The following is a 144,179-nucleotide window of genomic DNA, read 5'->3' as shown; positions in this document are numbered from 1 at the left end:
TTTTGAAACGGAAATTTGTGAGTTGATCCTAAAATTAATAAAAAAAATGCTAGAGAATCAGCAAAATCTTGAGTATAACATAAAATAAAGTTGGAGAAGTTTTTGATTTCATAGCTCATCATAAGTTATAGTAATCAAAACAGTGTGGAACTAGAGAAAAATTGACATCTAAGTTAATAGAATACAATTAAAAGTCCATGAATGTACTTATATTTATTACTATTTTTTTGTTGTTGTTTGTAGACAAAACATTTACATGCAGGAAAGAATTTTTTTTTTTTTTTCAGAAAGTCATACTGAGACCAATGACTATCTAGATTCAAATAATGAAGTAGAGTGTCCTCATCACATCCTGCAGAAAAATTAGCTCAAAGCAAATCAACATCCTAAATATTAATGTTAAAATACAAAATTATTAGAAAAAGACATAGATGTAAATCTATCTGACATTGGATTAGTTCATAGTTTCTTAGGTATCGTTTCTGAGATATGACATCAGTAGCACAGGAAAAAAATAAAAGATAAATTGAACTGAATAAACATTTTTAAAATGTAATTCCTTAAAGAACTAACAGTAGACCTACCACTTGATGCAACAATTGCACTACTGAGCAGCTACCCAAAGGAATGTAAGTTATTTTATCAAAAAGTTACCTGCGTTATAGCTTTCATGCGAGAGCCCTAAATTAGTTTCATAGTAGGGATGAGTACATTGGGTACTTTTTTTTCCATTCTTGAGATACTTTACTAAGAAGAATATTTTCCAGTTCCATCCATGTAAACATAAAAGAGGTAAAGTCTCCATCTTTCTTTAAGGCTGCATAATATTCCATGGTGTACATATACCACAATTTATTAATCCATTCGTGGATCGATGGGCACTTGGGCTTTTTCCATGACTTAGCAATTATTAATTGGGCTGCAATAAACAACCTAAGAATAGGGGGAAGGGGGAAAGGGAGAGGAGGAAGGGGGACGGGGTAGAGGGAGGGGGACCTGTGGGATCATACCTGCGGTGCATCTTACAAGGATATATGTGAAACTTAGTAAATGTAGAATGTAAGTGTCTTAGCCCAATAACTGAAAAACGCCAGGAAGGCTATGTCAACTAGTGTGATGAAAATGTGTCAAACGGTTTATGAAGCTAGTGTGTGATGCCCCATGATCATATCAAAGAAAAAAAATAAATAAAAAGTTACCTGCACTTGAATGTTTATCACAGTACAGTTCACAATCACAAAGATGTGGAATCAACCCAAGTGCCCATCAGTTCACTAGTGGATTAACAAAACATTGTATTATGTACCATGGAGTACTACGTATCCATGATAATAAATGAATTATGTCGTTTTTAGCAATTTGCATAGAACTGGAGAACATTATTCTAACCAAAGTATCTCAAGAATGGTAAAACAAATACATGTACTTTCTAATAACTTGAAGTGAATCAATGGGCACTCATAGTGACAGAGAGAAGTAAAAGTCATTGGAAATAAATATGAAGAAGAGACAGGAGGGGAAGGGTTAAACCCTACTTAACAGGTATAGTGAGAACTGCTAATGTGATGGGCACACTAATAAGTCTGACTTAACCATCATAAAACTATCCACATAACAGAAGTATTTGTAACCCCTTTATATTTTTGAAATTACAAAAAGTGAAACATACAACACAGAATGTGAGAAAATATTGCCAGTGATATATATTGCAAGGGACTTGCTTCCAGAATCAACTTTATTAATTATTTTTTGGCAGGGGCTGGGTTTGAACCCGCCACCTCTGGCATATGGGACCGGCACCCTACTCCTTGAGCCACAGGCGCCGCCCAACTTTATTAATTTTTTTATAGATTAAAATGTGTCCACTTAAGCATACATTTCAAAAAGTTTTAACCAATTTATATATCCATATAACCACCACCTAAATCAAAATATAGAACTTTTGTTTCACCATATGAAGTTCCTTTGTGTTTCTGCTTATACAAATATCTCCACTCCCCCATTTCATTTTGTGCCTAGGAAATTAAAGCTCTCCTTTTGGTCATTATAGTTTAGACATGTCTTTTCTAAATTTTCATATAAATAGAATTCTGCATTCTAACACTTTTTGTTCAAGATATGATTTTGAGATTTATTTATGTGGTTGTGAATATCTGCAGCCCATTGCTTTTTACTGGAGTAAAATTGCATTGTACAAATATACTACAATGCGTTGTCTTTTCCTCTGTTAATGAATACTTAAGTTGTTTCCCATTTCTGGTCTTATGAATAAAGCTTCTATGAGCAGCCATGTACATGCCTTGGGATAAGCAAATGTTTTCATTTCTCTTTTGTGTATTTGTGCAAGTTAAATTACAAAGTTATATGATACAGGCATAGTTTACTTTTGATAAAGTCCATTTCCTATTATTTATTTATGTTTTTTAGTCCCAAACAAATTTTGTGTATAACCAAGATTACAAAAAGTTTTATGTGTACTCTAAAAGGTTTATAAACTTAGCTCTTTTATTTTAGTCTACAATGTATTTTTATTTACACTTTTTATATATGATATATAGCAAGAGTTAAACTTTAGTGTTTTAAATGTGAATAACTAATTCTTCCAACAATATTTGTTGAAAGTATTACTCTTTCCTAGTGGTACATTTATTGAAAAACAATTGTTGACACGTGTGGTTCTATTTTTTAAACTCTTTTATGCTTTACTCATCTATATGTACATCCTTGCAACAATTAAGCTATTATAGTGATATGCAATAGATTTATGTTCATCTGTTATAAAATCTACCCCTAAATATTTCTTTTTTTCTTTTCTTTCTTTTTTTTTTTTTTGCAGTTTTTTGCCGGGTCTGGGTTTGAACCTGCCACCTCCGACATATGGGGCTGGCGCCCTACTCCTTTGTGCCACAGGTGCCACCCATATTTCATGTTTTTAATGCTTATTAAATGTTTTTTTGTTTGTTTGTTTTTTTAAGTCTGAGCAACATAGTGAGACAGTGAGACCTGTCTCTACAAAAAATAAAAAAAATTATCCAGGTATAATTGCACATGCTTGTAGTCCCAGCTACCTGAGAGGCTTAAGCAAGAGGATTGCTCGAGCTCAGGAATGGAAGTCAGAGTCAGTATGATGATGCCCCTGCTCTCAAGCCCAAGAAATAGAATGAGACTCTATCTCAAAAATAAGTAAATGTCTTTTTACATTTCCAATGTTTCAATGCTTTTGTATAAAATCACAACTGCTTTTTTGTATTTTGATATCGTATCCTGTGCTCTCATCAGTTCCAGTATCTTTTTTTGTAGAATTATCAGGATTTTCTACATCTTGTTATCTCTAAAAAAAAGAATTTTTATTTCATGATTTCCTATCTGATAACTTCCATCTATTTTTCTTGTCTTATTGTACTAGTTAGGATCTCCAGTATTATGTGGTATAAAATGATAAGATGACACCTTTGATTTTTGTCAGTGTTAGAGGAAAATATTATTAGATTTTAGCACTAGATTGTTCTTAAGAACATGATACAAAGTGAGGAATTTCTAATGCTAGAATGTTATATCATAATTATATGCTGAATTTGTTCAAGTGATTTTCTACATCTATTCATATTTAAGAAAGTTTTCTTCTAGTATTCTGTTTATATTACATGGTGATTCAAATTATTTGATTTTCAAACATTAAACTAACTTTGTACTCCAGGAATAAGCATTAATGAATAGTGCATTATCATTTTTTATGCATTGCTGGATTCAGTATGCTAAAACTGTTGACTATTTTGCATATACATTCACAGTGGATATCGTGTTCTTAGCATCAGGGTAAAGCCATGTTTCCATCCACTGTTTAGTCCTATGCATTTCACTAACAGAAATTCCTTGGTGGTATCCCCCAAACCATTTGCTGTTTCTCATTGCTTTCCCCAATACTGTGCAATTCTTTGGCTGAAATGGCCTCATTTGTGCTCCTTGACTTACTTCTACATTATTAGACTTCCATAAATGTTTCCCAGACTAGACCATCCAATAACCTGTACATGTTTTTATATATCATTATTGTTATTCACTTGACTCTGTAAGTCCCATTTTTAATCACTAGGCTTTGAGATCACTGACAGCCCTGAATCTAATCACTGTTGTTCAAGCAGCAGGGAAAGGGGACAGTGTTAGTTAAAAATAGATGAATGAATAAATGACCTGAATTTGCTATTCTATGAGAAATGGAAAAGTTTAATTTGATGCAAATTTAAAAAAAATTTAAGATTAGTTTAAATTATAAGGAATATTAAGGTTTATCTTCTAGATGAGGAGTTCGCAATAATACAGCTCTAAGATGCTTCATGTTTTCAATATAAATTATTTTTTATTTCACATAAAAGTAAAATGAAATATTAACATCATCTGATCTTTCACTTGTAAGTGAAATTTTTGTTAGAATAAAAATGTTTCTAGAGAGATTGAAAATCTAAAATAATTTTCTGTTATTTTTAACTATAGGCTCCACATTTGGTCATTTTCATGAAGTTTTAAGAATCAAATTACTTTTAAAGATATGAGGTCTGACAATTAAATTCATGAACTCATCCAGAAAAAGTGTTCCCTACCTCATTGCTGAATATTATTCCTATCACCATTGAAGTATTCTCAATTGAGACCCACTGAAGTTGGAACCTAGTCCACCCTTTAAAGCAATTTTGGAACTCATAATTTGAAATGATCATTAGATCTGTCTTCTTATGAGGTCTGACAATTAACTTTGTGGACTTGCCTTTGTGTGCTTACTTTGTAAGTAAAAACGTACAAAAACTGAACAAAATTGTACAAAAACTTGGTAAGGTTTCTCAACTTTGCTATCTCAGTGTCTCACAGCTATGTTGGTGTTGAGTGTGGCAGTGTCTTGAGGAGAGTTCATTATTGTTGTTGCATGTTTTTGTATACTATGTGATGACAGCTCTGATGGTCAACCAGAAAATAAGAATGTCAAAATTGCTTTAAAGGGTGGACTGGGTGCTAGTGTCAGTGCAAGGATCCCAAAAAGAATAACATGAAGGTGACCATAATGATATTCTACAATGAAGTTTGTAGCTCCTTTTCTAAGCTGAGTTCACAAATTTGATCTTCAGATCTCATTCATCTGTAATGTGTTATTGTTTTTAATTATACATTTTTCTCCTTTTAAAAATCTTAATCTAATTTTAACTCTGCTGGTAATTTGATTATTCAAAAAAGTGAGTGGATGATTCAAACCTCACACAGTGTTATCTGAAAATATTGACCATTATTCTTTCAGTTGCAATTATAACATTGTCCCATTAGTCACATTAATGTATTGTCCACCTATCTTCTTAAAACAACAGTAAACTTAACTTTAAAATACTTTAAAAAATTTTTTTTCATTTCTCCTCACAGTGCCTTTCAACTTGTTTTTCATTTGCTATATGTTTCACAAAATACACTCTGATCCGCGTGCATGTAACAAAATGTGACTTACTGATTGCCAACCCCAGAGTTTTCTATCAGTCTTGATTCTGCTCAATTTAACAGTGGCCTTGCACACAATCAATCACAATGTTCTTGATACTTGACTTCACGGGGTAGCAGTGCTTTCTCATCTTGCATCTTATCATTCCAATCATCCTCTTTTGGCCTGTGCAGCAGACACTTCCTAAGATTCCTAATACACCACTTAGAGTGTACAATTAATGGCCGGTGTTGGTTGAAGAACAGTGGGGGCTCCTTACTCTCTGCTGTGTCTCCTGCACTCATAGTCTACACAGGACTTAATAGTAATAGATGAACAGGGAGCATTATACAGAGAAATCACAATGTGTTTCTTCATAAATGTTCCATGATCAGAATTCTGGATGTAAGTTTCTAAAGCAGACAGCAGTTTCCATTGCGGAACACATTTTATATATTTTTTAAAAGACTAGACTTTTTCTTTAGTTGCCATATCCTTTAGAATAAACTAATGCCAGTTATTAACCAGTTTAATATAATTAGTACATTCATCCTATATAAGACAAGGCAACAAGTTATTATACACTAAGGGTAGATGTGAACAAAAAGAGAGTACAGAGAGACTTTCAAAGTACACCGGATCAAAAAAGAAAAAAAAAATTCAATTGTAGGATTCTTGAGTAATAAAATATACTATATATACTAACATAATCTTCTATTGTCAAGTTCAGCTCTCAACTGAAATGTACTGTGTAAGCCAACATCCATAGTTTAGTTTATTCATCGAATTCCTTACACTTTGCCCAGGCACTTTATATCTGTTTAAGGCAGTGATTTTCAACCAGTATGCCATGAGAGAATCTTAGGTGTGCCACAAAAATTTATAAAAATAATTAATTAAATTATTTTCAAAAGAGGTTCAAAACACAGTAAGTATATTCATATTTTTACATTTTAAAAATTTTATTTGAAACACCCAATATGTCTTTGACCGGCTTATTTTTAAAATTTTGTCTGATGAATTTGATATACACAAATTATTTTGGAAATAATAGCACTTATGAAGAAAAAAGTGCAGAGCATAGGTATTAGAAGAATCAGTTTTGAATAATCGGTCTTCCCTATATCAGCTGTGCTGTGAACCCAAACTTTTAAATCAATGTGCTCTGAGTTGAGAAATGCCCAATAAATATAATAATAATTGAGCTACATAATGGATTTATATAAAGACTACATGAGATCTGTTATAGTTCTCTGGAGCACTCATGATAGAGCAGAAAGACTCAGGAATTCTCCCATTCCACAACAGACCTGAGTTGAACACAATTTTGAGGGGATGACGAAGGTGTGAATGTTCTTAAAAGACTGTTATACAAAATAAAAAAGAAGCAAACATGAGAAATGTCCTGGGGGTTGAGGTCCAGACCTTCGTGGTCCCAGCCTTGCAAAGACTGAGGAGCAGGAAGCAGAGGCAAGAGCAAGCAGGGGAGGATACCAGAACGGTCAGAAACTGGGGCTGGAGAAAATGGGAGAAGAGACGGAGGCAGTATGGAGATGTAACAGCTGAGGACCAGGACAAAGGAGAGAGTCCTGGAACACGAGGAATCCAAAGGGGCTGTTTTATTTATTTATTTATTTATTTATTTATTTTTTATTTTTATTTTTTCCTGAGGCATAGGACATTACTGCAAGATTTTAAAGTGTGAACAACAATGCTTATTCTCTGCTGTGTCTCCTGCACTCATAGTCTACCCAGGACTTAATAGAGCCACAGGAAGCATGTTGAGAATCTGAGCCTGAGACTCAATCGAGGCCTGCAAGGCTCCTGTTTGGAGCACACTCTGGATGAAGCAAACCTTTCAGGAGGAAAGAATCGCATGAGATCCCACAAGGTAAACCTTACATATAGGAATAATTCTTGCCCATGTGCATCCACAAGAGTGTTTACAATAACATTTTGTAATAATAAAAATAAATAAATAAATAATAAAAATAAATTTAAAAAATGCTGTTTCTTGGGACTACAGTAGAAATATATATAACAGTGAAAACTACTTATCTCCACCTATGATCATTGTAATGGGTAAATCTTACCAATACAATATTGCAAGTCATGAAGGACTTCCTTTAGCAAGAAGAGACTAAGTAATAAAGACCAATGCTCCTATTGAGAACAATTAGAAAAGCTATAAAACTGGTAATAATCATCTACTTAAAGACATCTGAGAGTGAACAGAACAGTAACATTTATAGGAACGGCATCCACCAAATGCAATGATAGCAAGAGAGGTGAGTCTAGCGTTTGGGATCTACCTACCCCACCCCACAACCCCTGGAGGAGTATTTGTGAGTTCTGGAATAAAAGGCTGACAGGCTAAGAAACTACTCAGAAATGTTATATCCTTTAAATTCTTGAGTTTAAAAAACAGGTATTCCAAAGTCAGCCACAAGAGGAGAGAGAGGGAGACAGGGAGGAAGAATGTGGAGAAAGAGAAGAAGTATAAGAAAGAAAGCAAAAGAAAGAAACTAATAGATGAGAGGGAGAGAGAGAGAAGAGACAGAGTATAGTGGTGAAGTCAGGGATTGTAGTGTACATGAGGTTGATCCTGTGCCTATCAACCCCGAAGGAATAAAGAAAATGCACTATGCAAAGACACCACAGAATATTTCAGCCATTAAAAAGACTGAAGTAATGTATTTTGCAGCAACTTGGATGGATCTGGAGGCCATTGTCGTAAGGGAAGTATCTCCAGAATGGAAAACCAAATATTGCCTGTACTCATTTATAAGTGGGAGCTAAATGATGTGTATAGGAGGTGCAAAGAGTAGTATAATAGATATCGGAGACTCAGAAGAAGGAGTGAGGCATCAAAAATTACATATTGGGTATAATGTACACCATTCAGATGACAGGTACACTACAAGCCCTGACTTCCCCACTACGGAAATCATTCACGTAACAGAGAATCACTTGTTCCCCCTAAATCTTTTGAAATAATAAAAAAAGTGAGGTGAAAGCTATGTTAACCAGTTTGATGTAAACATTCCAAATTGTATATAAAATCAGCACATTGTACCCCATAAACACAGTAATGTAAACAGTAATGATCTAACAAAAAATGTGGTAGTTAAAAAAATTTATAAATATTCTTAATATTATAATTTTAATTATTAAATTTATTTCTTGTTCAGTGTCAAAGTTACTTTTTAAAGTAAATAATGACATAATTTTGCCAAAATTATGTGTAAAATAATAAATATTATTCTGAATATAGGTAAATCATCCAAAATATGATATAAACAGATTAAGAATGTGACAGAAGTTAAACTAATTCTACCATATAAAAGATATTTTACCTTTTGGAGATTACCTTTGCATTTTTTTCTAAATACATAGCAACACTCCATATATTTACCATTATGCCTGTGCTATTGTTTGATATACTGTTTTCCCTTTGATGTTATTTTATATAATTTTTACTATTTAATATATTGACAATATTATTTTAAAAAATCTTTTAGAAAATATTTTAATTTGATATATAGTAACTTTTTGGAAACTCCTATTTTTGAGAATTGAAATATATTTATAAATAATGTTTTAAAAATGATTATTCATAATTTTTGAAATTGTACTTACTTTATTCCCATGGAAAATTCTTAAGACCAAGATATTTGTTTTATAGAGTAAATATAAACATGATTCCTATTATTGTATATCTTTTCTAAAAAATGTTAATCATAACCATAATCAAACTGGTTACAAGATGATGCAAGAATATATTGTCTTAAAAACCTTCTTATTCTGAAAAATCATACACTAATGATTATCAAGCTACGATAACAATAGATTTGGTGACAGTCACTCAAAACTGAAGGACTGCAATCAGACCCCTAAAAAAAGCAATAACAATCCCAATAAAAATATTAGTACAGTCATAGCTCTCTTAGAATTTGTACCTGGAATGATAGTCAATATTTTGTAGCTTTAAACCATAGAACTTTTGCTTTCTATGAAATGAAGATTTCCAAAAGATTGATTTTTGTACTTAAATAGGGAACAATTTTACCAAAGTTAGTAAATATAATGCAGAAGGAGCTATCTTCATTAATAACCTTTTTAAGCAAAGGAGAATATGCCCTCACAGTTTCCCACTTGAACATTCCAGAGATGGCTAAATAAACTGGAAAGTTTAGCAATTAAAGTCATGTGAACTAATGAATCTTAACACCAAATGACCGTAAATCAATGGGGTTTTCTGTATTTTAAACATCACTTTAAAACATTAACATGCTGGGAACAAATGTAGGTAAATAAACATGTTCTTTCTGATATCATTCTCCTATTTATCCAACATACATAATTGAATACATATTTACAAACCAAATATATTACAAAAAAAAATACGAAAAAATTATTCTTTTATTGCTTTTCCACAGTAGGGTTTAATCACACTTTTTTTTTTCTTTTGTATACTTTTGCAAAGTCATTTGTATTTGGAAGTTTTAAGCTGATAAATCTCTTATTTTGAGAGTTTTAAGCCTCTTTCTAACATATATTTACATTCTAATATTCAAAATTAATGTTTGCTTATATTGAATCATTTTCTTATTTTCATAGTTGATTGTTTAAACTTCACTTTTAATAATGACTCTATAATGAATTAATGCCTTCACTACCCATTTGTGTATAGCTATTTAGTTAAGCCTTCTAACTCATATGCAAAATAAATACATCAAATTTGATTTGATTTCCCCTTGAATGACATCATAATAGTTTGCTTTCATATTTGTGTGGAAATCTATATACTTTAGTGAAAAAATGTTAATAATATTCTGCAAGAACCACAGTGCCTAAAATAAAATGCTAATAAATATTTGTGGACAATATATTTCACATTATTAATAGAATATTTTGAGGTCTTACATTTATATATATTCTACTATTTCAGATGTAGACATATTGTGAGATGAAGTGGATAACAGCGTGTTTCGTACCTACTCTATGTACTTGCATGATTATAGAGTTTATCCCATAGTTCAAGAGCAGAATGTCAGTTTTCAGATTATAAAATAATTTCACCTCTGCATAATTAAATACATGGCTTCTTGTCTCTCTTTCACTCTCTCTCAATTCCTAGCTCTTCACTTTGATTTTTTTTTCTGCTTTCTATTCTCCTTTTCATTGTACTATAAATTAAATAAGACAGAATTCAGATAGACTATGCCTAGAAACCAGTGGCTTTATTTAATCACAGTAAAAGGAACTTTAATAATGCAGGGATGTTGAAAGAATTCAAACCATTTCAGACCACTTTATAATTAAGTTTCTAGTAACAAAGCTCAAAATTAAAGAAAGTATTGTAGGGAAAAATCTCTTTCAGTTTACATTAATCCTTTTGCCTCTAATTTTGAGTGAATTCAACATTAAGAATACTAATTGCTTATGTTGGAGAAATTGATTTATAAACTTGTTTATAACTGTAAATATTCCTAAATGGTATTCCACAAAGGCAAATGTTTCGAATTATTTATTCAGAACTTATATGTTGACTTTCTGTTCGGTGTTACTAGGACAAGGAACAAAAGAGGACCAAAGATAACATAAGCTGGAGAGAAATCCTGACATTCCAAGAGGAAAGTAAGAATACCGTAGAAAATTATACACAAGAACGACTGAAAGAGAAGAGCAGTATCTCTGAACTAAGGTAAGGTAGATCAAAAGAAGGAAGTTGTGATATAGGCTAGTCTCATTGGAGTTAGATGATATCTCAAAGTAGTTTTGATTTGCATTTCTCTGATGATTAAAGATGATGAGCATTTTTTCATATGTCTGAAGGCCTTGCGCCTGTCTTCTTCAGAGAAGTTTCTCTTCAAATCCCTTGCCCAGCCTGCGATGGGATCCCTTGTTTTTTTCTTGCTGATGTGTTTGAGTTCTCTGTGGATTCTGGTTATTAAACCTTTGTCAGAGTTATACCCTGCAAATATCTTCTCCCATTCTGAGGGCTGTCTGCTTGCTCTGCTTACTGTGTTCTTATATCACAAAATCTCAAGACCAGAGATGCTGGCGTGGATGCGGAGAAAAGGGAACACTTCTGCACTGCTGGTGGGAATGCAAATTAATACATTCCTTTTGGAAAGATATATGGAGAACACTCAGAGATCTAAAAATAGATCTGCCATTCAATCCTGTAATTCCTCTCCTGGGCATATACCCAGAAGACCAAAAATCACAACATAACAAAGATATTTGTACCAGAATGTTTATTGCAGCCCAATTCATAATAGCTAAGTCATGGAAAAAGCCCAAGTGTCCATCGATCCACGAATGGATTAATAAATTGTGGTATATGTATACCATGGAATACTATGCAGCCTTAAAGAAAGATGGAGACTTTACCTCTTTCATGTTTACATGGATGGAGCTGGAACATATTCTTCTTAGTAAAGTATCCCAAGAATGGAAGAAAAAATACCCAATGTACACAGCCCTACTATGAAACTAATTTGGGACTCTCACATGAAAGCTATAACCCAGCTACAACTTAACAATAGGGGGAAGTGGGAAAGGGGGGGTGGGTAAAGGGAGGGGAATCGGTGGGATCACACCTGTGGTGCATATTATAGGGGTATTTGCGAAACTTGGTAAATGTAGAATGTAAATGTTTTGGCACAGTAACTGAGATAACGCCGGAAAGGCTATGTTAACCACTGTGATAAAAATGTGTCAAATGGTTTATGAAGTGAGTGTATGATGCCCCATAATCATATCATTGTATACAGTTATGATTTAATAAAAAAAATTAAAAAATAAAAAAATAAAATAGTAAAAAAAAAAAAAAGAAGGAAGTTATCAACAATGTCTAGTAGTGCATAAATATACCAAACAATGTTATACAAACATCAAATTGTACAGCATTTGTCCATTGCATTTACCTCTATCCAGGCAAGCTAGGGTTGACAACCTCTGAAGGAATTAGATTGCATGTAATAACAGAAGTCAGACTGCTATTGAGTGAAAAAGTTAATGTGAACAATGGATCACATAATAATTGTGAATCCTGAACATTATCTGTTGTGTAGTTAACAGTGTTGCACCAACATGGATTTTTGGTTGTGGTGTTATGCCATAGTTAGTTAGATGTTACTTTGGAGAGAAGGTACGTGAAGGATATAGACAGGAATCTCGGTATTATCTTTTGTAACTTTTTGTATGTTAATAATTATTTAAAAATAAAATGTTCAAAAATGTGAATGTTTAATTCAATGAAATTTGAAGCCAAAATAATAGTATGTAATCTTGAATTTTATTTCATAGTTTTGTATTGTATAGTATTTTGGTATATAACTTCGGTGACCATTTGGGCAATGCAATAGAATTGAGCAAATGAGTATAAATGGTGTTAGATTGCAATCAGAAATATCACTGTAGATTTTTAATGTCAAGTATATTAAATATATATTTAATATTACATAAAAATTAAATGTTTATATATTTTACATATCATTATTAAATATATATAGTTCACTATATGGCATAAATATATAGTTAAGTGCATGTTGTATGTGAAAACAGAAAGATAAAAATATGGATTAACAAACCGTAGTATATGTATACAATGGAATACTATTCAGCCATCAAAAAGGATGGAGACTTTACAACTTTTGTATTAAACCTGGATTGAGATGGAACACATTCTTCTTAGTAAAGCATAACAAGAATGGAGAAGCAAGAATCCAATGTATTTTATTCTAATATGAAAGCAGTAGATGAGCAAATAAAAGAGGGGTTAAAAATGAGGGAGTGGGGAGAGGAGAGGAGGGAGGAGGATGGGGCCATGGTGGTCAGCACACCTCTTGAGGACAGGACGCAATTATAACAGAGACTTTCTCTAACAAATGCAATCAGTGTAACCTAATTCCTTGTACCCTCATGAATCCCAAACAACAAAAAATAATAAAAATAATGTGGAGTGGGGTAAGCCATGGGAAATTCTTAAAGTTATGATTTCATAGGGGACTAAACGTGCTCACTAATACTGAGAAATTTTTTCTTCCAGGCTCATTCATTGGGAAGAGCCAGAAAAATGAATTTTGTCTTATCCAACCCAACTAGAAGAAAATTTTGTGATGACATAACATGACAGTTGGTCAAAAGTGTTCTGGATCATGTATGTGCATGTGCTGGAGAGAAGGAGAATGAATGTTAAAGCAAACATGGTAAAACATTAACACCCGTCAACCTGAGTGAAACATTCATGAATGCTCTTAGTAATATTCTTTCCATTCTTCTCTGAGTTTGAGAATTAGTACAAAAGAAAAAGTAATGAAGAGTAAATTTAAGAAAAACAGGTAGAGATGGTAAACCTAATTGATATTTTAAAAAGCTTCTTTTCTTTTTCTTTTTTTTTTTTTAATAGAGACAAGAGTCTCATTTTATGGCCCTCGGTAGAGTGCCGTGGCCTCACACAGCTCACAGCAACCTCCAACTCCTGGGCTTAAGCGATTCTCTTGCCTCAGCCTCCAGAGTAGCCAGGACTACAGGCGCCCGCCACAACGCCCAGCTATTTTTTTTGGTTGCAGTTCAGCCGGGGCCGGGCTTGAACCCGCCACCCTCGGTATATGGGGCTGGTGCCTTACTGACTGAGCCACAGGCGCCACCCTAAAAAGCTTATTTTTGAAAGAAAGAGAATGACAATTAAAGAAACAGAAATAAGATTATCCTCAAAGGAGTAATAATAATAACAACATTCAATCCTTTTTTTTGAATGTTTGTCATCTGTCATCCATTTTCCAAATGATTTCCATAGGGTAATTCATTAAATCCACACAAAATCCTGTGGGGTTAAGTACTGTTTTCCCAATTTTTTGGAGAAGGAAACTGAGGCATAGGACCTCTTAAATAGCCTAGTTAGGGTGTCACAGACACCAGTTAGACAAACTGAATCTGGAAGAGGCAGTGCAATTTTATAGTCAGTGAGATCAGCCATCACAACTGATGAAGTGAAAACACTTTCACGCTATTGATCAGATAAAACCAGTGTATATTAAGATGTTGAAACGACAAAGAAAATTCCCCACCATAAATGGGACTGCATTTGAAACAGTACATAGAAATGTTGGCCTCCTACAAGATAAGGAATACCTCTTCCCATCACATGTGGGATTTATTTCAGTAAATGAATAGGGTGATTGAGATAATTATTGATATAATTTATGTAAAAACTATATACTTAAATGTAATCATATTATATATAAACTTCATAAGGTGTATTATTGGTGATCACTAGAAATTTTAGCCTACTTAATAGTCATGGACCAAAAGTGGAGATCCTTTTTGTAAATAACTTGTTGCATTTCATGTTTACTAAATAATCTTTTGAGCTGAAATATTGCACCTAGAATAAAATAATCTGAATGGAAATATATTATTAGTGTAAGGAAATACGGCACTTCACTGCTTTCAAATTGACAGTAGAAATAGTTTGGTAAAAGTCTAATAATACATATACCCCAATAATCCAATTCAATTAGTTACACATATTTTGGATAACTGCTGAGAGGTGACACTACTATTCTTATAAAAGATATGAGATATGTGTCTGTAATATTTATATGTTCATGATGTATTCTTGTGAGATAACCAAATTGTTTTTGCCCAGAGTGTATATATAAATACGTGTGATAGAGAATATATTACCCATTACCAAAACTCAGTGAAAAATTCAAATTATTTCCACTGAGTGCCAACTTCCCTGCCTACAAAAACTGGGACACACTTTTGACTATTATTCTGGCTTCATGTTCCCTGTTTCTGCACATTTCTAAACCTGTTTCAGTAAAGCATTTGCAGTTTTTATTTTTAGCCACCTACATGGCAATATGATTATGCCGTCTCTTTCCTTCGATCCTTTTTAATAATTCAATTTATCTATAGAATGTTATGTGAAGTTCTTAAGTATTCTCACAGTGTTATTTTTATTCTACACTTCAACTCCACAATGCAGAGTCTTATATTCAGTCAATATTAGTTACCATTTTATTTGATCACCTGTGTTTTATGAAAACTCTAGAGCATATGTGTTGCACATATGATAATGCAGTAATGACTAATAATTCCCTTTCCTATACGGTGTTGTGTGATAGGAGAAGCCCTGAACAGATTACCGAAAAGTGTGGATCCTAGTTTTCCATATATTTGAGTGTTGCCTAGAACAAAGAATTTCCTTTAGGAATATTAAAGATGCATTTTCCTAATATGCTATAAGTTTTTCTATAAGAATGGCCACATGGAGTGTTTTGAGAAAACAAGCTAGTGTGGAAGAGTTTAGCCTTTATTATTCAAATCCACACATGGGGCCAAAAGCTAGAAAAGACAAGGGTGGATGGAAAGGAAGTAAGAGATGTGCTGAGGAGAGCTGTAGTGTGAGGCTCGGCAGGTCAGGGGTTGGTGAATCAGGGCTCTGGGAATCCTCTGTAGGTGGTGGACAGTCAAGAGTATGCACTGTGGACCCACTTGGTTGGAAAGGACAACCAAGATTGAAAGAGGAAAAATCTCAAAGAAAAAATTTGTCTCTCCCAGGGCATAGGGAATTCTCCATAGGGAGTAAGTTATTCAGATTTAAACTTAGAGATTGCTTCCCATTCCAAGTGTTCAAATTCTAATTTTTATCAATGACTCCCTTCTACAACTATAGTGAGAGACTAACTTTATATTGTATTTGGAAAACAAATTTCTTCTGCAATTTATACACTGTGGGATTAAATCCAGGTTATTACTCTGGTCTTTTGACTCCTACCACAAAAAAAGAAAAGAAAAATCTATAGAGTTTAATAACACCTGCACAAATTTACAAATAAAAGGCATGTATACATTTTTGTAATTAAATACAATATTTGTAGCTCAATTTCAACACCACACTTTAAGTGACATTTCTCAAATCCATAATAGAATTATCGTTTCATGAATAGCTATTAAATTGGACTGAAGACATTTTTTCAGCCCCAAAAGATACAGAGACAATGATTGAACCAGTTGTGGAAATGTTCGTCTTTGACCACCCAATTGTGTGCTTTGGGACAAGTGACTGAAAAAGAGAGTTGTTAGAATTCACAGATTCCCTTCCATATGTCCCCTGTCCCCATTGTTGCCATTGCCTGTTTGCACTGCCATTGCACAGACATGTTGGTACCTAGACTTTGGCATCCATGTTCCCAAGGTGTCGCATATCCACATGACTACTCATACATAAGAACAAACATATCCAGAGTGCTGAACTGATGAGGTTGCGGGCATTTGTTAGCTGCTAAGAGTTTCTGGAATTAGACCCTTTCTGGACAGGAGAACCTCTTTGCTTCTCTATTTTCTCTAAGTCATTTTAATACAGAACTGTAGAAATCTTAGGTATTGTTTCAAAAATAAAAAAGAGAGAGAGAGAAAACACAAAAGCAACCCTTGTTTCTTCAGCTCTTTGAAATATGCTGTAGGTTTGAACAAGATGAATAAGTACAGGCACCTGATTTAGATTCAAGGTTCACACAAGAATGTGAAAATTGTGGCCTGGTCTTCCTAAATTGAGTGGTTTTTTTCCAACCTTCTCATTCTTCTATAATAATGTGCAAGACTGCCTAACTAAAGATCATTAAAAAAAATTGGCCTGGCCATTTTGGTCACATATAGTTTGAAATCTATAGAAATAATGAGGGTTTGAACCAGTGCTTAGAAAAAAAAAAAAAAAAAAAGCACAAATTGCGAGATATAGAAGCTAGCTCACATGCTGTTTCTAAGTGGTTAGTTTTTCATTCCTCTTGGAAAACTCAGCAAAAATAACCCAATTTTATTTCCTTTTTCATACATTTTAGAGTTATTTTGATACAAAGAAATTGGAGTGTAAAAAAATGGATTATTACAAATGCCATAGCAGTACTTTGGTGCCTGGTAGAGGCTTAAATATTACACTTACACATATTCGATAATAGTGCACAACTGGGTAGATCATTGGAAAGTCTAAGTACAAGTGAGTTTAGATTAACATAGTAGATCTTTATTAGAGTAAAATGCAGCTGATTATATTTTAAATAACAGATGGGAAATTATGACAACAGCAGACTATGTAACAAACAGAAGAACAAAATACACAAGAGTAAGCAAACTGAGTGAAGGTGATAAGCATCACTTAAAATGACTGGCTGCAGTAAAACATGAAACTTTACCTTCTATGTCTAGGTAGTATTGCATAGACATGGAAAAAATGCAAAAGCCAAAAGAAACTATTGCTTTGTTCCTATTAATTTCTACAAGGCTTGTTAACGACTCTACTTTGTTATTCTAGGTGAATCATTAATGGATTAATATACATGAATTTGCACATATATACATATATGTTATGAATTTCCATATATACGGATATGTTATTAATTTGCATATACATGCATATATGTTGTGAATTTGCATAACTATACAAATCTTAATATAAATCCTTGGGTTGTTAGACTAGTTTGGAATACTAAGTGTCGTGCTGTTTTAGTTTTGCAATATCGCATTCTTTCGTTTTCCACGTGCTAACGTTTCATTGTGATTCTTCCTGTTCCTCAGGTTAGTGATGACTGAAAGTCAACATAAGTGTACATGAGTTAAGGTTGTCTTGTGACCATGACCAAAACTCTAGGGCCCTTTTCATTTTTTCAAGTTCTGAATAGAGCTGTTCTGCCATATCTAGTTCTTTTTTATTTTCCCCCAAATTCCTTACCAATTTTATCAAAGTTTTTCTTCTATAGAAGTTTTGGTAGAATTGTGAAATAAAGTATAGTAAATATTTCAGAATTACAAATTAAGATGCCTTAAAAAAACATAAACATTATTTTCCGTAATTAGATTCATTTTGTACTTATACACATGATTCTGTCTGATGCACAGAGACAAAAAAGCTTGGCATTGCTCGTTAATTTATGTTATTTTCCTTGTGTCTCAGTCATATCAGATTAAAACCATAAATATATTCAAAAATACATAATTTCATTTTTATTCTTCTAGCTCTTCTGAATTACTTGCTAAACATCTAGTGGCTTATGAAAATACAAGCCACATTTGCGGGAAGGGGAATATAAAGGACTCATTATTGATTTTTCTTGATGTTATGTTAATAGCATTTTAGATATAATCTATTTTGTCTGATCCTTGGATACTTATCGGTCTTCACTGTAATATTCTAGGGTGCAGCTTTGTTTTCTTCAAATCCAGCTGGATAATTCACATTGTATTTTTTGCTGAAAAAAAATGGATACCTTTTCCTAACTGCAAATGTTACCCCTGGTCTACTGGCTTCCACTGTGATACCTTTAAGGCTTTGTTAAAAATCCTTAGATTGGAATGTTCTCAAGCATGTTTTAACCTCTATTGGAAATTTGCTCCAAATATGCTCCTTATTCTGTATCCTGTTCTTAATGTCTTCACAACTTCTCCTCTTAATGAAGGGGTGGAAATTATTTATTACATGATGTAGGTCCTATAACTCTGATCTGGCTTTGTGACTTTCTATGGGATACAGGATGTAGCAGACGTAAATATATTTTGGGTTTGAGTCTGGGAAAGGGTTTTCTGTGGTTATGCTTTTCTTTCAGTTTCTAATAACCACCAGATGAACAAACCCAGGTGAGTCTGCTGGAGGATAAGCCATCAGCTGGTTTGTAGTTTATCACCTTAGCCAAGGAAGAACATCCTAACTCAAGCATGCTACAGTTGATTTCAAACTATGAGGAACTCAGCCAATCTGAGTGCAGTCACCTATTCATGCTGCAGAGGCCTACAGATGCAAGAGTGAGCCCAGGATTGACCAGAAGAAACACCCAATCAATCTGGGGTGGTATGAGCAATAATCTGTGCTTATGGTCTCAAAACACTGAGTTTTGGGGTGGTTTTCTGTGAGGAGTAGTGAATTGATAAAGCCCTTTATAGGTCTGAGATGGCTCAAGGAACACTGGAAAACTGCCCACTACCAGACTTAAAGTGAGAAGTGATGGGCACAAATCTGTTTACACAAAAATAGTGAAACCTATCTGTGGATTTTATTGCTGCCTCCATCCTCTCAAACTCCTAATTACATGTTATAAATATTTAAAATCAAATTATTTAAGGGGATATTGTCTAGCAATTATGATTTCCTTGTCAACATTGACAATATGGAGCTAGATAGCCAGAAAAGTCAATCAGGCAGAAACAGAACTAATTACCTGATTCTTCATATTTTAAAATCAGAGCTCAGTGTATTTTAAAATAAATAAAGTTCTTATTCTTATAACCCCCCCACCCCCCGCTTTATTGCTATATTTTAAAAGTCATCTGTATTTAGCTGTTGTTGAGAGGTTTTAACTTTCCTTGGTGTCACATTTGGGGCAAAGATAATTGAACTTTCCTTGAATTTCATACCTGCAAAACACACACACACACACACACACACACACAGAATTGTTTAGCATTATTTGAGACCAACCATACTTTCTTTTTTTTTGAGACAGAGCCTCAAGCTGTCACCCTGGGTAGAGTGGCGAGGCTTCACAGCTCACTAAAACCTTCAACTCCTGGGCTCAAGTGATTCTCCTTACCTCAGCCTCCCAAGTAGCTGGGACTAACAGAGAGAAAAAGTGCTCCCTTAATTTCCTGGTTTTGACTAAAAGGGAGCAGTCTTCAAAGATACTGTTTTACTTCCTGTTTATCTCTTATAACCTTCCCCCACACTAAAAACTCCAGATACTGTGGGGTTCAGAGATATAATCAGTATCCCTATAGCCTTCAGCCCTCCTTTGAAAATAAATGTGCTTCTCTGAGACCTACAACCAGAACAGAAATGTACCTATCATTCTTTGACATTTTCCTGATTTCTTCACTTCAATAACTCTTAAAGACACTGTTGTTAATATGTCCTTCTAATAATATACCAGTTCCTATACTTAAGGACCCTAGGCTCAGTTTTCTGGTCTTCCCTCCAAAGTGACTTTCTTTCCATTATTGGGAACCATAACAACATTATTTTAACTCTCTTGGTCTTTGATAAATTTTTGAAAAGTATTCTATACTTGCTGTGTCTACCTCTTGACCTATAATTCATTCTTCAGTCAACTTCATTTTTTTTTCTTTTCGATACCATAACCAGTCTATTTTATCCTCACTTGCTTGTTCCAAAACAGAGCCTTTACTAATAAAGTCAACTATTTTTAGTTTAAAAATCTCTTTATAGATGTTTTAGTATATTGAGCTTTGTAATAAACTACGATAGACTACCCTGTTTCCCTGAAAATAAGACAGTGTTTTATATTAAGGTGTGCTCCCAAAGTTGTGCTAGGTCTTATTTTCAGGGGACGTCTTATCTTTCCTGTGAGTAGGTCTTATTTTCAGAGAATGTCTTATTTTTGGGGAAACAGGGTAGATGGGGTGGCTTAAACAAGAAACATTTATGTCTCCTAGGTTTTGAGGCTGGAGTTTAAGATCATGGTTTCAACACTATTGGATTATGATGAGGGTCTTCTTTTGGAGACTGCCAAGATCTCATAGCATTGTCAATGATAGAAAAGAAGGTGAGAAAGTCCTCCTGTGTCCCTTTTACAAGGACTCTAATTCTTTCCAGGGAGGTCCCATTCTCAATCTGGTTTATACCCACAAGATCCATCTCCTAATACTATCAGATGTAATTTGTTCATTTTCACCCAAACAAATCTAACGTTGAAAGGTAATCCCTAGCTTGGCAGTGTGGAGAGCTGGGGCCTAGTGGAAGGTATTCGGATCATAGGAATGAATCCTTCATGAGTAGATTACTATCCTCCCTTAACATGGAATAAATTCTCACTCTGTGAGTTTCCTGGAGAGCTCATTTTTAAAAAGAGCCTGGCACTGACCCATCCCCCACCTTGTTTCCTCTCTTACCATATTATCTCTGCACAAGCCAACTCTTTTTCACTTTCTGCCACAAATGTAAGCAACCTGAGACCCTCGCTAAAGTCATTTGGCCACTGTGAGCCTTCCACTCTTCAGAATCATGTGTCAGATAAAACTTCTTCCTCCTTATAAATTACTGAGCCTCAGGTATTACTTTGAAGTAACATGAAGCAGACTAAGGTGCCATCTTATTAGAGTTTAGTGTTTCACATATAGATTTTGGGGCAACATAAATATTTAGTGCAATGCATACATCATGTGGCTAGACTTTTATGCACCATTAGATACTGTTGATCATTATCCACTTCTTCAAATTACTTTCCTTTCTTGCTCTTTGTAGCACCTATTTTATCCTAGTGACCCTTAATTCCCAGCATCCTTCATGGGCATTTCTATTATTGCTTCTTAAGTGTTGAAGTTTTTCACACTCTTTTTTTATTCAAAGCATACTTAAGTGAAGTTTTAGTAAATTTTTAATACCCTGATTCCACACACTAAACACCTCTCTAGGCTGTCTTGCTCTCTCATTTCATTTAAAAGCTAAAATTAAAATATAACTAAAGGCTTATCAAATTCTATAAAGGCCTATTGCAACCATCTCCTAAATAATATGTCTTTTTATTGTTTGCAAGTATTTGTAATGTACATCCTAATAGCAGCATCCAAATATTTTCTAATTTTATATGCTAGTCACTTTTGCTTTCCATTATATAAATTGGACAATCAATAGCCATAAAAGTTTCAATTAGCATAAAAACAGATGTGCATTCTTGCATCCTACTTTATATGCCATTGTAGATGTAGACTCTATTAAGAGATACTGTCTTTATAAAAGACTAGGCAAAATATTATTCACTGCCAATGTCAAAGTAAAGTATATTATAGCCCAAATGTATTAATATAGTTCTATAAACTTCACTAAACAAATCCGGTTGTGCAGCAGGATGAAAGAAGAAATGGCATATGCTGATAAGCAAATATTCCTTTAATAGATACATACATATGTATGTATAGATATAAAATTACAATATATATACAACTTTAGTATATTTACAAATTAAATGTGTGAAAAAATTGTTATTAGTTGACCAAAATGGGGAAATATTGAAAAGATCATTAATACCTATATCTCTTCTTCAGTAATATTTTTTATAAAAAACTTGGGGGCTCAAACAAAAATATTAGAATAAGCCATTTATTCATCTCTGTAAAATGGAAGATAAATTAAGGGGATAGTGGAAAAGTAGGTTTTATGTAGCACAGAATATTAAATCTTTGTGATCTTTGGAGAGAAAGAAAATACTGTCAAAGTATGTATCTTCAATCTGGATTTATTTTTGACATTTATTTAATTTTTATCTCACCTGATATAAGTGGATTATAATTTGACTCCATTTTTTTATCATATACCATAAAAGATGTCTGAATATTTTTTAGATTATTATTTTACTTTTTTTATAGTATTTCTCCAAATTTTGTTCAGTCTCTTGTCATTAACGTAGATGCTAAAATATTGTTTAAACTCATCATCTAAGAAACAATGACTGAAATGGAATGAGGATATATATTTTAGTAAATAAATGAATGAAGGGGGGAAGCTATTTGGAGATGGTTATTAAGAGTGGAGACAGAATTTCTGTTTTAAAGATCTTACCTAAAATATCTGTATAGTAATGTAATCAACTCATGCATTATCTTATTAGGTGCTAGCTCTAAAATTCACAGATTTCCTTGCAAATTCTTTGAAATGTTCTGATTACGCTTTCATAGGCATTATGCTAAAGCAACATTTATTAGATAAAATGAGTTAATCACTGGAGAAATAATTTAGGGTACTTGAGATCTGATTGAATAATTTTCTAGGGAGATATTGGATTGAGTGAAATATAGTAAAATAACTTCTTGTTACTTAGTGAGACAATTTCAGAGGAAACTATTTTAAGCCCAGTCTGAGGAAGATCTGAAGCTATTTTCAGTGGCTTGATGATTTGGAATGTTGATTGCTAGCCAAGTAATAGATTAAGTCCTTTAGGAACAGAAATGAGTCCATGGTGAAGTAATAAGCATAATAATACTTAGCACTTTTAATCTTCAAAACATTTTATAAACATTATCTAATTAATTCTTGTATCAATCCCATGAGACAGATGAATATCATCCTATTTTATTCATGGTAGAACAGAGAACACATGTGCAATTGCCAAGTCACAGAACACAAGACATTAGTTTTGTATCACTGATTTCAGTAACTTCAGACATGTACACTAAACTGCAAATTCAGATTTCTAAACATGAATTGTGTTATTTTTAGTGATCAAGTATATGATTCCTAAAAGTTAGTAAACTATAATTAACATTATATAAAAACCTAAAATGCAAACCTAATTGTTTAGCTTTCATGTGTAAACATCACTTACTTGTACTGTATTATTCTTTCAGATGACAGCCAAGACTCTGAATTAATTACCCTTTTCATATTTTACGCTTTGCTGTATTTCTTACTTAACAATATTTGCAGCATAAAATACTTAAATCTTCTTCACAATCATCCTATTCGATGATTTAAAATTTTTTTAAAAAATGATACTGTGTAAAGTACTTGCAAAGTATTTTGTCCCTATACCACCACCTTCATAGACCTGTTCATAAAATATTAACATCATGTTCTCTTGGGAAATATTGTCATATGTTCTTCCACATGTTTCCCCTCACTCAGACAAAGGTACATGTTTAGAGGAATTGTTTGTTTTCTCTTGGGCATTTTTGTATGGAGATAGGAACAGAGTTCACACTGCTTTTTTTTTTTTTTTTTTGTAGAGACAGAGTTTCACTTTATTGCCCTCGGTAGAGTGCCGTGGCCTCACACAGCTCACAGCAACCTCCAACTCCTGGGCTTAAGCGATTCTCCTGCCTCAGCCTCCCGAGTAGCTGGGACTACAGGCACCCGCCACAACGCCCGGCTATTTTTTGATTGCAGTTTAGCCCGGGCTGGGTTTGAACCCGCCACCCTCGGTATATGGGGCCGGCGCCCTACTCACTGAGCCACAGGCGCCGCTCCGCTTTTTTTTTTTTTATTTGCTTTTTTTCACATAACAATAAATCCATGCTGCGCTTTACCTTCTTTTGCTTAAAAATATCCAAGGGCTTAAATTTAAAGGTATTTACATGGTCTACAAGGCCCACATGAGTCTGCCTGCATCTCCTCTAACCCGGATCACCTTTTTCTCAGTCTTCCTGAGATTCATCAAGCTTGCCGATGCTTCAGGGCCTTCAATTATTCCATTTATAGCTCTCTGGAGGCTTCGCCCTTAAGTATCTACCTGATGCACTGTTTTCCTCTATTCAGATGGCTGATAAAATTTTACCTCCTTGAAGAACCTTTTTCTGACCACTTTACTTAAAACAAAACAAAACAAACCACTCTTCTATTTTATTCAATGGTCTTTACTATGACTTATTTCTTGATTTAGAACTTACAAAAACTGATAGATAACATTTTTTGATTTGTATTTTTGGTTTGCCATAGTTATCTTAATAGTGAACAATTAATTAGTATAGATTTCTTTTGGAAAGTGCATTTCATAGGCTGCAGTGTTTCTTTTCTGTTTTTTTTTTTTTCTTTGCAGTTTTTGGCCCGGGCCAGGTTTGAACCCACTGCCTCCAGTATATGGGACTGGCGCCCTACTTCTTTGAGCCACAGGCACTGCCCTAGTGCTTCTTTCACACGTGTACAATCATGTCCCACATAACAATGTTTTGAGAAATGTTGGACCTCATATACCATGGTGGTCCCATAAGACTAGAATGGAGCTGAAAAATTCCTGTCTTGGGACATAATAGTCATTTTCACATGCTAGAGAGAGCAACATATTGATCACATGTTTGTAATGACATTGCTGTAAATAAATCTACTGTGCCACAGTCTTACAAAAGTATTTTGTAATAATTATACTGTACACAATACTTGATAATGATAATGAAATGCCTATTTACTTGTTTATGCATTTAATATACTATACTTTCTATTGTTGTTTCACAATATACTATTTGTACTTATTTAAAAAAGTGAATTGAAAAACAGCCTCAGTAAGGTCCTCCAGGAGATACTTCAGAAGAAGGTATTATTATCATAGGAAACGACGGTTCCCTGCATAATATGCCTCCTGAAGACTGTTCCGTGGGACAAGAAGTGGAGGTGGAAGTTGGTAATCCCAGTCTGGCCTTAACACTATTTTTCAGTCTTTACTACCACCACAATTTGCATGATGAACCCATTCATATTTGCATAATTTCTCACCTTTCTCAATGCCTGGCAAACTCTTTTAATTATATTTTTTAAAATGTCACCAACATATAGACTATTTTCTATGACTTCAGCTATCGTTCTAATTCAAGCCATTATTTCCCCTTAGAAAATTTTAAATAGGTTGATATTTGCCTTTCGAGCTCAATTTGCTCCTTACTTTTTCCTACCATAGCGATCTGTTTCTGTTAACAGTATGGAACAGTGATGTTCGTATTATAAGTACAGACCTAGCGATTTTTCCCCCAGTAACTTTGAATTACTTCTGCTTTTGTATTATATATGTATTTCATGAGCATTTGAATCTGTAATGGCTGAAGATTCTAATGGAACTGGACTAAGATATGTTGACTGTGAACTTTCCCCCACTTGAAACTTCCTATACTATCTTAGGACTCCATTTCCATTTACCACAGCTTTTTCCGCCACCAGGCTAAAGTTTTGGTTTTTTGTTTCTGTTTTCTTTTTTTTCTTTCATGAAGAACACTGTTGGCACTTTTCAATTTTTTCTATAAAAGTCAATATTACAATTAAGGCATAATAAGAAGTATGGTAATTTTTTAAAAATCTCATTGATAAATGAAATCTACCTACAGGTATTATAACGTCTTGAGAGTAAGAGTTTTATTGACCATATTTTCTATCTTACGGTCTTTAAGTCAATAATCAGGAAATATTTGTTGTAGTGCTCTTTTAATTCCATTTTTTTTTAAGTTACTCACCTTACCAAGTTAAAAGACATAGAATGAAGGCCTCTACAGAATGTATTTACAATATTTCAACATTTATACGATGATAGGAATGCATGGGCATTTCCTGTCATAGATAGATGGATGGATGCACACAAAACATCACAAAACTTACTGCTCCTGATCAGCTGGACTACAATCTGTTTCATGGGTTTTAATTTTAATCTCATTTGTAGTATTTAAATAGTTTTGATTTTAATAGTATAAGAATTTCTAGGATAAGTGATTTTCATTTTTGCATTAAGTCATTCATTGAGAAATTCATTATGTATATATTTATAAGGAATGGAAATCAATAGAAACTAAAGGTCAGAAATGGAACATTCATATCTTTATTGATGATATGCGATGCAGTCTGTAGTTCAAAAATTATTTCAAATTGATTTTCATATTCCAGTCTATTTGGCAACTTAGCTAAGCACGAGAGCCAGATATTTCTCTCATATTTCCTTTCTGGAAGTTTAAGAGACTAACCATTAACTTTTAAGTTATACTTTTCTAAAATGTAGTCTTCTTATAAAGCTCTTATTAGTAAGAGGTAAAAATTAGGAAGTGCATTTTAACCTTCATATATGTGTGTGTATTTGCATGTATATGCATGTGTGTGTACGTGTGTGTGTATGGATTGGAGTATATGATGGACAAAGTAATGAGACAGGTGAATTCTGAAACCTAATTTAGTTTCTCTTACATTTATATATTTATATAAATATATATATTTATCTTAGTGTCTTTAAGTCAATAATCAGGAAATATTTGATGTATATCAAATATTTGTATATCAAAAATATATATATTTATATATATATTTATATTTTTCTCTTATAGTTCTCTTATCTAATATTTACTTTCCTTGGAAAACTGTTCAAATATTTATATAAAAATTACAGTACCTGTTTCATAAAAGCAATCTTAAAAGTGATCTAGATTATCTGAAAAAAAAGTGTTTAAAAAGTTTTTTAATTAGAGCTATCTAAATTTTAAATAGGCTTCTAAGTGAAAAAGCTTATAACTATAACTTTGGAAACTATGCAAATTTGTCTTACATTTCTAAAATATCTGTATCCATCATTATTACATGGACATTTATTATTTTATAAATTATTTCAATGATACTGTTTTAAGAACATTGTAAGCTACATCAAATAAGCATTAAATTATTTAGACTACATAAATATACATGTAAATAAACCTGTCAGGATTTATAGTTCTCTTCTAGCAAAAAGAACAAAAGAAATCTTTAAATATATAGAGGGAGCCAAACAAAATATGCAATTTAGGAAAGGAAAAATTGTGCTAAATGTATAATGCTCAAATCACATTTGACTTCTGCAATTATGAGAGATGCTCATGTGACTTGTAGTCAGTTTTGGTAATCAGTATATGTTGAATATTATCATTTTGATGCTTCTTTCTTAAAATGTGTATACATTTTTCCTTTCTGAAAATGTGTATAAGGTTTTTGGCACCCTTTCTATATGTCTAATTTTTGAACTTTGTCTCATAAATTTTTTATTCTTGATTTTTTTTCTTTCAGCATCTTATCTCCAGAGCCCCCTTTCTCTTAAATTATATATTTGAGGCAATTCTATAAACGTGTTTTGAAGCCTCAAATATTTCACTCTCAGCTCATTCCTGACTAGTCAAATCACAGTGAATATGAAGACATATTTTGATTTCTGATCATCTTGAACATGGTATTATAAACCAATATCAATGTTTATTTTATTAATAAGCATTTTTATTCTTTGCCATGTGTGGTGAGTTTAATTGAGGAGAAGGCTGTAGTGGTAAAACATCAAATGACAGAATAAAAGGAAAGAGTTAAATAATAAGCCAGGTTGAAAATGATCTTACAGCTATGGAAGTTAATTCAGAACTTGAACATCTCGTCTCATAGTTAACAAACAGACTAGGAGAGTAGAATTTTATAGAATTATCCTAAGTATATAAAATGAAGTTGAATGTAACTGCATTAAATTTTTAAGGCAAACCTAGGATTATGATCACTTTTCTATATAGACTAAACAGACTTTGTTCCAAAAAGGAATTAAGTTGCACAACAAAATTAACTCTGGTTATTGTAATTAAATAAGGGTTTTCAATAATGTTATGATGGTCCAAAAGTATAACGTTACTGTAGTATCAGCTATTGAACATGATGTGGTCAGCAATAAATGTTCATTAGCAGAGAAAATTTAAGGGCGTTATGGGAGAAGTGATACGTTTCCAAAATGCAAGGAGAATCCCTTTTTTGCCATTACTAAATTCAAGTAAAGAGTTCATTAAAAAAGAGATTTATAGCTCCAATTCACTGTTGAAGAGACAGCTTGGCAAATAAGTAAAGACCTGGAATGCTATGGCTAAAGCTAGAAAAAGTGGTGTGACAGTCATCCTGCAATTCTTAAGAAACCTTCAAGCATTTTGTGTAACATAGCGGGGAAAAGAAAGCATTGCATAAAACAAACCCAGATTCTACACTCAAAGACAACACTGTACTTAAGGACAATTCTTATCTTTAAGTATCATTGACAAATGATGAAATAATAAACATACCTGAAAGGAGAATAGACACTCAGCATAGTGTACAAAGGAAAAGTCAGATACAGGGAAAGGAAAAGTTTCTGTAAAAGTTCTACACTGTGCGCTCTTAATGTCCCTGGTTGTGGGCGATTGCAGATTCTGGGTGAGGTTGTATTGCAGTTTATACAACATACCAGTGAATATACATATTAGTTTCCTGAAATGCAAATTCAGGAGAGAATATGACTGCTCCTATGACTTACAAGGAACTGAATCTATTAAAAATTGGTGAGAAAGTTGGAAAAACATGGCTGGAAAGTAGTTGTGCAAGTGTCTGATTTCAAGCTAAGCCTTTTTATCTGCTGGAGAACTCTGAAATGTAAAGGAGTCTTGGTTAAAGGATACCCAGAAGGAACTGAAACTCACAGATACTTTGGAGCCAAAGGAAGGTCCCTGAAGATGCACAGATGCTCATCAAAGCAGAGACTGAAATACGCTGAAATATAAAGGAGTTTGGAGAACATTTGGGTGGGGCACTGACAATGTTAGCTATACTCATGTATAGATATTCACATAGTTGATGTAATAATAATAATATTCCATGTTATAATGAATACTATTGCTGAAAATAAAAATGGCTTTTTCAGATTATAGGGTTAGCAGATTTTAAAAAATTATTTTTCACAGAGTTCTGAGTTAATGGATCCTAAAAGGTTGTGAATTACAGCTTTTTAACTACATGGAGATCATGCTCTTCAGAGAGAGAATACAGGTAAGCATCTTAATAACTGGACTTAACCAGCAATGCAATGTAGCAATAATGACGCTCTCTGAGTACATTCCAAGCTGTACTATATAAATTTGGTAGAGATTGATTATTTACATTTCACTGACTCTTATTTTAGAGTATACTAGAAGGTAGGAGCTAAATTATGATGACCATTTTGGTTGTTTGTAATTATAATTATAAAGCTTAACCCTGGTCTGTACTTCCTTCCACTTTTGCATGTAGAGACAGCTCACGAATGATAGCAGCAGTAAAGTATTGCTATTAATGTAATTTATCTGAGGGGATCATGAAAAACATGATAATTCCTCTGTGGGAATAAGCATGAATAATAGTATGATATGGCAGTGTTGGATAGATTTTTATTGGCATCAGACTAATTAGGCTACAATTTACTAAAAGGCTTGCCCTCTTTGGTAGGATTTCCTTGATATAAAGCCCGTGATACCCAATTGCACTAACATTAAAAACAAACATAAGGATTTGGAGAACTTCATTTTTTTTGGTGGGGGTGGTTGGTTCAATCTCATTTCTCCTTCTTTATCTCTCATGTATGTTTTATTTTTTTAAATGTAGAATATTAGTTATGATAGTACATGTATTAGTTACTTTTTTTTGTATATTTTAAGTCAAACTTATGGATATCTGCCCATCACCCAGCAAGTGTGCAGTGTTCCTGAGCACTGTAACTATTAGGTGGGAATTTGCTCATCTGCCCCTCCCCCTCTCCCTCCCACTTGTGTTTTGTTGAGTTTTGCTTTTATGTGAGCATATATGTGGCCAGGCTCAGTGGCTAATGCCTATATTCTTAGCACTCTGGGAGGTCAAACTGGGAGGATCTCTTGAGCTCAGTTCACGACAAGCCTGGAAAAATTAGCTGGGAGTTGTGGCAGGCACCTGTAGTTCGAATTACTCAGGAGGCTGAGGCAGGAGGATCATTTAGAGCCTTAGGCAGGAGGATCATTTGAACCTAGGAGTTTGAGCTGATGCCACGGCACTCTGGTACTCTAGTCTGGAGTAACAGAGATTTTTGTCTCAAAAAAAAAAAAAAGAAAAGAAAAGAAGATCATATATGCATTGGCCAACTAAGTCTAATTTAGTATTAAGTACATGTGGTGTTTGTTTTTCTATTTTTGCAATACTTCACTTTGGAGAATAGTCTCTAATTCCATCCAACTTGTTACTAAAGATACTAGATCACCATCATTTTATGGTTGAATAATATTCCATGGTATATGTACACCTCATTTATTAATCAGCTCATGTATTGATGTATTAATGGGCACTTGGGTTGTTTCCACATCTTTGTAATTGTGAATTATGCTACCATCAACATTTGAATGCATGTGTTTTTATTATAAAATATTGTTCTTTTTTCCCCTTGGGTAAATAGTGGGATTGTAGCATCAAATGGTTCAAAATCAATGTAACTTCAACTCTTTTACATGGTTGCTAGGCTCATTGATGAGAGCTCTGTTTTTGCGACTTAATCACTTCTTAACAGTCCTACCTCTTCATACTAGCATGTTTGTTTAAGTTCCAAGCATGAATTGGGGGGCACATTCGGACCATAGCTTTATATAATACCATAATTAATATAATGACAAATAAGCAAAACTAAACAGTATCATTGATAATTTTATTTTGTATCATACAAATTAGATCGTACTGTATTTAATATTTGTGGCCTGCTACTTCAGGGAATCATAATTGTGAGATTTATTTGTGCATATATATCCATACATTCATATAATACATTTGTGCCACATAGCATTCCATTTTATTAATATACCACATTTATCTATCAACCCTGTCATAAATAAACATTTGCATTATTTTAGCATTTTGCTATTATAAGTCAAGTTGTTATCAATTTTCTTGTACAAATGTTTCCGTAGGGTATACGTCTAAGAATCTGAAGTTGGCATTGTCAGAATATAGAACATATTCATCTACAATACTCATTGTTATAAGACAATGGTGAATCAAGCAGTAAGGTTATACTATAAGTAAGGTTACTTCCAACTTAACTACATATTTGTTATTGTAAAAAAAAAAAAAAATATATATATATATATATATATATAGTACACCTCTTTCAGTTCACCACCCAGAGGACAATAGCAAGCTGATCAACATACAGAGGTGGTTAACATAAGGAACTTTCATTGAGTACATGTCGTGCATATCTGGTGTATGAAAATAAAGTCAACTTAAGGAGGTGGTGAATGTAGAGCGTGGTCAACTATGAAGGTTCTACTATATTTAGATATATACATACATACTTATGTGTATACATACATATGTGTCCATGCACATGTATGTACATATATAGGTGTACATTATTATGCATACACATCCCACACAGACATTTATTGGCAGATGTCTGATGATATTTTCCTGATTACTAAAGTGGTAAGTGTGCTTCCCCAGGGATAAATTGTTCATTTTTGCTTTTGCTTCTCTGAGATAGTTGTTCATATCCTTTGTTGATTTTTATATGAAGTTGTTTGGGTTTTTTATGTTGGCTTTCAGTCCATGTAACAGCTTTATACCAGCAACTCTGTTGTGACCAAGTCATGGGATTCCCCACATAAATCACCCGGAGACCAAGTCCGATGCAAAAGCAAGAGGTTGTTTATTTACAAGCTCGAGCCTAGGCTCCCTGGTCCTGTCACAGCAGGAGAGCAGAGAAGCCCCAATCTCGAAAAAGAGGGAGGTTTTTAAGGGTACAGAAAGGAAAAAATGGGAGGGGGTGAGGTGAGCCACTAGGGCGAGTAGATAGGGGGATCTAGGGGACTGAGCACTTGTCCTTGGCTGTCTGGGAGAGTGTTGTTATCTCTCAGAGAAGATGTTGTGCAAGGGCACGGATCATGGGGCAAGGACAGGGGGTGGGGGAGGGAGCAGGTTGCCTAACGCCTTTGGTATGCAGGTGCAAAATGAAGACTGAGGGACAAGATGAAGTTAGTTTTAACAAAATGGAGTTTATTTGGTCCTTACATTCCCCCCTTTTCTTGTGCCTAGAATATCCAATCATGGGTCTTCAGTGCATTTTACAAGCTCTAGCTCTATGCCATTGCTGGTGCATTCAGTGCTGAGGGGGGTATACTGTGCCCGTAAGACCATTAACAGTATTAATTGTAGCTCGGATGAAAGCCAGTAATTTATTAATTATGCAGGGGTAGAAATTTATTAGTAGTAATAGGATTACAAGTGGGCCCGCTATGGTTAAAATTAAAGTTGTGAGCCCGGGTGGCTTGCTGAACAAAGATTCATACCTGCTCTGAAACTATTCCTACTCGAGTTTTCTTTTGCGGAGATCTTCTCTCACTAACTCCACGGACTGTTTGATTACTCCTGAATGGTCAGTATAAAAAAAGCATTCTTCTCCTAGGGCTATGCATAATCCACCTTACTGAAGGAACAGTAAGTCTAGCCCCCGCCTATTTTGGAATACTACTTCAGAGAGGGAAGTTAGGGACTCTTGAAGGTGGGAAATGGAGTTTTCTATTCTTTCTATGTCTAAGTCTATTGCAGCACACAGAGCTCCATAGTTCTTGTCTTGTAGGACTAAGGAGGAGATTCCTGTGCCTGCTCCTGCTATACTTAGTCCCATGAGCATGGCTAGAGTTATTGCTGTGACTGGTTCTCTCTTGGTTCTTGTAAGTGTGCCTGCAGCTGACTCGTATGCCTGATACAAGTCCTCCTCTGAGTGATAGATCAGCTTGGGGATGAGCTGCACTAAGACACAAAAGCCCCGGGTTAAATCAAGGACTGCCCCATGTAGACACGGGGTGAGCCCTGTTGAGCAAGCCCACCAGGAATTGTTGGTGGGAATTATATATCCAGTCCTATCCCAGGTGAGAGTTTGATTACATAGATGTTGGTATTGGGGAGGGGGGGTGTCTGACCTATACAGGTTCCTTGTCCTATAATGGACTGTAGGGTGACTTGGGGCTTAGACTGTTGCCAATGGCAGTCGCTAGCCTGGGAGCTGATCTTAGGTTTGCTTATTAGGGCAATTCCCTCATAGTATGGGGGTCTGGCTTCTATACATAACCAAAAGGACTTAGTAAGGTCTGGTCTAGAAGTATTTAAGACTTGGTATGTAGCAATGACCAATTTCCAAAGTGGATCGGGATCTGTGGTGGGCACAGGTGTTTAGAGTCAGACTTTAGGTACTGAATGCTTGGTCCGGGGAGTCAGGGGAGTCACGGAGCTTAGGGGTGACTACAGGGGGATTAGGGCCCAGGCTTATTATTAATAGGGGTGTATAAGACTTTGAATTGGAAAACATTACCTGGGTTTTCACTGTGCACGTTGTACTGTCTCACGCCCCACCATTTGCTGAGGTCCCAATCTAGCATTCGCTTTCCTTTCTCCGTAAAGATGATACTGACTGTGTGAGGTTTGGGGCCTCCTGCACAGGAGTGCCCTCTCCAAACATGCTTCCTCTTTACTTGGATCAAGTCTCCTTGTCTTGGGGGGTTCCACCATAATTGCCCCGTGGAAACACAGTTCCATGAGTTACAGAAATATGAACTTGCTCCTCCACACTTATTAGGAAGGTGACCGGGGCAGACATAAAAGTACTTGGTTAGAGTATTTCTGGACCAATATGACTGCCACCCTGAAGGGCAGGGTCTAATCCCTACTAGATTATATAGGTCGACGAAGAGCTCTGGGAACCAAGAACCCATAGGATGAACTCCAGAGGTCTGGTTGAGCATCGTCCCTGTGCTAGCATCAGTGACTAGCCATGTTATCTTAATGGGGCAATGAAGGTTAGCGGTGAGGGGTATAATCAGCAAGGCAGAATAGGTCAGTAAGTGGTACACGTACGGTGGCATCAGGGATCCTGGCATTTCTGCAGTTTGAGCCTCAGTGGGTTATCAGGGTCCCGTCGGAGTTTCCACTGGTGGGTGGAGTCTTCTTTGATGGAGAATGGGTCAGCAAGGCAAATGTGCATGTGATGTATCCAGGAGGTAATGCCGTCAACCTTGAGTGCGGTGGGACGAGGACCAAGGTGTATGGGCCCTTCCACCGGGGCTCCAGCGTTTCTTGTCAGTGATGTGACATTTCACATACACCCAGTCTCCAGGCCGAAAGCTTGTGGTTCAGGGACAGGTCCTGAGCTGTAGAGGGCTATAAGTTTTTCCCAATCGGCTCTTTGTGCCTTTTGATAGAAATGTAAAGTTACTGAATAACCTTTCCAAGCTCTAAGATCTGGGCCCTTTGAAGTGAGGGCATTGTAATGCAACTTAGGGACTATAGGGGGTTGCCTTCCAAAGAGAATTTCATAGGGAGTTTTTCCTAAAGGTACAGGGCAAAGGGGAGGAGAGACACCCAGTCACCACCAGTCTCCATGATTAAATTAGTTAGGGTCTGTTTTAGGGTGCAGTTCATCCACTCTACCTGCCCTGAACTTTGGGGTCGACAGGCATAATGCAATTTCCAGTTAGTCCCCAAGGCTTCCGCTAGACTCTGCACTACCTGAGAAGTAAAGGCTGGGACATTATCTGATCCTATCTGATTAGGAATTCCAAACCTAGGCATTATATCTTACAGTATTTTCTTTGCTACTACCTGCGCAGTCTCATTTCTGGTCAGAAATGCTTCTACCCATCCTGAGAATGTATTTACAAAAACAAGGAGATATTTGTACCCATATTTACCTGGCTTAACTTTAGTAAAGTCCACTTCCCAGTACATACCTGGCTCCATCCCACACTCTCTGGACCCTGGATTGTGGGAGCTAGATACACTGTTAGTCACAATACATACTTTGCATGAAGCTACAACTTCATCAGTTTTAGTATTCTGTTTTTGTATTTTGATGTTGGCGTGGCACAGCAAGTCTTTCATTTTGAGTGACCCTAGGTGAGTGGATGAATGAATCCTATGTAGGATTTCCTGTCCTAGTTTTGCTGGCACAAGCGCTTTGCCATCACAGGTGACATACCATCCCTTGTACTTCTCAGGGGAGTGGACTTGTGGGATCTGCTTTATCCATTTCAGTTCCTCCAGAGTATACTCTAGGGATTTTAGAATTGTTGGGGGTCCAGGGTCTGGCAATGTAGTAATAAGAAGCTCTTAGACAGCCAAAGTGACTATAGTTCTGGGGACCTGGTCGGCCCGCAGGTTGCCTCTGGCTACAGGGGAGTCGCCCCGCTGATGGCCAGAGCAATGAATGATGGTAGTTTCTAGGGAAGCCATAAGGCCTTTAGGAGGTCGAGTATTTCATTTTTATTTTTGGTAGTTTTTCCCTCCACCATAAAGAGTCCTCTCTCCTGGTAAATTGCCCTGTGTATGTGGGCAGTGGCGAAAGCATATGGCTATGGGTATAGATATTAATTTTTAGGCCTTTCCCCAGGGTCATGGCTTGTGTTAGAGCTATGAGCTCAGCCTTTTGAGCTGAAGTCCCAGCTGGGAGGGGCTCTGCCCATACAGTCTGGGTCTCAGACACCACTGCCGCTCCTGCATACCTGCATCCATCTTGTATGAAGTTGCTCCCATCTGTGTACCAGGTGGCCTCTGCGTCAGGGAGGGGCTGGTCCATAAGGTCCTGGCATATGCTGTGAACCTGGGCTGGGATGTCAACACAGTCATGGAAGGGGGCGTTTAGGTTCAGATTCGGCAGTAGGGTTGCCTGATTGAGAGAGGTCTTTGGTAGAAATCGGATTCGTGGGGGGTTCAGCAGAATTCCCTGGTAGTGGGCGAGTTGGGCATTGCTAACCCACCAATTTGGTGGCTGTTTGAGGACTCCCTCAATGGCGTGAGGGGTCATGATCAACAGTTCTTGCCCTAAAGTTAATTTATCTGCGTCTTTAACCAGCAATGCAGTAGCTGCAATGATGCGTAGGCATGGGGGCCAGCCTACTGCTACAGGGTCTAGTTTCTTTGACAGGTAGGTGACCAGCAGGGATCAGGGACCAAGCGATTGAGCAAGCACCCCTTTTGCTATGCCTTTGTGCTCATCTACATACAGGTGAAAGGACTTGGTAATATCTGGGAGTCCTAGGGCTGGGGCCAAGAGCAAAGCTCGTTTCAGGGCCTGGAAGGCTCTTTCTTATTCTGCACTCCACTGGAGAGGTAGGCTGTCCAGGGTGGCTTCATAGAGGGGATTTGCTATCTCTGCAAACCCCGGAATCCACAGACAGCAGAACCCAGCTGACGCAAGGAACTCCTGCACTCCTCACTGTGTGGTGTTTCGGGGGGTGGATTTTCAGAACTGTTTCTTTTCTTGCCTGGGCCAACCACCACTGCCCATCTTTAAGGATGTATTCCAGATAACTCACAGTTTGTTGACAAATCTGAGCCTTTTTGGCAGAGGTCCCGTACCCCAGAGCTCCTAGTGCAGTCAGCAAGTCCTGGGTGCCTTGCTGGCATTCTGCTTCTGTCTCGGCTGCGATAAGAATGTCATCTACATACTGTAAAAGAGTCAGGTGAGGGTGCTGCTGCCGGTACTCACTCAGGTCCTCGTGTAGGGCTTTCAAAGATGGTGGGGAATTTCTTAAACCCTTGCAGCAGCCGGTCCAGGTAAGTTGACCATGGACCCCTTGTTCTTCATCGTTCCACTCAAAGGTGAACATTGCCTGGCTCTCAGGGGATGGCAGGAGGCTGAAGAAGGCATCTTTTAAGTCGAGAACAGTGCACCATACTTGACTGGGGTGAGAGCACTTAATAGTGTATAAGGGTTTGAGACAGTGGGGTGGATGTCTAGTACCTGCTTGTTGACCTCTTTAGGTCCTGGACTGGTCTATAGTCATTAGTCAGTGGCTTTTTTACAGGCAACAAGGGAGTGTTCCATGCAGATTGACAGGGCACTAGCATCCTGCTCTTAAAAAGCCTCTGGATGTGAGGCGTGATGCCCCGCTGGGCCTCTTGAAACATGGGATACTGCCTTACTCACAGGTTCAACCATTGGCTTGAGTTCTATGATGACAGGTGGTCCGTGGGCAGCTAGCCCCATTCCTCCAGTCTCAGTCCAGGCAAGTGGGTAGGTTTTCAGCCATACAGTGACATCTTGTTGGCTGATGGCCCTCAGGCTACTGCTGGTGCAGTGTGTACTCATCTCCAAGTTGTAGGGTAAGTATTTGCATTGGACTTCCATACTGATCTGTGACAAGGGGTCCTTCATCTTTGAAAATGATATGAGCCCCTACTTTAGTTAGGAGGTCTTGCCCAAGAAGAGATTAGGGGCAGTCTGGGGTAACCATGAATGCATGGGATACCCAGCCCATGCCTAAGTCCACGGTTCTTTGGGTAGTCCATGAATATTGTTTGATGCCCGTGGCCCCCTGGATGATTTCCTGCATCCATAGGGCTGTGGTCCTGTGTCAGGACTGAATGCTGAGCTCCAGTATCTACCAGGAAATTAATTGTGGTTCCCTCCACTCTGAGAGTTACCTGGGGCTCCGGGAGGGGTGGCAAGCCCTGACCCCCCTAACCTTCGAGCCCGCTCAGTTCCAAGACTGGCACTGAGGGGGGGGGATGAAGGTCTGGGAGGTGGTTTCTTGGAACACTCTCAGGACCAGTGTCAATGTTCCTTACAATAGGCACACTGGTCTTTCTGGAGATGGAGCCTTTCCCCGCCTGGGGAGCTCTCCTTACCTCCTGCCGCCAGTCAGTGCAGCCACCTTTTTCTTGCGTCCAAGGTCACAGCCATGGAGGCCAGGAGGATCCTGGCTAATTCCTGGGTCTGTCTTTTAGCTGCCTTCGTTCGCTTTTCATCGGGGGTCTCACAGTTGTTGTAGACTCTTTCAGCAACTTCTAGGAGATCCTGCAAAGACTTCTCGCCCACTCTATCTGTTCTCTGCAGCTTGCACTTAATGTCTGGAAAGCTGACCAATTAACAAAGAACATGACAGCTGCTGCTATATTCTCCTCAGCTTCAGGGTCTAGGGGTGTGTGCATGCAGAATGACTTCATAATTCTTTCTAAGAAAGCTGCTGGGAATTCTGTCTTTTCCTGCTGTACATTACCTACCTTAGCCAAATTAGTTGGCTTTCTAGCCACTTTATGGAGACCCCTCATTAGAGGGTGGCGGTAGACTTGGAGTCTTACCTGACTTGTTCCCGTATTAAAGTCCCAATCGGGGCAAGTAAGAGGAAAAGTGGCATCGATGAGAGCCTGGTTGGTGGTGGGGCTTCCGTCTGTGTCCTTGACAGCCTTCCTGGCCTCAGCCAAGATGCAGTTCTGTTCCTAAGTGGTGAAAAGAACCTGTAACAGTTGGTGACAATCATCCCAGGTAGGCTGGTGGGTAAAAATAATTGAGTCTAATAGGTCAATCAAGGCAGTAGGTTTTTCGGAGAACTTAGGGTTCTGCATTTTCCAGTTATAGAGATCACTTGTGGTGAAGGGCTAATAGTGGTACGGCTGATTCAGGGGGTTCGCTCCATCAGGGGGGCCTGCTGTGTGGAGAGGCAACACTGTGGAGTCTGCTGTCAAATCACGCAGGACTCTACGGTGGGTGTGAGGTGGGCTCCAGTGGCTACCCTCTGGACCTGGGGCTGGAGTGGCCTTGCTGCCTGGTGGACTCTGAGGACTCTGAGGAACAGGTGCCTCCCAAGGTGAGGGTTGATAGGGAGGGGAGAAGAGCACTTCTGGATCAGTTCCTCCTTGGAGGACAGGGGAAGGGGCAGTGGGTTCAGGGGACTTCTTTTTCTCCTTCAAGGCTAGGAGTTTAGCTACTTCCTTGCCTGATGGAGGAAGGAGGGGTTTTAACCACAATGGCGGGTTCTCCACAAGGTCCTGTCAAGCAGTTATATATGGGATCTGGTCTGGGTGCCCGGTCCCAGATCGATAGATTATATCTTTGACCTGAAAGATAATTGGGAGATGAAAAGTGCCCTCTGGTGGCCATCTGATGTGGTATGCCAGCCATTCATTCCTGCAAAAAACACAAGTTTACCTCTGGACACATTAAAGCCATACTCTTGGGCTTTGTCTTTGAAGTCCTGTAAATGAGTCAAAGTTAGGAAGAGGGGGATTGTCTGCATCTGTCCCATGTCGCCCTCCAAATATAATAAAACACAGACAAAACAAATAACACCCAAGATTCCTCCGGAAGACAGAAGCCTGCCCTTGCGGGTTTTCAGGCAAAACTGAAAATGAGATGATGGTGTAACCCTGTCTGGCGGTCATGACCTGCCTTGTCTCTCAACCAGAAGGATCACCTCTCCGTGGCCTTCTTGACCAGGAACTGGGGAATCCACGTCCCAGTCCCCCATCCATGGGGCATCCCCTTTTCTACTCTGTCGGGGATTCCACATCCTGACTACAGATTCAACAAATGGAACCAACATGGAACAGGACAATACAAATGCCGCACACACACACTCACCTCCAGAGCAGGTACTCGGTGATGTTGGGGGGTTATTGGCCTCATGCCAATTCTACAATAGTTTTACAAGTTAAGAATTTCTTTCTTGTCTTTAAAATATCCTCAGCAAAGGAAATAGTGTCCTCCTTTCCTCCCAGTCAGCTTGAGAGGTTAGAATCCTGACATCCACATGGGCAATTAACAAACAGAGATGACCTGATCACATTGTCTAACTTCCTCCTAATGTCCTCCAGTACTTTTCACTAGCTCTCATCAGTGCTTTGAAACTCTACTACCTTTTAGCAGAGTTTTGGGGAAGTTGTATATTGTCCCCTATTGCTATAGTCTTGAATAAAGCCCTCTACACCTGTGTAATTTGTCACTAGTTATCTTTGGTGTGTTCAAAATTACTATTGAGTTTCATATTATAGAACCTTGATTTTACATAATTTTAATATTTTAATAAATGCTATTAATTAACTTGGTAAATATATAACATTACATTTTAAAATTAAAACCCGAGGGGATGAAGCATTAAACTCATGTAAACATATGTAGGGTTATTGCTGTGGAAGAAGAGCAGGCTCTCAGGATTTAGGTAAGTTTCACCATTGATAACTAGCAACCATATATATTTGGATTTTGGAGCCAGTCATTGCAGATAGTCTGGAATAGCAAAAATAATATGAACATTGAAATCATGCTCCATCAGCATTATTAATTCAGGAATGTAATTTAATATTTTAAAACCCAGTGTTGTTCATTTGTAAGCAGAACTCATCATGCCTATGTTGTACATATCATTTGAGAATTAAACTGTTTAAATAAAGTAAACACAGAACAAGGATAGTTATGTATTAAACATTTCAATTAATGATCCTACTCTGTTCCTCACTAAAACTACTAGGGGAAAATAAGAAACTTAGTAAATACCCTTTAAGAATTGCTATTCCCTCTTTTTTTTTTTTTTTTGTAGAGACAGAGTCTCACTTTATGGCCCTCGGTAGAGTGCCGTGGCCTCACACAGCTCACAGCAACCTCCAACTCCTGGGCTTAAGCGATTCTCTTGCCTCAGCCTCCCAAGTAGCTGGGACTACAGGCGCCCGCCACAACGCCCGGCTATTTTTTGGTTGCAGTTTGGCCGGGGCCGGGTTTGAACCCGCCACCCTCGGTATATGGGGCCGGCGCCCTACCGACTGAGCCACAGGCGCCGCCCTGCTATTCCCTCTTTTTAAAAATGTTTTTATGAGGTATCATTAGGTTGGAACTAAATAAATTATACCTTTGAAAGAAAAATAGAATAAATTATCCTGCTGCCATGAAAATCTAATAAATGACATTTATTGGCAAATATCAAATTAAATGATACAATTAATAATTAAACTTTTAGGAAAACAACACATAAAACAGGAGCAAAAGAAATAATAGCTGCTTCAGTTGTAAAATATTTGTTTTCAATATTACCATTTTTTAAATAGGTGTTTCATTAAAAACTTCCACAATTAAGAAATGTTTCTATAGTCATATTAAAATCTTTCGAAGCTGATTCTAGCAGTAGTTACTTATGTGGTAAATTTGTGATTAACTTTGTTTTGCAGTAACTGATGCTTCAGAGAACAAATATGACAAGAAAGGGATAAAGTAGGTCATGTTGATCTTCTTACATGCTTATGGTTGTTAGAAGTAAGAAAGATACTATTAAGTTAAATTAATATGACCAAATAATATAAATGTGCTTGTGTGTTGGATTAAGAAAATTTGTTTTTATTTCTACAGTATCATCACAGATTTCCTGCTTTAATTATATATGTGTAATCTTTTCGTATAGCATTTGTGTCTAGTTAGATACTGGTTCATTCAAAGAAAATAAATCACGTAATTCCTAAGGATATGTTTCTAAAAGTGAACTTTATAAACTAAGCACATCAAACCTACAAAGTTGAGCAGAAAGAACATTTCTCTGTGTGTACCAGTAACACCCATGGGTCTGTGGTCAGAGTAGTTTCATTCTTGAATATTGGAAAGCTTCAACATTGAAAGTTTTGCTCAAATATGAACAAAGTTCCAATTTTTATGTTCTTAGTACAGCTGTGACTGATGGAAATTTCAAAAATCTTTTCAACAAAACTGAAATGAAAGTAGAATACAAAGAACGTAAGTAGTTTGGCTTAAAAAGAAAGGTGTTCCAACTGAGACAGGGAAGAGTGGCTTCTCAGGATTTCTGGATCATTTTGTGTCAGAGCCATGCAGTGGGGAAGTGGATGTACATAATTCAGCGGTGATCCTTTACGTCCCAGTTTTCAGCTACACTCCTCATAATGAATACCAACTTTATTCTGGAATGTCCCTCTTTATTCCTTGGTCTGTCCATCATGGGAAAAAAATTATCTCATCAACTTACAACCTTCATCCCCTTTCTCTCAAACATATTCTTCATAAATGTCATCATTTCTCTCCAGATATATGGCTCCAGCAATTATAAAGCCTCATCTTTATAAGTTGAGTGGGCTAGCATTATACGAGGGATACAACTAAAGTTCTGAGATACACAATAGTTAAGAAATGTAAAATCATTTTGATTACTATATTTCCTCAAAATAATCACCAGGACATTCTGTGCACTTTTTCATTCTTGTAAATTAACTTTGAAAATACTCTTTCCATTCATTTTCTTTAAGTGTTGTAAGCTCATTTTACAGGCCTGACCATCTTCTTCAGGGCTGGAGGACCTTCTTCCACACATGTGATTTTTTTTTACTGTAGAGAATGGGAGACAATCTCATGGGACCAGGTCAGGACTGTAGGGTGGATGAGTCATTAGTTTCACCTTTGTGGATCTCAGAAACTGAATGGCTAGGTTGCCTATGAGAATGAAAACATCATTATGGTCTGAGACCCTTTCCCAAAGACCACTGAGCAGTTACTGCCATTTGTTCCTCCAGCGAAACAATTTCAGCATCAATGCTTTTGGAGAAGAAAGTTGCCACCATTTTTTTTTTCTGACACTTCAGGGCCACACCACTTTTGTGGGAGAATTTTCATTAGAAAAGTAAATCCATACTGTCAGCTGACATTCTTTGAATCAAACTGGTAATTTCAGATTTCATCACCAGTAACAAGGTCAGAAACAGGTGCAGACGTGGCCCCATGGAATGTGTTTTGCATTTTTTCACATCATTCAACATGGATGTGATTTTGCTCATCTGTTAAAATCTGAGGCTCCCATTAGGATGAAACTTTCCTGACTAGAAGATGATCGATCATGCAGGATTTTAGACACTCCAGGAATCCAATCTGTAGTGCCTCTTCAATGTCCTCAAATATCATTCCTTTGTTTTTGCAAATCGTTTTTTCCACAGAGGCGATGTTTTCCTGAGTCCTTGCCATCCCTGGACTCCTACCCCTCTCCTCATCTTTCAGGAAAGTTTGGCTTCTTCTAAATTGTTGAAACCACTGAAAAATTATCACACAAGAAGGAATGTGGTCCCTGGAAGCCTGTTGCAAACACTAAAGGTTTGAGACTCATTTAACCTACTTTTAAATTCATAGGGAATCATCATGCAAAAGTGCTGTCTTCCTAGCTCCATAGCTGATGCCAAGTGAGTGCCAGACAGAGGGAAACAAATAAAGCCCTCCTAGCCACGTTTATAAGCTGACCAAGTTGAAACTTGCGTGGGCGAATCAGAAAGAATGCCACTGTGGGCTGCATTTCTTAGAAGTGAAATAATGGATCATAATTCAGTCTGTCTCAGACTTTTATAGTGACCTTTATTCTAAAACAACATTAAAATTGTGCAATATTCCTGTAACAAGATATGTGTGCCTAAAGTAATGTTGGAAGAGTCAGGGATTCCTAGACATTATCTCTACCATTTAACTAGTACTAAAATATTCTGTGCACTTATATTTATTATTGGAATATATTTATGAATTTAATGAAATGCCATATTCAAATATTATTATTTATAAAAATAAAGAATTGATTAAGCGCTAGCCATTTGTTGAAGGTTTAACATTTGCCTTCCAAAGTGATGAATATATTAATGCAATGTCAGTGTAGAAATATTTCAGTGGTGATAGAAATATACTCTATAAGGATTGTCCAACATGGAGCTACTTTCCACATATGGCTACAAAGCACTTAAAATTTGTGTAGTGCAACTGAGGACCTTAACTTTTTTATTTAAATTTAATTACATAATTTAAGTTTAAACAGCCACATATGGCTAGGTGCTATAATATTGTACAGCATAGACAACAATATCTTGTGGAGCTTTCTTATAATTCTCATTTTTGAATTTCTGCCATAGTTTTCCATACACTTTTCTACTTATGACAAGACATTCTGTATCCTAACTGTGAAAGAAAATAGTCAATAGAAGTTTGACTTTAATATCAACAGCTAAGCAAATAACTATAAACGAATATTCAAACTAATTGTGCTTTTTACCTACAGATGTATATAGAATGAATTTTCTGTCCTGGACTATTTATGTAAAGAAATGAAAAGTGACCTACTTTTGGGTTACATGTCATATTGGGGAAAGTTGCAGATGATTCTACTATGACTAGAACTTTTCATACGATTGATGATGACATCCATAATGTCTCAATTTGTTACTAATTCAAATTTCTCCACTTTAATTATATTTTGGAGTATTTTGAAGTCTGTTGCTGAATAGTTTTTGTTTTTGAAATCAATGTTCAAAGAATTTACAAATATCTAAAACTCAATTATTTATAGGGTATTTAAAAATAATAATGTCAAAAACCTTTAAGTATGAAAAAAATATTCTGAATAGGAGACTATGTCCTGTATAGTTAACGTCTTGATTAAAATTAATTACTGATGTAGGAAAGTAAAATATGTAGAAGTTGTGTTTTTTTAATAGACCTTGTTCTCATTCTTTTTAAAAGTATTGTTTTTTTTAATTTCAGAATGCTACAGGAGTACACACATTTTGGTTACATAGTTCGTTTTGTACATTTCAGGGCAGTTGTAAGTATACCCTTCACCCAGAACGTTTGCATTATACCTGTTAGGTGTGAAATAACGCATTCCCTCCTCCGCCCTCCAACTTACTTGATTCTTGTTGAGTTTTACAACCCTACATGCACATAAGTGTTAATTTTGACTAGTTCCACTTTAGTATTGAGTACATAGGGTATTTGTTATTCATTCCATCCTTGACATACTTCACTTTGAAGAATGGTCACCAGGTCCATCCCAGTTGTTAAAAAGGTAATGGATTATCATTTTTAATGGCAGAGTAATATTCCATTGTTTACATATTCACATTTTGTTAATCAATTCAGGTGTTGATAGTCATTTGTGTTAGTCCACATTCTTGCAAAAGTAAAATATATATATTTTTTCTTTGGGTCAATACCTAGTAGTAGAATTGCGGGATGAAATGGTAGGTTTACTTTTATTTTTGGAGGGTATCTCCATATATTTTCCATAGAAATTGTACCAGTTTGCCATCCCACCAGTAGTATACAAGTGTTCCTTTCTCTCTACATCCAAGCCTATACTTCTTATTTTGGGAATTTGATAGGAACCATTCTCACTGTAGTTAGGTGATATCTCATTGTCGTTTTGATTTACATTTCTTTAATGATTAGCGATATTGAGCATTTCTTCATGTGTTTTTTACCATTAGTGGATCTTTCTTCGAAAAGTTTCTGTTAATGACTTTTGCTCATTTTTAATGGGGTTGTTTGATTTTTTTCTTTGCTTATGTGCTTGAGTTTTTGTAGATTCTGGTTATCAGAACTTTATTAGATAAAGTATGATAATATTTTCTCTCATTAGGTAAGTTGTCTATTACACTATTGATTTTGTTTTGAACTAGACACAGAAAAGCATTGGACAATATTCTGCACCATTTTATGATAAGAATCCTCAACAAAATAGGCATATATTGGAGTTACCTCAAAATTATAAAGGCCATGTATGATAAACCCACAGCCAACGTGATATTGAATGGAGGAAAAGTTGATAACACTCCTGCTTAGAACTGGAGCCACACAAGGTTGCCTACATTCTGCACTTCTGTTCAACATAGTGCTAGAAGCCCTAGCCAGAGAAGTTGGACAAGAGAAGGAAAACCAGAGAACCCAAATGAGGAGAGAAGAGGTTGAATTATTGCACTTTGTTGATAATGCTATACCTAGAAAACCCCAAAGATTCAACCAAGAGACTATAATAGATAAACAAATTTAGTAAATCTCAAGCTACAAAATAAATGTACTCAAATCAGTAGCTTTCATATATGCTAACATCAGTCAAGCTGAGAATCAAATAAAAGATGTAATACCTTTCTTGGTGGCACCAAAATAAAATAAAATAAAATATCTGGTAATATATTTAACAAATAGGAAACTATCTCTAAATGGAGGATTGTAAAATATTGCGAAAGAAATTTGCAGAAGCTAGGTGGAAAAACACAGCATGCTTGCATCAGCAGAATCAACATTGTTAAAATGGCTGTACACCCAAAGTGATTTATAGATTCACTGTAATTCCCATTAAAATACTAAATCCATTTATCATAGATCTAGAAAAATAGTTCTACACTTCATGTGAAACCAGAAAAGACCCAAAATAGCCAATACAATCTTATGTAATAAGGACCAAGTGGGAGACATTACCTTACCAGATTTCAAGCTATGCTCCGAAGCGATAGTAACCAAAACACCATAGTACTGGTACAAAAACAGAGAGATAGGCCTAGGGGCAGAACAGAGAACTCAGAGATGAAGCCATCTTCATATTCCCATCTGACTTTTGGCAGAGCAGATAAAAACAAACACAGTGTAAAAGAACTATTCAATAAATAGTGCTGAGAAAACCTGATAGCCTCCTATATAAGACTGAAACAGGATCCTCACCTCTAACCACTCACAAATAATAGTTGTATTGGATGGGCTTGGTGGCTCATGGCTGTAATCCAAGCATTCTGGGATGCCCAGGCGGGTGGGCTGCCTGAACTCAGGAGTTTGAGACCAGCCTGAGCAAGAGACGCCATCTCTAAAAACTAGCCAGGTGTTGTGCTGGGCGCCTGTAATCCCAACTATTCGGGAGGCTAAGGCCGGAGGATTTCTTGAGCTCAGGAATTTGAGGTTGCTGTAAACTATGACGACACGGCATTCTAAGAAGGGTGACAAAGTGAGACTCTGTCTCAACAACAACAACAACAAAGGAAAATAGTTGTGTTTAAATGCATGCTAATGAAATGAAATTTTAATTCAACAGAATTGTTCTTAAAATCTTGAGCTCAAGTACTCTACATTTCAGTTGTTTTCAACCAGAAACTTAAAAAAATAATTATTTACCCTTCAAAAATAAAATAAAACAATGCATTCTACCACAACTGTCTCTGAAATGTTCACATTTATACAATTCAAAGCAATAGTAAAAGGTAAAAGTCCTCTTTTGTGGCCAACCTACTTCACTGGTTAATACAGTAGTTTACGTCATTCTTCCGGACTTTTTTCTTTGTTTAATTGAATTATATTCTCTATAAATCTCAATCCAAATATAATTCGTATTATTTTTCCACAATTAAATAATGTATGTCACAAACCCTACTTCTGCTGGGCGAATGAAACTTTAGTGTTAACTAGTCTGTTATACTGGGTTGAATTTTAGTCTACCCAGTGTCAAAGTTCTGTCAAGGTATATCATCCTCTCCTTGTTCTCCTTCCCATTAGACCCCTAAGTTCTTCTGTTTCTCTGCCTTTGGTTTCATGACGCCATGGGCATCACCCTGTTGCCCCATGCCAAGCTGGGCCATGGAACCCTGTGAGTCATCTGAACATCCGTGGTGTCTGTTACATGATTCACACATCACATGCAGTTCTTGAGCCTTTGGAAATGTGCAGAGTGGAAGTGAGCTTTGTCCTAAGTGTAAAAAACACACCAGGTTTTAAAAAAATCTGTTCTCAGAATCTTTTTTTTTTTTTCCCAGTGTTCTGATGTTTATTTCTGGTATTTTCAGATTCTGTGGATCAGGCAGGAGCAGAGATACACATATCTGTGCACATCCAGTTTTTTTTGTTTTTTTAATGTAATATATATACACTGATTATAATCTAGTGTGGTTGGGTAAGGAACATAAGAAGTTTCTTTGTTTCTCTTTTTGTATTTTTTTCACATATTTTCTCTGTGCTAGATTTCTTTCCATTACCAAAATAGCCTTGGATTTTGAAATAATAAACACATACATATACACATATGGATTTTTTTTCCCAGTGTGAGAATGGTCATACTGAATGAACAGGGAAAGGTGTAATGGGAGACAGAAGCAATATACCAAGAAAATGCAACAGTTATTTTTCAAAAAACACTAAACAGATGAACATAAACAAAACTGGCTGCATAGTAAGGGAAAATTAGGGGATTTTTACATTAAGCAATATATGTGTGCATATATATAAATATATGTATGAAAAAATACAAAACTCCCACAAATACTTATATACATTTTATTTTCCCCAAATGACATTGTTTCTTCTACTTTCTCATGAAGCCAACATGTGTTTACTTATTTTTATGTACTACTGACATCTTTCTAAAGTCAACACCATAGTTCCATCTTTATTCTTTTCAACTACTATTTTCTCTATAATGTATAATTATCATCATGTATATTAATATTGTTTTTGGAAGAAAAACATTGTTTTCATTTTATTACAATCAATATAATACATTTATACATTTACTGCATAAATAGTTCTGTATGTATATTTCAGTAGAGAAAAGAAAAACCAGTCACTTGCTATCCTAAACAATGAAAATTTGAATGCAATGGGTTGGAAAATGACGTTCAAACCTTTTCTTGTACTGGGCTACATTCCCAATATTCCTTTGGGCTAAATATTTTATGTGAAATAGATTGGTAAAATCAGTGTTAACAACATGAAAGGTTCTTGCCACTACTGTTACCTTTTGGAATTCATAGCCAACCACAGGTCCCAGAAATTCTCCCATCAATATTTAAGCCACTAGTGACAACTACTACCAGATAGCACAAGCCAGATAGTAGGAAGGACTTAGATAGATTTGGATTGGAAAACTGGATCACTAAAACTACTGAACTGTTAGGTATGTTCCCCCTGATTGTTTCATTAATCACACAGTTAAGTCACTTCCTTGCCAATTACAAATGCAGATATCACTTACTGTGTTAGAATGGAGTTTCACATTATTTCTGTTAGACATATTTGTGGAAATAGGATTTTAGGGTAAAGTGGTGACTTCAAAATAAATTTTGATAGATGATAAACAATTCTCTAAAAGGCGTTTTTATAGAATATATTTACACACCAAGCTTAATGCCTCCTTCTGTTGTGAACATAATTGTATTTTTCAGTTTCCTTTGAATTGATGAAGTCGTACCATGGGTTCTGGATTAAGGGAGTGTGTATAAAAGAATATGCATCACTTCCACAGAAGATCCTCCCTTCTCTTTCTGACTGGAAAGAATTCCAAGGTCTTAAGAAGTGTGGAACTATAAAGTGGGAGGACCCTGGACCTGAATAACCCCTAGAGAAGGCCACTGCTGATTGGATTTTGTTTAAATAAAAATAAATTCCTATTTTGTTAAACTATTGAGATTTTTGAATTGTTATAAAAGCCTTTTAAAACAATAAAATGAATTTTCCATGATATGTCATCGGCTTACCTTATATCAGGTGAATCACTGGAAATGTAGCTAGTAAAGCAAAGATCTCCTCTTCTTAGCTTTTTTAGTGGAGATTAAACTGCTGTGTCCCCCACTGAGACTTACGGCAAAAGATTCCAACAATTTATCCTGAGTGTGAGAGAGATGGAGAGACTTAGCTTTGTTAATGTCCTAAACAGGTCCATTTTCTTCACATACTTGACAGTATTCAATATTACCAATTAGAAAGTACTTTTAAATGCTGATCATATTTTTTTTTAATGTTTCAACTAGAAACCTTTGTTTTACTACTAAGTTTAAGCATTTTGTCATATGTTATTTAATTTATTCTAGCAGATTTTTATTTATTAATCTGTACAATTATTTAATTTTACTAAGCTTCATTTATCTTTTCAACTGAGATGTAAGAAGTGCTGAATTTTTTTCCAGGTAATTTGCGAGGCTCTGGAGATATAGGGAACAACAGCTACAGATATTTTCTTTATTCACAGGGAGTTCACTGTCACATCAAGGAATAGGAAGAAAGGCTTAATAATTGTATTTCTATAACAAATATTTATTGTGTACTAATTCATGAGCTAATCATTATTCTTTGTGTTGGAGATGTAGTAGTGATCAAAACAAACAAGGCTTCTGGTTTTACAGATCTTTTATTCTAGTCAGTGTAGAAAGATGAATGAGTAGGCAAATAAGTGATAAGATTATTTCAGATTAATAATTCCTATGAAGAAAACAAAAGCAAATAAAGAACAGAAATATGTCATTCTTTTGTGCTTTCCTTTATGGCACTTTGCTGATGTTTCAGTTTTTACAAATTGAATGTTTGTGGCGATACTATGTTGAGCAAGTCTATTAGCACTATTTTTCCAGCATATGCTCATTCTGTGTCCCTCTTTCATATTTGATGATTCTTTCAATATTTCAAGCTTTTTCATTATAATTGTATATGTTGGTGATCACTGGTCTTTGATGTTAGTATTATAATTGTTTGCAGGATCTGCACCCACATAAGATAACAAATAATCAATAAATGTTGGCCATGTTCTGACTGCTCCACTGACAGGCCCTTCCCTCATCTTTTCCCCTCTCTTTTGGCCTCCCTATTCTCTCAGAAAAAATTAATAATGAAATTAGGCTGGTTAAATAACCCTACAATGGCCCATAACAGTTGAATGAAAGGAATTGTCACACATTTCTCACTTTAAATAAAAAATAGATATAATTAAGTTTAGTAAGGAAGGTATATTGAAAGCCAAGATAGGCAAAGCTGGGCTTCTTACACCAAACAGTTAACCAAGTTTCAAATGCAAAGGAAAGTTCTTGAATAAAATTAAAAGTACTGCTTAACTGAACATACAAATTGTAAGAAAGCCAACAGTCTTATTGCTGATAGGAAGAAAGTTTTAGTGGTCTACATGGAAGATTAAAACAGCCACAGCATTCTCTTAAGACAAAGGCTAATCTAAGGGAATGTCCTTCATTCTAGAAAGTCTCTTCAATTCTAGGAAGGCTGAGGGAAGCGAGAGAGCTGCAGAAGAAAGGTTGAAAGCTAGTAGAGGCTGTTTCATGAAGTTTAAGAAAAGATCTCTTCTCTCTAACATAAAAATGCAAGGTGAAACAGCAAGTGATGATACAGAAACTGCATCAAGTTATCCAGAAGACATATTAGCTATCATAGTAGAAGAAGGTGTCTAAAAAAGAAAAGAAAAAGAAAGAAAACAAAAACGAAAGAAAACCAGATTTTCCATGTAGATAAAACAGCCTTGTCCTTGATGAAGATGCCATCTAGGACTTTCATAGTTAGGGAAGGGAATCAAGGCCTTGCTTAAAAGCTTCAAAGGATGGGCTGACTCTCTTGTTAGGCACTAATGTAGCAATTGAATTGAACTTGAAGCCCATGATTATTTACAATTCTGAAAATTCTAGTACCCTTAAAAATTATGCTAAATCTATTCTAGAGTCTGTTTTCTATAAAGGCAACCACAAAACCACATGTATTTACAAAACTGTTGATTATTTTAAGCCCACTCTTGAGATCTACTCCTAAAAAAATATTTTTTTCTTTCAAAATATTACTGCTCATTCACATTGCACCTGGTCCCCCAAAAGCTCTGATGGAGATGTACAAGATTAGTGTTGTTTTCATGTATGTTAACACCCCTGCATTCTGTGGCATGTAAATCAAGGAGTCATTTTGACTTTCAAGTCTTATTATTTAAGAAATACATTTTGTAAGCCTATAGCTGCCATAGATAGTGATTCCTCTGATGGATCTAAAAGAAGTATATCGAAAGTCTCTGTCAAGTATTCATGATTCAAAGAAACCATCAAAAATATTTGTGACTCATGTAGGGAGGTCAAAATAAACACATTTACAGGAGTTTGGAAGAAATCAATTCCAACCCCCATTGATGTCCTTGAGTGGTTCAAGACTTCAGTGGAGAAAGTACTTGTGGCCAAGTACTGAAAGTAGAAGTAGAGCCTGGAGATGTGACTGAATTGCTATAATCTAATGATAAGACTTGAATAAATGAGATGTTGCTTTTTATGGACAAGCAAAAATAAACTACTTTCTTGAGATGGAATCTACTCCTGGTTAAAATCCTGTGAACATTTTTGAAATAACATTAAGAATGTAGAATATCACATAAAGTTGCAACAGAGTTTGAGAGAATTGATTCCAATTTACTGTGGGTAAATGCTATCAAGAGTATCACATGTTACAGAGAAATATTTCACAAAAGGAAGAGTCAACATATGTGGCAAACTTCATTACCATCGTATTTTTAAAAATTGCCACAGCCACTCCAACCATTAGCAACCACCATCCTGATCAGTCATTAACCATGAACATTGAGGTAAGACCCTTTATCAACAAAAAAATTAGGTCTCAATGCAAGCTCAGATAATCATTAACTTTTTCTAGCAATAAAGTATTTTAAAATTAATATATGTACATTGTTACATGTGTTGCTATTGCTGGCTTAAAGGGTGGAGGATGATGTAAATATAACTCTTATATTCTGTGGGAGACCAAAATACCATGTGACTCACTTTATTTCCATATTAACTTAATTGTCACAGTCTAGAATCAAACCTGTCATAATTCAGGTAATTCTGCAATAGAAAATGATGGATAGGGAGCATATTTTCAGTGACATGATCAAGGAAGAATATTTTAAGAATATAACATTTAACTTGAGACTTCAACGCCAGAATGCATGGGTCTTACAAAAGTCTGAAGATAGAACGTTTTGAAAAGAGCAAACCACAAGTGCAAATATTCTAAAACAGGACGAACTAAGCATTTTAGGGATATATCTTATCCACAGAACACCCACACGTTTTAATATTCATTGTTTTAAGTGGGCAATGCGTGAGGGGAATGTGGTGTCAGTACCTGGCCTATTTCAAACTAGTGTTAATCAGTCATATGATTTAATATGTTTCCTTTTCAAAACAGGTAACCACAAATAAGTTGTTTAGCCCTTGCACTTCAAGAGATGTAGTCTTTACTTTCAGTTGTTTATTAGGTCAATTCTGTTTCCCAGATGGATGTTAATAAATAATTTATGACTCTGAAAGAATTTTCAACCAAATTCAGTCTTTTCTGTTATCTCAAGTGGATTAATTCCAAAATTCTAAAATGATTCACTCCACAATAACTCTAGGAGATGAAGAATTTGCCTTTGAATTATTTCCTTGTTCACTCTCAAGGTTACGGGTTGTCATATCCTGAGACTGTAAGCTCCTCCAGGGTAAAGAACTACATTTTCTCCTTGCCAAATCAATTTTCTGAGGCGCTTACCAGCACTCAGGATTGTGGAGTAGTCACTGCTTTTTGTTCGAAGTTGTTGACAAGACCTAAAGTATAACCCCTCAAAAAATCTACAGTTAACATACAACAAAACAGAAAAAAAAAAAAAGAAGGAATTTTGGGAATTAAATAAAGACTAGAGTAAGCAGAAACTCACAATAGACTGGAGATGCAGTCAGAGAACTAGGGCAGAGATAATTCATAGAGGGGTAGAAATGTTGAGAGAAATGTTTCAAACTTTAGTCTCCATTTCTTTTATTATTTTCAACTTTTATTTGTTCATGATTTAGTGCTATACACTAATTATTCTATTTTACCAGGTATTCTCATTAGAATACTTTATGATGTTTTTGAAATTAAACTTAATTTGACAGTTTGCATCAGATGGTCTGAAATTTCTCCAAAAATATAACTTCCAAATGATTTTTTTGCTAATATTGCATATATAAATACAAATTTAAATAGCAACCTATCTATAGCACATAAAACATTATAGAATATATAAAAGATATATATTAATAGATCATACTTGAAAATAGGCTGATGATTTTTGGCTTCCAAAGATTTTTAGGTTCCCATTGTGTCTTTCCACTTCATAGATCTGAGCATTTTTCTTATGCACATAACCTCATTGAAACCAAATGTAACATTCAAATAAATGATAGAAATAGGAATTCTTATAGATTTTTGTTTCCTAGCCACTTTCTGTAGAATGTACTATATTAATTCTATTAGCAATAAAGCTCACTTCAAAAGCTGGACTATACCATTTTGGTGCAGCAGACTTTAGATATTAGGCTTGTGGATAGGAATGATGAAGTGTGTTATAAAAAGGATTTAGTAAGTTCCCGAGCAAAAGGATGACTGGCTATACAATGCACTGATAGCACCCTCCAACTCTTCCACACTGCCTTTCACAAGTACTGAGATAAACATGTCACTGGCACGACTGACAGGTGCTATAAAGCTAAGCTGCCCTTTACCAGTGAATAAAAATAAACCACTGTAAAAAAAACAAACAAAAAAAAAAAACAAACAAGTGAACTTTTAAAAACAAAAATCGTGAGAATAGGTGGAATTTATATTCATTTTACAAGTTAAATTTCAAAGAATGTAGTCTATGTTAAAATTATAGGCCGGAAAACTTCAGTTAGACACATATGGAAAACAATTCTGTTGTGTTTACTGGTTTGCTTTACTACATTTTTGTTTTCTGAGACACATCCAGAATACACTGATAGAATACAAAACCTTTTGTATGTTGAGTACTTATGACCCCATTAGCAGTGAATTTCCCCATGTTAAACCTTGCAGTTAGAGGATAACTAACATAGTTTAGATTGTTATGTATAAATTTTATTTTTTTTTTAAAAGAACTTTTGTTTTTTATTTTTTTATTTTTTTCCTTTCTTTTTTTTTTTATTAAATCATAACTGTATACATTGATATGATCATGGGGCATCATACACTCGCTTCATAAACCATTTGACAGATTTTTATCACAGTGGTTAACATAGCCTTTCCGGCGTTATCTCAGTTACTGTGCCAAAACATTTACATTCTACATTTACCAAGTTTCGCAAATACCCCTGTAATATGCACCACAGGTGTGATCCCACCGATCCCCCTCCATCTACCCACCACCCTCCCCCCCATCTATTGTTCCAAATAGGAATTTTGCCTCATATACTTAAAATTTAGCTTCCCAAATTAACTTTAGTTATAGCTTGTAGTTATATAATTATCTAATCACTGTATTGGAGGGAATGAGAGTGTTGAATTTCTTAGACATTCTTACTGAATTTGAGAGTGGAGTAGTGAAATAACAAGAAAGAAATTATGGTTAATGATAAAGACCCCAGGTTTCATTTACTTTACAATGCCAAAAGAGGTTTGAAATACTCTTCGCCACTAGCAAAGATGTATAAAATTGTATCTAAGTAGTTTACTTAAAAATGGAGGCAAGTTTTCTTTCCATTTAAATCAGAATTTTTTAGAAAAGCAACTGATATGTATGTATTGTTAATTATAATATTCATGCAAAAGTTCAGCTAAAATTACACAAATGAAGAAAATCAATACACACCTAGACAGAGAAGTATTTAAAGAAAATATAGGCCAGGGGAAGTGTAATTTGTGAGAAATGTTAGGATTCATAGGTAACTAGATAGAAATAAAGGTGCAAGTTATGCAAGTTCAAAGACTAGACAATAAAAATGCATAGTTCAGAAAATTTGTTAGGAAGGAAAAGATACCAGATCATGAAACAATAAACATTGTTTCTTCAAAAATAGAATTTTTGAGAATGTTTTTAAAAAATGATTATCTTGTTTTACATATACATATAAAAATACATATTATTTACATGGTAAGAAGAGTACCTCTATGACTGAAATATAAATTGAGGTTAATTTCAAGGTCATTTTCCTGGTGAATTATTGTCCTCAACATCCAGGAGTTGAAGTGATGACACTAGGGCATACATGTGTCATTGACTAAAATTTGTAACATGAAAGAATTTTTTAAATTTGATTGGTGATTTTAGAATTACAATGTTTAACATGAAAATTTAACAAGAATGTTTTTTACAGATTAAATTCAGGGGAGTACAAGGAAACAATTCCTGTTTAAAAAGAATTCCTGAGTTAGAAACTCACTTGATTATCATGAATTAAGACAAAGGTGTTTTTTACCATTATATATTTACACATGCTCATATTTTAAAACTCAGTAAAAAGTTTTAATACTATGCAAAACTTAGAGAATGAACAGTAAAGCCTTTCCATGGAAAACACAAAGCTTCAAAGTCTTTATCCTAGTATCAGTAGTTTTGATCTCTTTGAGTCCCAGAGTCTGGAGGCTTAGATTATATTTAAAATTTATATTTATTTTTTCAATTCTACATTATGTGTTTGTGTGTATGTGTGTGTATGTGCATACCTCATGTCTTTTTGGTGCACTTTGATGAGCAATTAGATTGAGAAATGTTATATCTTCCTATTGTATTCAAACTATTTTTTTTATTGTTAAATCATGGCTGTGTACATTAGTGCAATCAAGAGGTACAATGTGCTGGTTTCATATACAATCTGAAATATTCTCATCAAACTGTTCAACATAGCCTTCATAATGTAAACTATTTTCCTTGATCCCTAATAATATGATCTGCTGTAGAGACTACTTTGTATGATAATAATATACTACTTCATCTCCCTGATGGTTTTTGATGTCTCTTGTGCCACTTTATAGCCTTTTATTTTAAACCTAGTGGTGTCTTTAAATCTAATAAGTGTTTTGTATAGTAAGCATATAACTCAGTGGTTCTCAACCTTCCTAATGCTGTGGCCCTTTCATATAGTTGCTGTAGGTCGCAACAGACCCACAGGTTGAGAACCGCTGATAGCTAAATAATTCTTTTACATTTTTTCATGCAATCTGACAAATTCTGCCTTTTGATTAGTATTTAGTCCACACATTTAACATAATTAATTATATGTTTGGCTTTAGGTCTCAGTATGCTCTTTTGTATTGTTAATTTGTTTACATTTCTCATATTTTTAAATGTTTGGCCTCTTCTTTACAAACTTCTTTGTTAAAGTAGCATTTGTAGTGCATCATTGTAATTTCTTTGTTGCCTTTCTTTGTTAGCTACATTATGGAGTTTTTACTTTTTAGTTGTTTCTCTAAATACCATAATAAACATCTTTGTTTTAATACCAAGTATTTCTGCTCAAATAGCAACTGTGGATGTGTATTTTCCTATCCTCACTCTTTTGTGTTATTATGTATATGTTTGTATATATGCTATATAAAACATCTAAATACTTTATAAACCCAATATAATATAATTAAGTACGTATTAAGTTTCTTTTAAATAAATTAAGAGAAGAGAGAAAGCATTATTCACAAACTATAGTCTCTTAAACTTCCCCAATACAATGATTTCTAATACTTTTCATGTTCCCATGGATCCATTCAATTATAGCTTCTATAAGGTTATATATTTCCTTTCATTATAAGGCCCACATTAGCACCTACTTCTAGTGGGGCAGGTCTGCTGGAAACACAATTTCTCATTTTTTTGTTTACCTAAGAATGATTCAACTTCACATTAATCCTTAAAGGATCCTAGAATACTTTTGCTACCTAAAGAATTATTGGTTCACATATTTTTGTATTAATTCTTGATATATATAATTCCACTGCCTTTTTTCCCCCTGAGAAAACCAGCTGTTTTTTTTTTTTTTTTTTTATCACAGAGGTGTTTCCTGTGCATTAGGAATTAAATATATTCTTTTGCTTATGTCTCATTGGTTTTGGCTTTCTGCTGTTTGACTATTATGTATCTTGTTATGATTCTCTCCACGCTATTGAACTTCTTGAATTGGTGTATTCATGTTTTACATGAAGTTTCAGAAGTTTTTGGCCACTATTTCCTCAGACAATTTCCTCTATGTCATTTTTCATATCTGCTCTTCTTCTGTGACTCCCAGTAAATTTATGTTAAAATATTTTATTGTGTTCTGTAAGTCAATGAGCACTCTATCATTTTGGATAATTTAAAGTAACTTATTTTTGATTTCACTTATTTTTGCTATGTCATTACAAATCTTTTTTTGAGTATTCTAGAGAATTTTTCATTTTAGTTCCTATAAATGTAATCTATGGAATTCCACTCGTTTCTTTTTTACAGTTATTATTCTTCTGTTGAGTGTTCCTATGTCTTCATTTATTGCTCGCATAGTTTCTTTACTTTGTAGATAAACTTACAATAACTACTCTGAAGTCATCGTTTGCCAAATTGAACATGTGGAACCTCTCAAAATCAGCTGCTTGTGATCATTTTATTCTGGAGTGTACGTCACACTTTGCTCTTCTTTGCATGTCCAGTAATATTTTACTAAAATTTGAGCATTTTATATAGCATATTAGTGAAACTCTGGATTTTTAAAAAGTAGTTTTAGAGAGGTTGCTCTTTTATTTAAGTAAGCTGTTAGTATGTAAGTTCTCATTTTAGAACCTATGCCTCTCATTGTGCTTGGGAACTTATCTAACTGTTCAGAATTTTTACTGTGTTATGAGGTTTCTTTAATCCTATCTCCCTAAGGGTTGCCCTATATCTGCTTCTTGATTAGCCAATGATTTTAACAATATTGCGCTCAAACAGCTTTTGTACATGAAGGCTTTTACACTCGGTTACTCAGTTAAGTTGGTGGATGATGAACACATTCAAAGCAGTGGCCAGTTCCTCTGGTTTCCTTGGCTTTCACATTCACCAGGTTACGTGGTATCTCTCTTGCCCATGCAGAGTTTCTTAGCCAGGAACAGAAGGAGAATTTTGCTCAGCCCCCTTCACAGCTCTCTCTCCCTAGTCTTTCCCATTTAAGGTTCTGGCTAGGGCTGGACTACTTCAGTTGCCACATCTGCAGATTTGTTGCATCTTTTATAACCCTGCTGCTTTTAGTTTGCAAAGCAATGGACTTCTCTTTCTCAGCCCAAATCAAGTCTACTTACCTCTAAAAGAAAAGTGCAAGTTTCCATTACCATCCTTACTTTGAGAAAAAAAAAAAAAAAAAGAGTTCTTAGCAAAGAGGTAGCAGGAGAGAGAAAGAAACAGTCTCAGCTTCACATCTTCCACACAGCTCTAATTATTTTTGTAAAATAAAATCTTTCTCCATGTGTTGCTTGCCTTGGAAAATGGAAAGTCAATTTTCAATGCCTTTAAATGGTGGTTTTACTTATTTATTCATTTTAAGACTTAACTTGTTCCCCAATGAAAGTCATCAACCTCTTGATGCCACCATTACTGGAAGCCCTCTCAGCTAATGTTTTTTTTTTTTTTTTTTTTGTGGGAGGAAAGGGGGGTCTTCTGTTTTAAGTTGATAACTACAGAGTAAAAAGACATAGAAGGTGAAAGCCAGTGCATGTATTTTGTAATTTCTTGGAAACCTTTAATAAAATTTCCTGTGGAGACCACTCTTAAAAAAATATTGAATTGGTTGATTAATCATCTATAGATTCTGTCCTTCTAAGGCCATACTCTAAACAAGCAGTTATTTATAAAAATATCTTACTTCTTCAATCTGTGGTTTGCTATTAAATTTTTACATAGTATCACATTACTAATCCCTACTTGTGTTATCTCTCTTTCTTAAATAGTAGAGGCACAATTATATTCTACAGCTACAATCAAGTCATACTTATTGAATAAATATAGATTTATAAAAAGTTATTTCTTGGGCACTGCCTGTAGCTCAGTGGCTAGGGCACCAGCCACATACACCCAGGCTGGCGGGTTTGAACCCAATCTGGGCCAGCTGAATAACAATGACAACTGCAACAAAACAACAGCCAGGTATTGTGGCGGATGCCTGTAGTCCCAGCTACTTGGGAGGCGGAGGCAAGAGAATCACTTAAGCCCAAGAGTTGGAGGTTGCTGTGAGCTGTGATGTTACGGCACTCTACCGAGGGCAACCTAGTGACACTGTCTCAAAGAAAAAAAAAAGGTTATTTCTTATTAAAAGTCAAAAAATGTTAGGGAACAAATAATATAGATTGATCTACAGAGATGTTATATATTACAAAGAGTTATCTGTTTTTTTCATGAAAAATAAACTTTGAAATTTTTGTAGGGGGAAAAATGTTAGTATTTAAAGTTACTCACAATGTCGAATGATGCAAAAACAAAAACTCCAAGAAAAGAAGAGGGCATTCAAAAAGGAGAATCAGGCTAAACATGAGTTATCATTAAATGGCCTAAATGTTTCACTAAATTCAAGAGATTTGTTTAAATTGCCATATTCAGGAGAATTATGACAACAGTGAGAATTGCATTTAATTGGAATAAGAGCAGCAAGGAGAGGACAGCTTTACGATAGTAAAGGAGGGACAGTTCATGTAAATAGCCTTAATTACATGAAGAGCAAAATTGTGATTCCTGACAGGCTAAAATCCAATCAAGTTGGGATAACCAACAGGGCAAATAGAGGCAGAGACACACCAGGAGAAATGCTCAAAGAAACCTAACCAGGAAAGCAGTGTTATTGTGTATCACCAGCATACCCCTGAGAGAAACCAATGCCTGGAAAAGTCTGTCATTTTTGTTTTGGATATATATATGTATATATATATATATATATTTAAGTCACATTCTATGCTGCTATATATTGATAAAAAATTCACTATGAGGCTTTCAAATATAACCTTTTCTCTATTGTTAATGTACCATTCAAGATTGTTCTACAATAACTTTCAGAAAAAAATATTTTTTAGTTTATGCTACCATCCATGTAACAGCTTTATACTAGTAACTCCAATAAAAAAACAAGAATCTATTAAGTCATTAGAAAAATAGAAAAGAAAATGGAAATGTATTTTAAACCTAACTGAAACAATAATATGTCAGGTCATATGTCCAAGTTACAATAAAAACACTGTTTTCAATGGTCCAAATATCTGATCAGATTACCCATTTTAGGCCCTTTGTAAGAGAAAATGAAATATGATTTTAAATGGCAGAAATAAATCCAAAGCATCACCAAAAAACCACAATTAAGAGCTAATAGTCAGAGAGCCTTAAGAGTAGTAATTAAGATAACACGTATCTGGCAGGCAGGACAGGCTTTAAAACACAATGGAAATACAAAACCAGACACAGCATTATGCGAAAATGTAAGAGGGATGACAGGTAGAACTCTAAGAATGGAAAGGACTTTTAAATAAACAGTGCCAGAATAACTAGGTATTCCTATAGAAAGAAATGACTAGAGGTGAGATACCTTCCTGAAAATTTATATGTTGATACCAGATGGAATAGTTAAATGTGAAAGGCTGCATTATATGACTTGGTAAAATAATTTTAGAGGATAGTCTTTATGACCTTGGTATAAGCAAAGATGACTGAAATACATACAGACTAATAATTGAACCTCAGTAAAATTAAGATTTTTTTCCATATATAAGAACACTATGTAAAAACAAAACAAAACAGAGAAGCCACAGAGTTGTACAAGGTATCTGCAACTTATAGTAAAAGGCAAAGGGTCGAGCAGGGGAAAATACATATATTAGAGTTGTAAGGACCAAGTTAACTCCATTTTGTTAAAACTAACTTCAGCTTGTCCCTCAGTCTTCATTTTGCAGCTTCATACCAAAGGCATTAGGCAACCTGCTTCCTCCCTCGCCCCCCGTCCTTGCCCCATGATCCGTGCCCTTGCACAACGTCTGCTCTGAGTGATAACAACACTCTCCCAGTCAGCCAAGGACAATTGCTCAGTCCCCTAGACGCCCCTATCAACTCGCCCCGTAGCTAACCTCACCCCCTCCCTTTTTTTCTTTTCTGTACCCTTAAAAAACCTCCCTCCTTTTCGAGATCAGGGCTTCTCTGCTTTCCTGCTGCACCAGGACCAGGGATCCCAGGCTTGAGCTTGTAAATAAACAACCTCTTGCTTTTGCATCAGACTTGGTCTCCGGGTGATTTATTGTCTTCTATTTTTAGTCTCATTCACTCAGGACCAACATGTGTCTTCATGTGTCTTTAATGACTTTGATAATTTTGAAGAGTAATAAGCAGTTTTTTTGGTAAAATGTAAAATGTTTCTCCCTTCAGGTTTGTCTGATTTCACATGATTACATTGAGATGTGCAGCTTGGGCAAGGCTGTCACTGAAGATACATTGTTCTTTTCTCAGCTTATCGTGTTATAGTCTGCGTGACGTCAGTGTATCTTATTGCTGCTAATGAGTTGATCACTTGATTAAGGTGGTGTCTGCCAGGTTTCTTCACTATAATTACTATTTTTAAATATATACTTTGAAACTATGCAAATACCTTTTTTTCTCATCATATTTTTGCTTAACAATTTTAGTAATCGCTGATTGTCCTTGCCAGCAATAATTGTGGCTGTGGTGTTAGTTAATAGTGATTTTCTATTTCCATCATTCCATATTTTTGAACTGAAATTCTACTGTAAGAAAGAGTTGTCCTATTCTCTCAATTTTTATGTCTTTATTTATTTATATCATACAGAGTCTTATATAATGTATTATATGTATACCCATGAAAAATTATTCTATTTTATAAGTGAAAACCCAATGCCATCATTATTTATTTTATTGTTCGTAATGTTGCATCCTCTGGCAGATATTTCCATTTGAGAGCTTTAAGCTCATAGGACTTGGCAAAAAAAGTAAATTTCTATCTTGTGTTCATCTGGTATTGATTAAGTAGGTTTACTGATCTAAAAAGAGACCCCCAAATATAATGGTAAAAATATAAGTTCATGTCTGATGTTATTTTGCAAATTTAGGCATTCCGTGCCTGGCCAGTGCCTCATTCATTTTTCAGAAATGGCTTTTGTTTGTACATAAAAGCTTCTGCAATTTTTTCCCACCTCATCTTCCAATCAACAGAAGGCAGAAAAACACCCCAAAAGTGCATGTCAAATCACTTCAGCGTTCATTTCCTCTCAGATTTCACTGGCCAGAATTGTTAATGTAGCTGTATCTATCTGTGAAAAATGCTGAGAAATTTAGTCTAGCAGGGAAATGAAACCATAGCATAGAAAACTAAACCTCTATTATAATAGTGAAAGAAGAAAATATTAGGGGAGCACAGATTGTCTTCTCCAATCAACACGGAACACATAATGATGTTTACCAACGTGGAGTCCCTCTGGATATCAATCCAAGGTGGTTTATGTGGGTATAGTGGTTTAATAGTGAGAGCAGAGGATAGGTCAATGAAGCATCCCAGAATCTCTGAAATTTGAAAGAGAGAAATACAATATTCTAAATGGTCAGATGGTTAACAGAGAAATGGTACTGAAACCAATTTGCCTTTTCAGTTTCAGTTTGGTATGGTTTTTATTGTTGTAACCTCCTGAGGGAAAAAAAAATATGCATTATTAGGCATGATTTCTTGGCTTGTGGTATGTGATGTTTTTAGGGGTTTTTTGTTTGTTTGTTTTAATAATATAGGCAGAATGAAATAAATGGTGGTGAATTTTCCAATTCCTGATAAAAGCAGAATTATTACTGGACACAGAGACTTGCTAAAGATTTTAGTATGCTGCAATATACTTCTTTGTCCCTGAAGGAGAAAGTCTTCAAATTGATCAGAGAGTGCATTATAATTTTTATTGTTTATCTGAAACCTGTCAGACAATTTTTCTTGTATTTTTTAAAACACATCATCTTTTGAAAATGGTTGTCAGTTTTATCTTTTCATTGGTAGGAGGTGTCTATTATTTGCTTCCCCATAAATGTTATACACTGCCCAGAACAATTATAGTATAAGATAATTGCCAAGAGAAAGATGTTAAAAGAGAATGTCAAACATGAATTATTAATGTTCTCCTGTCATAGCCTCACTTTCCTCCCCCATACCTTATTGAATTACAAATGTTGAAGGGATTTTGGAAATTATTATTTTATATATAAATAAAATGAATCTCATAAATACCATATTTAATTCTAATTTTAATATTAGAGATAAATAAATTTAATAGTGATAACTTTTAGTCTTGGGCTACTAAATAGCATTTGTATATACAGTAAATTTAGTTACAATTATATTTGGTATTTATCCAATTTTTCACAATTTGAAGGATTTATAATTCCATAGGCTGAAATACCTCAAATGATATTCTGACCCATACTGTACACATTCCAATTCCATTTATATTCTGCCTCTTGAGTAATCATTGAGTGATTATGTGGGTAATGCATACCAATAACTAACTGCCTTGCTTGTGATTGAAAGGCATTTGTTAAGCTCCTTCATTCTAAAATTCTTTTCATTATTTAAACTCATATTTTTCTTTTTCCAGAGTCTTACTGTTTTGCCCTTGGTAGAGTGTCATGGACTCATAACTCACAGCGACCTCAAACTCCTGAGCTCAAGTGATACTCTTGTCTCAGCCTCCTGAGTAGCTGGGACTTCAAGAGCCCACCACAATGTTCAGCTACTTTAGAGATGGGGGACTCACTCTGGTTCAGGCTGGTCTCAAACTCCTGAGCTCAAGCAATCTGCCCCCACATCTCAGCCTCCCAGAGTACTAAGATTACAGGCCTGAGCCACCATGCTGGGCCAAATTTAGAAGTTTTTTATTACCTGTCTATACGTGGAGCAATTTAACTGTTTTGTAGGTCATCTGCCCAATCTTTTTAATGTCTTGTGTATGTTTTTAAAAAGTCTAATAAAGGAGTCCGACTTTATATTTAGACAGATGTAATCAAAGTAGTGATATATGGAGTCTATTAGGGGTGATGAAAAGATTTTGTGTAAAAATGTTTACTGTAAAAATAACCAAAATATCTTAATTACTAAATAGAAACAAGAAAACGTCACGTTTTCATTCTATTTATCTCATGCTAATATTAAAAAAAGAATTCCACATTCTGTGTATAGTATAAAGGATTAGATATGCAGTTCAAAGACCAGAATTAAATTTAAAACAAAAAGAAAAAAATTTTCAGATACTGTCAGGGAACAGATAGTATCTATTTATAGGAAAGCCTATTTCATAAGCATACTAAAAGTTGAGTAGATTTAGGATTTGTGAATCCTAATTTTTAAATGGGAAATATTTTTCCAAAATTATAATTTTTCTCTTACATACATGTTTATTTTAAGAAGTTTTCTCTCTGGACTTTGAGACACATTTACAAGTAATATGCAATTGTATTAAAATGCTATTTTTAGTTGTGAAGTGCCTTGAAAATTAGTGTTGAACTGGGTTGAGTTCATGATACATTAGGATTATTTGTTGCCCCCACAACCCGGGAACATGCACTTCCTCTTTAATACATATTTAATGAGGTGATGCTATGTTAATTATGTTTTCATGTCCTACCAATATGAAATAAATATAAAATTTATTTTTTTAAAATCATTTATTAAAGTTTTCTTTGTATTCATTAATTTATTAGTGAAGCTGTAACAAATTGTGGTTAAATTAATATAATTTTTTAGTCTTAAAGTTCTAGAGATAAGAACTGGGTTACAGTGAGGTGTCTGGAGGCTTCATTCCCCTCTGGAATCCACGTCATGCTTTCTCCTTGTCATTCTTTAGTTCCTCCCTACTTCCCATCTTCAAAACCAACAATGGCAAATGGAGTCTTTCCAAAGGCTGATGACTCTTTCTCACGTCATATGCGTCACTCTGACCCTCACTATTCTGGTCTATCATCCATATTAAGGATTCATGTGTTTACACTGGAACCAACAGGTAATCTAGGAACCCCTCTTCCTCATTTAAAGTCAACTGTTTAACAGTATAATTCAATGTTACTTTAATTCATCTTTTTTTTTTTTTTTTTTTTGCTAACCCATCATAGTTAAAAGCAGATGGGCTTATATGTTTTTTATTTTAACATTGTCTATTTCTGAGACTTTTCAATTTTTATTTCAATTTTCCATGATCATTTTGGAAGTAGAAAGTAATGCTTTAATTTATCTTGACATCTAACGTAACAGTGACACAGGTTCCAAGGATCAGGGCATGGACATATATTGGAGGCCATTACTGGGTCCACCAAATATATTTCAATCACAGAAGTAGGCTGGAGATTACATTTGTAGGAATTAGTTTTCAGTTAATTTTTTTTTTTTTTTGAGACAGAGTCTCACTGTGTCACCCTCTGTAGAGTACTGTGGTGTCACAGCTCACAGCAACCTCAAACTCTTGGGCTTAAGCAATTGTCTTGCCTCAGACTCCCAAGTAGCTGGGACTACAGGCACCTGCCACAACACCTGGCTGTTCGACATTATTTTTCAAACATTCAAAATTTTAAAAGTACAATAATGTTAAATTTGTACTTTTATAAGTTCTCATAAGGCCTCACATTTCTCACTGAGAATTATTTAATTTCTAGCATATGAATCATGTAGTAGCTACTGTATTATCAATAATGCATTATAATGACAGAACTTGTGGTGGATTTAACTTACATATTGTGTCCAATTTACTTGATAAAACCTGGAGAATAACTAAAATGTTGCTCATCTTACAAAAAATATAAATCATTTTAGGTAATTTTAAAACCATCTAGGAATTGATTGAAATTGCTATAAATAAGCAATACATTTTGCATATTTGAATACACAGTTGCATTTTCAGTGAATACTCAGCAAAGTTTGATGTTGAATTTCTTCCCAGATACTTTTCCCTCTATAATATTTTCCCCAAGTCAGCAATCAATCTATTCTTTCATACTAATATTACTTCTAACAAGAGACAAAATCAAACTCTGGCCAAGTTCCAGGAATTTTATTTCTTGTTTCTATGCACTATATTGAAATTTATTTATAACCATAGCATGCTGATGGAAGTAAATCTGCTTATTCAGAAAGAAAATATACACTTTTGTGAAAGTGTTACATGAATACAATTTCTGTTGCAATCTTCAAGGTGAAATATTAATGGACATGCTTTTCTGATAATGTGCTCACTGAAAATGTGATTAGAACAAAATTTAAAACTGTCAAATGTTTATAGTTGTTTAAGGGTTCATTTATATATTCATGACTTCATATTTGATTCCTCTTTCTGGCTTTATCTTCTCAATGACAAAATAGTTAACCCAGGCTAGATATTGTATTTGAATTTATAAGAAAGGTGAAGTTACTATATTTTGAATTTTGCTATTTATTTTCTATTCATAGAAAACCTTATTTTACTAGCTATATAAGCTCTTTGCCAGACCAAGTGTTTACATAAATGTGCAAAAATACAATCCCTCTAAAAAACAACTTTGTTACAGATAAAAACAATAACAGAGGGAGAAATGTAAATATTTTCAGTTCAAACAAGAACAGTCCCTTTGACTGAAGACTTTATTTCTGTGAATCTATGCTGAAGAAATATCACTTTATTGGCATTAATGTACAGGGTGGCCATAAAGTTTGTGTGCAATTTTAAGTTGCACACTATTTAATTGCACACGAACTTTATGGCCAGTATTTGTGTGTGAATGTCCAGTACACTCATAGTTGAAATTTTAAAAAGTTATTTGGAAGTTTCTAGATGAGCAGTATTATAATGGTGTTTTTCTTCACCAATCTGAGCTTGTGATTCATACTGCATGCAAGAATGGAAAGACTTTAAGAATATACAAATGAGGTAATCTCTGTGCCAATGATTTTGTTTTTTCCATTGAATTTAGCATGAAATCAAGTCCCATGACATTGTTTACAAAGCTTTGCAAGAGTGGACTCTAAAACGTGTTTTCAGTACCTATCTTATCATCCACCCATGTCTCCAATTGCTTCTTTTTTGTTAAAAAAAAAAAAAGCTCTCCCAGCACCATTTATTGAATAAAGTGTCTTTCCCCCAGTGTATGTTCTTATTTGATTTATCGAAGATTAGGTGGCTATAAGATGTTGGTTTCATTCCCTGGTTTTCTATTCGATTCCAAATGTCTATGTCAAATGTACCCATAGCCTGAACAATGACCAGTGAACCCAATAGGTATAATTTTCCCTCACTTCCTTCCCACCTACTGATCTTTGAAATCTTCAGTGGCTATTATTCTATTCCTACGACCATGCATGTACATACCTTAGCTCCCATTTATAAGTGAGAACATATGGTATTTGGTTTTATAGTCCTGAGTTACATCATATAGAAATGACCTCCAGATCCACCCAAGTTACTGCAAGAGACATAATTTCATACTTTTTAAAGTCATAGAAATATTCCATGTTGTGTGCCTATGGGTGTGTCTCTGTGTGTCTTTAAAACATTTTACCTATTCATCGGCTGATAGACACTTAATTCCATATTATAATATGTGTTTCCTTTTCACTGCACCCGTACCAACATATATTGTTTTCTGATTTATATTTAATAATGGATATTTGAAGAAGTATTTCATTGTGCTTTTTAATTTGCACTTCTCTGATGATTAGCAATGTTGAACCATTTTCGTATGTTTGTTGATCAATAGTATATCTTCTTTTGAAAAATATCTGTTCATGCAGCTTGTCCACATTTTAATGGACGTTTTTTGTTGTTATCTTACTGAGTCCCTTGCAGATTCTAGATATTAATCTATTTTTAGACACATAGTTGGTGAATATTTTCTGATATTCTATATGTTGATTATACGTTGATTGTACTTTTCACTGTGTGAATTTTTTTAATTTAATTAAGTCCCATTTCTCTCTTTTTTTTTGTTTTTATTGTGTTTGTGTTTGAAGCATTAGTTATGAATTCCTCGCCTTGGCTAATGCCTAGTGATTGAACTTATGTTTTCTTCTGGATTTTTGTAGTTTCAGGTCTTACATGTAAGTCTTTAATCTACATTGAATTTATTTTTGATAAGGTGAGTGATAGGTGTCCAATTTGGTTCTTTATGTTGCTCTCCAATTTTCCCAGCACTATTTATCAAATACAGATGTTTTTGTCAATCTTGTTGAATATCAGTTGGATGTACGTGTCTGACCTTGTTTCTGGTTTCTCTATTCTAGTCCACTGATAAATGTGTCTATTTCTATACCAATGTAATGCTATTTTATTTAAGATAGTCTTTTATTTATTTATTTATTTATTTTTTATTATTAAATCATAGCTGTGTACATTAATGCGACCATGGGGCACCATACACTGGTTTTATAGACCATTTGACACATTTTCATCACACTGGTTAACACAGCCTTCCTGGCATTTTCTTAGTTATTGTGTTAAGACATTTATATTCTACATTTACTAAATTTCACATGTACCCTTGTAAGATGTACCGTAGGTGTAATCCCACCAATCACCCTCCCTCCGCCCATCCTCCCCTCTCTCTCCCCTCTCTCTCCCCCTTCCCTATATTTTTAGGTTATAACTGGGTTATTTGTAGTGCAATTTGAAGTCAGGTAATGCATTGCCTCCAGGTTTTCACTTTTTGCTTAGGATTGCTTGGCTATTCTGTTTTTTTTCCTTATTTGGTATGAATTTTAGAATTCTTTTCTAATTTTATGAAAAATGAAACTTCTATTTTGATAGGAATTGCATTGAATCTGTAGATTGTTTAGGGGCAGTATGGCCAGTTTTACATTATTAATTCTTTTAAACCATGAGTAATGGGCACTTTTCTAGTTGCTTGTGTATATTTAATATCTTTCATCAGTATTTTGTAATTTTCCTCATAGAGATTTTTCACCTCCTTGGTTAAGTGCATCCTAGTTATTTTATTTTTGTATGTAGCTATTGTAAATGTGATTGCTTACTTGATTTAGTTTTTAACTTTATTGTTATTGGTGTTTAGAAGTGCTACTCACTTTTATATATTGTGACCCAAGGCTTTACTAAAATCATTTATCAATTTTCACAGTCATTTGGAGGAATCTTCAGGATTTTATAGATATGCAATCATATCATGGGCAAACAGAGATAATTTTACTTCCCTTTGCCCAACTTGGATGCCTTTATTTCTTTATCTTGCCTGATTGCTGTGGCTAGGATTTCCACTATTATATGGAATAGAAGTAGTGAAAGTGGGCATCTTTGTCTTGTTCTACTTCTTGGGGACATTCAATTTTATTCCATATTCAATATTATGTTGGCTGTGGGTTTTTTCATTATGGGTTTTTCTTGATTTCAGATATATTTCTTCTATGCTTGGGATATTGAATGCTTTTAATGTAAAGAAATACTGACTCTTAGGAAATTCCTTTCTGCATCTATTTAGATGGTCCTATGTTTTTTGGTTTTAATTCTGTTTATGCTGTTTATACATTGATTTGTGTATTTGGAGCTATCCTTGCATCTCTGAAGTAAAATCACTTGATCGTGGTGTTGATTATTATGTTTGATGTGTTGTTGGATGAAGTTTGCCAGTGTTTCTTAAGGACTTTTGCATTTTTGCTAAATAGGGAATTAAGTATGTGGTTTTCTTTTTTGTTGTTGTTGTTGCATCATTGTCTGGATTTGATATCAAGGTAATAATGACTGTATAGAATGGTTTAAGGAGGATTTCCTCTGCTTCAATTTTTTAAAACAGTTTCAGCAGGATTAGTACCAGTTCTTCCTCATCTGTCTTGTAGAATCCAGTCTTGGGCTTTTTTTGTTGTAATATCTTTCGTATTGATTCAATGTAATTACTCATCATTGATCTGTTAAGGATTTCTATTTTTTCCTGGTAAGTGTAAGTTTAAAGTTGGGAAATTTTACCCTAAGTTTATGCAAAGTAACTACTGGATTTATTTTACTGTTAATATTTCAAAACAAACCCAGCTAACATTGACAAATTAAACCTTTGGGAATGCTATAATTTACTAATATTGAAGTAGAGTAGTTATATTATGTCTTTGCCTTAATAATTTATAGAAAGGAAGGGTATTGCCTCATTTAGACCTCTGAGTTTGAATGACCCAAGGAAAGTGACAAAATACTTATAAACACAGACTAAACAAGAATTATTATAAAGTTAAGTAGGGAGCACAACAAAGGCTTATGGTAAACTTGAAGCACAATTTATAGAAAGAGAAATCTTTATTGGGTCAAGATATGCACAGAAAACATGTATTTCTTAAAATGCACTTTGAATATCTCACATCACTCTCTTACATTATTCTGGCATGACAGGGAAGCTTCCAAAATATAGTTGTTTATGTGCTATGAACACAAGCTAAAAGAAACTCCATTATGGAGAAAAAACAAATGAATACAGTAAAAATATAGAGTTCGTCAGTGTGATGCAGAAGAATAAGCATGGGGCCTGTGGTTTGGGTACTAGCTCTGCAATTTTGAACAAGACGAGTCTGCCAACAAGTGCAGGGAGGCAGTTCAGGTGCAACACTCACCTTAGACAGACTGGGTGTATAAAAATTTAATAGAGAACGATCTTGAGATTTCAAATATACAAACTCAATTTTGTCATTACATTCCAAGTCAAGAAAATATCCGGGGAAACTTACTTACATGTGGCTCAGTCGGTAAAGCGCCGGCCCCATATACTGAGGGTGGCGGGTTCAAACCCGGCCCCGGCTGAACTGCAACCAAAAAATAGCTGGGCTTTGTGGCGGGCGCCTGTAGTCCCAGCTACTCGGGAGGCTGAGTCAAGAGAATCGCTTAAGCCCAGGAGTTGGAGGTTGCTGTGAGCTGTGTGATGCCATGGCACCCTACCGAGGACCATAAAGTGAGATTCTGTCTCTACAAAAAAAAAAAAAAAAAGAATCATTAGCCAGTCATGTTAGCTCATGCCTGTAATCCCAACACCATGGAAGGCCAACATTGGAGGAGAACTTGAGGCCACAACTTCAAAACCAGCTTGAATGCCTAGATAACATATTGAGACTCCATCTATATGAAACAAAACAAAACAAGCAAACAAAAAAAAAACATAATTTAGAGTGATGGATTAGATTACTTAAAGATAACTTAAAGGGTCTTTGAAATATAATAATTAGTTAGATATTTGTGTGATAAATAGATATTTAGAACAAATAGATTAATGAATAATATTAAAGATAGTTCATGGATGCTATGGAAATGCTTTTTTTGTTTTTGTCTTTATTTTTATTTTGAGGCAAGGTCTCACTCTTTTACCGAGGCAAAGAAGCAGTGGTATCATCATACCTCATTGCAAGATCTAGCTCCTGGGCTCAAGCAATTCCCTTGTCTTAGCTTCCCTAATAGTTGGGTCTACAGGTACATACCAAGTTAATTTTTTTTTTCTTTCATAAAGATGAGGCCCCACTCTGTTGCCCAGGCTGGTCTCTCACTCCTGACCACAAGCAGTCATTCCACCTCAGCCTCCCAAATTGCTAGAATTTCAGACATAAGCCATCATGCCTAGCTGTGGAAATACTTTTTGAACTACCCTGTTATACAATGGAGTCTACCATTTACTGAACAGAATATCCACATTAACTCATTCAATATCATTTTGTATTACTTCAACTGGGAAAATGAAAGATTCAAACTTCTTACATATGGCAGGTTTTCCCTTCTCTACTACAGTGCAAGCTTCTGTTAGCACCATCTTTCTACAGAGAGAAATTTCTTCATATTTAGTATGAAAAGAGGAACAAATACCACTATCCTGGATAATTTTCCAAGTTCTTTGTTCTCTTCAAACCCAGGAGCTAGATCTTGCAATGAAGTATGATGAGGCTAATTAAGGACACAACCCCTTTCACCATAGCTTCAAAGAAAATTAAATACCTAGGAATAGATCTAACAAAAGAGGTAAAGGACCTCTATAAAGAAAATTATGAGAAACAAACTCTTGAGGTGGAGCAGGATGGCAGCCGAGTAACAGCTTCCTTGCATCTGGGCACCATGAGTCTGGGGAGATAGGACCCCAGGCATCTCTGGCTGGTGGGATCTGCCTATCATCACCACTGCGAGGATACAGGGAGTCAGCGAGAGACTTCTGGACCCCAAGAGGAGGACTAAAACAGTGGAAAACCGGCAAGTGGTCGCGTGTGTTCAATCCGTCTAAACCCGCCCGCAACTGTAAGTTCAGTAGCAACGAGACTGCAAACCAGAAAGGCCTTACCTGTGAACTGTTTTGGTGTCTTTGGACTTGGCACTCAGCTGAACTGCCTTGGGGACAGCCTGAGCGGGAGTGCGGAGAACTTTGGCCTTGGTCTAGGGCCCCAGTCTGAGACGCCAAGCCAGACGGAGCTAATGGTGTTTGGCTCTGGGTCACAGGGAGCCATTGTGAGTGATCTGCCCCAGCAAACTCCGCCCTCAGGGTCGCAGAGCTAGAATTGGGTAGGAGCTGGTACCCAGCGACCAAGTAGCCTAAGGGCGGGGTCTGAGCCGCCCTGCAGCCCTAACCCTCGGGGTCAGAGGGAGACCAGTTTTGGCACACAGGGTAAGTGGATAGCCACTTCAGCAGTGATTCCAGCAACAAGCACTTCCCTGGGAAAGCTTCTGCTCAGCAAGTGGACAAGTTCAAAGTGCCTTTTAAGTGGGCTGAAGAGAGATTTAGGGTGTCTACCTGCTGGGGTTTGAGAAATTAGCAGCCTCCAGTCGTATCAGAACTGTGATTAACATCTCATACCCCAGAAGACCACGTGTTGCCCAGACAAAATTCAAGGACATATACATACTGCTTTGTTTTTAGTTGTGTTTTTTTTTTTTTTTTTTGGTTTGGTTGTTTTTTTTGTTTGTTTATTTTGATGTTGTTGATGTTGTTTTGTTTTTTAAGTTCAAACTTTTCATACAGATCCATTTTCTTTCTCAATATTTCTAGTTTAATTATAATTTCCCATTGCTGCCTATTTCAATAATTAGAACTTCATTTTTGTTAGTGTTTCTACCGTTACTATTTGGTTTTTCCAGCCATTTTATCCCGTAAAGTTTTCTGTTTGCTTGTTTTGGTTTGATTTATAGCATTTTTGTCTTTCCTCTCTACTTGGTGGAGGTGGGGTACTGTGTCTGATCAGGTTAGCAAAGAGCTGCTGACCTCAAGGGAACCACCCAGCTGGTCACCCCCAGAAGGTGGTTTTTTTTAAGGTTGTATCAAAGTACCCTACTGTACACATATATTGCTCTGTCTCCCTCTTTCTGTGCCTCTCTCCTTTTTGTCAATATTACTTTTACCCACCCCCTCTCCTTTCTCTATTTTTCTTTTTTTTCTTATCACTCGGTCCTCCTTTCTTTCATCCCTTTTTTGCTCTTCAACCTTCTCACCCTTCTGGTCCTGTAACCCTTAGTCCACAGGCACGAGAACTTAAAGAGCAAGAGGAAGTGAAAGGAAAATTAGGGCAAGGAAACAGATAAAAGAAATCACTCATGAGGAAGAATCAACAGAAAACTCCAGGCAACATGAAGAACCAGTCCAGAACAACCCCATCAAGGGACCATGAGGTAGCTACTGCAGAAAATTCCACCTATAAAGAAATGTTAGGAATGACAGAAAGGGAATTTAGAATACACATGTTGAAAACAATGAAAGAAATGATGGAAACAACGAAGGAAACTGCTAATAAAGTGGAAATTAACCAAAAGGAAATTCAAAAACAGAATCAAATAAGAGATGAACGATATGAAGAATATAAAAAGGATATAGCAGAGCTGAAGGAACTGAAACAGTCAATTAGGGAACTTAAAGATGCAATGGAAAGTATCAGCACAGGTTAGACCATGCAGAAGAAAGAATTTCAGAGGTAGAAGACAAAGTTTTTGAGATAACTCAGATAGTAAAAGAGGCAGAAAAGAAGAGAGAGAAAGCAGAACGTTCACTGTCAGAATTATGGGACTTTACGAAGTGTTCCAACATACGAGTTATAGGAATTCCAGAAGGGGAAGAAGAATGCCCCAGAGGAATGGAAGCCATACTACAGAATATTATAAAAGAAAATTTCCGAAATATCACCAAAGATTCTGACACAATGCTTTCAGAGGGCTATCGGACCCCAGGTCGCCTCAACTCTAACCGAGCTTCTCCAAGACACTTTGTGATGAACCTGTCCAAAGTCAAGACAAAAGAAAAGATTCTGCAAGCTGCCAGGAGTAAGCGCCAGTTGACCTACAGGGGCAAATCCATCAGAGTGACCGCAGACGTCTCTAATGAAACTTTCCAAGCAAGAAGACAATGGTCATCTACCTTTAATCTACTTAAACAGAACAATTTCCAGCCCAGAATTCTGTACCCTGCTAAGCTAAGCTTCAAAATTGACAGAGAAATCAAATCATTTACGGATATACAAACATTGAGGAAATTCGCCACAACAAGACTAGCTCTACAGGAAATACTTCAACCTGTTCTGCACACTGACAACCACAATGGATCAGCAGCAAAGTAAGAACTCATAAATTAAAGGACAGAACCTAACCTGCACACTGATGCAAAAGATAAAACTAAGCAATGGACTCTCACAAAATAAGACAAATAGAATACTACCACACTTTTCAATTATCTCAATAAATGTTAACGGCTTGAATTCCCCACTGAAGAGACATAGATTGGCTGACTGGATTAAAAAACACAAGCCATCCATTTGCTGTCTGCAAGAAACACACCTGGCTTCAAAAGACAAATTAAAGCTCCAAGTCAAGGGTTGGAAGACAATTTTTCAGGCAAATGGAATTCAGAAGAAAAGAGGAGTTGCAATCTTATTTATAGATACATGTGGATTTAAAGCAACCAAAGTCAAAAAAGACAAAGATGGTCACTTTATATTAGTCAAGGGAAAAATACAACAAGAAAACATTTCAATTCTAAATATTTATGCACCCAATTTAAATGCTCCCAGATTCTTGAAACAGACCTTACTCAGTCTGAGCAATATGATATCTGATAATACCATAATAACAGGGGACCTTAACACTCCTCTTACAGAGCTGGACAGATCCTCTAAACAGAAATTAAACAAGGATATAAGAGATTTAAATGAGACCCTAGAACAACTGTGCTTGATAGATGCATATAGAACACTCCATCCCAAAGATAAAGAATATACATTCTTCTCATCACCCCATGGAACATTCTCCAAAATTGATCATATCCTGGGACACAAAACAAATATCAACAGAATCAAAAGAATTGAAATTTTACCTTGTATCTTCTCAGACCATAAGGCACTAAAGGTGGAACTCAACTATAACAAAAATGCTCAACCCAACCCAAAGGCATGGAAATTAAACAATCTTCTGTTGAGTAACAGATGGGTGCAGGAAGAAATAAAACAGGAAATCATTAACTTCCTTGAGCATAACAACAATGAATACACAAGCTACCAAAACCTGTGGGATACTGCAAAAGCAGTTTTGAGAGGAAAATTCATCACTTTAGATGCCTACATTCAAAAAACAGAAAGACAGCACATCAACAATCTCACAAGAGATCTTATGGAATTGAAAAAAGAAGAACAATCTAAGCCTAAACTCAGTAGAAGAAAAGAAATCTCCAAAATCAAATCAGAGATCAATGAAATTGAAAACAAAAGAATCATTCAGAAAATTAATGAAACAAGGAGTTGGTTTTTTGAAAAAATAAATAAAATAGATAAACCATTGGCCAGACTAACAAGGAATAGAAAAGTAAAATCTCTAGTAACCTCAATCATAAATGATAAAAGGGAAATAACAACTGATCCCACAGAGATACAAGAGATCATCTCTGAATACTACCAGAAACTCTATGCCCAGAAATTTGACAATGTGAAAGAAATGGATCAATATTTGCAATCACACCCTCTCCCTAGAATCAGCCAGGAAGAAATAGAGCTCCTGAATAGACCAATTTCAAGCACTGAGATCAAAGAAACAATAAAAAATCTTCCAACCAAAAATGCCCTGGTCCAGATGGCTTCACTCCAGAATTCTATCAAACCTTCAAGGAAGAGCTTATTCCTTACTGCAGAAATTATTCCAAAAAATTGAGGAAGAAGGAATCTTCACCAACACATTCTATGAAGCAAACATCACCCTGATACCAAAACCAGGAAAAGACCCAAACAAAAAGGAGAATTTCAGACCAATTTCACTCGTGAATATAGATGGAAAAATTCTCAACAAAATCCTAGCCAATAGATTACAGCTTATCATCAAAAAAGTCATTCATCATGATCAAGTAGGTTTCATCCCAGGGATGCAAGGCTGGTTTAACATACGCAAGTCCATAAACGTTATCCACCATATTAACAGAGGCAAACATAAAGATCACATGATCCTCTCAATAGATGCAGAAAAAGCATTTGATAAAATCCAGCATCCTTTTCTAATTAGAACACTGAAGAGTATAGGCATAGGTGGCACATTTCTAAAACTGATTGAAGCTATCTATGACAAACCCACAGCCAATATTTTACTGAATGGAGTAAAACTGAAAGCTTTTCCTCTTAGAACTGAAACCAGACAAGGTTGTCCTCTGTCACCTTTACTATTCAACGTAGTGCTGGAAGTTCTAGCCAATACAATTAGGCAAGACAAGGAAATAAAGGGAATCCAAATGGGAGCAGAGGAGGTCAAACTCTCCCTCTTTGCTGACGACATGATCTTATACTTAGAGAACCCCAAAGACTCAACCACAAGACTCCTAGAAGTCATCAAAAAATACAGTAATGTTTCAGGATATAAAATCAATGTCCACAAGTCAGTAGCCTTTGTGTACACCAATAACAGTCAAGAGGAGAAGCTAATTAAGGACACAACTCCCTTCACCATAGTTTCAAAGACAATGAAATACCTAGGATTATACCCAATGAAGGAGGTGAAGGACCTCTATAAAGAAAACTATGAAATCCTCAGAAAGCAAATAGCAGAGGATATTAACAAATGGAAGAACATACCATGCTCATGGATGGGAAGAATCAACATTGTTAAAATGCCTATACTTCCCAAAGCAATCTACCTATTCAATGCCATTCCTATCAAAATACCAACATCGTACTTTCAAGATTTGGAAAAAATGATTCTGCGTTTTGTATGGAACCAGAAAAAACCCCGTATAGCTAAGGCAGTTCTCTGTAACAAAAATAAAGCTGGGGGCATCAGCATACCAGATTTTAGTCTGTACTACAAAGCCGTAGTGCTCAAGACAGCATGGGACTGGCACAAAAACAGAGACATAGACACTTGGAATCAAATTGAAAACCGAGAAATGAAACTAACATTTTACAACCACCTAATCTTTGATAAACCAAACAAGAACATTCCTTGGGGGAAAGACTCCCTATTCAATAAATGGTGTTGGGAGAACTAGATGTCTACATGTAAAAGACTGAAACTGGACTCACACCTTTCCCCACTCACAAAAATTGATTCAAGATGGGTAAAGGACTTAAATTTAAGGCATGAAACAATAAAAATCCTCCAAGAAAGCATAGGAAAAACACTGGAAGATATTGGCCTGGGGAAAGACTTCATGAAGAAGACTGCCATGGCAATTGCAACAACAACAAAAAGAAACAAATGGGACTTCATTAAACTGAAAAGCTTCTGTACAGCTAAGGAGACAATAACCAAAGCAAAGAGACAACCTACACAATGGGAAAGGATATTTGCATATTTTCCATCAGACAAAAGCTTGATAACTAGGATCTATAGAGAATTCAAATTAATCCACATGAAAAAAGCCAACAATCCCTTATATCAATGGGCAAGAGACATGAATAGAACTTTCTCTAAAGACGACAGACAAATGGTTAACAAACACATGAAAAAATGTTCATCATGTCTATATATTAGAGAAATGCAAATCAAAACATCCCTGAGATATCATCTAACCCCAGTGAGAATGGCCCACATCACAAAATCTCAAAACTGCAGATGCTGGCGTGGATGTGGAGAGAAGGGAACACTTACACTGCTGGTGGGACTGCAAACTAGTACAACCTTTCTGGAGGGAAGTATGGAGAAACCTCAAAGCACTCAAGCTAGACCTCCCATTTGATCCTGCAATCCCATTACTGGGCATCTACCCAGAAGGAAAGAAATCCTTTTATCATAAGGACACTTGTACTAGACTGTTTATTGCAGCTCAATTTACAATCGCCAAAATGTGGAAACAGCCTAAATGCCCACCAACCCAGGAATGGATTAACAAGCTGTGGTATATGTATACCATGGAATACTATTCAGCCATTAAAAAAAATGTAGGCTTTACATCCTTCGTATTAACCTGGATGCAATTGGAAGACATTATTCTTAGTAAAGCATCACAAGAATGGAGAAGCATGAATCCTATGTACTCAATTTTGATATGAGGACAATTAATGAGAATTATGGTTATGGAGGGGGAAGCAGAAAGAGGGAAGGATGGAGGGGGGTGGGGCTTTGGTGTGTGTCACACTTTGTGGGGGCAAGACATGATTGCAAGAGGGACTTTACCTAACAATTGCAATCAGTGTAACCTTGCTTATTGTACCCTCAATGAATCCCCAACAATAAAAAAAAAAAAAAGAAAATTATGAAATCCTAAGAAAAGAGACATGGTGCTAATTCTGGAAGCTTGCAAAAAACAAGAGATTTAGAGGCTTGGTAGCCCTCACTGAGATCATAAACATTTCTACAAAAGCAGAGATTTGTCATAGACGGCCCTTCCTGGAACAATGCCCACAAGAAAGAAGATGTTGCAACTGTGACAGTGAATCCCCCCATGGTAATGTGATGGCCTGTACATCCTCAGGACTCTGCAGGAGGTCTCCACTAATAGGCAGGTTATAGTCCCAGACGTTGGACTTCTCAGCCTCCATAACTACAAGAAAAAAAAATACATTTTCTTTATAAATTACTCAATTTCTAGCATTCCATTATAAGCAACTGACAACAGACTAAAATATAATATATTTGGGGAAATAAACTATGATCTGATGTACGATTTGTAAATATTTCCTCCCATCCTATAGAATGCCTTTTTAATGTGATGCTGTTTTCGTTGCTGTGCAGAACTTCTTAATTAATGATTTCATAGTGTCTTATTTGCCTACTTTTCCTTTTGCTACCTGTGTTTTGGGTTTCATTTCCATTAGAACAATGAAACAGAATAGAGTCTAGAAATCTATCCACACTTACACAAGTCAGCTGACCTTCAACAAAGGTTCTGAGAATACACAATGAGCAGAGAATAGATTTTTTTCAACAAATAGTGTTGGGAAAACTGGATATCCCTATGCAAGAAAATGACATTTGGTTGATCATATACCATAAAGACATACACACGCACGCGCACACACACCACACACCTCAAATAGATTAAAGACTTTCAGACATATGAAAAAATGCTCATCATCTTTAATCATCAGAGAAATGCAAATCAAAACTACTTTGAGATATCATCTAACTCCAGTGAGACTAGCCTATATCACAAAATCCCAAGACCAGAGATGTTGGCGTGGATATGGAGAAAAGGGAACACTTTTGCACTGCTGGTGGGAATGCAAATTAATACATTCCTTTTGGAAAGAGATATGGAGAACACTTAGAGATCTAAAAATAGATCTGCCATTCAATCCTGTAATCCCCCTACTGGGCATATACCCAGAAGACCAAAAATCACACCATAACAAAGATTTTTGTATCAGAATAATTATTGCAGCCCTATTCATAATTGCTAAGTCATGGAAAAAGCCCAAGTGCCCATCGATCCACGAATGGATCAATAAATTGTGGTATATGTACACCATGGAATATTATGCAGCCTTAAAGAAAGATGGAAACTTTACCTCTTTCATGTTTACATGGATGGAGCTGGAACATATTCTTCTTAGTAAAGTGTCTCAAGAATGGAAGAAAAAGTACCCAATGTACACAGCCCTACTATGAAACTAATGTAGGACCTTCACATGAAAGCTATAACCCCTTATAACCTAAGAATAGGGAGAAAGGGGAAAGGGAGGGGAGGGAGGGGGGAGGAGGGAGATTAATGGGATTACACCTGTGGTGCATCTTACAAGGGTATATGTGAATCCTAGTAAATGTGGAATGTAAAGGTCTTAGCAAAATAACTAAGAAAATGCTACAAAAGCTATGTTAACTAATGTGATGAAAATGTGTCAAAGGATCTATGAACCAAGTGTATGGTGCCCCACGATCATACTAATGTACACAGCTACGGTTTAATAAAAATAAAAAAAAAAGAACTTACACTTACCAAACACACTTCTTTGGCAGAGTCTTCGCTCTTTCTGGTACCTCTCTTGGAATGCCCTTCCATGACTTTAATAAATCTCTGTTAAACTGTTGCTTGTTCTGAACTACATTCTCTTTCCCTTCCTATGCTTTCATTTTCTTTACAGCATTTTTACCCCGATACATTATATGCTTATTTAACATTTTTTGCCTTATTAGAACCTTTTAAAACTCAATGCTTACATATTTTGTAAATTGGGTATCACCAGAGCCTAAAAGAATACTTGGCAGATACTAGATGTTCTGTTCTATGAATATTGTTCAATATGTGTCAGTTAATCAGAGTGAGGTCACTGATTAACTTAACCATCCCTTGCAAACATAGTTAAATTACAGCATGTTCATGCTACACATTGAATGAGCCAAATCTTTAAAGAAGCTTCTATGATAACATGGTAAGCATCTCGAAACAACTTTTAATTTTTGTTACCAAATATTTGAAACACGTCAAGTTTCAAACCTACTTGAGATCCATGTTGCCAAATTTTTCTTCTTGTATTATACATGGTACCCAGCATAGGTAAATTTCAGTGAATTTTCCTGCTACTGTATTAAATATCATATATTTTAGAATCAGCTAAAAGTTTTACATTTCTCATATATTCTTGTTGGTATTATAAATCGCTGTCAGCTACCATATTTAAAGTATAGTTCGTATACCTATGAAATTCTTTCCTTAAAATCACATATGAAATTTTACATGGTATAAATATTTTCCTTGTTAACATTTTCTTTATGATGTATTTTAAAAATTAAAAATCAATTTCTTTTAATTATTTTGTAAGTTGCTCTATAAGCCTCATTGAGAACATTTGTAGCCTAGGAATTGCAAAGCTATTCAATTTATGGTCATTTATAGACCTGCCTACTGGATTAGTATATTATCAAAATGATTGAAACAACTAAAACAACTAAACCATGCCTTTAAAAAATAAAACTTTATCTATCTATCTGTCATCTATCCATTAATCCATCCATCTAAGGAGAGAGAGAGATGCAATGTTTAGTCTTTATTTTAACATAATAAAGGTAGCTAATTGTAATCTCCATCCCCAGGTACTCTGTAATCCCAGATGGGCATCTAAAAGATTGGACATGACTCTATCCCTTATGCATACAATGTTTTTGGATTTCCTCAGAATCCCTTTTATTCATATGTAGATCAATGTTTGAATGTTTATGGTAGTTAAAATTATTAAAATTAAATAAGTATTGAGAAATGTCTCTATAGAATGATAAATAAATATTTTTTCCAGTCTTCTTAACTATGCTTTCCTTAAATTTACTTACATATATTTACCAAATACATAATTATCCATAAATATATACAATTATGTCTTTAGGATGAAACTATTTTATGGGGCTTAACAAAAACGTTATTAGAGAGTTTTATAATCACCTAATTAAGTGGTATAGAAAGGAAACTTTCTGTCCATTCTGACAAACCTTCCCTCACTGCTCTCATTTCCTGTGAGTGCCCAGGGCTCTGCTGGACTGCCTGTCACCTGAATACCCTCATTACAGAACCCTCGCTGCTCAGCCCATCTGTTCTTCATTAGAGTCCATAAAGCACTCACCACAACACCCTGTCCAATGAACAGTCTTCTGTCTTCTGTGTGGAAGACCAGGCAGTTCCTGGAGTGAATAACAGACAGAGAGTTTCCTAAACTTTTGCTTTCTTCCCCTTAGTGATTTGATAAATTCTTATCAAAAATAGAACTACTGGAAAATGTCTTTTTATTGTACACAATGTTCAAAAATAGGGAAAACTTGCTCTTTATACCACTAATTTATCTGCTATCAATGTTATTATTTAATATTTGTATAAGGAACTCACATTAAGAAATGCTAAAGAAATTTTTAAAGAAGTATTTTCTTAATACATTCAATAAACCTGTCACAGTCCCTTCCAAGGTGTCACGTACTGTTTAAAATCACTCTAATCATCAAAAAATTCATATGACTCGATAGAAGAAAGGAAAAGACAAATAGGACTCTGGTGTTTGAAATGTACTGGCATCCTCGAGGTAAACAGCTTGCGCAGAGGAGAGAGACGAGGAAAACATGTTCAGTTGTGTGATTTATTTTAAAATGTCAGGACACATATATGGAGCTGGACTTCAAGTAAATGATCAGTGTTAGATATATGTATTTGTGATTTATCACTATAAGTTAATGTTATAACATTTATTAAATATTTTTCCAATCCTAACCATTTACAGATTTTCACCTCTATTAATTATTTACAAGTTCAACACAATTTTATAGAATAGATATAATTGTTATCTCAATTTTCCACCTGTAATTATTAAGACACAAATTATGTCAAATCCTCAAATATGTACAGCTAAATGTTGGACTGGGATTTGAACACAGAAATTCTATATCCAGATATAGATCTTACCTAAACTCATACATAAACCCTTTTTATCAAGAATAGGTTGGTTATAAAATTCTATTTTTCACAGTTTAATTGTCTTAAACCATTAAAGCAGATGTTTTCATATATGATTGTTAGTGTTAGATTTCTTTTTCTCTTTTTAAATATCTTTAAAACCAATAAAAATTATATAGTAGGTAAAATACCTGGATTGTAAATTCATATGAGATGTAAGCTAAGGAGCTCTCAGGTTGTTTGTTTACTTTTCGGTTAATTTCTGAATTCTGGGCTCAGTGCCCATAGCACATTGGTTACCATGCCAGCCACTTATTACAAGGGTGGCAGTTCGAACCCGGCCCGGGTGAGCTAAACAATGACAGCTATAACAACAACAACAAAATAGCCAGGCTTTGTGCGTGTGCCTGTAGTCCCAAATACCTAGGAGGCTGAGGCAAAAGAATCGCTTAAGCCCTAGAGTTTGAGATTTCTGTAGCTGTGACGCCGTGGCACTCTACCAAGGGCAACATGGTGAGACTCTATCTCACAACGACAAAAAAAAAAATTCTGAATTCTGAATGCTCATCTAAGTGCTGAGATTCTTGCTACACCAAGAATTCATGCTGATTGGGGCAGTTAAGCTATTGATAACTGGAGCTCAAAGGTAAGAGATACAATTATTGAAATGCCTTAGCTGTCAGCTGTAAGAACTAACTAGTGCATGATCTATCCAGAATATTTTTGACCTTGCCCACTTTTAATGATGACTATTTCCTTGTCCAATTATAGTGCTATAGCAACAGGTCTGGAAGCCAAAATCGGTTCCAGCTTCTGATGTGAGTTACGTCAGTCAGTGTCCTGTGCTTGGAATTTGTCTTCCAGAATGTGATTTAGCCCCAGAATACAATGCTGTTTTCTTGAGTAGAATGTACATTTGCAAGATATTGGAGGCTACTTTTCACTATGTATTCCTAGAAACAGAGAGATCAATTTCAGCAAAAAAAACAAGTAATTATTGGATTTTTTTGTTTTATTTTCTATTGCTATCCTAACAACTGCTTGGACCTCACTAGGCACTTACTCTTGCATTACGTTTAAGCACCCGTGTGCTTTAGTGAATTCCACTGTTTTGAACAAACTTGAGTTGTGTTTTGTTACTTCAAACTAAGATGACAAACTCTCACGTTAATACCATAGCTTTTAGGGAGCAACAAGCTCTTCAAGATTAAATACATCAGAAACAGACCTGGGAATATTCTGAAACTTTCAGAAAGATTAGACTTTGCATTCCATGGAAAGCAATAATTGAAGAACTATAAAATGAATAATTACGTACAGCATTTTCAGAAACTGAAATTTCAAAAGAACTAAAATCTATCCTCAAATATAAAAATATTGAACTATTAAAATGTCATTGTTCTTTCATGTGTAGAAGAGCCACCGAAGGTGTATCCACATGCTGTATCAAGCACAGGAATAAGTTATAGACGCCATGAAGGAAGTCTTGCTCTACTATGTATTAGGAAATCTTAGGAAGTATAATGTAAAGGATTAGAAAGATACATTTTGTATGTTATTTTGGATTCACCACTAAGATGTTATAAGACTAACAAGTCTTTGAAGCCAATAAGAGATCAAAAGAAAGCATGTGTCATTACAACTGTTATCTAATGACATCTGAGACCATTGCGTAATGTGAGGTCGTCCATAGCCTCAAATTTGCAAATGAACTAGTATCTGATTAGCAAAGGAACTAATGTCTGTGGTTGACTTCACATAGTATTGAAACTGAATTTGTTTAAGTTGTTTTAATAAAATTTCTGACCTGCCATTAAAAGAGGAAATACTATTCCAAAGGCAATATCAAAAATTTCAGTTAAAACAGAAAAATGAGATGTTAGAATATATATATGCATGTGTGTGTGCATGTACATGCATGTGTATGTCTGTCCATACGTTTCCATGTATGTAAAGCCTATGTATGTATGTATTGCTTAGAATAATGACTTGCAGCAGTGTTTCAAAAGTAGTTAAAGAGCCACTAATTGAAGAAGGAATACTGTTGATTTGTATATGGAAAATAATTGTGAGCAGAGTCTGGTACTTAGTGAAACAAATAGATAATGAAATGCCCATGTTGTTGGCATGACAAGAGGCCCAATATCATTAATTCCATGCCTCCCTGGTAAGACTGAGAAGAGATGGTGATCAGATCATGAGATTCTTGTTCCCATGACTATGATTATTTGGGGTGAGCAATATCTCAGCTTAAAATGAGAGTGCAGAGCTGTCTGGAAGACCTACCATCTCTTCTTTGCCTCTTTCAGTTTCTGGTGGCTGTTAGCAGTTCCTGTTTGCGGAGACATCACTCCAGTCTCTGTTGTCATGATCACATTATCACCTCCTCTTCTGCCTGTTTCGAATTTTCTTCTGCCTCACTCTCATCAGGACACGTGTAAATTGGATTTAAGATGACTCATCTGGATAATGGATAAAATCCTCTTTTCAAGATCATTAAACCAACTATAACTGCAAAAACCCTTTTTCCATATAAAAGAACATTTAAAGGTTTTGTGATTAGATTGTGGAAATATCATTTGGGGGAGAACACCTTTCAATCCAGACAAACCCCATTCATGTATTTTCTAAATTCACTAATGCTATTTCTTTAATTCTGGAAGACATCCTTCAAGTCAACATTCAGCTGAAGACTTTGCTTCTAAATCTCTCTCTTTCTCATAATTATTTTTCCTTTCTACTAAATTATTTCCATTGGTAAAATATTTTCTTATAGTCACATTCCCTGCCAATGTGCTCTTATTTGTCTAATCTTATCCTTGGAAAAGCTGTTCATAGGCCCTCTCTTTTTTTTCTCATGCTCATTATCACTCCCATTTTCTTTTAAACCTAATTCTATTCAGCTAATACCACCTTTGACCCACCACAATTGCTTTGTCAAGGTCAACAATGACTCCCACTTTGATCCATCCAGTAGTCAATGCTCAATCTCCATTCATCATTATTGATATCACTGTCTTCCTTGAAACAATTTAATCACTTGACTCCCAGAATTCCATTTTTTTCTCTACTTCACTAGCCCTTTTAGAGTTGGTGTTTTCAGTCTCTTTCCCTAGTTTCATCTTTTCTCCCTGAACTTTCGAATGGCTTTTTGTAGTGGTTGTTCTCTTTTATCTCAGGTTTCATTTCTTGAATGACTTCCAATCTATGGCTTTACATGTCATTGATATAGTGATACTTCTAAATTTATATTCCCTAGTTAGACCTCTCCCTTGAAATTCAGACTGATTTATTAAACTACCAGATGTCTGCAAAGTTAATCTTTCTAAAATGAACGCCTTATCTCACTGCCCACATCTGATCTACCTGGAGCCTTCTCTGTTATGTTTGATTCTTCTCTCCGGTTGCATGTTTCCAAAATTTTAAAGTCATAAACATCTATTTTTTTTCTCAAATTCTTCCCCTAAACTGTCAGAAAATATTTTTTCTTTGATTTTCAAAAATATGTTCAGAGCAAATTATTCTTGTCTCATCATTGTCATCACATTGATTCAAAGCCCGTGACTTTTTCACCTAAGTTCTGCTGTAGCCTCCTAGCAAGTCCCTTGATTTGTACCTTACCTCTTTAGAGACTACTGTCTACACATTGCTTAGAAAATATTTATAGGGTAAACTGCTTCATGTTCTAAGACTTTTTCATTTAGTATAATTATCTAATAACACTTTTGTTTCAGCTAAATTCATAGAGCATTTCATTTCCTTTGAAGAGAAATGGTATTAAGTATAAACATTGCTTTTGCCTGTGCATTTTGGTTTTAAAATTATTCAAGGGGAGAGAAGGGTTATTTCACTTCATGGTGAATAAAATTAATATGAAAATAAAATATTGAAGGAGACAAGATGGAGGACTGAACCCAGCTTTCAACAGAGGCTCCTGTCCAGAAGGAGAGTTAAGGGACAGGAATTTAGTAAGTATCCTGGTGGACTTGAGCCTCACCAAGAGAGAAGGTTGAAGAACGCACATCAACAACGCTGAGGCAAGCTGTGATCACAAGGACGCAAACAAAAGGTACAAAATCCACCACCAAGCGGACGGGAGTCCCCCTCCCCCATGGGACCGGCTCAAGAGCCCCACAATTAAACAAGCGGGCAGAAATTAAAGGCCTTCCCACTACACTCCACAGGAGAGACCTTCTAAAAACTGGACGTACCTCCCCTACTGGAGTGCCGTGGCATTCTCCTGCCGGGCATAAAACTGAATAAAACTTTAAAAATCCTTTGCCGGCAACCCTGAATCCCCAACACTCCCCTCCCGCCCACTGAGGTCTGGAGGCCTGTCCCCCAGGAGTTCGGATCCTTGAGTGATTTCTCAAGGGGAGTGGACAGTCCCCGAGTTGCGACTGGTCAGCATTGACTCTGAGGCACGCGAGTGAGGAGAGGGCACCGGGCTGAGGGGGAGTCACGCCCTGGCGGCACTTCCCTGTGGTGCGGTGCAGTAGCCCTCCCCATGCATCAATACAGCCAGACATAAAACTGAATGAAACTCTAGCTTCCCCCCCACTCTCACTCGGGGTCTGGGGACCTGTCCCCCAGGAATTCGGATCCTTGGGTGATTTCTCCAGGGGAGCGCACAGTGCCCGAGCCGCGACTGGTCAGCACTGACTCTGAGACACGCGGGCGAGGAGAAAGCACTCTACTGAGTGGGAGTCACGCCTCGGCGGCACTTCCCTGCGGATTAGGTGCAACAGCCCTCCCCGGGCAACATTACGGGGCCGGGCACAAAACTGAATAAAACTCTAGCTTCCCTGCTGAGAGCTGTGAGCCCCTACTCTCACTCGGGGTCTGGAGGCCTATCCCCCAGGAGTTCGGATCCTTGGGTGATTTCTCGAGGGGAGTGCACAGTGCCCGAGCTGCGTCAGGTCAGCACTGACTCTGAGACACATGAGCAAGGAGAGGGCACTCTGCTGAGGGGAAATCAAGCCTTGGTGGCACTTCCCTGTGGTGCGGTGCAACAGCCCTCCCCGGGCGGGCGTAAAACTGAATGAAACTCTAGCTTCCCCCCCACTCCCAATCGGGATCTGGGGGCCTATCCCCCAAGAGTTCGGATTCTTGGGGGATCTCTTGAGAGGTGTGGACCCAGCATAAACTGCAGCCTCTCAGTGCTGACTCTGGGGCGCGAGACAGAGGAGAAAAGGGTCGGCTGAGTGCCCACACCAGAGCAGCAGTTCCCTGGAGGTAGATCAACAGCCATTTTTTCTTTAACGGAAGAACGCTCACTTCTGGATATTCTGAGGCCACACCCCCTGTCTCCCTAGGCAACCAGAGGAGGCCACCGGTGAGCGAGGGATTTCCTGACACTGCTCACAAACCCGGGAAGCTTCCAGGGCAGGGCCGACCCAGAGAGGTGATCGGACGCAAACCTCCAGTAGCAAAGAGGACACAAACCTCCAGCAGCAAAGACATTTGAACTCAGAACAGCCCGTCTTCTGTAGGTGATTTTGGCAGAAACAGAGACAGAACCCCGCAAAGTTGTCTGTTCTGTTCTCTTCTGTTAGCAGCATCCTTCAGGGACGGGGCTAAGCCTGAGTGGAACACCTCCTTCCCATCACTTGCATCAAACACTCAAAGATGTCACGCCCCATCTCCTCCTGCTAGATAGCGGCAGTCTGCGGGGGCCTGGCAGACTTCCTTGCGATTCAGGCAGGTGCAAACCCCTGGAGTGTCTGTTCACTGCAGGCAACTGGGTTAGCCATCTGCAGAGATACCAGTGACTGGGTCCGATGGAGGGGCAAAGTGGGGAAGGAGATGTCAACCTTCCCAGACTGCTCTGTTTGCTGGGTGGCTCCTCCTGACTCCACGCTGCACTGGGGTGAGCCGTGTCAGAGGAGTCACCAGGCTCCTGTGATCCAGTTCCCAGAGACCTCTTGAACTCTCCCACCCGAGACAGGTGCCGATTGAGACAGTTGATTTGGACTTTTTGAACTGGGCTAATAGACTGAGGACTTTTCAGGCGATGCCCTGGGTGTGCGGTTGTAGGAAGGGTTTATTCTCCTTTTCCAACTGGGGCCAGAGGGGGGCGGGCGGGGTGACTTAATTGCTGATTTTTCCACACAGCTGAGACTTCAAGCCAGAGTAGAAGTTGCAATAGGATCAAATAGAAATCAGCTGAAAACAAGACAGAACCACTTTGCTCCACCACACCAGACTGGGCCCCAGTTTCTCAGGCCACAACACTGTATGACCCCTCGATAAAGCCCCAGGGGAAAAACCAAAGGGAGTAAAATAACCATGGGGCGGAATCAGTGGAAAAACTCTGGTAACATGAATAACCAGAATAGATCAACCCCCCCCAAGAAAAGATACGGCAGATGTGATTGAAGATCCCATTCATAAACAACTGGCTGAGATGTCAGAAATCGAATTCAGAATTTGGATTGCAGACAAGATTAATAAAATGGAATTAGGAATTCGAGGAGAAATTCAAAAGTTGTCTCAAGAATTTAATGAATTTAAAGACAAAACCACCAAAGACTTAGACACACTGAAGCAAGAATTTACAGCCTTCAAAGATGAAAAATACAGTAGAATCCCTAAGCAACAGAATGGAGCAAGCAGAAGAAAGGATTTCTGACATTGAAGATAAAGTCTTCAAATGCTCCCAATCTCTCAAAGAGGAAGAGAAATGGAGAGCAAAAATGGATCACTCACTCAGAGAGCTCTCAGATAATTCGAAAAAAAAAGCAATATAAGAATTATAGTGATTTCTGAGAACGACGAAGTGGCCTCCAAGGGCACAGAGGCCCTTCTGCATGAAATTATGAAAGAAAATTTTGCAGACATGCCTAGAGAATCTGAAATTCAGAAAGCAGACAGCTTCAGAACCCCAGCACGATTCAACCCCAATAAGTCATCCCCCAGACATATCATAATTAGCTTCACTGAAGTTAACATGAAAGAGAAGATTCTCAAAGCAGTCCGGCAAAAGAAAACTATTACGTACAAAGGTAAGAATATTAGAATAACTGCAGATCTCTCTGCTGAAACTTTTCAAGCCAGAAGAAGGTGGTCATCAACTTTTAATCTCCTAAAGCAAAATAACTTTCAACCCAGGATCTTGTATCCAGCTAAACTGAGTTTCATCTATGATGGAGAAATTAAATACTTCAATGACATTCATATGTTGAAAAAATTTGCCATAAGTAAACCAGCTCTTCAGGATGTTCTCAGACCTATCCTCCACAATGACCAACCCAATCCTATACCACAAAAGTAAACTCACTCAGAAACTTCGGATCAAACTCCAACTTCCATACTGGCGAAAGGATTAAAAATGTCCACTGGACCTTTGAAAAACTCGATACCCAAAATTCCACCAGACTTATCAATATTCTCCATCAATGTGAATGGCTTAAACTGTCCTCTAAAGAGGTATAGGTTAGCTGACTGGATACAAAAACTCAAGCCAGATATTTGTTGCATACAAGAGTCACATCTCAACTTAAAAGACAAATACAGACTCAGGGTGAAAGGATGGTCATCCATATTTCAGGCAAATGGTAATCAGAAAAAAGCAGGTGTTGCAATTTTATTTGCAGATACAGTAGGCTTTAAACCATCAAAAGTAAGGAAGGACAAGAATGGTCACTTCATATTTGTTAAGGGTAATACTCAACATGATGAGATCTCAATTATTAATATCTATGCACCCAACTAGAATGCACCTCAATTTATAAGAGAAACTCTAACAGACATGAGTAACTTGATTTCCTCCAGCTCCATAATCGTCGGAGATTTCAACACTCCTTTGGCAGTGTTGGATCGATCCTCCAGCAAGAAGCTGAGCAAAGAAATCTTAGATTTAAACCTAACCACCCAATATTTAGATTTAGCAGACATCTACAGAACATTTCATCCCAACAAAACTGAATACACATACTTCTCATCAGCCCACGGAACTTACTCCAAAATTGACCACATTTTAGGTCACAAGTCTAACCTCAGTAAATTTAAAGGAATAGAAATTATTCCATGCATCTTCTCGGACCATCATGGAATAAAACTTGAATTGAGTAACAACAGGAATCTGCATAATCATACAAAAACATGGAAGTTAAATAACCTTATGCTGAATGATAGCTGGGTCAGAGATGAGATTAAGAAAGAAATCGCCAATTTTTTGGAACAAAACGACAATGAAGACACAAACTATCAGAACCTCTGGGACACCGCAAAGGCAGTTCTAAGAGGGAAATTTATAGCACTGCAAGCCTTCCTCAAGAGAATGGAAAGAGAGGAAGTTAACAACTTAATGGGACATCTCAAGCAACTGGAAAAGGAAGAACATTCCACCCCCAAACCCAGTAGAAGAAAAGAAATAACCAAAATTAGAGCAGAATTAAATGAAACTGAAAACAAAAGAATTATACAGCAGATCAATAAATCAAAAAGTTGGTTTTTTGAAAAGGTCAATAAAATAGATAAACCTCTGGCCAACCTAATCAGGAAAAAAAGAGTAAAATCTCTAATCTCATCAGTCAGAAACAACTAAGACGAAATAACCACAGACTCATCAGAAATCCAAAAAATCCTTCCTGAATATTACAAGAAACTTTATTCTCAGAAATATGAAAATCTGAAGGAAATTGACCGATACTTGGAAGCACGCCACCTTCCAAGAGTTAACCAGAATCAAGTGGAAATGTTGAACAGACCCATATCAAGTTCAGAAATAGCATCAACTATACAAAACCTCCCTAAAAAGAAAAGCCCAGGACCAGATGGTTTCACGTCAGAATTCTACCAAACCTTTAAAGAGGAATTAGTACCTATATTACTCAACCTGTTCCAAAATGTAGAAAAAGAAGGAAGACTACCCAACACGTTCTATGAAGCAAACATCACCCTGATCCCCAAACCAGGAAAAGACCCAACAAGAAAAGAAAATTATAGACCAATATCACTAATGAATATAGATGCAAAAATATTCAACAAGATCCTAACAAACAGAATCCAGCAACACAGCAAACAAATTATACATCATGACCAAGTTGGTTTTATCCCAGGGTGTCAAGGCTGGTTCAATATACATAAATCTATAAATGTAATTCAGCACATAAACAAATTAAAAAACAAAGACCATATGATTCTCCCAATTGATGCAGAAAAAGCTTTTGATAATATCCAGCATCCCTTCATGATCAGAACACTCAAGAAAATTGGTCTAGAAGGGAGTTTCCTTAAACTGATAGAGGCCATCTACAGCAAACCCACAGCCAATATCATCTTGAATGGAGTTAAATTGGAATCATTTCCACTCAGATCAGGAACCAGACAAGGCTGCCCATTGTCTCCATTGCTTTTCAACATTGTAATGGAAGTTTTAGCCACCGCAATTAGGGAAGAAAAGGTGATCAAGGGTATCCATATAGGGTCAGAAGAGATCAAACTTTCACTCTTCGCAGATGATATGATTGTGTATCTGGAAAACACTAGGGACTCTACTACAAAACTCCTAGAAATGATCAAGGAATACAGCAGCATCTCAGGTTACAAAATCAACATCCATAAATCGGTAGCCTTTATATACACCAACAACAGTCAAGTTGAAAAAGCAGTTACGGACTCTATCCCATTCACAGTAGTGCCAAAGAAGATGAAATACTTGGGAATTTACCTAACAAAAGACGTGAAAGATCTCTATAAAGAGAACTATGAAACTCTAAGAAAAGAAATAGCTGAAAATGTTAACAAATGGAAAAACATACCATGCTCATGGCTAGGAAGAATCAACATTATCAAAATGTCCATACTACCCAAAGCAATATATAATTTCAACGCCCTCCCTATTAAAGCTCCACTGTCATATTTTAAAGATCTCGAAAAAACATTACTTCGTTTTATATGGAATCAGAAAAAACCTCGAATAGCCAAGACATTACTCAGAAATAAAAACAAAACAGGAGGAATCACACTACCAGACCTCAGACTTTACTACAAATCGATAGTGATCAAAACAGCATGGTATTGGCACAAAAACAGAGAAGTAGATATCTGGAACAGAATAGAGAACCAAGAGATGAATCCAGCTACTTACCGCTATTTGATTTTTGACAAGCCAATTAAAAACATTCAGTGGGGAAAAGAGTCCCTATTTAACAAATGGTGCTGGGTGAACTGGCTGGCAACCTGCAGAAGACTGAAATTGGACCCACACCTTTCACCATTAACTAAGATAGACTCTCATTGGATTAAAGATTTAAACTTAAGACATGAAAATATAAAAATACTAGAGGAGAATGCAGGGAAAACCCTTGAAGAAATTGGTCTGGGTGAGTATTTCATGAGGAGAACCCCCCGGGCAATTGAAGCAGCTTCAAAAATACACTACTGGGACCTGATCAAACTAAAAAGCTTCTGCACAGCTAAGAACACAGTAAGCAAAGCAAGCAGACAGCCCTCAGAATGGGAGAAGATATTTGCAGGGTATATCTCTGACAAAGGTTTAATAACCAGAATCCACCGAGAACTCAAACGCATCAGCAAGAAAAAAACAAGGGATCCCATCGCAGGCTGGGCAAGTGATTTGAAGAGAAACTTCTCTGAAGAAGACAGGCGCACGGCCTTCAGACATATGAAAAAATGCTCATCATCTTTAATCATCAGAGAAATGCAAATCAAAACTACTTTGAGATATCATCTAACTCCAATGAGACTAGCCTATATCACAAAATCTCAAGACCAGAGATGTTGGCGTGGAAGCGGAGAAAAGGGAACACTTCTGCACTGCTGGTGGGAATGCAAATTAATACATTCCTTTTGGAAAGATATATGGAGAACACTCAGAGATCTAAAAATAGATCTGCCATTCAATCCTGTAATTCCTCTGCTGGGCATATACCCAGAAGACCAAAAATCACAACATAACAAAGATATTTGTACCAGAATGTTTATTGCAGCCCAATTCATAATAGCTAAGTCATGGAAAAAGCCCAAGTGCCCATCGATCCACGAATGGATTAATAAATTGTGGTATATGTGTACCATGGAATACTATGCAGCCTTAAAGAAAGATGGAGACTTTACCTCTTTCATGTTTACATGGATGGAGCTGGAACATATTCTTCTTAGTAAAGTATCTCAAGAATGGAAGAAAAAGTACCCAATGTACTCAGCCCTACTATGAAACTAATTTGGGGCTCTCACATGAAAGCTATAACCCAGTTACAACTTAACAATAGGGGGAAGTGGGAAAGGGGTGGGTGGGTAGAGGGAGGGGGATCGGTGGGATCACACCTGTGGTGCATCTTACAGGGGTATTTGCGAAACTTGGTAGATGTAGAATGTAAAGGTTTTGGCACAGTAACTGTGATAACACCGGAAAGGCTATGTTAACCACTGTGATAAAAATGTGTCAAATGGTCTATGAAGCGAGTGTATGATGCCCCATGATCATATCAATGTATACAGTTATGATTTAATAAAAAAAAATGTGATATTTAACATGTGGTTAATGAATAAATATCTAAAGAAGGGAATAATGCAGAGTTAAGTAGATTTTCACTAATAGACCTATGAGTGTGTAAGAAAAAATAAACACCTTATAGCAACAAAAAAAAAGAAAAGAAAATATTGATATTAAAACTTCTCAAATATTAAATTCATATCTGCAATGAATATAATGGTAGAATTACTTAAAAATATAGGCATTATCGATACTTATGAGTCAAACTTTAAAAATAAGAACCAGTTTTATGTATAAATTATAATTTTTATAAATAACTTTTATCTTTGAAATATATATGTATATATATGCACACACATCAGGTACAGGAATATTTTAAATTATACTTAATACAGTTAAATAGTGGATATTAAAGATATTGTCAGAAATATCTTAAAAATATTTTAAGGAATGAATTAGCTGTTAAGAACCACCTAGGAGGGCGGTGCCTGTGGCCCAAAGGAGTAGGGCGCCAGCCCCATATGCTGGAGGTAATGGGTTCAAACCCAGCCCTGGCCAAATACTGCAAAAAAAAAAAAAAGAACTACCTTGGAGTGTGAAGTACAGATTATCATGAAATGTGAATTGCTTAATTCATACATATGAATACTGAAACTGCAAGTCTTGATTAATAATGATAAAATATAAATTGCCATATCATATAATCACCCTTTTCTGCTGCAATAAACAAAAAAGTTATTGATGAAGACAGCATTAAAACATCTCCATCTTAAATTTATTTTTGTTTCTAAATAAAAATTATACTCAAAGTTGTTTCATAAAAATGAACATTAATATTTATTAGCATTAAGTATTAATCACATTTGTGATTTTTATTTTGAATTTGACTCTCAAGTGCCCCATCATTAATTTCTAATACAAAATTTATCTTCTAATTTTTGGAAGTTTTCTTATTTACTTGTATTTTATTAAAGTTTTCAGAGTTTGAAGAGAAAAGAATAGAATAGGGAAAGGGTCTCCATTCAGCAGTTATTTTTGCATAAATTTGAAACATGTGCTCTAGGATACCTTTTTGCATAAGAAGGTGATAAATTAAATGTACCAACTCCACATAAAATTCAGCAATCTAAAACGAATTAAAAGATATAATCATTATTTTAATATGTGGTTCTGTTTTAGGTATTATCTCAAGAAATATTCTCATTAAAACGTGAACATAACGTCTGAGAAAACACAATGCCATTTACTTGAGTTAATTTAACTTTGAACTAAAATATATTCTTATCAGCAAACATTAGCATTTTAGATGCTATTTTAACATAGTATATAATCATGTTAAAAGTTTTTGTTTTTTTTTGTAGAGACAGAGTCTCACTTTATGGCCCTCGGTAGAGTGCTGTGGCCTCACACAGCTCACAGCAACCTCCAGCTCCTGGGCTTAAGCGATTCTCTTGCCTCAGCCTCCCGGGTACCTGGGACTACAGGCGCCACCACAATGCCCAGCTATTTTTTTTTTGGTTGCAGTTGGACTACAGGCACCCGCCACAACGCCCGGCTATTTTTTGGTTGCAGTTTGGCCAGGGCCGGGTTTGAACCCGTCATCCTTGATATATGGGGCCAGCGCCTTACCAATTGAGCCACAGGCGCCGCCCATGTTAAAAGTTTTTGACATCTATAAGTTTTAAAAACCATAGCTGAAATATAAATATTCATTTATTAACACAAATTGTTATATATTTACTAACAATACTATATATTCCTATTGGTTCCAAAGCCGTAAGTACATAAAGTGCCAGAAGTTGTTATAAATAGCATTCATTTTAAAAAAAAAAAAAGGTGCATTATCTTTTTCTAAAAATTAATTTTAAGAAAATTATCTTAATGGTTTGATTAAATTAAGATAGCTTGATTTTAGACATGAATAATTTATAACTATTTCACTCTCTGGATAGGATTCATCAAATTCTATTGATTCTGTGGTATAAGTGCATATGGAAGGATTAATGTATGAAGTTTGCTTATCTGTTATTAAACAAAGACTACTGACTGTACATGTCTTTCATACTCAAGAGGGCACCCTAAAGTACAGCATGGGTGAGTGATGAGAATCAGCATGCAATCAAAGGCAAACTATTATTAGAAACTGTCCAGTAATAGAAAGTTGATTAGTAAATGATGGTTTCCAATTCTGTCCTAATTTCCACTTTATTCACCCTCTTGCCAACCTAATGTAAGTTGGTGTAATTAATAAGAATAAAATACTTTATTTTGGAATTGGTATCATAAGACTTAATAAGAAAATGAAACTCTAATGGTCATTTTTCTAAATGGAAACAGCACAGTTGTGCACAGCATCTGCTACACGAGGTATCTAATGAAAAATACTTCCATCTTTGTTTCTGTTTCAATTATATGGATTTGTGCTAGCAAGGCAAAAAAGAATGAGGGATTTGAAGATAAACCATTTGCTATTAAAAGAAATAAGAATATGTAGTTTATTATTTTGAGAAAAATTTGATCAAATAAAACATGCTTATAAATTTTCTAATAATCTAGAATGATATCTTTGTTTATCTTTCTATATTTCCACATTCCGACTATAAATTACTATGCAAAATAAAAAAGTCATATCTCTCTTTGTATTCTCTTAACCTAAGAGAAAGAGCCCTTTACAAAGCATATAATCAATAACAATTTAAATAAAAGTATAGAATATCAAGTGGGAAGAATATATAAACAAATGACCTATGAATGACATTGGGACTTAAATAAATAAATTTTAATAGTTGTAGATTAAAAAAATGATTTATTTCACAAAGTAGTTTTGTATAAAAATATATTGAGGCTTGGCACCCGTAGCATAGTGGTGAGAGCTCCAGCCACATAAACCAAAGGTGGTGGGATCAAACTTGGCCCAGGACTGCTAAACAACAATGACAACTCTAGCAATAAAACACCGAGCATGGTGGTGGGCACCTGAGTCCCAGCTACTTGGGAGGCTGAAGCAAGAGATGTGCTTAAGGCCAAGAGTTTGAGGTTGCTTTGAGCTGTGACATCACAGTACTCTACCAAGGGTGACATAGATTTTTGTCTCAAAAATAAATGAATAAATAAAAATATATTAAGTGTAAGAAATGTCCCAATACTCTTTTAAGGGATTAATGAACAATTATATTTAATTATAGATATGGATCTGCATAGAAAATAAGAATTGAATTTAGATTTATACTAATATTAACATTTGCAGATTTGTCATATACACGTCTAAGTTTTTGTATACCTCCATTTTTAGGAGAATTTAGTTACTTTACAACAATAGGGCACTATAGCTATCTCGTACTCTGATTCTTAGTTACTTTAATGGATATTATAAAGTTATTAAAACAGATAGCATACATGCCATCTATCAAGTAAGCTCACTAAATAAACATTTGTGTTGGACTCAAACTTTTGGTATAGACCATATTCTGAGTTTTAGATATAAAATACCAATAAGCTCCTTTTATTATGGTTTTTTAAATTCATTTTTTGTAAAGTCAATATCAAGGTCAAACTCAGATATAAATTTCAGTTTCTGTACTCAAGACTTTCTAACTATTCTTGCATCTGTTGAAAGAGTTATATGTTTGAGATAAAACCATTCATAGAAATGTGTTTTATTTTGTGGACATTTCTTTTGGTTAGAACAGAATATTTTGGTCTTTGCTGAGCAGATTACTCTTCTAAACCCTTCTTTGCCAAAGTGATAGTATTGATTAATTCTGTATTGTAAAACACATATATTGAATTCTCTTGTGGTTGTATAATCTTGGTTCAGCTCAGAAAAGGTAAAACTAGTTTTCTAGTTTGTGTTTTGGTAACTTTCCTTATAGAATATACTTTTATTTCTTTTCCATCCACATTAGGAAAGACATATACAGCACTAATGTTCGTTGTTTAGGAAGCAAATATGCAATGGTGTAAAATTATAAGTAAAAAGTTAATGAGTTTGTACCGGATAGGATGATCTACCAGAAAAATACTATATATTCTAGTATTGCCAATTTTCCTTCCTAGATAAAATAAAATATTTTAGCTAATAAAAAATAAGCCATCCCTGAATCTGGTGAAATAATTTAGGAGAATCATGTTGGAGGAACTGCAGCTGGCGTGTGTTTCTGTGTGTATGGTGTGTGTGTGATGGAGAGGAGCTAAGAGAGACATTCTTAAGAATGATGATTACAGTGCAACACATGGGATCTGTTATTCAATTTTGCTTGTTGAGTTGATGTTTTGAAACCCAAATTAAAGTCCTACTGCACTTCTCTACTTACAATGTGGAAACGAGTTCTCATTATGCCTAAAACGAGCAATTTCTAGGTCCAAGAAGGTCATCATTCCTTTCATCAGCTATATTTATGCTGATGAAGGCTGCATAGTTTGAGACTTTTCAATCTTGAAATAAGGAAATGGGTTTTGTCTCCATGTGTAAGTGTCTGCATGAATAAATGCTTTAATATTTGAACTATAATAAGTGAAGTTGGCTGACATGATTTAAATTAATCTTGAATCTATTTACAACTTCTATGTGTGCATATATGCACCTCTTAGATTATTAAGTATAAAGTGTTTGATTTCCTCAAGTATTAAGTTTGAAAGTTGATATATTTGACATTTCACTTTGACACTTCTTGTTTTGTTTTTATTGTGATGATATATCCTCATTCTTTCAAGAACACAGTTTGGCTTGTGATTATTTTTCAAAGTTTTAGAGAAATTTTTGTGAAGCCAGGGATGAGTCAATAATTTGTGTTATTTTTGAATATGAGTTCTGTCATGAAACAAGTGCAACACAGAATATCAACGAAGTGTCTAGGAAGGATGTGGCTAATGAGCTTACTGCATGTTGATGGTTTGAGAAGTTTCATTCTGGTAATATGAATCTTGAATGTGAGCCATAGGGGTAACCTGAAGGTAAGGTGGATAATGATAAGCTGAAGCTGTAGTGAAAGTGAATGCATTTCAACCTACATTTGAATAGCAGCAAGGTTTGAAATTCCTATTCCAGCAATAATGAACCATTTGAAACAAATTGGCAAGGTAAAGAAGTTGGATAGATGGGTCCACATGAATTAAACAAGTATCAGAAGAGAAATCATCTTGAAGCTTGCCTTTATTTACTGTCAAAACATACACGTGAACTGTTTCTGTACCGTGTTGTTACATGTGATGAAAAATGGATCCATTTTAACAATCACAAGCTTTTGGCACAATGTTGGATATAGAGGAAGTATGAAAACACAGTCCAAATTTGAATATTCATTCAAAAAAAGCTAATGGTATCCATATCTCTTTGGTTGTCCAAGGTATTAGCCACGATAGCTACATGAAACCTGGTCATTTGATTACGACAGATGTCTACTGCAATGTATTGGATGAAATGACGAAAATGCTTGAGATTAGCCAACAGAGACAGGCCAGTCCATCCACAAGAAAACACTTGAGGATATGTCACACAAACAACACTGCTCAAACTATAGAGGCTGGATTTGGGAACTCCCTGTCATCCACCATATTCACCAGACCTTGAACCATCTGTCTATCACTTCTCTCAGACTTTTGATCACTTCTTGCAATACAAAATACTCCATTCTCAACAAGCCGTGGAAAATGCTTTTTGTGATGTCATCACTACTCATTCTCCACGCTTCTTCACTGCTGACATAAACAAGCTTCCATCAAGATGGAAAAACTGCATTGATAGTTTAAGTGTATACCTTGGTTAATTATACTGCTTCTCATTTGAGATATAGTGAACTAAATGTTTCATTTGTAATAGAGTGTTTTATATTTAATGACTTAATACATCTGTATTTTCATGTGCATCAACATCCACCAATATACCTAATGCTGTCTATTGTTATAAATTTTATATGGAAAACTCAGTGTAAAGTCTTTCAACTTTGCATTATTATAATTAGATCAAGGCATTGAGCTGCTCTGAAAAAGCGTGAAACAAATATATATACAAATATATGAAGCTTTAACCAGATTGGAAGTCAAAAATACTTGGTTATTATCAAATGTTGATAATATTTGATAATATTATTTTATTTTGTTATTTTCATTTTGTTAATTTAATTTTGTTTGATAATATTTGATAATTTTATCAATTATCAAAATATTGGTAATTAGCATTAACAACATATTTCTATAAATTGATAATCCTATTTAATACTTTAGTGTTTTTATCATTTAGTATATTGCATGGGTATATTTATCCATCAAAATTTCAATCACTGAGTTCTTTTCCATTATGATTTTGTCTTCCATTACAATTTTGAATACATTAGCAAGTATTTTAAATATTATTATTGGGATAAAATACATAAACAAAGCACTCAGTGTAGCATGTATATTTTATCTTATCCAGCTGTTTGGTCCTAGAATAAGACTACATGGAAATAAAAATCTTAGGTTATATAACCAATGCTCACACAGGTTGCAAAATTAAATTGGCTATAGCTATTAAGAGTTTTATAATATTTTCAGAAAAAGAGCTATCTTAGCATAAGTCATTATTATTTAGAGATAATAGCCATCCAATTACCATATCTCATCATTAATTGACAGGCATAAGAAATTTTCCAGGTGAGTCATGCTATACCTGATACATAGATTTCCTATCTTTTAAAAATATTTAAAATAATACTTTATTTTGTTAGATGTTTCCTTTTACATCTTCATCTTGTTTCGGAACTGTAAACGTTATTCATGAAATTATCTCCCATAAAGGAAGCTGCTGATTTTCCATTCAGAATTCTCTGGTCTTTCCTTACTGTAGCACAAATTATCCTGGAGTTAGAGAGGTCCTCTATGGTCAACTATTTTATTACTCTATCAGAGAGTCTTTATGTAAACTTTTACAAGAAGATGATTTTATACCATCTCTAAAGGTTAATATTGAGGATTTACTCTAGATTATCTTAAAGCAAACCACTGTAACAAATGACAATCCTTATATCTAGTAAGTTGTTCTGAGCTCAAGATGAATTTGTGTCAGGTTGAAAGAGAAGAAATTGTGGACATCAGTGTGCATGACGTGAGAATTTATTACTAAATTCCATTTTAATACAAATCCACTAATTTATCAAACTTATCTATTTATAAAAATTTTTTCAAGGTAATTTTTATTGTCCTCACAGCTTTTGCTTAATGATTACCTTTAAATATTTATGTAAACATAAAATGCATCCATTTTCCTTTACAATTTGTTTCTTATTCTTTTATTTCTTGCCTTCTATTCATAGCATAGCTTTTCTACTTCTTCAATATTTCATAGGTAAAATATAATAGTAGATGATGTCAAAATATCTAAAATAATAAAGATACCCACTAAAAATATTTTGGGGAAAGTACAAAGGGATTCAAATATGAATATTTCAATGTAATTACTGGAAGGCATATCATTTAAAAGATTATGATCCTATTATATCTTGGAAAACTTTGAAACAACTGTAGATCCACTGTACATAAACACGCAGGTACACATATGTACATATACACACGTAACACAATTACAACCCATTATTCTTTTACTTCCCCCTAGTAATCACATTAGCTCTCCTGTTTATTCTTTCCTTTTTCTAACACTTCTCAAACTATTACATCAGATCCTGTTTCTTTCCTTAAACAGGAGACAAAGAGATGGAGATTCTAAAGTCATTCTCCCAGTGGGAATGGCCTAACAGTTTCTTTGCTCTTTTCTGGGTACCTACATTTCATATTTTACTCCCTCTCAAAATTAATATTATGACAATTCAGTTGGATAGTTAACATGCTCTGGGGCAGATTACCTATTAATCTGCTAAAGGTTAATCTCCAGCTCTCCTAATTTGCAAGTCCTCATTTCAAGACGGCAGGGAGCATGCTGTGGGAGGCAGGGCCTCCATAGCCTGTGAAATGCTCGGAGAGAGGCTCTCAGCCACTTCTCTTTTAACAACGTTCTTTTCACCTGCCAAAAGTCACATAGCCCATGTATAATTTCCTTATTATCGGCAAACACACAGTTTTTCCTCTTTAAGGTTGATCTCTACCTCATGCATTAAGATTTATGCAACCTTGTTAAGACACTATAAATAAAGCTGTTTGCATGGTGCAGGTGCTGGTTGCAATCATCAGCTGTGTCCGTTCTCCCGAAGCCGTCCACTCCCTTGTCTCCCAGCTTTCTTGGTCTCTCTGTCCTTCCTGGGCTCTCTGTCCTTCCTGGCTTTGTTTCTTCATTTCTCACCATTCCACTCAGGTCAACTCTCCCTCCTCATCCAGGTCACAAGACAAGACCTTGTGAAGGGCCCTGGAAATGTGTTCATGTAGTCACGAGTTTTTGTAAAATTTACAAAGGTAAGAAATTTCAATCAATTATTGCTTTCCACTCTTATTTCCCTTTGCCATGTTAAATTTGTCTTGGGATTTGGGGGGCAAACTGCCAATAGAGCGTGAAGTTCACATTTCATTTGAGTTAGAGGAATATGTATATATGTGGTTGTCTGTTTCTTCCACATGCAGTTTGCACATGCAAGTATTTAAGTTGTTACTTGTCTTAGTAGCAGCTAGAAGTTGAATTAGCTTCTGGGAATATTTATATTATTCATGATGCATAATAAAAATTGAAGTTCTTTTATTGCAAAGATAATGGAGGATAAAGAAAAATTGAAATGAAACATGTAATTGTTTTCTGTTTCCTTTTCTTTTTTCTCATTGGAATTGTGGCGGCCATGAGAACATGACTTTCAGATCCCCAATTTTAGGCAGGGGCTATGATTGATTTAAGGACTTACCTGCTGCCCTTAGAATTGCATCTTTCTATTTGAGCTGAGGCCTAGCTTCCCTTGGGCTGCTCCCAGCCAATGACAGAGTATTGTAGAGGTTAAAGCAGGTGCATTATTGAAAGGCGCAGGACTCCTCTTAATAAGGAAATTTGGCTTGATGACTCCCTCACAACCTTGCATAACTTTTATTACAACTACAAGACGTTCTAAGAAGCTTATACCATCTTTTTCCCTCCTTTCCTATATCTTAACTTGTGAGGAGATTTGCTTCATTGTCTAATACAGGCTCCCTTCCTATTTCTCTTAAATGAATTTTCATAATAAGTTTTTTTTGCATTTGATTCCACCACAGCATCTGCTTCTTAGAGCAGATGGCTAACTGGGCTAATACAGGAATCAAGTAAAATATAATTTATCAGAACATTTTTTGTTTCAGTACATAAATCTAGAGCAGTACTACAAAAAATATTAGGATGTCTTAAACAGCTTGCATGAGATAGAAATTTCAGAGACATTTTTGGTTTTTGAAGATTGACAGTAGTAAACAGCCAAACACACTGAATGGACCTGATCTCATCTGAAAATTGACAGCAGCCTTAAATTTTAGATATTATGAATACAATGGTGTTATGCTCAATGAAGCTTATCTGAACTATTAAAATAGCAAATGAATCTTGATCTATAATATATATATATAGCATAAAGAGAAAATAGATTGACTTGCTATTTTTTCTTTATAAAATTATCATCATATAATTAAGGTGCTTAAGCAATTTGTACCAAGTTTGTACATGTATGGATGTATCATACAAGCTTGTCAGGCATTTGGTCAAAAGTTATTATGTTGTTTTACTGGAATTTTTTTTTAATTTGATGTTTCATTTTATCGTATTCCTAATTCTGGTTTTTTTTTTTTTAGTTTAAATTTTATTAACAGATAAGTTGGGAATTTTTTAATTAAATCATAGCTGTGTACATTAATGCAATTATGAGGTACAATGTGCTGGTTTTATATACAATTTGAAATACTTTCATCATTTCATTACTGTTTAACAAAGCATTCACTGCATTTTCTTAGTTATTGTGTTAAGACATTTATATTCCATACTTAGTAGATTTCATATGTACCCTTGTAAAATGCATCATAGGTGTGGTCCCACCAATTACCCTCCCTCCACCCATTTTCACCACTCTCCTTCCCTCCCCCTCCTGTTTCCCCTTCATTTTGGGCTGTAGTTGGGTTATAGCTTTCGTATGGAAGTGTGGGTGCTTATAAATTGATTTCATAGTGGGTCCGAGTACATTGGATACTTTTTCTTCCATTCTTGAGATACTTTGCTAAGAAGTATATGTTCCAGCTCCATCCATGTAAACATAAAAGAGGTAAAGTCTCCATCTTTTTTAAGTCTGCAAAATATTCCATGGTGTACATATACCACAATTTATTAATCCATTCATGGGTTGATGGGCACTTGGACTTCTTCCATGACTTAGCAATTATGAATTGGGCTATAATAAACATTCTGGTGCAAATATCCTTGTTAAAAATTGATTTTTGGTCTTATGGATATATTCCTGGTAGATGAATTGAAGGATCGAATGGCAGGTCTATTTTTAGATCCCTAAATGATCTCCAAACTTCTTCCCAAAAGGAACATATTAGTTTGCATTCCCACCAGCAATGCAGAAGTGTGCCCTTTTCGCAACATCCCCACCAACAGTTCATCTATGGTTTTGGGATTTTGTGATATAGGCTAATCTTACTGGAGTTAGATGATATCTCAAAGTAGTTTTGATTTGCATTTCTCTGACGATTAAGGATGATAAGCATTTTTTCATGTGTCTGTAGACCATGTGCCTGTCTTCTTCAGAGAAGTTTCTATTTAAGTCCCTTGCCCGCACTGAGATGGGATCACTTGTTCTTTGCCTGCTAATAACATTTGAGTTCTCTGTGGAGTCTGGTTATTAAACCTTTGTTGGAGACATAACCTGCAAATATCTTCTCCCATTCTGAAGGCTGTCTGGTTGCTTTACTTACTGTGTTCTTGGCTGTGCAGAAGCTTTTTAGTTTGATCAGATCCCAGTAATGTATTTTTGGTGTTGCTTCAATTGCTGGGAGGTCCTTCTCATAAAATATTCTCCCAGGACGATTTCTTCACGTATTTTCCCTGCACTTTCTTCTAGTATTTTTATAGTTTCATGTCTTAAGTTTAAATCTTTTATCCAGTAAGAGTCTATCTTAGTTAATGGTGAAAAGTGTGGGTTCAGTTTCAGTCTTTTACAGGTCGCCAGTCAGTTCACCCAGCACCATTTGTTAAATAGGGGGTCTTTTCCCTACTGAATGTTTTTGATTGGCTTATCAAAGATTAAATGATAGTAAGTAGCTGGTTTCATCTCTTGGTTCTCTATTCTGTTCCATACAGCTACCTCTCAGTTTTTGTGCCAGTACTATGCTGTTTTGATCACTATCGATTTATAGTATAGTCTGAGGTCTGGTAGCATGATTCCTCCTGATCTGTTTTTATTTCTGAGTAATATCCTGGCTGTTCAAGGTCTTTTATAATTTCATATAAAATGAAGTATTATTTTCTCAAGGTCTTTAAAGCATGACAGTGGTGCTTTAATAGGGACTGCATTAAAATTGTGTGTTGCTTTGTGTAGTATGGACATTTTAACAATGTTGAATCTTCCCAGCCATGAGTTTGATATGCTTTTCCATTTGTTAATATCTTCAGCTATTTCATTTCTCAGGGTTTCATAGTTCTCATTACAGAGATCTTTCACATTCTTTGTTAGGTAAACTTCCAGATTTTTCATCTTCTTTGACAGAACCTCTGGGATACTGCAAAGGGAGTTCTAAGAGGGAAATTTATAGCACTTCAAGCCTTCCTTAAGAGAACAGAAAGAGAGGACTCAACAACTTAATGGGACATCTCAAGCAACTGGAAAAGGAAGAACACTCCAACCCCAAATCTAGCAGAAGAAAATAAATAACCAAAATTAGAGCTGAATTAAATGAAATGGAAAACAAAAGATCAATGAATCTAAAAGTTGTTTTTTTTAAAGTTTAACAAAATTGATAAACCCTTGGTCAGCCTAACCAAAAATAGAAAATTAAAGTCCCTAATTTTATCAATCTGAAATGACAAAGGCGAAATTACAACAGACACCTCAGAAATTCAAAAAAATCTTAACGAATACTACAAAAAACTCTACTCTCAAAAATATGAAAATCTGAAAGAAATTGACCAATACTTGGAAGAACGCCACCTTCCTAGACTTACCCAGAAAGAATTAGAAATGTTGAACAGACCTATATCAAGTACTGAAATAGCATCCACTATACGAAATCTCCTAAAGAAGAAGATTCCAGGACCAAATGGCTTCACATTGGAATTCTACCAATTATTTAAAGAGGAAGTAGTACCTATATTACATAACCTTTTCCAAAGCATAGAAGAAGAAAGAATACTTCCCAACACATTCTATGAAGCAAATTTCACCCTGATCCCCAAATGAGAAAAAGACCCAACAAGAAAAGAAAATTATAGACCAGTATCTTTCATGAATATAGATGCAAAAATATTCAGTAAGATCCTAGCAAACAGAAACCAGCAATACATCAAACAAATTATATACCATGACTAAGTTGGTTTTATCCAGGGTCTCAAGGCTGGTTCAATACATAAATCTATAAATAGAATATGTCACATAAACAAAATAAAAAAGACCATATGATTCTCTCAATCGATGCAGAAAATCTTTTTGATAATATCCAGCATCCTTTTATGATCAGAACACTTAAGAAAATAGGTATAGAAGGGACAGTTCTTAAACTGATAGAGGCCATCTACTGGCAAATCCACAGCCAATATCATATTGAATGGAGTTAAATTGAAATCATTTCCACTGAGATCATGAACCAGGCAAAGTTTCCCATTGTCTCCACTGCTTTTTAACATTGTAATGAAAGTCTTAGCCATCACAATCAGGCAAGAAAAAGCAATCAGGGGTATCCATAGGGGTCAGAGGAGATTAAACTTTCACTCTTTGCAGATGATATGATTGTATACCTGGAAAACCCCAGGTATTCAACTGCAAAACTCTTAGAAGTCATCAAGGAGTATAGCAGCCTCTCAGGTTACAAAATCAATACTCACAAATCTGTAGCCTTTATATATACCAACAATAGTCAAGCTGAAAAAACAGTTACTGGAATTTTTCATGCTTGTAGTATTTATTAGCATTTATAAGTTTACTTTTATTGTACCCTTTTCTTTGTCTTTTAATAATTTATTCCTAAATCGATGTCCTGCTTGTTAAAAAGTATCTGTCAAATTATATAATCTCCAGGCACCACAAAATGAAAATTTATTCACTTCCACCAACCATTTCTGAGCTGGGAGGAGTAAAAAAAATGGAAGGCAAAGAAAGAGTAACCCAAAGTAATTACTGGAAAATCCCTCCATAAGCAGATGATTGATTTCCACATTTTTAAGAACAATGGAAAAAATATGGTGTTTCTGCCATATTTTCCAATGTTTCTTTGGCAGTCATAATCAAGAAATGCCTCTCATTAATATCAATTTCTATTTACTTAGTCATGAAATAATTTCTTACTTTTTCCTAACAATTTAGTACTACAGTATAATTTGTCTTTTAATTTTCTTGTATGTTCTTCCTGTCAGCATTGTATTTGTATTTATAGATTAACATTATTATGAATTTTAATCCTTTCCTGAATAAAGTGCTATGTGACAAAAATAATATCTTTCCACAGATATGATTTAACACATGTGATATGGAATTATAATTTTATATATTGATTAATTTTGTCTAAATTCTTATACACTTCCTCTCCTTTTATTTTGAATTTGTTTATTCTTTTCAAGTTTTTTATAATTGAAACCTTATTTTTTCTTATTGTGTTTATTTCTGTATAATTCTGCCTTTACCACTATTGCTGTCTTATCCACTATTTTTAGTTCATTGATTTCTGTATCTATCACCTGAACCTATTTTCTTATAAACTCAAAAGTCTTTTCAGTTCAAGCCAAGTCTTTGAAGCCTTCAATAAATTCATTTCTTTTATTCCATACATCTTGTTGGAAAATTAATATATTTCTATCTTCTCACCTTGACTTAAAATCACACAATATGCCCATTCATTTCTACAGAAGCTGGTGTGAGTAATTATTTTTATAGATGTAATGTATATATAGTAGCAATCAGGGAAGAGAAGAAATACTTACATGCATAGATTCTTATCTGTTTTCTTTTATTTTTACCAGATATAGAAAATGAAATTCACATCTTTGGCCCATAGCTAACATTTCCCCTTTATTTCCTCTTCTAGAAATAGCCTTTTCATTGTCCTCAATAGAAGTCTAACCTAACTGCCAGGGAAAAATCACTGTGTTAAGCTTGACAACACTGAAAAGAAATACGAGAAAGAAAAACTAAAAGTTCAGATGGCTGATATTGGTGTGGTGAACAGTGGTTCACAAGTACTAAGCTACCTGCTTAAAATCTCTTTTTTTTCTTTCACTTCTTCTTCTTTTTTTTTTTTTAAAGCCGATTTTCTACCGTAATGCTTTACACTCATCATAGAAATATTTCATGCTGTTTTTACTTTGTACATGTGGTTTTAAAAAGTGATGAAATAAGTGAGAATCTATATTTTGCAAAGACAGCAAGAACTGACTTGCAAACTGTTGTCTTCCTTTAAAAATACCTTTTTTCTCCAGTGTATTTTTTTTTTTTTGTTTGCTTTGTTCAAAATTACTTGGTCACAAGTGTTTGGTTGTATTTCTGGGTTCTCTATCCCATTCCATTGATCTATGTGTCTACCTTTATACTAGTAATATCCTGTTTTGGTTATTATGGTCTAATAGTATATCTGAAGTCAGGTAATGCGATGATTCTAGATTTGTTCTTGTAGCTTAGGATTGTCTGGCTTTTCAGATTCTTTTTAAATTCCATATGAAAGTTAGGATTTTTTTTTTAATTATGTGAAAAAGGACATTAGTATTTTAATGAAAAATACATTGAATATGTAAATTTGGGGGGCAGTAGAGACTTTTTAACAATATTGGTTCATCTAATCTATGAGCATGGGATAGTTTTTCACTTATTTATGTCATCAATGATTTCTTTCATCAGTGTTTAATAGTTCTCCTTGTAGAAATATTTCACCTCCTTGACTTTTTTTTTTTTTTTTGCAGTTTTTGGCTGGGGCTAGGTTTGAACCCGCCACCTCCGGCATACGGGGCCAGCGCCCTACTTCTTTGAGCCACAAGCACTGTCCTAAACCTCCTTGATTAACTATATTTTGTACAGAAACTGCTCTATGACATTGAGAAAGAGGAAGACCTCCTGAACTCATTACATAAAGCCAGTATTACACTGACAGCAAAGCCAGGAAAGGGCACAACAAAAAGAAAACTATAGACCAGTGCCTGTCATGAACATAGATGACAAAAAATAAAATTTGAACAAAATGTTAGCAAATCAAAACCAATGGCACACCAAAAAATAATTATACCCAAGTTGTTTCATCCCAGGAATGCAAGGATGCTTCAACATATCCAAAGCAATAATTGTGATCCACTCATTAAACAGAACTAAAAAAAAAACACCATGTGATCATCTTACATGCAGAGGGAACATCTGATAAAATCCAGCACTCCTTCATAAATCAGTAACAAACTAGGCATAGAAGAGACATATCTTAAAACAATAAAAGTTATGTATGTCAAACCAACAGTCAGTATCAACTGAATGGGGTAAAGTTGAAAGCATTCCTTCTAAGAACTATAACAAGTAAAAGATGCTCATTTTCACCACTTCAATTTAACATAACATTGGAAATCTTAAAGCAATCAAGCAAGAGGAAGATATATAGGGCATCAAAATTGGAGAAGAGAAATTAAAACTATCTCTGACCACCAAAAATACAATATGATATCAATAAAATACATAATACTGTTCCAAAAGGCTTTGAAAAATGATAAATGAATTCAGTAAAGTCTCAGGTTAAAAAAATTAATGTACAAAAAATAAGTAGTATTTCTATACACTAATAACAGCTGAGGTAAAAATCAAATAACTAACTCATTACCATTTATAATAGGTGTAAAAAAATACATTGAATATACTTAACCAAGGAGTTGAAAGATTTCTTAAGAAGAATTACAAAATGCTGATGAAAAAATTGTTGATGACAAATTGAAATGCATCCCATGTTCATAGATTAGAAGAATCAATGTTGTTAAAATGTACATACCACTTAAAGTAATCTACAGACTTTATCTAATTCTTATTATATACCAACATCATTTTTCACAGAATTAGAATTATCTTAAAATCATAAAGAACAACAACAAAAAAAAAATTGCCCAGGTAATCCCAAGAATAAAACAAAGAGACGAAATCTGGAAACATCATATTACCTGGCTTCAAATTACACTACAAGGTAATAGTAACCAAAATAGCATGATACTAGTATAAAACAAGATGAAAATGAAAAAGAGAATGAAGAAATAAAGCTAAATACCTATAACCAACTAATTTTCGACAAAATAGACACAAATATGCACTGGGAAAAGGACACCCTATTCAATAAATGGTTGTAGGAAAATTGGATAGCCATATGTAGAAGACTGAACAAACTCTTTCGCCATAAATAAAAATCAATTCAAAATGAATTATATAATTAGTGATGTTCAGCATTTTTTATATGTCTAGTGACCATTTCTCTACCTTTCTTTGAAAAAACTCTGTGCATGTCTTTGCCCACTATGTAATTGGGCTATTTTCTTTTTTACTTGCTGAATTATTTTAATTCTTTGGAGTGTCTGGTAATTTCCTTTTTCAGATTTATAGTTGCAAATATTTTTTCCCATTCAATAGGTTATTGTTGATTATTTCCATGTGTACTCATTCTTTTATAAATGAATACTTAAGTTCACTAAGTGGTATAAATGGCATACAAATATTAGAAGAAATCTAAGCAAGACTATTCTCAACTTTGGGCTAGGTAAAAAAATTATGGCTAAGATTCTGTAAATCAAATGCAACAAAAACAAAAATAAATGGGAATATATATATTTTAATTTAATTAATTAATTTATATATATATATGTATTTTTTAGAGACAGAGTCCCACTGTGTCACCCTCGATAGTGTGCTATGGCGTTACAGCTCACAGCAAACTCTACTTCTTGGGCTTAGCCAATTCTCTTGCCTCAGCCTCCTGTAGCAGGGACTACAGGCACACGCCACTACGCCTGGCTATTTTTTGTTACAGTTTGCCGTGGTCGGGTTTGAATCCTCTACCCTTGGTATATGGGGCAGCGCCCTACTCACAGAGCCACAGTTGCTGCCCTAAATGGGACTATATTAAACTAAAAAGCTTCTTTACAGCAAAGAAAATAATTGACAGAATAAATAGACATTCTACAGAATGGATGAAAATATTCACAAGCTGTATTTCTGATGAAGGACTAATATCCAGAATCTATAAGGAATTCAAACAAATCAGCAAGGAAAATATCTATTAAAAATTAGACAAAGGTTATAAGCAACCATTTTCCAAACAAAGATATTCAAGTGGCCAAAAAAAGTGAAAAATGCTCAAAAACACTAAATATCAGGGAAGCACAAATTAAAGTCACAATGAGATACCACCTTACACCTGTCAGAATGGTCATTAATAAAAGTAAACAAACAAAAACAACAGATGTTGGCATGGATGCAATGAAAATGGAATGCTAAAAGCATTCCCACTGTTGAGTGAATGTAAATCAGTACAACCTCTATGGAAAACAGAATGTAGATTTCTCAAGACTACACATAGATCTATCTTTTGATCCAGGAATCCTTCTACTTGGGGTCTACCCATTCAAAAAGAAGACATCACAAAATATACCCAGCCCCAAGTGTCTTTATAGCATAATTCACAATTGCAAAGATTTGGAATTAAGTGCCTACCAACTTAGGTCAATTGATGAGTGGGTAAAGAAAATGTCATATGTTTACACCATGGAATACTCCACAGTTATCAAAGAGACTGATCACTGTTAATTGTATTTTGGAAGCCAGGTGCAGTGGCTCAGGCCTATAATCCCAGCACTCTGAAAGGCTGAGGCGGGTGGATTGCCTGAGCTTACAGAATGGAGACCAGCCTGAGCCAGAGCAAGACCTGGTCTCGAAAAATAGCTGGGCATTGTGGCAGGCGCCTGTAGTCCCAGCTACTCTGGAGGCTGAAGCAAGAGAATTGCTTGAGCCCAAGAGTTTGAAGTTGCTGTGAGCTAAGATGCCGTGGAACTCTTCAGAGGGCTACATAATGAGACTCTGTCTCAAAATAAAATAAAATAAATAAATAACATTTTTGGTCTCTCTGGTTTGGCTAACTCCTGCCTATCTAGTGACCTTAAAAGCCTAGACAAAGAAACTTATCAGACCGGACATCCCAGAAGTTTAGAGATTAACTCTCAGAAGCCAAGGTCAAAGTCCAGACTTTTCTTTTGGCAAGATAAATTCTTTAATACAATTCCATATTCTTAATACAATTCTGTCCTCCCTTTCTTCCTTCTTTCCTTCTTCCTATTTTCCTTTTTCTCTTTGTGTTTTTACCTATGTATTTCCATCAGCCTCTCCTCAAGTTCAGTAATACTTTTTTGTTTGTTTGTTTGTTCTGGGTTTGTCAAGTCCATTAATATGCCCTTGAGTCACTCTGAAACTTCATTACTATGTCTCATTTCGAGAATTTTTATTTGATTATTTTATATAAAGGTTAATAATGCCTGTTGGATTTTTCCATCTGATTTTGACTGTTATTAACCTCCCATCAGACCCTTTAACACATTTATCAATTATTTTGCATAGCCTGTCATTTCTAACATCTGTGTCTGGTTCTGGTTATCACTTTCTCTTTAAATGTGTTTTCCTTTCATGTGCATGCCTCTTATTTATTCATTGAATATTACATATCTTGTGTTGTGCAGAAGTTGAAGCAAAGGAAATTGCACAAGGAAATTGACATACCTTTCTTTCTTCTAGACCTTAACTGTGGGGAACTGACTTTTTCTAGTTAGGAGTTTGGCTAGGTTCAATCTATGCTGTATCACATCCTCCAGATTCCTATACACGCACCTTCTGTTTAGTGTAGAGATTGTATTTACCCCTGTAATTCTTGTTTATTTGAATTTTAGATCTTCCTTTCATGTTGTACCTCAAAGAGTTCCATTTTGTTTTTATTCCTCCTTCAGAAAAGTTCTGCTGAAACACGTTAGCTTGACCTGCAAGCATGGCATTGGAGGGCTGTATTTTCTGATGTGCTGATTAAACCTAGTTTTAAGTACAAACTCTATCTCTGAGTCTTAAGGATTTAAATATTTCTGCACCACAACTGAAGCTTCATAGAACTTTTCCAAGTTTTTCTGTGAACTACCAATCACATTCCGAGGGAAAAAAAATTCTCCCCTTCTCTCTTAAGAGAGGTGTCCATTATTCTCTTAGCCAGAACAAGGCCATCACCAATTAGCTAACTACTCTACATGGATACTTATTATTTATATTCAATTATTTTTACACCAAATGAAAATGCTACTTGTTCAGTAAACTTAGCTCTTTAATTTGGTTTAAAGAAGTCATGAACTTGAAGCTTGTCTGTCTCTCTCTCTTTGTAAGAGCAGGAACTTAGCTCTTTAATTTGGTTTGAAGAAGTCATGAACTTGAAGCTTGTCTGTCTCTCTCTCTTTATAAAGCAGGAACAACACTTCTCCTGGAGTAGAAGCCAGAGCAGAAAATAATCCTTTAAACTATTAAAAACTAACATAAATATTTCCAAGCTAATGCAGAAAAGTTATCCAGTATATAGAAAGAATAATTTTCCTCATAACAGCAAGAAGAAATATTCTCATCATTTAGTTTTTTTGTTTCTAACTCTGGCACAAGTCATAGGAACTATTCACAAAAAGTGGGAAAAGATATACCAGAGCATTAGGTTTAAGAAGATACATTCTGCTTATTTTGGAAAAGCCCTATTTTTCTCTGTAGATTTTCAAAATTCCCCCAAATAAGAGATGTAATCACAATACAGCCTGTTCTCTTTCTAGGAAATCAAGTAAAGATGCTGTTAATACAGAATAATTAGGAGAAAAATGTGTTCTGTAAACATAACCCACTCAAATTGGGGCAGAAGAGATGGTTAAGTACGCTATGATATCTTTCTGCATTATTTTAAGCCAATAAATGAGAGATAGAGTTTAGCTTTTTACCAGAATTGGGCCATTTTCTTAAACACAGCTGATACTAGGTGTACACCAATGAAATCAAGTATCTTCAGTAAAACTATAAGGTCAGGTAATGTCCCATGACAGCTCATGAGTTCCTATACCTAGACTAGGACGAGGCATCAGCTAAGCCTGATTTCTTCAGATACCTTGACTATGTATCTCATGGTACCCTGGTTAATTCCGGACTCACAAAGTTAACACAAAACTTTGGTTTCTCTTTCTTCTAGAACACTCACCTGAAATTTATATCAAGCAATATGCAAATCCTTTTTGAAAACTATTCCACAGGCAGAATATTAGAAATGAAGAACTGTTTAAAGAAGATATAATTTTATAAATTTAAATGAAATCAAATTGGGATGAAAAACAAACTAAGGGAAAACCTATTTTGCAAGTCTATACTTGATACAATTATCAGAAAAAAAAAATGAAGGGAGAAACTCAGGCATGAAGGATTAATATAAAAGTAATCTTCAGCTGCTTTGTCCTGGAGAAGATACAAGAAAACCAAGAAAATTATTGACTTCTGAGAAAGTTTAAATTCAAGTCCATGATGCCCCTTAAAGAAAATACACATATTCTTTAAAACAGAGAACCTTGTACGTCTTCCCTGCTTCCTACCTATCATCCAAAAACAAATTTCCCATCCAGATCCATTATTATTCTCTCTGCCTCATGAGCAAATCTCCATTAACAGCATCATGAATTTGGCTTTCAATTTGCTGTAACAGATGAAGACTGGCAGGAGACATGGATATAAGGGACATGGGAATGGCTCTATATTCCCCTAGTATCCCCTGCTTTGCTATCAGTCTGGCAGTGCCTGTATTTTTCAACAACCACAACTCGTGGGTGGCTCCTTGTCCACATCATCCTTCACTCAGTGCTGATGTCATCTAACTGTGGGCCCTCCATTCTTTCCTTGGGCTTATGGTGATAACTACTGCCCACTGGGCCTCATCCCCAGGTGCCTTTCCATCTTTCATGGTTAACTTTTCCTACATGTCTGTAATAGCCCTTCTATAAAGTCATTTCAGTCAAAATCTTTGTAAGCGCTTTTTTTTTTTTTTATTCCATCTGGAAATAGAGCTAAAACAGCCATCAGTGTTAAAGCCTGAATTTGAACCCCACCTGGCAGAGCTTATTCTCTTAATAGTAAACTATGAAGAAAGAGGAAATGTCATTTCATTTCAACTTGAGGCCCTTTTGACTAGGTCAGATTTTTTTATCTCCTCAATGTCTTTATTACTTGCTTTCCCAGAGAATGCTTTCTGCTTGCTGTCGTTAATGTAAGCACCACTTGGCGCTGTGGTTCTCTCTTTAACTCACCCATCTCAGCTGAGAACTCTAGATCTGTGTTATTGCCAGAGTCAGCTTCCTCTGGTGATGGGAGTTTCATTTAAAATTCCTTTTAATGTAAGAATAAATTTTCTTTGTGGAGTATAAATAAGAATGGATTTCCCCTTGTCCACTAGGTAATCCTTTTTCATAGCCCCTGGAAGCACCAGTTTAGAGTTTTAAACCAATAGTCTACAGGATCACGAAAAGCCTAAAGTTAGCTTTAGACAACATTTGTTCTTTATCTAGCAGGTATATTTTTAGCTCTTTGCTCATAACTCAGGAAGAGAAGTTAGATTTCTGCTTTAGAATTGCTAGTAGTAAATTTGAGCACACTAAACTTTCCAAGACACCTCTGATTTTTATGTCACCATTATCTTTATAGCCTGGCCTTTTGGAGGGACTGATAACTCTACGGGACTTTTGCCTTCTTTTTTCAGACATGCTTCAGAAGATATGAGGTGTTTTAATAAACTATATTATAATGTATATAGATATTTATGAGATGAACTTTACTATAATTTAAAACCATTAAATACATATTTAAAAATATATTTGTATATATTTTACAGTGATGTCTTCAAAATTGGCTAAATAGCCAATGAACATGGGAAGGTTAGAATAACATGCTTAGTATTTAAAACTGGTATTAAGTAAGTTTGGAATTTGAGTGCTAGTAAATGCTATTATTTCTGTGAGACTAGGCATACATACATTTTTTTTTATTATTGTTTGGGATTCTTTGAGGTTACAAAGATTTAGGTTACACTGATTGCATTTTTTAAGTAAGTTTCCTCTTATAATTTGTGTCCTGTCCCCAAGAAGTGTGCCATACCCTGTGAACCCATATCCTCCTCCCTCCTCCCCACTCCCTGTGCCCTCATTCCCCTACCCCCCAACCATGAATTAGATCATCTACTTTCTTTAAATTAGAATTGAGTACATTGGATTCTTGGCTCTCCATTCTTGTGATGCTTTAATAAGAAGGAGTACCACCTCAATCCAGGTTAATACAAAAGATGTAAAGTTTCTATCTCTTTTAATGGCTGAATTGTATTCCAAAGTATACATATACCACAGCTTGTTAATCTGTTCCTGGATTAGTGGGCGTTTAGGTTGTTTCCACATTTTGGCAATTGTAAATTGAGCTGCGATAAACAATAGGGAGCAAGCGTCCTTATGGTAAAAGGTTTGTTTGTTTGTTTGTTTTCTTCTTCTGGGTAGATGCCCAGTAATGCAATTACAGGATCAAATGGGAGGTCTAATTTGAGTTCTTTGAGAATTCTCCATACTTCCTTCCAAAAAGTTGCATTAGTTTGCAGTCCCACAAGTAATGTAAAAGTGTTCCCTTCTCTCCACATCCACACCAGCATCTGTAGCTTTGACACTGTGATGTGGGCTATTCTCACCGGGGTTAGGTGATATCTCAGGGAGGTTTTTATTTGCATTTCTCTGATGACTAGAGATGCTGAGCATTTTTTATATGTTGTTAGCCACTTGTCAATCTTGTTTAGGGAAGGTTCTATTCATGTATTTTGCCCAGTGAGGTAAGGGATAGTTGGCTCTTTTTTGGTTGATTAATTGAGTTCTCTGTAGATACTACTTATCAAGCTTTAGTCTGATTCATAATAAGCAAATATCCTTTCCCATTGTGAAGGTTGTCTATGTTCTTTGGTTGTTGTCTCCTTACCTGTACAGAAGCTATTCAGTTCAACTAAATCCCATTTGTTCATTTTTTTTTGTTGTTGCAATTGCCATGGTAGTCTTCATAAAATCTTTCCCCAGGCTAATATCCACAAGTGTTTTCCCATACTTTCTTTGAGGATTTGTATAATTTCATGCCTTATATTTAAATCTTTTATTGAATATTTCACTTTTGCCCAACTATTTTTTTTTTTTTGACAGGGTCTTGCTCTTGCTCAGGTTGGTCTTGAACACCTTGGTCTTCTAGAGTGCTAGGATTACAGGCATGAGTCACCAAGCCTGGCCATAGACCATTTTTAACTCTCATATCTACTACTGACATAAAAAATAGTAGATAATAGTAAAAATAAAATAGTGTACAAATTCATTAATGTCTGTTCAGATATTTTAGTCAGCTTTATGTTTCAAGACAAAGATTCTCTTTTTATCTATCTTCGGTGCTGTCTCAGACTGTTGATATTTTGTGGGTTGTCCACATTGCAAGAGATGGCAGGGCCCTAGGAGGGCCTTTCAACAAACTACCATTTATTTCATTTTCCTATAGAATAAGTAATATCACTCATTCATAAATGCAACATAATAAATAAATCAAGCTCTGACAATTTATATATTAACATCTCTATTATTGATGTGGATGTATTGAGCAGGAGGGAATACGCTAACAAGGAGATAGTTCCAGTTTTTAAAAGAGGAATAAAATGTTCTTCTGTTAATACATTCCTTAAAGCTAATTAAGAAGATAATAAACTGTTACACAACATTCTGTTGTTTTACAGAATTTCAAAAAAAGTGTTTTAGGACATCTTTCTTTATTAAAATAGTTCAAATATAGTAGGGCAAGATCAAAGAGTATATACTTTGTCATTGAATTTTTTTGTTGTTGCTGTGTGACTTCTTTTTGTCAACAATAAATTTGGAAAGCATGAATTAAAGTTGAGCATTGTGAATTAGTTTGAATAGTCTCACATGGTTATATATATATATGTGAAGTATAATTGTCTATTTATTTGAAATTCCAACTCAATTTGAGTTACATATAAAACTTTATGTACAATTTAGAATATCTAATTTTATAAACATATGGCTTAATATTAATGTCTGGAATTAGAACATCAAAAAAGACTTCTGGAGCGGTGCCTGTGGCTCAAGGAGTAGGGCACCGGCCCCATATGCCGGAGGTGGTGGGTTCAAACCCAGTCCTGGCCAAAAACCACAAAAAAAAAAAAAAGACTTCTGATTTTTATTTCAATCTAGAGTTATAGATACTCATAGCAAGTATTTGCAAAATAATTCTTAACCATTATTGAGTTTTGAGATATATTTATAAGTACTGCCATTAGGCTATATCTGAGCTTGAAATTTTGCTTTGTTCTTGCCCAGAGCAGCAAATTATATGATAATATGTATAAAATTATGACTTGGGATTTTATGTGTATGGGGGGGGAGAGAAATACAAAGAGAGAAAGAGAGCAATGAGAGAAAGATTTATTACTAATTTAGTCCTAGAGAAATGGTGGAAATAATGTAAGATATTGGACCAAAGTTGATTTGACAAATGATTTTGTTAAGTTCCATGAGATAAGAATGAAGAAAAGCCATTGTCCATGGCAAATGAAAGCACTATGACTAGCCCTTGTCTCCATTATTACAATGTATTATGTAGTATCTGTAAATAAAGTTTCTTCCCTGTAATTCAGATGAAATACTTAACTCAAACAAAAAATTTTTATGATCCTTAAAATAGATAGTATTTCTAATAATAATCTCAGAGATATTGTTTAAAATATTTCCAACTATGAACTTTGATTATTTTAAGTATTTATGAATATATTTTTATTTATAGGAAGAGTTACTGTAGTTTAAAAATTGAAAATTAGCCTACTTGTTTGTATGCTCACATTAACCTGAAATGAAAAAAAAAAAACTATCATGCTATAATATGTATTCTGAAATTAATTACAGGGTGAAATATTTATAAACATCCTTAAATTATTTATATAGTTTATTAGAATGTAAAACATTATTGTTTTATAGGATATAAAATTTCCTATCTATTGTTATGTACTCATCAAAATGACTTTGTTGCCTATTCAAAACAGAAAAATAATCCTTAGGAGATTCATTGAGTTGTCCAAGGTTTCATGGCTCAATGAAGACTAGGCCACAATTATGGCCTCAATCATCTACTTGAATGGCTTTGATACTACATCACACTGGATAATGAACATATATATTTATTTATAATATCACTAACCACTTGCCATGAAAAGATAAAAAAAAGTGAATATAATTATTCACTAAAATCAAATTCAATAATCTGCATAGAAAAACAAACCCAATTTCAAGTATCAATTTATTGTCATAGTTTATTTGTTCAGAAAATATTTCTCAAGGAACCACTATATGTTGGCCCCATGACAGGTATTAGAAATGCACCCACAACTGTCCCAGGTTATTGCAGGGTGCTGAGAAAAATCTGATGTGATCTGAGTTATAGTTTGTGTTATCATAGTTCAGATCAGACTAAAGTGGACAAGTGATGGGAAGCTAAACAATAATCCACAATAGTAGTTTGAATGGTGTAGAGTTTATATATTCTAATCATATTTTGAGGACAGGGCCAAAAACTACTTCTGCCGATGGGCTGAGTAAGAAATATGAGAAAACTGGCCGGCTCCTGTGGCTCAATGAGTAGGGTGCCAGCCCCATATACTGAGGGTGGTGGGTTCAAATCTGGCCCTGGCCAAACTGCAACAAAAAATTAGCCAGGTGTTGTGGTAGACCCAGCTACTCAGGAGGCTGAGGCAACAGAATCACCTAAGCCCAAGATCTGGAAATTGCTGTGAACTGTCATGCCACAGCACTCTACTTAGGGAGACAAAGTGAGACTCTGTCTCAAAAAAATAAAGAAAGAAAATAAAAAAATAAAGAAAAGAAAAGAAAAAGAAATATGAGAAAACTGTAGAAACAAATATTATTATAATATTTTAGCAGAAGGAACTGGAATAGTAAAGCCAACATTAACTAAAAAGGGAAAGACTACAAGAACTTTATGTAGGGAACATTATGAGTATAGTTTTGAATTTACACCATTTCAGATGCCTACTGAATATATATATAAACTGAGATGCTAAATTGATGGTTGTATTCATAAGTCCAGAGTTCAGAAAATGGATCCAAATTGTGATGCAGTAGCCTATAGATAAAACTGTCAGTCATTTATGTAGGATTTTTTTTTTTATCTTTTCCTTGTTTTTTTGCGTTATGCTTTTGACGTCAGATTGATTTTCAAGGTACTATATCCTCACAGTTACTTGAATTGTTCTATTAAGTATGGAAAGGCATAAAAATCACTCGTAATCCTACTACTCAGTAGTGAGTAATATCAAACTTTTGGCATTTTTTCCAAATTCTTCCTATATATTTTGTTTATTCAATGACTTGAAATCATAGAATATATAAATGTGTCACTAATTATTTTGCTTCAAATTACCCCTGAAGATTGTCTTTAGTAACTGCATAATATTAAATTGTATATAATACTTAACTCTTCAGTTAATTTTTTTCTCTTACCTTTGTATTTATTCTGTGATACGGGTATGACCATAGGAAAAATGCTCATCTGTAAGTATTAAATTTTAATTATGTATTATTATAATGACGTTGTTATATAAAATTAGTCACAAATTTTATCTATTTGGTAATTGACAAAGTAATTTGATAGTGTGATTTACGATATTGTGAATCTGAAATTCTAGTTCATACGTAAAGATCAACATTTTAAACTGTATGTTAATAAACACACACAAACCAGAAATAGTGTGCTGTAAATTAAAATAATCTTGTTTCAGCAAAAGTAGGCAATAAAAGGTGATTAGAATAGCCTGTGTACTGCTGCAGTAAGATAGAGCATCTGTGTAATTTAGATGACCTACTTCTTACAAATTAATGAGAAAAGCTGCTTAAATATGTGCGTCACCTAAGATAGGGGAAATGTTGTTTAGACATTTTTTTATCTTCATATTTCATAAGAAAGAAAATCCTGAGAAGTCACCAAATTCATTCTCAAAAGGCATGTATCTAAGGCCTAATTCTCAAAACATCAATTTCAGAGCTCTAACTTAACAAAGACTCTTCCATCCTGGGTGAGCAATTTCTACTTTTGCAAAATGGCAGAAAATGTCACATCTGACAACTGTTCACAAAAATCAGTTTCACTCAAAAGAGGGCTATTTGCGAAAGAAATTCATACACACACTAAGGCCTGTTAAAGTCTAAAATGAGATTGAAAACAAACCTTCAGCTACTTGAGACCTTTCTATTGCCCTTTGGTTTTCTACATCATTGTTGTTCTGGTTTTGCTGAATACAATTTCATTACTCTCCTAACTGCTGGTTACTGCTGCTTTGATCCTAACATAAAAGTAAACAGTCTATGATGAGTTGGTTTAATTTGGTAGTTTATCTAGAAAATTCTTTTTCAAAATTTATATTATATTTAGATTCTTATTGGTATGATGGTACTAGCATTCTCTAATCAACCTGTAGGGCTGTTTTAATGAGACTAACTGATGAATGAAGAAAGAATAGTTCCTAAAATAATTTATTTTTCATAATCACTTATCTAGAAGGGGTATGATATTTCCTTGAAGATATCAACAAGACTGAATAGAAATAAATGCAAAATGTGTGAACCTTATTAATATTGAATTATAAAGAGAATATACAGATTAAAACTATAATCTAGGAAGTTATTTTAATGTAAAAATAAGTAAAGCTAAAAAACTAGTACTCATATGTTTAAATAGGCAATTATCTTAAATATGTATAAATTCTCCAGTAAAATTTTGTTCAGGAGCAGTGCAATAAATATGTTAGGTAATATATTTATGTATGTTGGTTTTCTTATTAGCTTATCTATCTTGTTAATAATATAATACAGTTTAAAATCAAAAAAGCTTCCAAAGCTGTAATTTGCTTTAAATGAATGTGCAAATCATCTCAAACAATAAACTTGAACTAATTTCAAAAAATTAATATGAAAACCAGAAAAAGTTAAAATAAAGCCAATTAACCTGGCAACCAAGATAGGCACGCAGACTAATTGATATTTTCTTGGACTTGCATGAGAGTTGCTTCATGTTATTAGTATATTTCAAGTTTTTCAGCATATCATAGTACGACACAGGACTCATATTTTATGGGGAAAAAAACAATCATGGCATGTTTTTTGAGGGAAAATAGTTCTATTCCTCCAAATTAAAAACATTTAATTTCTTTTACTAAAATAGCCTTTCCCCTTTAAGAGGCAAATCTTCAACAGGAGAATCATTCTGAAGATTATTAGCAATGTTGTTAAAAGCAAAGCAGGGGATGGTTTATGAAAGAGAGAGCACACCCTAAGAAGAATACAAAAGATTCAAGAATTTGAGTTCAGTTTGTGGATTTAGATTTATTGTCTACATCAGCAGGTCAAATTTTCCTTACTTATAAATAGAAGAATTGGATTTGATACCTTCTAAGTCTCTTTCTAACTCTCATATTTAGTAATTTTGTAAAAACTGCTAAATGTATGTATTTCAAATATGCAATGGTAATGAGCTTGGGCAAAGAAGTTGACATTGGAGATTAAAGAGCTGGGATATAGGCCAAGAAGCAGTACCCCAACTTATCTGAAATTTTCTTTACATATTCACACGGTTGTGCTCAGCTTCATTAAAATAATTTATACATTAATATTCTGAATATTGTAACCCACTGTACCGATGACAATTATTAGAAGAGTGTTCAGTCTTCTTCATAGTCTAAAAACATATTTTTTATTGCTTAAAAGTGAGTTGAAACTACTCTTTCATAGTATTTGGTCATCTGGTATTGTAGCACCTGAGAAAGTCAGGAACCTCAAAATAAAAGACACTAAGATGAGATGAATAAAGTGATTTGTACTGGTGATGGTGAACCATCAAAACTTGAGCAAATTACTTTCCCTGTCTAAACCTCACCTATTATCCTCACCTATAAAATAGGAATTATATAATTCCTCACCTATAAAATAGGAATTATATAATGTAATGTGAAACTCATATGTGATAATATTTGTGAAAATATCTCACACAAGTGCTTACAGATGGATTTTTCTTAAGATTTATTAAATTATCACCTTTTCTCTCACCCTCACCACCTTATCCATCTGTCCATAGACTATCTGTTAAATCTGAGGTGTATATCCAAAAAGAAAAAAAAAAAAAAGAAATCACTATCCTGAAGGCATAATTTCATTGTTAAGTTCACTGTAAATTACTTATAATAGGCAATATATGAAAACAACCTAAATGTCCAATGATGGATGAATATATCTGCACACATATATTACAGTTTATTCTCTGTATTGTAGTGTATACGTATTCATACATATATATTAAAATGTTCAGTCTTTAAACAAAGGAAGATCTTGCCATTTGCAACAACACAGATGAACCTGGAGGATGTTGTGTTTAGTGAAGTGAACAAATACTATATAATCCCATGTGTGAAATTTTAAAAGTGGAATACATAGAAACAGATAGTATAATGGTGGTTACCAGGGGCAGGAAAGGGGAGATCCGAGTCAAAGGTACAAGTGTGCAGTTGTGTAGGATGAGTAACTCTACAGGGGACAACAGTGAATAACACTGTGTTGTTTGCTGGAAACTTGCTATGAAAATGGAGCTCAGTTTCTCTTACCCATGCACACAGGAAAAAGATAAATATGTGAGATACTGGATATGTTAATTTGCTTGACTGTAGTAATAATTTCACTATGCATGTATATATCTCAAAATATTATTATGTTTCTTAATTTTTTTTTTTTTTTTTGTAGAGACAGAGTCTCACTGTACTGCCCTCGGTAGAGTGCCATGGCATCACACAGCTCACAGCAACCTCTAACTCTTGGGCTTACGTGATTCTCTTGCCTCAGCCTCCCAAGCAGCTGGGACTACAGGCGCCTGCCACAATGCCCGGCTATTTTTTTGTTGCAGTTTGGCCGTGGCTGGGTTTGAACCCGCCACCCTTGGCATATGGGGCAGGCGTCCTACTCACTGAGCCACAGGCGCCGCCCTATGTTTCTTAAATTTTTACAACAAAAATGGCACTGACTATATATATCCATAATTCATCCATGTTCTTTAGTGATTACATTAAATGAGCCTGTTCTCCTTATTCTCTAAATTAGGCATATTCAGATCATTAATCAAAATGTGTATTTAATATCATATAAATGTTTCCATTTTTTACATCCTTTAGAATGTAGACTACCTGAAGTTACAGACATAAAATCCACAGTGCTTATAGAGTATACGAAAATGATGCATATTCAATAAAATTTGGGGATGAAAAAATAAATGAAAGAGGGAAAGTGTAAACATGAGTGTAAATATTGGCTAGCATTTCCCTAACTGTTAAGTTTATACCTATAAAAGCCATCTTGTAATACACTGAAAACAAAAACACTGTGGAACACAGAGACATACTCATAGAAATCCTATGAAGTGGGTACTATATTCATAGAAATGTATGGAAAATTAAAGACAATTGATGCAACTTGCCCATAGTCCTTTAGGTCGTTAGAGTGAGCATTAAAGGCTAGAGAACATAGTTTTGAATGACAATACTGTACTATCATTGAACAAGTCTATCATCTCCTTAATTAATTTCAGCAGAATTTCAGGTAATAGGAGTTCACTATCAATATATGAGCTCAAGATCCCACCTGAGAAATAGCTTACTGTTAAAATACTTTGGGTTTACTCAATGTTAGAGGTGGGGAGAAATTTTAGAAGCTACTGTAAGCTTTTTTGCTTCCAGTAGTTGCTCTTGAGTATTTGCCAGATTTTGAAAACAATCATCAAAAGTTACTATTTCTTTTTATTTTTGACTGAGCAAAACTTTTATTTAACTACTGACTATTGATTTTCAAGTTTCTGTTACTTTCCGTATAACTACATGCACAGTCATCAGATATATAAAGCAATTGAACTTAAATTGATAAGACTTTAAAAACATCTGAACATGCTGACTAGTGTGGTTATTTCATGTAAAAGAACAAAAAATAAATCTGCCCAATCTAGTTGAAAGGGAGACGAAAGCAAACAGCAAGAAGAGATTTTTATATTTCTCCAAAATAATGAGGGTGAAAATGAACACTTCTAAACAAGAAGTATATTTTTAAATTAAACCTTTTCTCTTCAGTACAACCATATTGGCTACTGACTTTAAAGCCAACATTTTATTTGTATATAAGAGCTGTAATGTGAAAAAAGATAAGACTAAGAGTCTGAAGACATAATAATAATGACAGACTGCACACTCTAAAGAATTATCCAGCACTCAGTAGGACACGGGAATACTCACCAATACGTTCTTTATTTTTAACGTAAGAAAACTAAAACAAAATATTACCAAATAATTAAATTAAAATATTTCCCTGGAAAATTGTTTAGATTAGCTGTGTAATATAGATTTAATTTGCATAAATAAAAGCTAGATTTATCTTTTATTAAGACATTACGTCTGGTAATTGAGAAGAGAAGAAATGACACAAAGTTGCAATTTCTAATGAAATTCCAGACTAAACCTGATCCCTCAAGAAATTTTGGAGAATGAATTATACTGCAAAGTTTTGTAATTCCAAACTTGTTCATAATTGGCTACAGCCACTCTTTGAGGATAAAGATGGGTGAAATTTCCCAATCATTTCTAGTTTTTCATATGGGACAGCTGCAGTCCGCAAGGGCATTCATGTGAAGGAATTTACAAGGGTGGGCTCTTAGGTATAAAGAATATGGAAGCCAGTGGAGGAGGTGGGAGCTGAGAATTGATCCAAAAACAAAGGGGTAGGGGCAAGAGGGTACTAACTATGTTCACTATGCAAATGTTCTGTTAAAATATATGATTTTCTTATAATGATGCCATTGCTAATTATCAGTTGAAGTTTAGTGTGTGATAGGAACGATGGAAAGTGAAGTGGAGGAAGATTTTTAAATATTGCATTGAAAGAGAAAAGACATTTAACCTACATATGGTCAAGATTATAATGTCCTCCATAAACTGATATTGAAGGATGTATTATTTACATACCTAAGGAGCAAATGCTGTCAATGAAGTGACTATAAATTGTGTAATATGGATTAACATAAATAACTACTAGAAAACCACTGAAGACACAGGGTGGATAGGGTCTACACACGTAATAAGTACAGGACTCATGTGGTGCTTCTCTCAAGAGCATTTTGAGGTACTCTGCCTAAATTGATCATGATAACTTCTTATTGTTGCTGTTTTTAGAAATTTGCCTAGTCATCATATCTGTGGGCCTATACTTTCATTTTAAGAAAGATAATACATATTTTTAATAACTTCATGCTAAATATTTTAATTATGACTTTTATGAAAATGTAAAATGAAAGAAATTTTAATTACCAGTTCATTACCTTCATTAATAGCAGATAAATTATTACTTTTTTTTTTTTTTGCAGTTTTTGGCTGGGGCCAGGTTTGAACCCACCACCTCCAGTATATGGGGCTGGCTCCCTACTCCTTTGAGCTACAGGCATTGCCAGATAAACCCATTACTATATTCTTCTTAGAAAAATGTTAGAGTTATTTACCTGTTTTATAAATAATAAGTGATAACCATATGATAGACAATGTACTAGATCATGAAGACACAGAATTAATAAAAAATATACCAGATCAGACAACTAAATTAATGAACTTGTCCTACAAAAAGTACTACATACCTCATTGCTGAATATTACTGTAGTCTCCTTCAAAGGAATTCTGTTGGGAATCTATACATGCACTGACTCCAGAGCCTAGTCCACTTTCAAAGCAATTTTTTGGGAAATTTTTTTTCTTGGAATAACCATCAGGATGTTGTCATACAGGCCTGCCAGTTAAAGTCATGAACTCATCCTAGAAAAAGTGCTCTATACTTCAGTATTGAATATCACTACAGTCACCTTCAGAGTACTCCCCTAGAGAAGCTATGTGCCAAGGTCAGTGCCTAGTCCAGCCTTTAAAGCAATTTTGAAATTCTGTTCCTGGAATGACTCTCAGAGCACTGATATGAAACACAGAAACACAATAGTAATGAACACCATGGAACAAGACACCGCCAAGTGTCAACAAGAACACAGCTATGAAATATTGATATACCAAGGTTATGAAACTTGACCAAATTATTTGTACAGTGTTGCCTACATAAGCACATGTGGCAAGTCGGAATTAATTGTGGTACCTCTTACAACTAGGATACTGACTCATGGAGTTCCCAGTTCTTATGACAGTTATTATCCTATCAGTAACTTAGCATAGTACAGAAGTATGCAATCAACTGCCTAGAAGGTGTTGGCTTTAAAGACAGCTGATTGTGTTACTTATAAAGATTTCCTTTGAATTTCCTACAAAATATATTCACGTTGCCTTTTCATTCTTAATTTCTGCTAAGGCTAAATGTGCCACAGGAATAAGTCTTATTAATAAAACCAGTGTAAAAGATGTGCTTTTTTACCCTGGGAACCACAATTTTCAATGTGTATAATCAGTGAAACAATTATCTCTGATAATAATGAAGGAATTCTTCAGCCCAAGGAGTTTGTAATGCAATGGAAAGATGTGGAAGAATGACTAAAGAGACACTGTAAAACATTTTTTTGAAAGTAATTTACAAGAATTTGGTTTATCTTAATCCATGTAAGGTGCCTGTACTATACATAACAAATTCGAAGACAAAGAGCTTAATATAAAGAAAAAAGTAAAACAAATGATAGTCATATTACTTAGAGAAAGATAAGTTTAGATGTCTGGTGAATGTTTTTGCAGATTTCTATGTATCTATTTTTCCCACCAAGAAATATAATTATTCTGGGTCCATGATTTGCTACTATATAATTTTCAATTAGCAATATGATGTGAAAAGTACACTACAGTTGCAAATCTAGTTCTGCATAACCATTTCAAAGGGAGTGTAATATTGCATTTCAGGAGAAGATCATAATCTTTAAAAGCAATTAGTCTTTTTGAGTTCTAAGGATTATCACCCGTTTATGCTATAGGACATAAAGCCAGTCTTCATTGTAGATAGCACATATTCCCCTCAGCGCTGTTGATTAATAGCTACGTCCTTACACCCTCAAGAATCTGTGTTTTCTTAATACTTTCATCCTTTATTTGCGTATGTATATATTTATGAATTACTCATTACTTTTGACTGGGCATTTGCCGTTTTCTTATTGATTTTTAATTGCTCTTAATCATATAGAGTGTTAACACTGAAATATGTGCTCTAGATAATGAGTTATTTAACATCATTTGTACCTTATTTTACAAACAATTAATTTTCATACATAGTATACATTTTATATTTTGTTAGGTGATGCTTTGTGTTATTGCTGAAAGGCCATTTACTAGTTCAAAATTACATGAATAGTTGCATATAAATTTTACTAAATGTATAATTTTGCAGTTTATAGCTTTTGATGTTTTAATAAATGAATCACTTGTATCAACAAGTTTTATTAAATATATCCATTCTTTCTGTTGAAATTAGCAGTCTATTTCTTTTTTCTTTTTTTTATTACAGAGCCTCAAGCTGTTGCCCTGGGTAGAGTGCTGTGGCATCACAGCTCACAGCAACCTCCAACTCCTGGGCTCCAGAGATTCTCCTGCTTCCGCCTCCCAAGTAGCTGAAACTACAGGCACCCGCCACAATGCCTCGCTATTTTTTGGTTGCAATCATCATTGCTATTTGGTGGGCCCAGGCTGGATTCAAACCCGCCAGCTCAGGTGTATGTGGCTGGGCGTCTTAGCTGCTTGAGCCACAGGCACCTAGCCATCAGTCTATTTCTTGAATGAACAGAATCATTCCATTTTGAGAATGGTAGATTTATTATCTGTCTTAGATAAAGTGGATCAATGTTCCCTCTTCATTTTCAATCTTATAAATTTTTCAATCTTATAAATCTTTTCTACACATATATCTTTACAGGTTAACTTTAGAAACACTTTATTAAATACTTCTATTGATAATCTCTTAGGAGTCTTGATTGGGAATAAATTATGTATGTAGACTAGAGAAATTGAATTCTTCACAATATTACTTTCCCATCCAGGAATGTGGCACAAATAAATGTCACTAGAATTTTATAAATTTTTTCACTTGCTTTACACTTTTAAGTTTATGCTAAGGACTGTACTTTAGTAATGTTTTCCTGAACAGAGAGTTTTCCATGTATTTTTTACCTGGATATTCTTCATATATCTGAAAACTTATTTTTAAGTTTTATTGTTTGTTTCAGATAATTTATATGATCTACAAGTAGTGTTATTTGCATTTCTTTAAATTTGTAAATGTATCTGTTTTCCTTATGCAATATTCATTTTCATGGTCAAGAATTTCTAAAAAATAGTCGTTAAATGGCAGTAATGTTCACAGGCAATTTAAAAGTATATCCTCATTTAATGTAACTGCTTCAATCATTCCATCATTAATGTGCTTTCTGTTAAATTTAGAGTATTATTCAAGTAACTTTAGCATGTTTAAATGTCTGGTAAGCTGTACATGTTAAAATTGGTGTTTTAATATTACTTATAAGTTCTTCATTTTAAATAATAAAAATTTATTGAACACTTATGTGCTGGGTCACATATAAGCAATAGTCAATAGTGTAAATACTTATCTGCATTTATATTTAATTTTTATGATAATATTAATTACATAAAACTGAGACTAAAAGATATGAGAACTAGGATTCAAACTCAGGTTGTCTGGGTTCAGGCTTTTTTTTTTTTTTTTAATGAAAGTGACGTATGTACTGAGTTCTAGTAACTGGTACAACTTTAATTAATTGGTGGTTAAATAGAAAAAAACTACCATGTTTTGTTTGCTATTCTGAAGGAAATCACTAGGGGAAGATGAATTCATTTTCAGATATGCTGCTTTTCAGCTTTTCTGGGTCATAAAAGTAAAGAACTCCAGTTAACAATAATATAAACTGATTAGATGCTTAGAGAAAAATTGTTGCACACTGCATTAGCCAGGGCTGAGTCTGTTTAGATGGCTGAGTGAGTATCTCTTAAGTTTAGTCATGTTGACATTTGTTCCTACTTAGTCTAGTGGTCTGGAGAGGAAGCAGAGGCAAATATTGAGGGAGACAATACCCTATAAAGCCCCTGTTTTGCTTAATATTTTTGCAGGCATCAAGCAAGAAGGACATATTATTAAAGGACAGAGGAAGGGACTGGAGGTTAAACCGCTTCCTTAGAGCAGATTCAAGAGAATATAAATAGAACCTGGAGTGTATACTACCATATTAAGTCTTGGGTTTCTGCTAATTGCCCACTATTGTCCCAAATATAATCAAGAAAATTTGTGATACAGGTGTGGTGGCTCACACCTGTAATCTTAGCATTATGAAAGGCTGAGGCTGGTGGATTGCTTGAGCTCAGGAATCAAAGACCAGCCTGAGCAAGAGCAAACATCTCTAAAATTGCCAGGTATGTGGTGGGCACCTGTAGTCCCAGCTACTCAGGAGGGTGAGGCAAAGAATCACTTGAGCTCAAGAGTTTGAGGTTGCTGTGAGCTATGATGCCATAGCACTCTACAGAGGGCAAGAAAGTGAGATTGTCTCAAAAAAAAAAACAATTAAGGAGATTTCTTTAAAGTGATCTCATTCTCTATATTTCACCCACTTAAAATTCATTGTGCCCTTAAATTTGGGGGTACTTAAAAGTTGTTTTAAATAGAAAAAAATCAAAACTCTTTAGTCAAGACTATAGATTCCATAAATATATATTTGCGGCAAATTTTTATGAAGCTAATGATATATTTATTTTGTATTAGCTTCTGTGTGTCAATCACCACTTTAATGACATAGTTCTCAAACCCTTAATTATTCTTCCTTCTTAACTCTACATTTATTAACGAAAAAGTAATTACATGTGACTGTTGTGTATAATGGGGTGAAGGGAGCAGACTCATAATTTTAACAATGATAGGAGATATTATACTGTGCCATTGTTTATTGAAGCCTTTTTACTTTATCTTTTATTATAAAATATTTAAGTGACAAATAACTTCTATATACATTCAAGGTATACATTATAATGATCTCATATGCATATACATTTTGTACTGTTTACCATACTCAAATTAATCAACATATTCATCATAATCTATAACTTAAATCTCAGAACTTGTTTATCTTACAGCTGAGAATGCATAGCTTTTTTTTATAGAAGTTATTTTTTTTATTATTAAATCATAGCTGTGTACATTAGTGCAATCAAGGGGTACAATGTGCTGGTTTCATATACAATCTGAAATATTCTCATCAAACTGTTCTTAATTATTGTATGTAGGCATTTGTGAGAATGCATAGTTTTTGACCAACATCTTTCAATTCCCTCAGCCCTCAGTGACTGGCAACTATTATTCTATTTTCTGCTTCTATGAAATAGACGGTTTTAGAATTCATACACAAGCAGAAAAGTATTTGTCTTTCTGTACCCTACTTATTAAACTTATTATGATACTCTTAAGGTTCATCCAAATGACAGGAGTCCTATTTTTTAAAGCTATATAATATTCCAAAGGGAAAGGAAGTGTGCCCAGGCAGCCCAGACACAGTAGGATTTGGAAAGTCATCTAGACTAACCTACAGCTAATTATCACAACATTAACTGTCTATCAAAGAGGTTTAATGGTGACTTCTGAACTAAGGGGAGGGGCGTTCATCCAGACAATATAAAACCTCAGACCATAAGAAAGGCCTTTTTTGTTATCATTACAAGGGGGCATGTTTGTTATTCATGTCAAATGCATCTTTCTCTAAAAACTTTTCCTTCTCTTCCTTGGTGAACTTTGTTTCACACTTGCCTTACTTTGAGGTTTCTGGTCATTCTTTGGCCAAAGCACACCAAAAACCTTGACAGGACTGTGAGCCAAATGCATAATATATAAACATGTAATATATAAATGTGCAAATTATGAAGAATGTGGGTATATTATTTATCAAGTATGCAGTCTGTGGTAATCTATCCTGGCACAATATGAAATAAATTACACGTCTGTGCCAAAAATCTCATGCTTTTTTTGCCACTATCAGAAGAAGAGATTCATCTTCTGTCTTCCAAAATCATGCAAGTGAATCTCATTGGCAGACTTTATAAAACATCCAAAAATACAAGAATTAATGGAGGACGGAATACATCTGGAATACAAGTAAGCACTATTCACCAAACGTCAACAGGGGACTACTTTAGAGAAGTCAAATGTTTGAGGACTTGTGTACGTGCTAGGGATTTAGTACATAGGCCATTGGTGACATTAGCTAGAACAATTTCCTTATATTGACAAGTGTGGACACCAAGTTTCAGTCATGAATTAAAGGTGACAGAGGATTCACTGAGAATAGGCAATCATTTCAGAGGACTATTCCCAAATAGGAAAGATAGTAGATACTTATTTACTATCTACTCATACAAATGAGACATAAATTTGAAAGGATTTTCTCCTTTTCTCTTTTCCACACCCCCTTTCTCTCTCTCTGACATCAGAGGGATCTGCACAAATATTACATAAAAGAACTAGTGATCTAGGAGGAAAAGAAGGAGTTCAAGATACTTTGATAGAGCAATGTTCCTGAAGAATTTAGAAGATAAAGATTGGTCACAAGAGAAAACTAGTTTTGGCTTTTTTTCTGGGCAACCTGATAAACTCAGGTATCTCCTTCTGCTCTAAGAATTGCTTCCTGTCTTGAATTCTTTAGGGTAAAAATTCTGGATCACTTAGTCTTTGAATAAATAAGATTATGATTATTATTATTTTCAGTTTTTGGCCGGGGCTGGGTTTGAACCCACCACCTCTGGCATATGGGGCCAGTGCCCTACTCCTTTGAGCCACAGGTGCCACCCTGAATAAATATTATTTTTGAAAAAATATTTCCATGTTTTTTTCTAAAACAAAGCTTCACTATTGTACAGAATTCAGTGTATTATATGAGATTCTTGTGTTTACTAATCATCCCTCTTGTCTCCGATATTTTAAATCTCTTGATTCTCTCCAATACTGATGTTCCAGAAATGTTTATGTATGTATTTTTCTTAATAAAAATAATATAGTAAAAATTCCAGAATTAACCTCCCTACATTGACCACCTCGCTAAGTTGACCTAATTTTCATAAATGGGACACACACCATATATACTCGATAGAAGTTTCATATGTTGATCACCTCTGTATGTTGACCAATTTGTTACAGTCCCTTGGGTGATCAAAATTACATAGATTCTACTATAGATTTCAGATGAAAAAGAAATTTGATCTAGCATCAGGCCCTCCCTTCGTGATAATCTTAGCTATACTTATAACTTGCTCTTTGACCTCTAGTATATCACTTTATTTCTCACTTTCCCATTCTTTAAATGATAATACTATGTACTTGATCTTTATTAAAGGTAAGTTATTTGTAAGGTCAGTAAGCAAAGTTTGGGTTTGGAGTCCCTAGACAAAACTCACTGTTAGTTCTACACATGTATAAGAAAATTAAATCAGTATTAGGTTATGGGCTAAAGAAAATGTCTTTCTGGGTTACAGAAAATTTGGAGGCAGAGATACTGTCTTCTGACACATGGGGATTGACTCAGCTTTCTCTCTATAGATGAGAATGTGGCCATATTCATATTACATTCTTTTCAGATGCAGGAAAGTATGATATTTGTAAATCCTTATAGGAAAGCAACAAACATTCCTGACATTCCTTTTGATAGAGTACGTATTATTGTAAGCCCTGATTATCATATGACAGTGTATAAAAAAAGTTATGTTTTAGCAGCTCTGGTGAGTTTTCTCCATGGAGATCAGCACTAGCTGTGCACATTGTGGAGGAACATGGCCTCCAGAGACAAGCAGCTTCAATTGTAAGTGTATTTTGACCTCTATGTTGTGACCATACTACTTTCGTATTTATTTTTTAATCTTTGATTTAGTAAATTGGCTGTAGCTATATTTCTTCCTGTCAAAGCATAACTTATTTGAAATGCTGCAGTCAGAAAGTGCATAACACAAATATACTGTGGAAAGCCAAAAATGTATGGTACACATTCAAAACAAAGTATATACTTTTAGGACAGGAAGATGTTCTGAGAAATATCAAAGTTGGGTAAGGGCACTGGGAGATTTTAGTCAAAGGAAAAAAATTAGAGAGGAGGAATATGTTCAAAGATCTATTAAACCTGACAATGACTGAAGTTAATAAAAATATATTGTATACAATAAAAATTGCTAAGATGGAAAAGTCTTCTCACTATGAAAGAATGAATATGAAAGTTGGCACATTTGTTAAACAGATTGCTTTGGCATTGTCCAATGTACACGTGTGTCAAAACATCATATTGTACACCACGAATATATATTCACGTCTTGTCAATAAATAAGAAAAATTGAAAGATCAATTCTTTATAATCTTTGTATGCTGTGATACTTTAAAAATTAATTTGAATAAATTAAATTTCAAAAATAAACTTGTCTCAATAATGAAAACTAATATTGCAAAGAAAAAAATATTTAACTGAGGTTTGCTTTACAAATAAAAAAATTCCATTACATGTTCAGGAAAATCTAAGAGATGCACATATTATACTACTTCCTAATAAACCTCTACTTCTCATCCATAGCTCAAGCTCAAGAAACATAATCTTCTAAACCATTCCCTTTGGGTGTATATCTTGAAGATTGAAAGCGCAAAGATGGGGTAGTTGCTTGTATTTTCTCATTTGTATTGAGAAAATCTCAAGATTCAATCCTTGAATTCTATCAAGATGAATCTTTAGAGATTCAATGAATTATCTTTTGGTCTAGAAATTTCTTTTCTAATTCTTTCTTTTGTTCTTGAGAGATCCTAAAGATTTCAGGGTCTGAGGAAAATCATCTCATGCTGACATATCAAATTAAAATCACAGTAGAATATCTAAGCCTGGACAATGCATTCTGTAAGAAAAAGGGAAAAGTCCCCCAATGTCACCAGAGTACTCTGCCTGAGAGTAATAGCCTTCAAAATAGAACTCATGAAGTGTTAAATTTGAAACACAACTTTTAGTGCTGCTTTGGAGCACACTGCAGGAAAGTGAAGAATTTTGTAACAGATTTGAAGACTGAGAACTTCTGAATTCAAAATACAATGTCAAACTGAAATTATCTCTATATACTATCAGAGGCTAAAAATGCTTGTCATAGGAAATTGTTCAAGCTCATTTGATAACAATAGTTAGATATGTGTATTAGCCTAGTCACACCACCAGTTTTTCAATGAGTCGAATTAAAGCACTTCTTTGTGAATAAATACACAGAATATTTGAGAGCAACATTTCCTTATTCCTTTTTCACTTATGCAAAAATTCTGAGTATTACTCTATGGGAATTTGCTGTGTCCCCTGAGGGTGTTAAAATGCAAATGAGTGCTTTATGTGTTAATATGTATTCTTTTCTTTCTTTATTATAAATTAAAGAATTAAGTTATTGAACTCACTGGAAAATGAATCTGGGTATGGGATACAAAATGTGCTTTTATCAACATTAAATCAAAATGTTACTGGCAATAAAATGCAGTCATATTGCAATGAACTTATGCAATGAGAGTGAGTCAAGGTACTTTACACGTATTAACTAAGTATTGTAACAGTTTTATGCTATTTCTATTTCTTTTTAATAGATATTTACACACAAGAAAAACCATATTAGATGAATTTATAAAGGAAGCCCAAACTGATTTTTGATGAAGGAATGAGAGTAGGTACCGTGGATTGAATATGGGAAAACGCTTTTCTTGAATTTCTCAAAATATTTTTCTTAACTTTCTTGAAGGCAGTCCTATTGATTCCACCACTCAGGGCTGGTCAGGGAGCCCCCATTCCCTAGGCTCAGGTGAGCTTAGAGGTCAAAGCCCCATTTCCAGGCACAAGCAGACTGCCTTTTTCAGAACACATCCCCTGGGCTCTGCTCAGATCATAAACAAAGCAGCCTGAGATGGTTTTTTTGGGTGGTTCCACCTTGAGTAGGGGCACAAACCCTAATCTCTTCTCAGAGACAAAGACTGTAAAGGACCTGATAACCTCACCCTAGTGGAGGAGTAACTACCTTCATTCATTTGTTAATGTACTCATTAACTTTAAAAAGATATTTTTCCATGTACCAACTCCTGACCACATGTAATTCTCAAAACCTAATGCCCCTAGATAAAGAGCCCATGTAGAGGCTCACCAGTTAGTTCAGTTCTTTCCCCCTTCCAGAAGCTCTGGTGCTTCTTACTTCATCGGCATTCCTTTCTAATTCTAATAAAAATCCTATGTTCCCACTGATCTGTGGTCCATGGGTTCATTCTTCAAATCCCCAGGACCAAGTACGTACTGAAGAACAAATTTTCAGTATCATATTTGGGGTCTTGTCTGGGATTGAAGGTCTGTGAGAAGCAATGGGACCACTTCTCTCTATCCTATTTTTCTCCAAAATCATGATAATGGAGACTAATAATTTTGATGCCTGTCAGCCAGTAAATATGCATAGTGTAGCTACTGACCTCCAGGTCACAGGTGAGAAGCTGTCAGGGACTGAACATTCTAATTTCCCTTGGCTCCAGAAAGAAGTTGAAGGGAATGTTAGAAGACTTTTGAAACTATTCTATATTTACTTCTTTACTCTAGTCGAGAGCCAAGTAAGGAAGTAGTACAAAGAGGCCCTGGGGTCACCAGCAATGGTTCTGACCCCAGAGCACTGGAGGACCTTCTGAAAAATGGGCTTTCCAACCTCTTTTGCTATTCTCTCCTCTTCCATGGTCCCAAACTTTTCCTATTTATCTCTATAGACATCTTCTGTTTCTCACTCTCTCCTTGTACTTTACATGCTTGGTTTGAACATTGGTAAAGGATTGCTTTATATAATAGTTAAATTTGTATGGGCTCGTAAGTGTGCTTTGGATGTTGTAGGTATGTTGTAAGGTCATTTTTAATGCCTTTCATTGCAAAATTAAATTCAATTGGCTCTCTGTATATTTGAGAAAAAAAAGGCTAACCCTTGTTAACTACAAGTCAGCTCCAAACAAAGGGCAAAATTATCACCTTACAGGGCTTCTCTTGGCAACCAGGAGCCTATAAACGAAAGCCTGGGGCAACTCTCCAAGGCAAGAATAGCCCTAAATCATCAGCTACAGTTCAGTCTCTTAAAAATTAAGAAAGGCAATGAAAATATCCCTGGAAATTTGATTTCTTCTGGTTTATTAGTGTAAATGGGGAAGTTAAAAATACTTCCAGGTTTCTTTAAGACTTCAGCTAATTGTAACTAATTTTAATGCAAATAGTGTCTCTCAGCTCTGAGTTTAATTATGGTTACTTTGCTTACCTATGAGGGAAGAGAGGAGGGTGGAAAGCATAGCATTTACAACCTGCTCATGATAAAAACCCTATTTTCCTTTGTTACTGGAAATTTAGAAGAAGCTTGTAGAAATAATGAAAGGTTAAATGTGCAAACACCGCACAACCATTTTCTATAGGGCAGGACTCATTCCCACTTTGATTGATACTCTGGAGCAGGTGCAGAAAGGGACAGAACTTGCATCAGGTGGGACCAGGCTCCCTGATACCTGATTTCTCCATCTGTGCTGACAGCACATTATAAGCACAGGAGAACCAGCAGGTACTAAGCGCTACACTAGTAAGAGTGGCTAATTCCAGATAAGTGCTGGGGCCGTGGAGGCCACTCTCCTCAGGGATTCTTCTCCAAGCATTGGAAGGATGTTTCCTTTTGTTTGGCTGGAAGGCTTCTGGGGTTGGTCAGAAGACGCTTTGCAACCCAGGAATATGGGGTGGGATTGATTAAGATGCTGGATGTTTGTTCTTTCCCAAATTTAGGTAATGTTCTCCTGCCAAGAAAATTGCCATCAGGTGGGACCAGGCTCCTGGATAACCTGATTTTTCAGCCTGTGCTGCCAAACACCCTGCTGGGCTATCATGTTTGATCCCAAGATGCTGAAAAAGAATGTATGGTTTTCTGGTTTTCTTCTGCACCCTGGTCTGGCCTCAGTATCAACTCTCCACTGGTGAACAATGGAGGCCAGAGAGTACTTTAAATTAGGATACCATTCTTCAGTTAGATATTTTTTGTAAACAAGAAGAAAGGTGGTCTGAAGTGCCCTATGTACAAGCTTTCTTCTTCCTCAGGAACAACCCCCAGCTGTGTAAGACCTGTTAGATAGATTCAGTTCTCTTGGCTGTAGTGAATTCCCCAAATGGTCAGGGATTCCTGAGAGAGATGCTGTCACCACCTAGTTCAAACCCACCACCTACTTCTCCCACACCTTCCTCCATGTGTACAGAAAACCCCAGGAAAGAGACTGTTCCAAGAGTTTTTTTCTGGTCCTACTGGGACCCCTAGAAGGCAACCATATCCTTCTTTGTGTCCCTTGATTGAAACTGCAGGTGGTAAAAGAGGAAGTGCTCGAGTATATACACTCTATTTTCTCTGGCAGATTTAAAGCAAATTAAGGTTAATTTGGGAAAATGTGCTGATGACCCCGATAAGTACATGGATGTTCTCCAGGGGTTAGGACAAAGATTTGACCTCTCTTGGAGATATGTAATGCTACTACTGGATCAAACTTTAATTTTTAATGAAAAAAACAATGAAGTCTTGGAGGAAGCTAGAAAGTGGAGTGATATGTGGTTCATGTCCAATAGTGATGGCTGTATGTCTCCTGAGGTAAAGGACAGATACCCCACAGGAAGACAGGCAGTTCCATTTGAGGATTCCAAATGGGACACTGAGAAAAAAGGTGACATTTTCTAACATGTGTCCTGAACGCTTTATGTTGATCCAAGAAAAAAACGTATGAACTTAAAACCTATATTGTCTACTATTAACCAGGAGCAAAATGAGAGTCCCTCAGCCTTCCTTGAGCAGTTTAGGGAGGCTCTGAGAAAGCACATTCAATTGACACCCAACTCTTTAGAGGGCCAAATTATTTTAAAAGACCAATTTATCACTCAGGAGGCCCCAGACATTCGAAGAAAACTCCAGAAATTGGCTCTAGGCCCAGATCATAACCTAAAATATCTTCGTAAAATGGCCACTATGGTCTTTTATAGTCGAGATCAGGAGGAAGAGAAGGAAAAAGAGAAAAGGGATAAAAAAAAACAATGACAGCTCTACTAATGGCACTTCAACAAACAGGCACCATTTATGGGCAGAGGGAAGCCAGAGGAGCTAAGAACAAGTGCTTCCAATGCAGTCAGACTGGCCACTTCAGGAAAGACTGCTTCTGGTGGGACCACCTGTTAGGCAATCCACTAGGCCCCTGTCCAGAGTTTAAAGGTGATCACTGGAGGGTAGCCTGTCCCCAGAGGTGAAGGCCCCTGGGACAGTGATCCCATCAGCACCCAAACTAGAGTGAACATCCCTGGGGCAGATTTTCATGGCTCCAGCTTATGTCATCACTCCTCAATAGCCCTGAGTTTACCTCAGAGTGGAGGGCCAGGAGACAGAATTTCTTCTGGACACTGGAGCAACCTTTTCGGTACTCCTCTCTAACCCTAGTCTTTTATCCCCCAAATCTGTAACTATATAGGGGGTATCTGGAAAGCCGGTTACCAAATTTTTCTCTCAGCCTTTAAGCTGCAATTGGGATGACTGGATGTTCTCTCTCACCTTCCTAATCATGCCTGAAAGTCCTGCTGCCCTTCTGGGGAGGGACATACTAACTAAAGGGGAAACAACCATTTATACGAATATGGGACAGGAACATATACTATGCTTTCCCTTATTAGAGACAGAAATTAACCTAGAAGTATAGGCTACCAAGGGACAGGTGGGAAGAGCAAAATATGCTCAACCATTCCAAATTAAGTTAAAAAAATCCCACCATTTATCCCAATCAAAAGCAACATCCTCTAAAAGCAGACACTAAAAAGGGACTAATACCCATAATACAGAATCTAAAGTGACAAAAATTATTAATACCTTACAATAGCCCACATAACACTCCCATTCTAGGAGTGCCAAAGCCAAATGGAACTTGGAAACTAGTCCAAAACCTCCACATTATAAATGAAGCAGTCATTTCTCTCCATCCTGTAGTTCCTAATCCATACATGTTATTATCTCAAATCCCTGAAACATGACTGCCTGTTTCACAGTCCTAAACTTAAAAGATAAATTCTTTTGCATTTCTCTTCATGAAAATTCTCAATACTTTTTTGCTTTTGAAGACTCCTCTGACTCTAACACCCAGCTCAAATAGACTGTTTTACCCCAGGTATTTAGGGACAGCCCTAAATTGTTTGGACAAGCCCTAGCCGAAGACTTGAGTTATTTTTCATATCGTACAGTGACTTTTATTCAGTATGTGGATTACATTCTCTTGGAAGCTCCAGATGCAGAGGAATGCCACAAAGCTACCCAAGCTCTATTAAACTTTCTAGTCGAATGTGAGTACAAACTTTCCAAGGCTAAAGCCCCAATTATGTGTACCTGAACTTCACTATTTGGGTCCCCAGCTTTCACAGGGGAAGAGAGCCTTGGGCAAAGAAAGAATAGAACCAATATTGTCTCACCCTAAACCTTAAACTCTCAAATAACTTTGAGCCTTAGGAATAACTGGCTTTTACAGAAGCTGGATTCCAAAGTATAGTGAAATAACTAGACTGCCGCGGACCACCCTGTCGGTGGGCTTCAGTCCGAGGGAAAGCAGGGAGAAGGAACGAGGAAGGTTGAGAGATTGGCGAAGGAATGACAGTCTGACACACTACGGGTTAAAGTATGCAGCTGCAAATTTACTGGGTACACATGTTGGTATTTATACATTTTTACAGAGCTTACATAATGCAATCTTTTTGCTTACGTGCGCGGGTTATCTTTGTGTTTGCAAGTGTGATTTATCATGCATTGTTATGTCTTAACGTTCCGCTTCCCGGAGGGTAGCGGTTATTAGTCAACTCTGCCCGCTTCTTCCTATCTCAAGAATGTTACTGCCTCCAACTCTTTTCTTAGTTTCTTATTATCTTTTTAGAACAGCTTGATATTTTCTTTATGTTAATGCTTGACTAATTCTACATTTACTATTTGATCTTATTGTTATTGATAATTATAATTTTGATTTAGAGTAAATTTCTTGACAAGTATTAGTTTTTCTATTGATTTTTATTATGCGTGACAGTTGGTGAAGTAAGATGTTCTGAACAGGACTTCATGGTGGGTGGATGTGTTTCAGTGACTTTGTAACTTATGTAGATAATTTGTATTTCGTGTCCTTAGGCTTATCGTCTTAGCTCACTGGTATTTATGGTGGGAAAACATCTTTATGTGCTCATTGTTGGTGCCACTGAGTCTAGTAGCTCATGAGGCTGGGCTTTATCTGGATCTATAGTGCATTGTGCTCATTCTTAGGAAAGTACCTTTTGACAATTTATTAGAGCAAACTGGCTTCAGGTACAGAATGACAATCACATGAGTAGACGCCACACTCTTTAAACTTTGGCAAATACCTTAACACGTTGAGCAACATTTCTGATGCTTGTACGTGCTGGGGGCGCTGGGGGCAAAGCTCCGGGGAGCACAAACCACCTTCCCGTCGTTCTATAACGCGGACAGCACCGCCTCACTACGGCTATATGCCGTGGGCGCGGCACTAGACCACTCTATTCTTTAATTAAAAATGCTCAAAAACAGGGCCTACTCACTCTAGAATGGGAACCAGAAGCAACTAAGGCATTACACCAGTTGAAAACTGCTCTTTTGCAGGCCCCTGCTTTGAGTCTTCCCACAAGAAAACAATTTAATCTGTATATTACAGAACAAACTGGAATTGCCCTGGGAGTTTTGACCCAACACCGGGGTCCAGTTTTACAACCTGTAGCATATCTTAGTAAGAAATTGACACCATGGCCAAAGGATGGCCACACTGTCTACGGGTTGTAGCAGCTATAGCCCTCTTAACCCCAGAAGCAACCAAGCTAACTTTAGGAAGAGATACAATTATTTACACTTCTCATGACCTTACTGGACTTTTAAGTTCAAGATGCAAAGTACCTATTAAAGCTCTCTTTAATGGAAAAAAACTTATTTAAAACCATAAAACAGATAACAAGGACTTGTTGAGGTATGTCAGAGAAACAATCCTTTAACTCACCATCTAGTTCCCCCAGGTATACGGAAATAAGGTAAATATCCAGGTGAAGATTGACAAATGGATTTCACTCATCTTTCTAAGGTATGTGATACATAATATGTGCTGGTATTTGTGGATATTTTTACTAATTGGGTTGAAGCATTCCCTTGTAGAACAGAAAAGGCCCAGGAAATTATAAAGGCTTTAGTACATGAGATTATCCCCAGGTTTGGACTCCCTCAGAGTTTATAAAGTGATAATGGGCCGGCATTCAAAGCAGCTGTTACACAGGGAATATCTAAAGTCCTAGACATAAAATATGACCTACTCTGCTCGTGGAGGCCCCAAACCTCTAGGAAAGTAGAAAAAATAAATGATAAAATCAAAGGACGGTTACAAAAGCTAACTCAAGAGTTTCATCTCCCTTGGACTAAATTGCTTTCCATTGTTCTCCTAAGAATAAGAAATTTACCTCAGAAACTTGGTTGTAGCCCATTTGAATTATTATATGGAATACCTTTTTAACTAATGATTTATTATTAGATGAAGAAACTACATAATTAGTAAAACATATTACTACTTTAGCTAAATTTCAACAAATCCTTAAAAACCTTCCAACTACATTTTCACACTCAACACTGAAGGAGCTTTTCTCTCCTGGAAATCTAGTCATGATCAAAACTCTTTTCTGTAACTCATTTTACTTAACCCCAACTTAGGAAGGTCCCTTTTCTGATATCTTATCTTCTTCTACAGCTGTTAAAGTTATGGAAATAGATTCCGGGATACATCATTCATGAGTGAAATCGTGGAACCCACCACCTCCTACAGAAGCA

Source organism: Nycticebus coucang, chromosome 10, assembly GCF_027406575.1.
Source record: "Nycticebus coucang isolate mNycCou1 chromosome 10, mNycCou1.pri, whole genome shotgun sequence".
Taxonomy (NCBI): domain Eukaryota; kingdom Metazoa; phylum Chordata; class Mammalia; order Primates; family Lorisidae; genus Nycticebus; species Nycticebus coucang.
Note: the sequence above shows the minus strand (reverse complement) of the source record.